The following is a 144,179-nucleotide window of genomic DNA, read 5'->3' as shown; positions in this document are numbered from 1 at the left end:
AGAAGATCATAATAAGGTATAATTGTTGCTTGCTCATTTGTTCGAACTCCAAAACTATATCAAATAACACTTAATTATACACACAGAATACCATTACAGCAAAGAACTCACACTTGAACAGCTCAGTATAAGTGAGGACATTTAATATTATTTGGCTCCAATAGGTGCAAAAAAGATACAAAGTAGCAGCTGCTAATGAATCTGGAGTTCTAGGTTTGCAACCTCAAAAGAAAATCTAAAGAATATTTCCTGGAGTCTGAATATGTAAAGTTTTAACTGCTCCATCTGGTACATGCCCTCTGATTACCCAGAATGTTGGCTGGCAGTTTGAGGGATGCATTTGATAGCCAGCCAAGTTTAAAGGTCTATTGGAGGTAAAACAATGCCCACCCTTTAACAAGAGCACCATTGTTCCTTAACAATGAAGCTCTCTGGCTTATTTGAATGTCAACAATTCAGAAAAGTTGATGTTTGGAGCCATCAAATAAAATGTTTTTGTGAAACAGTTTATTATTTCAGTGGTAATTATTTGAATCATTCATGGTAAAGGATGTTTGCTAATGAGAGCTTGGCTGCTGTAAATTCCAGGGAGACTGAATGCTCTTTGTGCTGACAAAAAGACCCAAATCACTGGAGAGCGACTGACTGGACAAATCATTCATCTATGCAAATGCCAGCCGAAATGGTCAGATGCATTTATTACCCTCCTCATTATAGTAAACAAGGCAGGAATCGTGACTGGCAGTTATCAACTTGCCCTGAAGTATGATTTGTTCTCCTACCACTATTTAAATGAGAGGAAAAAAGGCATGCCACCAGGGACTTTGTTGGTTTATAAAAGAGTAAATGTCACATAGCCCAGTGCTTAAAGACTTTTGATTGACAAATGTTTTATTTGACATATCAAACAATGATGGTTTTCATATCAAATAGTCCATATTTGTTAGCAAAAATCTTAACCCCTTGAAGTTTGGCCAATGCTTTTAGCTTGCTTCTGCCAATGCTTAGAAACTAGAACACAGATGGCAAGTTACATTAAAGGCAATACCAAATATCTCTACACATAATGTGCAAAGACCTAAAAATACTCTGCATTGGGTGACAGAAATGACACAGTGTTTTATCACAACACATATAGTGTAAAATGTTCTTCTGAACTGATAATGCAAATTAAAGTGATGTTGACCTACTTGCACTTACTAAGTATTCTTCTGCTGTTTAGTGCAAGATAAGCTAAACATTAAAGAATTTATACAGCATATGTCAGTGAAATCTAAATTGTCTGGTGTAACTCTTCTTAAATGTCACAACAGTGTCACAACATGCTCAGGGTTTCAGGGCTTACAGTTAAAGCCATAGCACCCTTATGTAACCCCTTGTTCTCGTGTGCTTAAAACTTTTCGTTCTTGTTTCCTGTGACTTAAGTTTTGTGTGCTTCGTTTCAGTCCAATTGATATTTACAGGTATACTTCATAATACAGAGGAGGCATGCTAGCCAGAAATGTGAGCTTATAGAATTTGTAATCAAGGTTGTCACTTGATAAATATGATGCTACAACTTGCCTTGGAGACACTTAGGGTGATGTGTTCCCACACGTTTTCCTCTCCTTTGTTGCTATATTTTAGGCTGTCACGACTGCTGGAGTTTAGTACCTCGTCGTTGTTTGAACTGAGATGGAACTGTTCATTTTGAAAAGTCAGAAGTAACTGCAATCACTAGAATAGGTTCTAAACTAACCCCAAACTGTGGTTTGTTTACCTAGTAGAGAATACGGTATGAAGTTTGCAAAGGGTGTGTCACTCCATGTGTTTCATTCAGTTACACTGACATATTTTTAGGCTTGTATGTTATTATTAAAAACATAAAAATAAATTTAGTCGTTTTCATTGATATAATTTGAACTTTCGAATATGCATTTTATCAGAAGGAATAATAGCATTCCGCCTTTGAAAGTGTGATTGTAAAAGTTTGGTAGTTCTCAAATAAAATCATATTGTTTGGGGTCTAAACTTTCTCCACAGAGATATTTCCACTTTTATGATAAGTTGCAATCACAAAAGAGAATATGATTATTAGGGAGAACACTTATTCCCAATGCTGCTGCTTCATTCTATGTGAAGGGCCATCCATTAGGAAACTCTGGGCCTGTATTTCCCTGTCACTCAGTGATTTCTCTGCCTAGTGCTCTTGGTGAAAGGCTGAGCCCCTTTCTCTGACTATCTGAATAGGGTACATCTGCTTGGAGAAAGCATGAGCTCTGACCTGGCCCTGGAGTGGGAAGGTTGGATTGCCGGTTCTTCCTGAGACTAAGTGGGTAAATCTGTCTGATTCTGGGTGCAGCATCAGAAAGCCCATTGTTGCCACACATGAATGCCATAGTCTTCAGTAGTTCCTTCAGAAATTTGATCACCATCCCCTTGACTCCTTTGTTTTTAGTCAGTTCAAAACTTGGGTGAGTAGGACAAGCATATTAATATTAATATATAATGAAATTATTTCATTAATAAGATTTTGAGAGTGCATTTTCTTCTGTACAAGATGGTACAAATGCATTAAGAAAGTCTGGACTCAGCTGGCTCTGGTAAGTTCAGAGATTTTGGGGTTGAACAAGGAAGAGACAGGACCATGACAGGCAGAAACACAAAATAAGCTTTGCTGGGTAGTGCTTAGATGGGGATGCATGAGAGGGGAAGTCCCTCCCAGTAAAAGCCCTTCCAGAGATAGCAGCCTGAGGCCACCACCTAAAAGAGGAATAGAGCAGGGAGCTCCCAGGGGAGAGGGTGAAATCAGACAGGGGGCTTCTGTGTCTAGGTGATGTTGCTCAGCAGCAAGGTGGGGAGTTTCTAGGTCAGAGAACTCTGAAGGCAACAGTTTTGGCATCTTTTATAGCTACAGGCTTTGTCTTATCTATGGTTCGCAGATGTTGGGTGTAGTTTCATGAGGTATATAAAGTAGGTAGGCTCTGAATGGCTAAAAATATGTTTATTTGGATTATATTTAAAGCAATTAGATGTGTGAGAATTTGAGTTTGGTGTTGATGGGCTTTCAGCTAATGGTCCCAGCCTACTGTGAAGGAGTAAATAACATTGGGGCCATTTTAGGTTAGTACATGGGAACTATCTCTGGCGCATTTATATAACACTGGCTCAGTCAAATTTCATTTCTTTTTAGAGATTAAAATGTGTGTGTATATATTTATATATAGATATATTTTATATATTTATATATAGATATATCTTATATATCTATATTTATATCTATCTATATCTATATATATCTTTAGGACTAATGCACCATGCTTTGTTCTCTAAGTTACTAAAATTTCTCTGATATGGGAGCTTTTGGCTTAAGTAGGAGGGTATATAAAAGGCCCAAAGTGAAAGCACTTTTCTGACCAAATTTGTAGTCCTGAAATCACACTAAGTACATGGCCACCAATTTTACTTCCTGTATGGGTTGAAAACCACATTTCTTGATGGAAAGCTTCCTGAGGGCATTCTCCTTCAGAGAAATGACCTTTGCTTTGGCTTCAGCTAGTAACTTGGAAGTTTTTCATTGACAATGAGATTCCATGTGTGAATTTGTCTAATCAAACAAATCTGGGCTAGACCAGGCATATTTCTTATGCTGTCCATAGTCAAACCCTGTCTTTTGGTTTGTCGTTATAGCTGCTCCTTAAAGAAATAAGCATCTTTGTCACAGGGCTTTTGCTGAATAAATTGTTTAATCTTGCATGGTAATTTTTGTCTATTGCTAGTGATAGTAGGTATGATATAATGTTACTTTTCTGGTTTACTCCCCAAACATAGCCCTCATTTTCCAGCTATAAGCATGTCTTCATCCAGTTAACTCTATCTATTGAAATTCTGCCCTCTGAAATGTTAGCTTGGTCACCTTTGCATGGTAGAATTATGGGTGATGAGATTATTTGCCTCTTTAGCCTTGTTTATATTGCCTTTATGCTTTTCCATGTTTATTTTATAATTAGGAAAAGACTATTAAGCTATACATAGAAAATACTTAGATTCAAATGATGTCATAATTTGCTTTCTGATTTCTTTCTCTTCACTGCTGGTCTATGCTTTGTTTCTGATGGTCTTATTCTCAGACTTGTACTTTTCTCGTGCATGCAAGATGGCTGCTAATAGCCACTGGGGTTGCAGTCTTCCTGGCTCATGCCCAACAGGAAAGTGTGAGAGTATTTCTTCCTGCATTCTCATTAAAAGTCCTAAAATTTACTTTGTTTAGACCAGTTTAGATCATGATCCCATTTGAACCAATCGTTGTGGTCATGAAATTTGATGTATTGTTTGGCTTAGGCCTGGGTCTACCCACTAAGGCCAGGAGGGAGTTTCATCCCATTCCCAGCAATGAGAACTGAGACTGGGGGAGGGGTGCATAATTAATCAGAAGTTATCCACTTATGCAAACGACAAATGTCCACTCTGTCTTTCTGGCTACCTTCATTTGAGGTGACCAAGAGAACAGTTACTAAAGCTACAATATAGATAGTAGTCTTATGACTCTCTCTACACATATCTGAGTTCCCTTTTCTGTGTTGGCTGCTGTAATTTTTGTCATGGAGAATTTTAAAAGTTTTTCCATTTTCCAGAAGTTCCATAGTGTTTCAAGTATAGCACCTTGAGTTCCAGGTATAGTTTTTTATTTTCTATAAGCCTTTGAAGAGTATGAACCAATATATGGTCAGCCTGACTTTTCTTAGAGGGGTAATTAGCAGTATTAGCAAACATTTTAGAATTCAACAATGACTGTTCTACTCCCTATATATCATCTAATGACTCAAGGTAGAAATTTTAGGTCACATTTGGAATATTTAGCTAAAATTTTTGACAAGAGAAAGAAACAGTCAAATTATCAATACATCAATTTTAATGAAGTTCATGCTTAGAAAATTTGATACATATACTCTAGATAATTCTGGGACTAAATTAAAAAATAACAATATGTTAAAGCACACATAAAGTTCTATAAATCATAGAGATCTGCTAAATTAACTGTTGCTAGATCTGCAGTGAGAGACTGAATATACAAATAGGCAATGGCTAAACCATATATAAAAATAGAACTCTGACCCACAATCTCAGTAACCAGCCCAGGAAGCCATCCTGCTATAAGTTGGACTTGTAGGAAGTAAGACCACCATCTTTGGCAATTGATGCAAGAAGCCAAAAGATAATCTCTGTAACAATTGGCTCTAAATGGCCAGGATTTGATTAAAAATTGACAACTTCCTAGTTTTTGTTCCTGTTCCTAACTTAGGACCCACCAGAGAAAGCCAAATATGTGTCCTAAGCCGAACACTTAGAATGCCCCACTTCGAGGTAGCTTACCTACAGCTTCCCCATGCCACAGCTGCTAATCAGGGCACTCCTGAAGGTTCTTTTTATTCTGCTATAAAGCTTTCCACTCCTCTGCCTGCCTTTGAGTCTTTGCAAAATGTAAATGATGGCGGCTAACTCCTTTGCTATATTATAGCAAGCTCTGAACAAATAGCTATTATTTGTTCTCATTGGGATTGTCTTCATGGTCTTCATTTATTTCCATAAGTTACTTGAGAAGTCACTTAATTGTCTAATGCACGTATCCTTTAGCCTTTTCTATGTATGCAAATCTATCTGTAATTCTGTTCACTAAATTATATTTTTCAGTTTCATAGTATCAGATGTTTAAAAATATTAATTAATTCTTCCGGGGGTCCTCATATTGGTATCTCTATTTTACTAATGAAACAACGTAAAACCTCCAAATTAAGTAACTTATAATGAATGTAAGGCAGAGTTAGAATTCCACCTTGACATTTTCGTTTCTCAACTGATCTTTAAACAAACATATAATAGGAACTGTAAGAGAAAAATATGGCTACAGCCAGATCATTTTTTTTTTAAATCAAAGTCTGAGGAGAGACAAGATTGAAGTTTATAAAATAAAGAAAAGTATGTTTATTATGGGTACCTTCTGATATTTGAAAGGCAACATAAAGACAAATGAAAAATATTGCTATTTTATTTGGTTGGTCTAAAACATATTTCTTAGTTGCTGTGTTCTTTGGACTGATAAAGGATAATAGGAAAGTGGAAGAATTGTGTAGTTATGCGAAAATCAAAGGCCTACCTAGTTCCTGTCCCAGGACTGATCATATCCACCTGAGTAACCATGGACACATCATTTTACCTCTCTGGACCTCAGTTTCCTCATCTTCTAAAATGAGGTTTGTAACCTCTATCTTTCAGACTACTGTAGGGATTAAATGAGATAATATGTGGGAATATGCTCAGTAACTGGCGTGTAATACATATTGGTTCCTCTTTTCCTCTCCATTCAGGGTACTGTCACTATCAGAATCATAGCTGTACATTGATGGCAGAATATCATCATCATTAATTTGCCAATCATTCTTGCTCTAGATTGACTATCTCCAGGATAGGAATGGGATCTTAATTATTTCTGTACAACCAAAGGCTGAAAGGATGTAAACACTGCAAATGTTAGCTCATATAGATGATCTTGGACTTGAGCAAGTGCATACTCTACAAGAAAGGAGCAATGTGTATGATATAATAAAGAAATGACACAAGAGAGCAAATACTTAAGTGATAAAATATTAAGGCACTGAGTAGATGAAAAAGAAATGAGTAAGTGAAGTTGGGGAAAACATCACTGAGGATGGATGAGCCAGGAGGTAGAACTCAGCAAAGGAGAGGAGTTTGCTACCAGGGAAAATGTACAAACTGTAGTGCAAGAGGAATGTGCAAAGGCATAGGGATAGAAATAGACATGAATGTCTTGGAGGGGTGGTGAAAATATAGTTTAACTAGCAGAAACTTCCTACTTACTTCCTACAAGTCTGATTTTTTTTTTTTTTTAATCATTTGGGGACAAAAAAAGGAAGATTGCATAGTTATGGTCAGATTAAATGGGGCCTTGAGTTTGTCAACAGGTGCATCTGAACACCTATAAATGCCTAAGCTTGCAACAGCCTACCTCCTCTGCTAAACAATTTTTTTAAAAGGTCATTAAAAACAAAAACAAAACAGACAACGCATGAAGCCAGAGTCCTTACAATGGCTCATAAAGCCCTGCTGATCTGCATTCTTCATGGTACTGGTCTGACTGCCTCTCCTTCCACTATTCTCCTGACCTATTCCACTTTACTCACACTGGCCTCCTTACGATTTCTGGAACATTCTCTAGGCATCAACTTGTGGTAGAGTCCTTGCTCTTGCTGCTTCTGCTGCCTGCAATGCTCTTTCCCCAGGTATCTTTCTGGCTATTCCCCTCACATTCTGCAGGTTTATGCCCCTACCTTACTTTCTCCATGAGGTCTACTTGATCTCCATATTGAATACAGCAGCTCCTCCACCCTGCCCTACTCTTCTTATTCCTCCCTACTCTGCTCTGCATTTTCTTTTCCTCAGAGCACTAATCACCTCCTCACATACCATAGATTTACTTATTTTCCATGTTTATTGTTTTATATTGCCACTCTAGTGCAAGCTCTGTGAGTGAAAGCTCTTAGTTTTGTTCACTGATATATCTTAAGTACCTGGCACACAGTAGACCTCCACAAGCAATCATTCCATGCATGGATAAATGAAGGAATAAGGAATACAAACTTTTCAGTTTTACTAAAATGAAAACAAGGGTGAGATTCCAAATTTAAGTAAACTCTCTCATAGCTAGTGGTAGAATTATTGATGCATTCTGGTTTAAGATCCTGACCATTTTGGTAATATAGGCTCAGAATCTGGACTTGTATTTTTTCACTCATTTACTCCACTGAAAGTCGCTTGAACTTGATAGAGGCTGGAGGAAAAAAGAAAAAGTAATGGATGGAGAGCCACAGATTTCACACTGACGTTAGCTGAAACCGAGGAGACAAATGGAGAACCGAAAGCCCTCAATCAATGAACTTGGTTTCAAATGTGTATTAAGAAAGCCTGAAGTCTTAATTCCTTTTCTCAGAAATGTAGAAAGGTCAGGAACTTTGGTGACAGAATTTTGTTTGATCTTTCTGCTGAGGTTTCCAAATGTTTTTCAGATATTTTAATGTGGATAAAAGGTCAAACATCCTGAACTAAAAGTTACAATCAGGCTTTAAAACTTGGTGTGTTAAACAGTTACACAAACTAAATCACCATTCATCAGGGAGCAAGAGTAACTTAGAAACAAAAGCTAGTGCTCTTAAACATTGTCAGCACAAATGGTAGTTTGGCGATCAGTTTAATTCTGGGCAAGAAAACTTCTTTTCCCAATGGGCATAATGATTCTAAGTATAATGAGAATTTTGTGCCAAATGGAGGAAAATAATTTAGCCATACACTAACAATTAAAATATAAGTTTCTTATTAGAATTAATAATATCATTTATCATGGTACTCTAGTCATGTGACTTTGGTACTTCAGCCAAGAATTAAAAGTTGGAACACAGGAGTCATCTCCAACTATTTATTTTACTTCTTAACACATGGTATTCTATTAATCCATCATCAGAGTTTATGGATTTTTCTTTTAAAAATTCACTAGTGCTTACAGTTTTTTATTCTCATTGTTGCACCCCCATTGAGGTCTCATTGGCTTTTGTTTCTCCTTTATCCAGGACCTGTGACTTATTGCCTCCAGAATGATCTTCCCCAAATTCCTCCTTCAACATTAACTTAATAAAGATGTGTTAACCCTTCTATGTGTAGTCAGCCGTGCTAGATGTTACTCTTTCCTCCGTTCTCCACTGGAGGAGGCCCTTGATTCTCTGTTCTTCTCAGAACATAATTGTCATGCTAGATTCTTTCCAGCACATGTCAGTTTTACTCCATGAATATATTTTTATCTACATTCCTTTCTATTCCCACTGACACTAACTTAGTTCAGCCAGTTTTTCCTTAATGAATGCAGTAACCTCCACCCATTCTTGTTCTTCTCGATCCACATTGCGTTTAGAGCAATATTTTAAAAATATACATCTGAGTTTGCCATAGCCCAAGTAAATTATTTTAATAGCTTCCCATTACCTCCAGGATAAAGTCCAACTTCTTTAACATGGCATGCATTATTTTTCCTGGTCTGGCCTTGTTTTAAGCTAAAATGTTGAGAGTGGGTCTTCGGGTATCATTATGAATGGCATCATTCTCATCTCTACCCTTTCTGTCCCAGATCCAAGCATTCTGGGTAAGAGAGAGATGGAGCATTGCCTATCCAAAGCATGTGCTTTACTCTGCAGGGTAGCATCCCAGCCTTGCAAAGAATTGTCTCTAAGGTAGTCCAGTTAAAGTTCCAAAGAAGGAACTGGGAGCAGGTTCTTTTCCTCCAACCAAATAGATCCTTTCACAAGAAGTTAGGCCCACCAATTTCAAATCCATTCCAAGCAAGCTCTATTGGGTCCTCCTGGCCTCCATGGGACCATGTGGGTAAAGAAAGATTGCATTTCTAGCCCAAAGGATAGTAAAGGGCTTCCATTCCCATCTCTCGAGGCAGTGTGCAGTGGAGTGAAAGTGAGAATTGGGTGTTCCAGTGATATCACCTCAGGAATAATGGAAACACACAGTCTGAGCAAAGGAGGATCAGCATTTCGGCCAGTGGGTGTTTCCTGTTGCTTCAGGCTGCCTGGGACATAGTAATGGCATGAGTAATCCCTCTGATGATACTAATTGGGCATAGACCAGGTTCTTATGGAGAGCAGTTGACCTGGCTGGAGGGCCGGAAAATGTTAACTCCACAGGCCTGGGTTGCTAAAATCCTGAACATTAAAAAAAAAAAAAAAAATGTATATATATATATCTGTTTTCAGGGCTAGACCTTGGCTAGCTCCTGGGTGATAACCTCTGAGTCATTGGAATATTCTCCCTGATAAGAATCTTTTTTGAGTGTCTGAGGCCTTGGGCCATGCTGTACCAGATTAACCAGATGAGTTTACCTTAAAAATGTGATTTACAGTGAATGCCTGTTTTGCTCTGGGCAGATGGGTGGTGTCTGAATAGCTGAGATCATGCTTACATGACTGCCCTAGACTGCATGTTTGTGTTCTCCCAAAATTGATATGTGGAAACCTAATCCCTAATGTGTTATCATTTGGAGGTGGGGCCTTTGAGAGGTGATTTGGTCATGGGAATGGGATTAATGCCTTCATGAAAGAGATCCCAGAGAGCTCCTTTACCCCTTCTACCATTGAGGTTAGGGTGAGAAGGTGCTGTTTATGAACCAGGAAATGGACATTTTCCAGACACCAAATCTGCTAGTGCCTTGATCTCGGACTTCCCAGCTTCCTCCTGAACTGTGAGTAATAAATTTCTATTGTTTATAAGTGCTATGGTTGGATATGGTTTGTCCCTGACAAAACTTACGCTGAAGTTTGATTGCCAGTGTGGCGGTGTTGGGAGGTGGGGCCTAGTTGGAGGTGCTTGGGTCATAGGTGGGATTCCTAATGAATAAAAAGAGTCTCACTCTTGCTCAGGCTGGTCTCGAACTCCTGACCTCAAGTGATCCTCCCGCCTCGGCCTCCCAGAGTGCTAGGATTACAGGCGTGAGCCATTGCATCCCCAGCCATGCTATCTTTTAAAACTTGGCTATTATATATATTTCAGAGCAATAGAAATTCAACTTACTACTTTTTAATTCTTTAGATGCATTTTTATTTAAGCTTGAAATATTGGTTAGGAGAATAGGGTACAATAAAACCATATTTGCATCTTATTATGGCCTATATTTGGCTATATCCATGATGCATAGCTTAAAACAATGAAATCTGGCCACAGCATTTCTTATTATTAATAGCATATCCAGCTCCTCATAGCAGCATTACAAAGGTATTACACTATCAATGTAATATGGATTTTAAAGTAGTAAGGAACTACAGTCTATGCTGATCACCTAGTTGAGCCTCCTCACTTTAAAGATGAATAAACTGAAGGCCAAATTGGTGAGTAATTTTCCTGAGATATGTCTGTCGATGGCAGAGACAGGTTGAGAACAGAGACAAGGACTAGAATTGTCCTATTGTCCTTTTGTTACTGTATCCCAATGCTCCATGCTCTCAGACCCTAGTTGTAATGTCTATGAACATTTAAATCCATATTGCACTTTGATATATGCAGCCCAATCAAGAATTCTGATATTTATTTGAGTCTGTCTCAAAATTTGAGGGGGAAGATACATAGTACACAGCAACTCATCTTAAACCCCCCTCCTCTTTCATTCTGTAGCCTGAAATTCCTAGGAACTTCTAGCCCACTTATTTAGGATCTCTCTCTCTCTCTCTCTCTCTCTCTCTGTCAAGATCCTGTCCCTTCATGATCCACTATCCTAATCTGTCAGTTGTCTTTGCTTATTCCATGCTACCTTTATATGACACATTCTCCTGCCACTCTTGCAGCTTTTGTGCCTATTTTCCTCTCAGAACAAGGATGAGGGTAGAGGAAGTAGGGGAAGAAGATAAAAAGAGGAGTGTGAGGGAAGGCGTGCATCTGTGGAGGTGTGCAGCAACGGCACCCAACAGTATACCCTTATATTTCAAATCTGGCCTTGCTCTGTCAGTAAGTGGAACTGCAGCTCACCCTCGCTCAGGACACCTTCGTTCTCACAAGAAACAACTGACTGTGTGGGTTTGCCATCAGTCCACAAGGAATGTCCCAGTTACACAGGGTTCAGCTCCACTACAGAGTTGCCTTCGCTTCACATGCTAATCTCTTCCTTAATTAGCAGTGGCTAAAGTGGCCTGGTTGTTTTCACTTGAAGCTGGAGGCACATCCCATGTCAGCTTTTGGAGGGGAGTAAAACACAATTTGGGAGACACTCCTTAAAAAGTGGCTGTGCACCTGCAGGCCCTTACATCTACATGGACTTATGTAACATGATGAGTACATGCCTCCTTTTATTACCCTACAGGTTGTACAATGAACTTAGCCATAAATAAATATCCAAAACTACAGTGCATACCCAAGTGTGGTTCCAGGTGTGGCTAAGGTAATGGTTTCTGCCATGCCTCAGTTGGTTGCTCTTCTTGTATTGAACTGGATCATTAATTTTTTTTCTGTGTCCCACACAGTCCTATAGTCTGTGTTACATGATCACCTCTTTATATCAGATCTGTTAATGTCAATTCCAAAGCATAAGCAGCCTTTCCATCAGTATTTGCTTCCTTGCCAGTTGTATTTCTTCCTAACGACATGCCCAGCCAAATGCCTGCTTGTCACTGCCTCCTGTCCTAGGAGCGGAGTTTCCATACCTATGCAGTGCTCTCTGCTCCCTGCCTTGTCACCCTGGACTCTATCTTTACCCTGTCTGCTCTAGAGCAGTGCATGGGAAGCACCTTGCATCTCACTCTCCATTTCTGGGAAAAAGGATTAGATAGAATTGGATCAAAACAAGTTCTTGTACTGCACAGCATGTGTGGAGTTTATGATATTATGTGGTATCTCAGGGTTTTATTGTTTAACCATTTCATAGCCATTTTAAAAGTAGGTGATAGTTATGCCAAACATGGAGTATGAGTGCATTTTCCTAGTTCAAATTTATCAAAATAAAAGCCTTTTATTCATTGCAGGATGACAAAAAAGGATTTTCCTTTTTTGCTCTATTAATAAATTTTCTACTATTGAACTATCCTTGCATTTTGAAAGTAGTTCACTAGGTCATTCTTCGATATTTAAAAACATTTAAAGTAATTGAGATTATCTTTTGTTTAGGAGTTTTGTGTTAGTTCTTTTAAGGGCAATTGTTCTGAAGTTTGTGCTTTCTTTGTTAGATGGATGCTGACTTCATATAAGGAATAGAGACAGTTTCTTTCTTTATCTATGTTCTGGACCAGTTTATATAGCATAGAAACAATTTGTTCCTGGAAAGTTTGAAATAATTCATCTGTAAAACCATCTGGGTCCTGCACATTTTTGAGGAGTAGTTCTGTGACAACTTTATTTTTTCCATGAAAATTGATTTATTTAGGTTTTCTACCTCTTCAAGGGCCAATTTTGGTAATTTATATTTTCTTAGACTACTGTTCATTTCTTTCAGATTTTATTAATATAGAGCTGTGCAAAGTATTTTCTTGGAGTTCTTTTAATAGCCTCTCTGTTCCCTTTTCACTTTTAACTTTGCGTGTAAGGACTCTAACAGCATAATTGGTTCTTGTACAATAGTTAAAAGTCAAGTCATGCTTAGACAAATTCTTTTTATTTTATAGATACAATATTACAAATTAGAATTCTGGTCCTATTCATACTATAAAAATACCAATGTTAATCATAGAAGCAAATGCAAGAAAAATACAAAATACACTTGTTCACTAGAAACAAATATTTATAAATGTACAAACCAAATATTTAGAATAAAATATAGATTTCAAATGCTCCCTTTGAAGTATTTTTCTCTGTGGAATTATACTAGGTAAGCTTTCTCCAAATGAATTCAGAAAGTTTTAATTGAGGTTTTTTTCTTTCTTGAAAGATTCCTTAATGCAAACAGAGATGCTTTTCATTAATACAGTGAAAATCTTCTGCCTTGAACATTTCCATTGTGCAAATTTATTACATGGCAAATTCTGGAAGGTCGGGTTATTTTCATGCTAATTCCATATGGCTGATCACAGGCTACAAGGTGTAGAGGTGAATCTGGAGACAGAGGCAGAAAGCAGAGCACAATGTGTCATCTATGTTATGTACCATCTATAGAGTGTTGGGCCAGATTTTGTAGATGATGGGAAACTATTGAAGAGTTTTAGCTATTTGTGTAGTATAATCATTTAGCACTTTATGAATACAACTATGGCAGCAATGTGAGGCATAGATTAGAAGGGAGAAAGCATGAAGGCAGGGATGCCAGTTATGACAGCAGGGAAATGAGTTAGAGGCCAGAAGGGTAAGATTCAAATAATACTTAGGAGGAAGAACAGCAAGTCTTAGAGATCAACTGACTGTACGGGGTAAGTAAGGGGAAATGTTTAGATTGGTTTCCAGATCGCTTGTGGCTTGAACGATTGCATGAATGATGGCATCATTAGTTAAGGTAATTCAGAAAAGGAACAGGTGTTAGGAGGAAGATGATAAATTGCTTTGCAACATCGAATTTTACATTCAATGAATGTTCTATGGAACATTCAAGAAGAGCTGTGTTTGAGAGACAGCTGTATATACTAGTCTAAAGCTCAGTGGGGAGGTTCCAGCTGGGTTATGTTGACATAATTAGAATATGCTAGCGAATGCCACAAAATGAGTTTGCCCAGAGAGGGTGTTTTGGATAAGAAATGAAAAGGGCCCAGGACCAAAGCCTGAGAAACACTGAAGTTTAGAAAAACTATCTTTAAATAAAGGTGTTTTCATCATTCCCTTTCCAAACTGGGTTCTCTCTTCTGATGAATATCTTTTCAAGAACTCAGGCTCAAATCTTGGGGTCAATTCAACTCCTTGCGTTCCTTTTATGCTCAGATAATTTTCAAGGCCTGCTGAGTCTCCTTTCAACAAGCCTCTCGTCTCTGCTCTTCGCTTTCCATTCTGCCTCTGCCGTGGGCCCCAGTGCCACCCGCCTGGCAAGAGCCTTCTGGACATGGAAGGCCCTCCTATCTGAGGTCATCGTCCTGATGGCTTGTCAATTTTGTTTTTATGTCTGTTTAAGAGGGGAATTATAAAAATAATGATACTCATATACCTTATGAACATACAAATGTGCATCACTCACTCATATAGCCATAGACTTTTGTTGATTATTGATTCATTTATTGGAATTCTGCATTGTTCTTCTTTTAAAAGCTGTATCCACAGTGCATAATAATAATAGCTGGGCCTTCTTTAATTAACACTTTCTGTGTAGAAGATACTCTTTTATGCACTCAAAAAAATTAACTCTATTCATCTTCACTATAAACTATGAAGTAGATATTATTAGAAACTCTATTTTACAGATAAGGAAACTGAGGCACATAAAGATTAAACAATTTACCCAAAGTCATAGAGTTAGCAAATGGTAGAATTGGAACTGGATACATTAAGTTTAGTTATATAGACTCGTAACCACCATGCTGCACTACATCATCTACTCGGAACGTGCAAGACTCTTACAAAGTAACCTGACCGTTGACTACTACTTGGTTTTCATTTCTCCCCCGATCTTTTACCCTTGTCTCACCGGCTCTTAATCTTACAGCAGCTATTAAACCCTTAGTTAGTTTTTCCAGAGCAGATAGTTTGTTTTTCTTGGAAACAACCACCCTCTTTGCTGATGCACTCATAATTGTTTTTAAATATTTAATTAAATTATGTAATTGCAACTAAAGCTCATAAACAGATTTTGGAGCAAACACCCTGACTCATGGTAAGCAAATGACTAATCTGGAGGAGCAGGAATGCAGGGAAGTGCTAGGGTATGTCTTACTGTCTCAGCACCCAAGTGCCCTGTCACCCATCTGTGGATTTTAGAGACTACATTGAAAGCAGAGGTTAATGAGGCATTTAAGCTAAGAGGAGGTCAGTTAAGAAAATCTCTCTTGTTTTCTCTCAGTTTCCACACTTGCCAGTCTGATCCATCCTGCCCAGGGATTTCAGAGTGAAGCATCTTCATAAATGATTATGCCATTCACTGATCAAAGACACGCAGCCATTTCTCTACTGCCACAGAGCAGTGGCCTGAAGCCAACGTAAAGACCTAAATTCTCAGCATGACATTTAGAGCCCTCAATGATTTAACCCGATCCACAACTCCAAAGACATTTGCCACTTATTCTTTCCATGCACCAGGAATATTAATCTATGTTGAGTTTGAATTTTAAAAACCCATAATAACAAATTATTAATAATTTCCCTAAGCAGAGAGCAGGATTCATAAGTACTCTGCTTTCTTCTTTCTTCATTCAAGGAGCAAGAGCTACAGAGGGTATAGGAAAGGAAACGAGAGGGATGGAAACAGAGCTACACAGTGTTCGTTCCATGAGTTCTATGAGTCCTCTAGGGCCGTGTGGCAGATTGTATTTTCCAGATATGGCTATGGCATTATGTCTGGTTCAACACACTCTTCAGAACTTTGTCACTCTTCCCTCCAAGAGTGAGGTCTCTGTTTTTTTCTTGAATCTGGGCAGGAGCCTGTAGCTACTCCCACAGGAAGAATATGATGGAAGTAACAGTACGTGACTTCCCAAGGTAGGTCATAGAAAGCATATACCCTGTATTTGGCTCTCTCCCTTACGATGCTTGCCCTTTGCACTCTGTCATCATATTGTAATGAGGTCAAACTTGCTTTTTGGCAGGGAGACCACATGGAGAAGTTAAAGTGGAAAAGAATTGAGGCCCCCTGCTGATAGCCAGTGTCCAACTACAAGATGTGAGTGAACCAGCCTTCAGATGATTTCAGCCATTAGCTTTCAAATCTTCCAGCTGAGGCACCAAACAGTATCAGGCAGAGGCAAGATGGCCCCACTATTCTCTGTCCAAAATCCTGACCCAGAGTCTGTGAACATAATAAATTGTTTTACTCCACTAGGTTGTGCACTAATTTGTTATGTAGCCATAGTAAGTGAGATAGGCCCTTTTGGCAGATAAGTATGGGATAAATAGTATGTTTCGGGTTCTTCTTAGAAATGGTTGGAAAAGCTTCTCCATTTTAGGATTATCTGCTCAATGTTTTTATCTGGAACTCCCCCTCCCCCTCACTATTAGGTTTCAACTGGAGTATGAAATGTTACCTACTGCCTGGACTTGCAGTCTCAGCTGGCAGACTCTCAGGCCAGTGCCCTCGTGTGCCTTCCCAGCCATCTTCTGTGTGGGCTGAGCTCGCCAAATGATTGCCAACATTGTATTACCACATGCTTCTTTTCCCTCGGGCATTGCCTAGGCCCCGGTGAATGTTTACAATGTTAGTGAGTGCAATCCTTAATCGTCTTGGGCAATTTGAAGAAGTAAAATCATTATGTTTGTGCTCCCTGGAAAATCACTTTCTGCTTTAGAATTTCTTCACATGTCAATCTATATTCAATAACAATATTTTCATAGCATTGATGGAAGGAGGGAAAAATGATCACAAAGTGTTATGGATGGAAAAGAGGTAGGGGATACTTTGCTCTCCATAATCCTTCTGTCATCACCAGTCCCAAAACACTTCCTGCCTTTTTCTCCCTTTGTCTTAGTCTGTTTTGTGCTGCTGTATGAGACTGGGTAATTTATTTTTTATTTTTATTTTTTTTTTTTAAATGTAAGTTATATTTCTATTTTATTTATTTATTTATTTTTTTGTTAGTTTTTTTATCATTAATAACAATTTAATTTTACAGAATCAAAGAGTCTAACAGTATATCTTGTTAGATACAGTATGTCCTCATAATGTATACATTATTTCTTGTACAATGATATGAAATAATATGGGAAATATTCATGATAAATTATTAAGTGAACAATGCAAGTTAAAAACAACAGTTTCATATTTTTTTTCCCCACCCCCCCTTTCCCAAGTCAGCACCTTCAAGTGTTACCACTCCCCAAACGGTGCGCAATGCACTCATTGTGTAGGCATACCCCCATCCCCTCCCCCACCCCCCACCTCAGTCTGATGTCCAATTGGTGTCGTTCCCAGATTTGTATTTAGGTGATTATCAGGGAAACCAATTTTCTGGTGAGTACATGTGATGCTTGTTTTTCCATTCTTGGGATACTTCACTTAATATAATGGGTTCCAACTCTCTCCAGGAGAACCATAGAGATGTCGTATCTTCATCATTCCTTATAGCTGAGTAATATTCCATGGTATACATATACCACAGTTTACTAATCCAATCATGTATTGATGGGCATTTGGGTTGTTTCCACATCTTTGCTATTGTGAATTGTGCTGCTATAAACATTCGGGTACATGTGAGACTGGGTAATTTATAATGAACAGAAATGTATTGGCTCACAATTCTGGAGTCTGGGAAGTCCAATAACAAGGTGCTGGCATCTAGTAAGGGTTGTCTTGCTGTGTCATGCCATGGAGGAAGGAGGAAGGGCCAAGAGAGAGCTGAACTTACCCTTTTATAATAGCACCAATCCCATCCATGAGGGTGGAGTCCACATGGCCTAATCACCTCTTATGGGTCCTGCCTTCAATACTGCTAAAATGGCAATTAAATTTCACTATGAGTTTTGGAGAGGACAAACACTCAAACAATAGCACTCCTGCATGCTTTTGTTCATGTTATTGCCTTCGCCTGGAAATCCCTGAAATTGTACCTTTTTTTTTTTTTTGTAGCTCAGTTCAACATGCCAACTCCTTTAAGTAGCTAGTACTAGCAGCAATCTTGTCCTATTTTATGCTCCACAGAATTTTTTTCATAATGCTTTCAAACCCTCTTCTTACAATTAAGTTATTTGTACACATGGATTATGATATCCTTGGCTTGATAGTGAGATCCTTGTTAAGTCTTTATTTCCCCCACAACATTTAGCACTGTGCCTTTAAAATAATAAATCCTCGATACAAAGTTGTTGAGTTATATTTGAGTTACATTTCTAAATGAAAAGGAATGGTAAAATATAATAAGGTGTGTGTGTATGGATATACATATGTATATGTACATAAGATATAAATTGTAATCTCATTTTATTCAACATTTCTATAAATTATTGTTAAAACTATTTGGGGTTAACTTTCATGTAAAGTCAGAAAAGAATTTATAAATACTTATAGCAGCTAAATGTGAAAATTTGAACATGAAAAGTGACAGAAATATAAGAAAGAGCAAGAAAGGAATTCAGTACTTTAACATAGCTTTTACTTTAAGTTAAAAAATGTGTTAGCATTTTTCTTTTTCAAAATATTTGCAAGATATATTGCATTACTTCTACTTTGGAAGTGAGGTAAACCACATAAAATAATTATTTAGAGCAAGTACACATGAATGAATTATATCACACTAACAATATTATATACATATTCCATTCAAAGATATTAATATCGATTCTTTCATTATGTGAGATTTTTTTCTAGCTATAGCATTCCAATTAACATAACCATCTATTTCCATATGAAGAGGGATCTGTGCTAATTTTACACTAATTCCTAAGATGAATAATTGAGATATTGGATGCAATGCCTCAAAAAACTGAATCTTGTTTGGTGTTTGAAGTAACAAGTCCTGAGCCATGAGTTAATCAAGAAAACTATACATAGGTCTTCATTAACATACCAAGAATCAGCCCACCAATAACAGAATCATTGAACATGCACATTTAATGCTACAAAATTCAATCACACTTAACTCAGCCTGAAAATATCAGTGTCTTAGTAATTCCTTGTGTTTATATAGACTAGAACCTTTCCTGTGGAGAGAGCACAGTGCTTTTGCATATTTTCTTTGATTAACCACATTTAAGAGTGGATGCCATTATCCACACTTGACAATATATCAAAAAGGTGAAGTAATTCAGCCAAGGTCACACTGCCAGAGAGAGATCTAAATCAGCTGTAGATGCGTTGGCTGCAATTAGCACTCTTCTGAATCCAGAAATACACAGGACAAAATATACTTCTGTACTGGACGCCTCTCAATTATTGTAAGGTCCCAAAGGATTCTGTCACCAACCTCTGTTTCCCTCTGAATGCTGTATATAATGAAGGGTGAAAAGTGGTGGAGTTGGCACCTAACAGGAGTTTTGCTGGGGAAGGATAGAGATGGAATCTGAGACACATTTATGTATCTAACTATTGTGAGCTGTGGCTTGGTTGTAAACACTCTGTAGAACGGTTTAATGGTTAATGTAACATGGCCATTCATGGACATGGACTCAGCCCCAAAGCACCCAATGGTAATGTGGGCCCCTTTGGAAATGCTGGAGAATGGTTGCCATGGAAGTGTTCTGGGGGGCCCCAGTGCTGGCTGGTAATTTTAAAAAGGGGTAAAGGAAATTTGAAGGTTAGCTGAAATTTGTAGAGCTGTCCTAGGCTGTTGGTATGACCCAAATCCTTCCTCAGATGTAATTTTGGTGCCTGGTTGGTACTTGTATGTAGGTAGAGGGTGCCAGATAATGAAAGAAATGAAACGAAACGAAACGAAACGGAACGAAAAGAAAAGAAAAGAAAAACATAAACTAGAAGTTATGGTTGGTATTAGATCTAGACTGGAAAATAAAAGATGCATCTGCCCACATGCTTCAGTCCTATGGCACTGGAAGTGACATCCATTTGTCACTCAGGACTAGATGCTCTTTAGAAATCCTTCTAGTTGTATCATTGTCTTATCCTACTTAAGTAAAGAGCTTTTGAAAATCATAGAATAATAAAATTTATTTCCCAAATGCTATATTTTCAGTGAGTGCCCTCCCTGAATGCACAGAAATGTGGTTGTTTTTGCGAACAGGTAACTTAAGGCAAGTAAAGTATTACAAGGTCTTATCAACATCAATAGGTAAAAGAGCAAGATGGCCTCTATTTAGAGATGTAAACAGCAAGGCCCAAAGAGAACGTGAACTGACTGATTCAACATTTCCAGAAGATGAAGTTATATTAGAGTCCTGAAGAAAACAAGGCTGAGAAAACTTTGTCCATAAATCAGCAATTACTGGTAGTTAGTCAATATCACAGGTTTGATAAAGTGCCAGAGCCCACTAAGGGTATAAGAACATTAAGTCTTTGGTCACAAAGTCACAGCAAGTCCTTGCTCAGATTTACTTCGGAGCTGTCTGGACGTGGAGCTGTCGCTGTGAATAACAAATCTGATGTTTTTCTTATGTCATTTTCGTGGCATTGTGCTGCATGCGCACTTGGTGAAAACCACGGCAGGCTGAAATAGAACAGCAGCTGCAGATGTGACATTAGGAGTTTAAAACTTTGACAGCTTGAAAGTTAAGCTGGTCAAGCTCATGTATTCGTGACCTGCACTAAAGTTCTCCTCAAACTTTGCTAACATTGGCTACTGTGTTGCTCAATTACTTGCAAGATGGGGAAGTTACAAGATTCTGACACCAAAGCGATGCCCACTTGTGCCATTATCTCATAGTTTTTATCTTGCACCTGCCTTTACAGCAAAACAAAAATAGAATATGGATTACCTCTTCCCGTTCCCAAGGAAATCTACAATTGTCTAAAGGAGTCAATGCAAATGTTTAACAAGAGTCTATCCATTTGCCTTGCTCAAGTCTCCAGTAAAGTTCAGGTATTGCTTTGCAATATTATTAGTACCTGTTCATGGTAGACCTTCACAGTTCAGACACAATGTTCTGCAAGTGAAATGGCCTAAAGCTTTCTACTTAGGCTGTAGCTCAGGGTTTGATAGCATCTGTATCACCTGGGAGCTTGTTATAAACTCAGAACTCAGACCCCACCTAGAATCAGAATCTGCATTTTAACATGATCCTCAGAAGTTTCACAAGCACATTGAAGTTTGAAAAATGTTGGACTATAGGACTTTTACTATTTTTACTGAAAATGGTATTTGTCAGGCATTTTATGTAAAAGAATCCTGCTTGGATTCCTATCTATAGTTGGAGGTGGCACAGACAAAATTGGAATAGAATATGATACCAAACACAATTTGTATGTGAGATCCAGCTCTTAGTCTAAGTGAACATAAATGCTTATAGTGGGAGAATACAATACTGATATTGTGATTACCAAAAAAACGGCTCCTCCCATCATCAAAATGCTACTTTCAAAGAAAGTAGCTCAAAAATCTATTCTTTTGAATTTTAAATACTTGTCTTGTTGCCCTAAAGAGGTACTTTTGAGTGATTGCATTAGGGTTGCCTTGTAGATGCACTAACGGCTATGGAAAAATATTCATTCTTAGGGAAATAGGATGTACAAATATGAAATTCACTCAAGACCTCTCATCCTCTAAAATGGTCCAACACTATATGAATAGCAATCTATTTAGTAAATAGTAAATAAAGTGCTTGGGTCCGTAACAGATCGATGGCAGCTGACCATTGTTAAATCTTGCCTGGCCCATCTCCAAGTTGTTTATGCTGTCCTGGCAGCCACAGGCATTCTCAAAGGGCAGGAGGCCAGGAGGCAGGCGGAAGGAGGAATGCTGCTGGCAGCCCCTCCTGGCTTCGCCCCCTCTTCTTAGTGGCTTGCTTTGTGAGTCATTTGATTTGGAGAAAAATACCCTTACTCTAAAGCAATCAAACCTCTCACCATTAAAGGCTGAAATGATAAGGAGGAAAAAAAAATAGTAAGAGGACAGTGTATAATAAGGAGCTTTATCCTTGGTAACATTTTGATAAGCACAATAAAGAGGCAAAGTCAATTTCTCCTTAAAATTCTGGAGACCCACTACTAATTTATAACCAGAAAAAAAAGAAAGCTTATTTTAAAAATCATTTTCTTTATTTCTTTTTAAATAACATTGAAATAGAATTTTTCCTAATAAGGCACCAAAGAATCTAACCAAGAAACCCCAAACAGTTATAGTATCACAAAGGATGATGTTTAAAGATGCACTTTTGGGGAGCTTCTGGTCAGATTACCTTTGTCTTTTCACAAATTATTCAGGAGTGATACAGGGCTGCTAGATGAAGGAAATGCATTATCAAAGGGTACTGGGTTTGGGGAAAAGTTTATAATAAAGGTTAATCAACTATTGTAACAATTTCATTTTAAATTATACTTATTCTTGAGTCATTTGTATTTACTATATAAATTCTATTACTTATATTAAGTATATGAGGAAAATATTTATGGCTTAATAACCATATAGGATACACCATTTTGTGTTTCAAAAGAGATGGGTAACCCAGAAAATCATTATCTTCAATGTTTTGTTTTAAATACACAGGTTGTATTAACAAAGGGAAGGGACATTAACAGTTGTGCAAGGGTACCGATAAATGTGTGAATACTGAAAGTTTATCTGGGTAATCCAGTCCCCTCAAATCTTCTTCCACTGAGGAAAAAATAATTGTGAGAGGTTGAAGACCTTGAATTATACGGAACATTTACATTGAAACTCTCAGATAATCACTTATCATTTTTGCTTTACCTATACAGACAGAAAATCTTTGTTCTTTTAATGATTATCATGTCACTGTGAACAGACCACAGGGACCTGCCTAATACAGATACACAGGAATTCTTTCAGAAGCATTTTTAGCTGGGTACGGCGGCGCACACCTGTAAGCCAGCAATTTGGGAGGCCAAGGCAGAAGGACGGCTTGAGCCCAGGAATTCAGTATCAGCCTGGGCAACACAGCAAGACCGCAGTCTCTACAAAAAATTTAAAAATTGGCCAGGCATGGTGGCAAGTGTATGCAGTCCCAACTACTGGGGAGGCTGAAGCAGAAAGAGTGCTTGAACCTAGGAGTTGGAAGTTGCAGTGAGCTATGATCTCACTACTGTACTCTAGTCTGAGCAACCCAGAGTGAGACCCCATCGTTAATGAAACAAAAAACTAATAAACAAAGGGAAAAAACGCTTTTCCACTTAAAAAAAAAAAAAGGAAAAAGTAGGAAGGAGAGGGATTGCAGCCTCAAGGATTTGTGCCCTCAACTGGGCTTACCGGAGGCCCTGGCCAGGAGCTTTATTTCTCTGGCTGTGGGTAGGTATGAAGGTACCTCAGGAAGGGGGCCATTCAGTCCTCTCCCTCCAGGTGGTATTTCTCCTAAATTATTCTTGACCACTGACAAACTTTATTAATGTTAAAGTTTTACGTATATGATCTAAGCTACAGAAAAAGGAACAGTACAAGTCAAAACAGCACAAACAGAGCAAGTTAGATAGGTTTTTATTTTTAAAATATATTTCAAGATATTCCTCATAGGCTTGTGTAAATTCAGTTTAAAGTTTTATCAGATTACTTTAAACAATCTTACTGACTTGTAGTCAGTATTCACTTATTAAAGATATTAGGAAATATTCACTGGAAACTGCAAGTTAAGAGGCCTACATTCAAGTCCTGGCTTTGCAAGCAACTTGTCATAAATCTCTGGGTAAATCACCCTGTCTTTCTAGGCTTTTCTTTCCTCTGGTGACAATTAAAAGGGTTAGACTAGAATGAACTTGAAGGTTCTATTCTGACATTTTGTGCTGGAAAGGCTCAATTACTGATCTTCTACATGTTTTAATAAATATTAATAATATTCATACATTTGCATACTACTTTATAGCTCACAAAGTGCTTTCATATACATGAGCTCTTTTAAATCTTTCCAAAGCCTGTGAATTAGGTACATTTCATAGAAGTGAGAACAAGCTCAGAGAAGCTGCAATTTATCCAAGATCACAGAGCCTAATGTGACAGAGCTGGATAGAGGGTCTTCCTACTCCCAAGTTCAATTTTTCTTTCTATTGTATTCAGCTACTTCAAGGTTAGTGTTATATGGGAGCACGATTAGTTAAGTTTATTGAATTGTGAAGTAATGTGTAATCATTAAAAAAAAACGACCTCTGGATTTAAAGTCAAACAACTAGGTTTCATTGATAGCTCTGACACTGTGATTTGGGGAATTCATTTCAACTTTCTGAGCTTCAGTTTTTTCATCTGTAAAAAAAAAAAACAGGGTTTGGACTCCATGGGTTTGTATTTTTTTCTTGTTTACAATTCTGGTTTTCTTCTTAATGGTTGTCACTGTTTCTAGGGCAATATAGTGATAGATTAATATTAAATGAAACCTTTTTATGGATTATAAGAGGTTAAAAAAAGGTAGACTAAGAGATTACTCCTACTGGCTATTATTCATGCTCTTTGGTCATTGGCATATTAAAAATCTTGAACTAATATTATTGACCAAACTCTACTTTTAAAAACTAGTTAACCTAGGCTGGGCACAGTGGCTCATGCCTGTAATCCTAGCACTCTGGGAGGCCGAGATGGAAGGATCGCTTGAGGTCAGGGATTCGAGACTAGCCTGAGCAAGAGCGAGACCCCATCTGTACTAAAAATAGAAAGAAATTATCTGGCCAACTAAAACTATATATAGAAAAAATTAGCTGGGCATGGTGGTGCATGCCTGTAATCCCAGCTACTAAGGGAGGCTGAAGCAGTAGGATCGCTTAAGCCCAGGAGTTTGAGGTTGCTGTGAGCTAGGCTGATGCCACGGCACTCTAGCCTGGGAAACAGAGTGAGACTCTGCCTCAAAAAAAATAAAAAATAAAAAATAAAATAACTACTTAACCTAAAATTCCACAGAGGGGTAAATTATTTTGGCTGAATTATGTAGAAAATGTAGACAGTTGCATTTTCTGAGAGGTCTTGACTTGAGAGAAGAACTCACTTGGGAACCAATGACAGAAAACCAAAGGGAACTCATTGGGAAGACATTTTTGGCCCTCTCTGTAGTGTTCTGAATGTTATCTCTACCATCTGATATGGTATCTTATTGTCATGCATACTCATAGTCCTGAAAGTTTATAATTGGTAGAAATTTCATTTTTCATAAAGAAAAATCACTTGAAAACAGTAGAGGGTATGATGGTGAGTGTTTCAAGAGTTAGGGACAAAGAAGAGTTTTGAACCTGCTGCTTCTTTGCCCGCCTCCCCATTTGAGTAGAACATTGTAACTTTTGAAGCTAACATAGAATAGATCATAACCGGCTTGCTGAGCTGGTGACTTTATGCACAATTAAGCCTTGTTGGGACTTTCTTTATTTGTAATAGTGCTGTTACAGCGTGGGATGCTATTCAGTTCCAAACAACATTCCATTTAATAACTAGGCACTAGTTCACCCATTAAATCAGGGCCATCACTAACTGATAAGCATTGCCCTTTTCTTTGGCCTCACTTGGCTCTTCAGCCCAGCAGACAAAGCATGGCAACAGTGTCGCCCTTGAGATGAGAAGGTTGGAGGCAGGGTAGATTGAACAGTGATGAGCAAAATTCAATCTAGTCATGGAAATGAAACTTTCCCTTAGACTTTTCTTTTCTTTAAATAAGAACTTATGTACTTTCCAAGCAGTATTTTCAGTGCCATTAAAAACAAAATTAGACAAAATAAGCAACAGTACCAACTACCACATCTTTTAGACACTGAGGTGATGAAAATGTATGGAGGGGCATGCAACAGATATTCATTCAAAAGATAAGAGCAAAAATGTCACTATAATAGCAGCATTGCTTGCAGTCATCAAAACTAAAAGCAGCTCAATGACCATCAAGAATAAAACAGATAAATAAATTATAGTATAGTTATATAATAGAAACTCAAGAAACTACCATTACACTCAATAGCATGAATAACTCTCACAAGAAAGAAGCCAGACTCAAAGGAGTATATAATATATGATTTCATCTACTTAAAGGTCAAAACTTAGCAAAATTAATCTCTGGTGTTAGAACTCAGGATAATGGTGACCCTTGGGAGAAGTAAGGGGAAGAGATTTAGCAGAGCATATGGGGGGTGCTTCTGAATGCTGGTACTTATCTATTTTTTGATCTGAATGGTGAATACATGGGTGTGTTTACTTTTCATCAAACTCTACACTCATATTTTGTATCCTTTTTAAATAGATTTCATACTTAAATGAAAAGCTTATCTAGAAATTACCTTAGGAATGAGCAGCTGCTGTAGTTAGACTTGTTGTGAGCACTTTGCAGGCATCAACTCAATAGAGTCTCACCAGCAATCATAGATGGGTCAGTCTTATTTACTTATTGATAAATTATTATTTGAATCTAGTTTTCATTTTAGAATAGATTTAGATTTATAGAAAAGTTGCAACAAATAGATTTCGATATACAGAAAATTTGCAATGATAATATAGACAGTTCCCATATACCACTCATCCAATTTCCTCTTATTGTTAAAATCTTGTTACCATAGTACGTTTGTTACAACTAAGAAACCAGCACTGGTATACTACTATTAACTAAATTCTATTCTTCATTCTAATTTCACTAGTTTATTCACTAATGTCCTTTTTCTTTTCCAATATCCCATTCAAAATGCCATATTAGGTTTTTTTAAAAAGGTAAACAAAATCAACAAGCTTTTTACCAGACTAACAAAGAAGAAATGAGAGAAGACTCAAATAAATAAAATCAGAGATGAAAAAAGAGACATTACAACTGATAGCGCAAAAATATGAAGAATCATAAGAAGCTCTTAGAAACAATTACACACAAACAAATTTGGTAACCTAGAATAAATGGATAAATTCCTGGACACATACAACCTGCCAAGATCAAATCATGAAGATACAGAAAAATGAGAACACACCAATAACAAGTAATGAAATGGAATCAGTAATAAATGGTCTCCCATCAAAGAAAAGCCCAGGACCTGATGGCTTCACCATTTAACTCTATCAAACATTTAAAGAAAAACTAATACCAATTCTTCTCAAACTCTTCTGAAAAACTGAAGAGGGGGGAATAATTCCAAACTCATTTTATGAGGCCAGCATTACCCTAATACCAAAATCAGACAATGACACACCAAAAAAGAAAACTTACAGGCCAATATTCCTGGGATGCAAAAATCCTCAACAATAAAAAGATCATTCACCATTGTCAAGTGGTATTCATCTCAGGTATGCAAGGATGGTTCAACATATGCAAATCAATAAATGTGATACATTACGTTAATAAAATGAAGAACAAAAAAACCACATGATGACTTCAATAGCTACAGAAAAAGCATTTAACAAAATCCAGAATTTCTTCATGATTAAAAGTCTCAGGAAATTAGGTATAGAAGGAATGGACCTCAACATAATAAAGGCCATATATGACAAACCCACAGCTAATATTCATATCATACTGAATGAAGAAAAGTCAAATAGAAAGCTTTTCCTTTAAGAATTAGAACAAGAAAAGAACACCCACTTTCACAGTGGTGAAAGGTGCCAAGAACACACAATGGAAAAAGGGCAGTCTCTTCAATAAATGGAGTTGGGAAAACTGAATCTCCACATACAGAAGAATAAAATTAGACCCTTATCTCCCACCATATACAAAAATAAAATAAAAATGGTTTAAAGACTTAAATCTAAGACCTGGACCTATGAAACTACCAGAAAAAAATGTTGGGAAAACACTCCAGGACATTGGTCTGGGCAAAGATTTTTTGTGTAAGACCTTAAAAGAGCAGACAGCAAAAGCAAAAATAGACAAACGGGACTATATCAATCTAAAAAGCTTCTGCACAGCAAAGGAAACAATCAGCAAGGTGAAAAGACAACTCACAGAATGAGAGAAAATATTTGCAAACTATCCATCTCACAAGGGATTAATAACTAGGATATATACGGAGCTCAAATAACTCCATAGCAAAAACCCAAATAATAAAAACCCAATAATCTGATTATGAAATGGGTAAAACATCTGAATAGACATTTCTCAAAAGAAGACATACAAATGGCCAACAGATATATGAAAAAAATGTTCAACATCAGAGAAATACAAATCAAAACCATGATGACATATCTCTCACTCCAGTTAAAAAGGGGTTTATCAAAAAGACAATGAAAACAAATGTTGGCATGGATGTGGAGAAAGGGGAACCCTCACAGACTGTGATGGGAATGTAATTAGTACAACCACTAAGGAAAACAGTATGGAGGTCCCTCAAAAATAAAAATAGAATTACTCTAATGCAGCAATTCTTCTACTGGGTATATATCCGAAAGAACAGAAATCAAAATATTGAAGAGAAGTCTGTACTGCTATGTTTATTGTGGCACTATTCGCAACAGCCAGAATATGGAAAAAACCTATGTGCCCATCAATGGATGAATACACAAAATTTAGTATATCTAAACAATGGAATGTTAGCCATAAAAAAAGAACGAAATCCTATCGTTTGCAGCAACATGGAGGGAACTGGAGGTTATTATATTAAGTGAAATAAGCCAGGCACAGAAAGACAAATATCACATGTTTTCACTCATATGTGGGAGCTAAAAAAGTGGATCTCATGAAAATAGAGAGTAGATTGGTGGTTACCAAAGGCTGTGAAGAGTAGGAAAGAGGGAGATGAAGAGAGTATAAATGGGTATAAATATATATTTAGATAGAAGAAATAAGACCTGGCATTTGATAGGTCAGTAAGGTGACTATAGTTAACATTAATTGATTGCACATTTTCAAATAGTTAGAAGAGAAAAATTCAAATGTTCCTAGCTTTAAAAAAAGATAAATATTTAAAGTGATGGATATCCCAATTCCCCTGATTTGATTATATGAATGAATCAAATTATCACATGTATTGGGAAAATATGTACAGCTATTATGTTATCAGTGAAAAAATAAAATTTTAAAAGAAGTCGAAGAAAGTAAAAAATAAAATTCCCATTTTTGTATACAATTTATACTGCACATTATATATTGACTCAGTTCATATAACTTATAAATATCCCTATTATTTTGCCTCTTTATAGGAGCAGTTAGACATGCGTGGATCAACATCTTATTATTAAATGTTTTTCCATCTTAACGGAAATTTCGTAACAAGTCAAATATTATGCAAACTAAAAAAGGGCGATACTGTATGTACAGAAAATAAATGAAAATGGCTGAGGAAGGGAGACCGCCAGAGTAGCTTCTTCATCCGAGGTAATGGTCAGAGGCTTCCGAACGTTAGGAAGGATTTGTATCTGGGGCAGAAGAGGTTTGCAAACTTGGTGAATTATGTCTTCAGAGCCTTTTAACGTATCTTCCACTTTTCCTCTGCGGATCCTGGCCGCCCAGAATACCTATGCATCACCTGACCCGCCAAATCTGCACTAAGCCCTTAGTAAGACTACACTACAGATGCCAAGCTGGTGCTTGAAGGGATTATATTGCAGAGGGTTTGCAACCAACGCCTGCCAGGGAGTAACTGGGCCATTTACAAGTGCACCTCCGGAGCTAGGAAGCCAGCAGGAAGCTCCTCCCCCTCCCCCCCCCGGCCTAGGAGAGGGCCGTCCAGACGCCCTCAAGCACCTCCAGCAGGAACAGCGCCCGGCCTCCTTCCTGGCCCCGCCCCTCCCCTAGCCCCGCCCCCAGCCCCGCCCCCGTCGCGCCTCGGCTCCACAGGCCCCGCCCCTCCTCGCAGCCGCTGCGTCTTCCTTCCGGGTCGCGCTGGGCCGGGCTCGCCGCCGCGGTGCCGCAGCGCGAGAGTCCGGGAGCCGCCCCCGCGCCGCCTGGTCGCTGGTGAAGCCCGCGGCGTGCGCCTCTCCCGGACCCTGCAGGGTACGGCCCTTCCTTTACTTCTCTCTCCTGAGGGTCTCCGTCTTCTTCCTCGGCGCTGGGGCCGGGCTGGGGCGGCGCGCCCCGCCTGCGGAGCCTGGGCGCGGGGCACAGGCTTCCGCCGCCCGCCCCTCCCCCGCCCGCGCTGCGCTTGCGAGGCTTGCTGGGGACCCTGCAAACTGCTTCTGTGCTTCGGGCGCTATTTCTCTGCCCGGGTTTGTCTGCAGGGCGTGAGGCGTAGCCCCGACGTGTGCGCTGCGCAGGGTTGTTTACATACCGGGATTTGTCCAGATCCGCGCGCTGCGCTCATCTGGCCGCCACGGGTTGGCCACTTGCCCTCCTGTGTACTTGTTGCTCCTGTGCTTGCTGCCCTGACTTCCCTCTGACATCCGATGATTTTTGCCTATCCAGGCCCATGTTGTCTTTCTTCAGGACTGCCACAAGATGCTTGGCCACAACCTTATTTCAGTGTTTAGGGGTGCTGCTAGGGTGCGAGATGACCATCCCCTTGGCCTCCTTGTCAATATGTTTGCAACAGGGGTGGTTTTGGATTTCTTGGTTTCACAAATGATGATTGCCACAAAGCTTTGAGATACATAAACAAATTGAAATACAGCATACAAATAATTAGAAAGTTAAGATGGGCTAAACCTCTGGTCAAGTAGTTGCCTTTGCAGGATACTGAGTGTGGCTTTATGCCCTGGAGGGCTCATTACTACCAGGTGCTGCTTGTTCTCGTCTGTTTAAAGACAAGCTGCCCTTTCTGCTTCTTAAGTACCCTTCTCGTTTTATTAAGTTCGGAATATAGGCACATTACTTTCCTTCAGGCTCACTTCATGCTTCTGTAGTACGTATTTTGTACCTGTTGGTTGAGTAGAGGGAGACTATACAGACAGATCAATGCTTCTTATCATGCTTTATCAAATATTAAGTTCTTGGGTGAAAGGGTCAGCGTACTTGTCTTTCTAGTGGCAATGTGTATCACTGTAAGTTTCATTGAATTGGATTCTTTTTTCCACACTTCCCGAGTACTAACTTCTTTTTTTTTTAAATGCTGACCCAAATTTTGGCTTTTCTGAACCCTGCTTTTTCATATTCTTCCCTTCTGTTACTTACTTGAAAATCAGAGAGGTTAGGTCAATGTAAGATGGTTAATTTCTTTTACTTACACCATGATGCAATAATGCAATTACAGTCCTAGGTACAGTGGTATCTTAAAATGTTAGTAACTGCTTTTTTATTTCCACATATGGTCAGTTAACGAAAACTGCCCCTTCTTTCTTTACTGTGTTAGTCTTATTGCCTCATCTTAATTTTGGTGTATTCAACATTCTCCATCTTAACTTCATGGATCTAACTTTGGTGTCCTTTCAGAAAGGCCTTTTGCCACATGTATAATATATAAATATCCACCTACGTTTTCTTCTGTTACTGTTAATGGTCTTATTCATATTTTAGTGTGAGATAGGAAGTAAGGTTTTAACTTTTTTTTGTTAATCAGTGACCGCATCATCATTTGTTGAATTCTGTTTTTCTCTGCTGATATAAGTATCGTAGGCCCTAATTTCTGTATATCCTTGGGACCCTCTGAACTATTATGCAGTGATCTCTGGCTTCCTTGCTGCTTCTATTATTCTAGCTTTACAGTGTGTTTTAATGTCTAGTGGTTTGAACAATGTTTGGCATATTGTAGACATTACTAAATATTTTTGAAATTAACACATTTAGTGGGGGCAAGTCAGTTTCCTTTCTTTACCTCTTGCTCCCCTCCCTGCTTTTAAAGTTTCTTGCCTGTTCTTGAAATTAATTTTTTTAAGCTTGCTTTTTCCATGGTCAGTTGAGTCATTAACTGTTGCTAAATAAACTCCTGTTGTTCACTCAGAATTCACCACTCAAGTTGATCTTCAGAGTTGTTCGTAGAGAAGCAGCAGCCTAATTCAAAGTCTTTCTGTCTTTTGACTTTGCGTTGTGTCTTAGTGTAGCGTTGTCAGGTTTAGTCTTCTTCTGTGTTCTCGGTTCTTGGTGTGCTTTTGGCAGAAGAATGACCAGACACACCAAAATAAGGCAAGCATGAGGTGAGATTTATTGAGGGGGAGCAAGATAGGATTATAGAGCAAGGTAGAGGTTTACAGAGCAAGATATGCATCACAGATATCTGACAACCGGACCCCTTGTCATAGCAGAAAAAGAGAGTTTGGTTATGGGCTGGGTCTTGTTTTATGGTGTCCAGATAGGCTCCCCATGATTCAGACATCACCACGAAACCACTCTGGACAGCTGGGAGTTGCATGACCTGAGTCTCTCTATGCATGCGGGTTGTTCTAGGTCACTTTCTGGGCTCTGTTGTACCTATGCTGCTTGGCCTGTGGGCTAGAGGGTCTTCTGCATTCTTTTGTAGCTGGCGTGCTAAGTTCTGATTGGCAAATTCATAGGGTGTTCCCTCCTACCCCAGGTATGGCAGTCGCTTGGGAAAGGACCAAGGAGGGGGGACTGGGGCCCATCCTTGTCCTTTTCCCAGTTGGGGCAGTTGCACCAAAGCAAGGCACCCACTTTCGTCCCTGTGAGACCTGGAATCCCTTGCTGTTTACCTAACAGTGTGTCTCTCTCCATCATCTATGATTTAGGACGTTTTGTAGCTGATTTCTGCAGCTCTAAGAGGTAAATGGCTGTAGATGTATTCCCTGGGACATCCTCATATCCATTTGTATTTTACCATTCCAGCTGGAGATCAAATATCAATTTTCAGATGTTGCTATAATAGAGACTTAAAAACTTTATTTGATCATAAAATAAATGTTTATGTTCTCTGCCAGGTGCTGTGGCTCACACCTATAGTCCTAGCACTTTAGGAGGCCAAGGTGGGAGGATTGCTTGATACCAGGAGTTCGACCCCATCTCTACAAAAAAAAAAAAAAAAAAAAAAAAAATGAGCCAGGTATGGTGGTGGGCACCTACAGTCCCAGCTGCGCAGGAGGCTGAGGCAGCAGGATGGAGCGAGCCTAGGAATTTAAGGTTGCACTGAGCTATGATGAGGCCACTGCACTCCAGCCTGGGCAACAGAGTGAGACTCTATCTTAAACAAAAAACAAACAAAACAAAAAAATGTTCTTTTAAAAAAATCAAGCAATACAGAAATAGCCAAAGGAGGAGGTGAAAGTGTTGTGTGCCCACGTACCCAGTAACTCTGTTCCACAAAGAGTATCACCATTTAATAATCTGTTCTCTCTCCTCCTAGATTTTAAAAAATATATGTTATAAGTCTACATTTGTTTCATGAATGCCAATGTACCATATGTAATTTTCTATAGCTTGTTAGTAATAATGAACATCTTTCTATGTCAGTGCATATAACATCATCTTTTTGAAAAGTCTTTTTAGTATTTTGTTGTAGAAATAACCCAAAATTTATTTAACCAGTCCTCTGTTGATATTTAGGCTATTCCAGATTTATTTTTCTTATAAACATAACTGCAGTGATCACTTTTGTATGTATATATTTGCATGTTTGTTTATTTCCTTAGTGTAAATACTTAGATGTGGAATTGCTGGGTCAAATGTTATATATACATTTTAAATTATGAGAGATTCTGCTATAGTACACTTCACAAAGGTTGCTGGTAAGAGGACATTTAGACACTGTGTAAGAATACTGCTTTTGCCATATCATTGCCAAGAATCATCAAGGGTCTGAGATAGTACCCTACTTGCAAGCTAACAGTTTCACGAATGCTGTCAGAAATCAAGACTCCTGGGTCAGAGACAAAGCACAACAGTACCAGTAGCCAGAGTATCATCTTCTTATGCTGATTCCTGGAACCCCAATTTCCACAGGGTGATGAGACCAGGGCTAGGTGACACTAGCACAGAAAATAGGTTGTCTTATAGGAGAGGACTCCTGAGTTTAGGGAACCTGAATCTTTCCTAGTGTACTTTGAGTAAAATTACCTGATCTTTACTATAGAAGGAGACATAATCTATATTTTCTTGGATAGTAAACAAACCTGCCCTCTGCTCCAGAGGGAGACCTCTCTTTATCTGTCAAGGCTGTTTGGTATATAAAGACAGGCCATTAATCCCTCTGCTTATAAGACTTCTAGAAATTTGAGAGACCTGTGAAGTACTATAACAGTAACTGCTAAGATGATATCATTTTTTACATTTAGTCATTTAATGGATGAAAAATGCTACTTTATTACTGTTTTAATACTGCATTTCCTTATTGATGGAGTTGACTATATGTTAGTTGGTCATTTGTACTTTTAACTGATCATATTCTTTGCTTAGTTTCATGTTGAAGTGTTCCTCTTAGTGATTTGTAATAGTTGTTTATGTATGGTGGCTATTAACAACTTGGTACACCATTTGGTATTTTCTCATAGTTTCTTCTTTTTTGTAAGATTGGTTCTGGGAGCTTTTGCTGTAGAAATCTTTAATATTTATGTTGCCAGTTTTGTTCTTCTTTTTCTTTATGGCTTGTGGGTTTCCACCCCAAGATTATTAAAATACTCTGTATACATCTTTTATTGTATATTTTTTGTAACATATTTAGATTTTTAAGTTTATTTTTCCAAATTGCTAGACATTTTCCCGAAACATTTATGTTGATAAGCTGTCCTTTCACTGTTGTTTTGGTTTGACCATTTATTATAACATACTATATCCTTATTTGTTGTTTTCTCAAAACTGACAAATCAGTAAGCAAAGTATGTTAGTTCCCTACTGAGACTATGATTTTGGTTAAATTCATCCTTAAACACTACTATGTGTAATTTTTCTTAGTGAATTTTATCTTAAAAAATATGAAATATCTAAATATCTTTTTTTGCCCTGTTTAATGACTTTTTGCTCTGGAGTTTACATTGTCTAATAGTATTCTTGACTTTCTGTCAGTTTTGTGTTAACCTGATAGATCTTTATTTCCCATATGTTTATTTTCAGTCATTCTACATTATTTTGCTTTACTTGCCTTTCATAACATCAAACATTATACAGCTAGACTTTTGTTTCTCCCTCCATTCTTCCTCCCTTCCCATTTGGAAGATTGTCTTTTTCTGTTTTGCATTTAAAAAAACTTTTTTGAAAGATACTTATAGATTCACATGAAATTGTAAGAAGTAATACAGAGAGATCTAGATCCTGTGTACACTTCATCCAGTTTCCTCCTTATATCTTGTATAACTATAGTACCATATTACACTCAGGAAATTGACACTGATACAGTCTACAGACCTTACTAAGATTTCACCAGTTTTACATGTACTGCTGTGTGTGTGTGTGTGTGTGTGTGTGTGTGTTTATGTTTCTTTCTAGGCAATTTTATGTAGATTCCTGTGACCACCACCAAAGTCAAAATACATAATAGTTCTATCACAAGGATACGTTATGCAAAAGTGTTTATCTTTAATAGGAAAATTTAACCTAGTCATATTTACTTTGTTTTTTCCCCCCTCTTCTGCAGTCTTGGAAATTATAACACCATGTATAACTGATTCTTTGTTACTGACATTCTTTCCCTTCCTTCCCTACATTCTTGGTTTAATTGATTTGATTTCTTTTTTATATTACTTCTGGGTTTTCTTTCCCCCCAACCATTCTTTTAACTTTTACCAGTACTGTAACTGTAATTATTTAGATTTAACTATGAGGTCACTGGTTACTTGAATGTAAGTAACCTTTTCTAAAGTATTTATTTAATTCTTTTTCTTTTGTTTCTTTTCTTTTTTTTTTACTGAAATCCATTCTTGAGTAATTCTTTTAGGAAGAGTTATGGGAAGTATACTTGCATGTCCAGAAATATTTTTCATTTTGTTGTTTTTCAATGTGAATAGGAGTTTGAGTCAGTTTTTTTCCTTTAGAATTTCTAAAATATTACATTATCTGCTAGCATTTCCTTGAATTTCAATCAACTTCAGTCGCTTCTTGAATTCATCTTATATAAATATTAGATTTCTCACATTTGTGCTCTAGGTCACTTATCATTTTCCTTATTTTAATTTTCAATTAATTTCAGTCACATTTTAGTTTCTAAGAACATTTCTATCATTTTTTTAAATTAGCTTTTATTTTTTAATCTATAACCTGTTCACATTAAACATAATAATTGTTTTTTAACTGTTCTTCTAATTTTGACATTAACTTTTATTTGATGCCATTTGCTATAATTATTGCCTGACTTGTTTTCCTGTGTTTAAAATGGCTAATTACATTATAGACATATAAACGTAAATCTGCATTGACTATTTGTTTCTGGTCTGAAATCCTTCTGAAGTCATGAAGGTCACTTAGTCTCTGGAGAGGTAGTTTGCCAAGGCAAGATGAGTAGTTGGGGCTCTGTGAGCAGTCTTTGCCCTGGGCAGAATGAATGGGCAGGACATGCCAGCTAGTAGATATCTTTAAGGATGTGCTGGTTAGAAACGGACAAATAAGCTGTGGTGCACATAATAAACAAGCCAATACCAGGGTATCAAATCTCTAGCTCGACTCATTTTGGTCCAAAACAAAGACTGAAAATGAAACCACTCAGAACTATCACCCTAAAAATTCCTTTCTGTGGCCCCTTTATGGTCATTGTAGTTAACCTCTGCTACCTCCCCTAACTCCCAGGCACATTGATCTGTTTGCCTTGCATATGATTTTGCCTTTTCCAGCATATTATATAAGTAAAATCATAAAATATGTAGCCTTTGCATTAGGCTTCTGTCACTTAGCAAAATAAATTTTAAGATTCATCTATATTATCACCTGGGTTGTTAGTTCATTCCATTTTTTTTGCTGAGTAGTAATTCACTGTATGGATGTACCACTGTTTATTCATTCACCTGTTAAAGACAACTTGGATGTTTCCAGGTTGGAATTATGAATAAATCTGCTATAATCACTTGAGTGCAGATTTTTGTTTGAATGTAAGTTTTCAGTACACTTGGGTAAATACCTAAGAGTGGGATTGCTGAATGGTTTGGTAAGGGTATATGAACATTAAACTGCCAAACTGTTTTTCAAAGTGGCTATACTGTTTTGCATTCCCACTAGAAATGTTTGCAGCATCTAATTTGGTATCATCCTAAAATGTGATTAATCTGTAATTAATTCTTCCCAGAGCTAAGACATTAAATACTATCTTTCCCAGGGTTTACCCTTTTGAAACTGTGCTTGATACTACTCTTCAGTAAAATGTGTGCCAGGACACACACACAAATATAAAAGAAAAAAGTAAATTGGACTTAAAATCTTTTAAACATACTACCAAGTAAATGAAAAGTCAGGCACAGATGAGGAAAAAATACTTCCAAAATATTTATGTGACAAAAAGTTTGTATCTAGAATGTATAAAGAACTCTTATAACTCATTAATAAAAAAAAACCTAGGTTAAAAAATGAGCAAAATAGACATTGCACTAAAGAAGATACAAATGACAAGCACATGAAATGGTACTCCATGTTATTAATAGAGAAATGCAAATTAAGGTATATTACTACCTACCCACTAGAATGGATAAAGACTGACAATATTAACTATTGGTGAGGATTTGGAGCAACTGGAACTCTCATAGTTTGCTGGTGAAAATGTAAAATGCTACAGCCACTTTGGAGGCAGTTTGGTACTGGAAACAACCCAAATGTAAATCAGCAGGTGAATGGATATATCAATATGGTTGACCCTGGAACAACACGGACTTGAACTGTGCCAGTCCACTTATACGCAGATTTTTTTCAGTAACTATAGGAAGAGTTCTTGGAGTTTTGCAGAAAGTTGAATAAACTCACTAGACAAACCACATAGCTTAGAGACTTGAAAAAAATTTAAAAAGGTGTGTCATGAATACATAAAATATATGTGGATACTAGTCTGTTTTATCATTTACCACCATAGAATGTATACAAATACATAAAAAGTTAAAATTTATCAAAACTTATGCACAAAATATATGGTACCATCTGTAACCAAGAGAAATATAAATGTAAAGATGCACATTGAATCAAAACTGCATAAAATTGGCTATTGTACATACTGTACTAGTGTAATAATTTTGTAGCCACCTTCTGTTGCTGTTGTGGCTACCTCAGGTGTTACAGGTATCTGTCTCTGACCTCAGGGTGTTCAGTAAAACAAACAAACAAAAAAACTCAAAAAATACTGTGTGATGCTAATCATCTCTGCATGAGCAATTTGTCCTAATAAATTGCATGTTGCAATGAAAAGTGATCTCTAGTAGTTCTTATGTATTTTTCATTGTATTTAGTGCAATACCATAAACCTTGAATAACGCCGTGAAACCTATAGGAAGTGCTGCTAGTAATGCTGAAAGTGCTCCCACGGAGCAGAAAAAAGTCATGACATTACAACAAAAAGTTGAATTGCTTGATATGGTAGCTTGTGGTCTGCCTCTGCAGTTGCCTGCCATTTCAAGATAAATGAATCCAGTGTAAGGACCATTGTAAAAAAAAAAAAAAAAAATTTGTGAAGCCATTGCTGCAGCTACACCAGGAGGTACTTTTTCTAAAATTTTTTCTTTTTATCTCATTGAAAATGCAGCTTTTATGTAGTTCAGGATTGCTATAAGAAAGGCATACCTATAGATTAACATAATTTGAAAAAAAGCAAAGTCATTTGACAATTTAAAACAAAGATGAAAAATCTAAGGCTGGAAAATTTAATGCCAGCAAAGGATGGTTTGACAATTTTAGAAAGGTTTGGCTTAAAAAAGTCAAGATAATAGAAGTAGCTTCTGCCAACCAAGAGGCAGCAGGCAAGTTCGCAGATACCAATAAGAAAATCATTGAGGGCCGGGCACGGTGGTTTCTACCCGTAATATCAGCACTTTGGAAGGCCAAGAAGGGAGGTTCGCTTGAGGCCAGGGGTTTGAGTTTACAGTGAACTATGATTATGCCACTGCACTTCATCCTGGATGACAGAGTGAGATCTTGTCTGTGAAAAAAATTTTTTAAGAATATTGAAGAGAAAAGGTATCTACCTGAACAGGTTTTTAATGCATTTGGAAGTGCCCTACTCTGGAAAAAAATGCCCCAAAGGACATTTATCAGTAGGGAAGAGAAATGAGACCAGGAGTTAAGTAAGGAAGGATTTAATGCTAACTTTACTGTTTTGTGCAAATGCAGTCGGGTTTATGATCAGAGCTTCCCTTATCTGTAAAGCTGCTAACACCCAAACCCTGAAGAGAAAAGATAAATACCAACTGCCATTTTTTTGGTTGTACAACAAGAAGGCCTGGACAATGAGAACACTTTTTATGGATTGGTTTCATTGATGCTCTGTCCCTTAAGCCAGGAAGTATCTTGCTAGTAAGGGAGTGCCTTTATAAAGTTCTTTTGATATTGGATAATGCCCCTGGGCACCCAGAACTTCGTGAGTTTAACACTGAAAGCATCGAAGTGTTCTACTTGCTCCCAAACATAGTGTCTCTCATTCAGCCTCTAGATTAGGGTGTCATAAGGACCTTTAAGGCTCATTACATATAGTACTTATGGAAGGGATTGTCAACTCCATGGACAAGAACTTCAATAGAAAGAATATCATGAAAGTCTAGAAGGATTACACCATTGAAGATGACCATTGCTGTTAAAGGAAGCTGTGAAAGCCATCAAGCCTGAAGCAAAGTCCTGCTGGAGAAAACTGTCTCCAGATGTACATGACTTGATAGGATTTATGACAGAGTCAGTTGAGGAAATCATGAAAGAGCTTGTGAGTATGGCACAAAAGGTGGGGGAGTGAAGGGTTTCTATATATAAATCTTGGAGAAATCCAAGAGCTAATAGACACCACACCAGAGGAATTAACAGAAGGTAACTTAATGGAAATGAGTGTTTCTACACCAGTGCCAGACGATGAGGAAGCAGTGCCAGAAAACAAATTGACATCAGACAATCTGGCAAAAAGGTTTTGATTATTCAAGACTGCTTTTGACTTCTTTTATAACATAGACCCTTCTGTGATATGGACCCTAGAACAAATGCAAATGGTGGAAGAAGGATTGGTATTTTATAGAAACATTTTTATAGAAATGAAAAAGCAGAAAAGTACCAAGTGTGCCTGCCTCTCCTGCCTACTCTTCTACCTCCTCCACCTCCCACCTATGCCACTCCTGTAAGAATACATTGTTTAATACATATACAAACTGTGTTGATTGACTATGTTATCAGTAAGGCTTCCTGTCAATGGTAAGCTATTAATGGTTAAGTTTTTGGAGAGTCAAAAGTTATACTTGGATTTTCAACTGCACAGGGCGGTGGTGGGGTCGGTGCCTCTTTCCCCTACATTGTTCACGGGTCAACTGTGTGGTGGAATACAATGTAGAATAAAAGGGAATGAACTGATAACACATAGCAACATGGGCAAATCTCAAAGATATACTGAGCAAAATAAGCTAGACTCAAAAAAGTCATTTGATTCTTGAACAACTTGAAGGTTGCAGCACCAACCTCTCACACAGTTAAAAATCCACGTATAACTTTTGACTCCTCAAAAACTTAACTAGCCAATAGTTAATAGTTAGGTCTACTGTTGACTGAAAGCCTTGTGGATAACAGTTGATTAACATACATTTTGTATGTTGTATACTATCTACTGTATTCTTACACTAAGCTAAAGAAAAAAATATTAAGAAAATCTTAAGAGAAAATACATTTATTGTTTATTAAGTGGAAGAGGATCATCATAAAGGTGTTCATTCTCATCTTCACATTGAGTAGGCTGAGGAGGAGGAGGGGTTGGAGGCAGAGGAGGTGTTAATCTTGCTGTTTTAGGGGTGACAGAGGCAGAAGAAAACCCACATATAAGTGTACCTGCCAGTTTAAACCTATGTTGTTCAAGGACCAACTGTATGTATGATTTCACTTACATGTAACTCTGGAATAAAGGGCAATCTGGTTTATGGTGACAGAAAGCAGATCGGTTTTTTGCCTGATGCAGGATGTGAATGAGTGATTGATTGGAAAGGGGCACCAGGGAAACTTGGGCTAATGGAAGTATTCTATACCTTGATTTTGGTGGTGGTTACATTGGTGAAAGTCTTTGTCGAAATTTGTCAAACTGTATACTTACAATGGGGTACATTTTTGGAATGCAAATTATACCCCAAAGTTAATTTAACAATATTATACCATTTCAGTTAATTACTCTTTTAGCTATAATAGCTAGCTATGACAGACCTATGATATTGTACTTGGATTTTTGTTAGGATTACTGTAAATCTACTATATTTTTCTTAGGTAAAATGTTCTTTATGTTAATGTACAAAAATGTTGCAGTTTTACATTATATGGTTTTAATAGTTAGAGCTATCATTTTTCTTTAGTAAGTCCATTAAAATTATCCTTAATCAGACATCTCTCAATTTTAATATTTTAGTTAATATACATTATGTATGTGCTAAAGGTTTAGGGTTATTCTAAATTCACAGTTCTTCTCATTCAGATGGTTTATTCTTACCCATCATTAAATAATGAAGAAAAAGGTGAGAATACAGATAATATAGCACAGTGGTATCTGTACCTAAGATGCTTTGTATTGTCATACCTGTACAATTAGAAACATGTCCTTCCTTCACTTTGTGAAATAGTACCTTGAGCAGGAAGAAGTTTTCCAGGTTCACTGTATCAGAAAAATTACCATTCCACTCATCTACAGCTCTGCTTTATTTTTTTGATTCCTCTGATTCCTTCTTCTGCTTTTCTTGCTACTAAAAATTGATTATGAAATATTTCAGAAGTTTAGATCTGCCTGTTAAAGTCTAGGAAAGAGGAGAAAGAACACATTCTACAGAACTAACCATTATCAATTACTAGCCTAAATTGGTTTTAAATCTTAGCCCTTGTTTTCTAATAAATTCGTTGCTAGTCTGACTTCTTGGGTACCTCTTGCTTAATTTCTGCCGTTTGTTCATTAACTCAGCAGAAATTTGTGAAGAGCCTACTGTGTTCCAGACTTTTTGTGTTACTTCCTTGCATTTTTGAGGGATACCTTGATTTGTGGAAGAAAGAGAAGTACTTTTATCTCTGGTTTTTAAGATTTTTCCTCTACCTTTAGTTTTTTTCTCTTCCTGGCTAATTCCCCTGCTTTCTCCCTTTGCATCATTTGCCTGGATTTTCAAGAAGCTTTGAAGCTGGATGGGAGTCTCTATTCTCCCTGTTGAACCACTTGGTTCAGTTAAGAACTGCACGTATTTATTCTACATTGAGGCCTTATTGATTAAAAAATGTAATCATAATAGAAATGTTCTAACTGGAGAAGAATTTATTTAGAGGAAGAGACAAGCACATAAAGTCTTAAAATAATATCCCCAGCATTCTCCATATGACACTGTTACATTTTATGTTAGTTTTAAGCACATAGTACAATTAGAATGTCAATAATTATGATGGATAAAAAAGGGATGCTTTTGCTAACACTCCTTCAATAGCACATCTAATACCAGAACAATATTAACCTGTCTTTCTACCCTTGCTCTTGTATTGTTGCCACTCTTGGCCTCTTTTCTCTTAGCTCATCCCTTTTTTAAGAGATAACCCAAGCTAACTTAGGTAAAGGATAACTTATCTAAGAAAAAAAAGTTAACTTTTTCATTCATAGTTTTTCCACTTCTCCATAATCAACCTTAAGTTTTAACATAGATTTGGAGTGTTAAGAAAAAAATATCATTGTGTTTGAGAAAATAGCTTTCTTTTACCTTTCCAATCATCTCTTTCATGAATCTTTCTTTAATTTCAATCAGAGTTTCTTTGTGGCCAGAGTCAAGTCTCTCTTATGTATTCATGGGCTGCTTTTGTACTAACAGAAGTTACCATTTTCTTCGTTCTCTTTGAAAAGTAAAATTTCAATATGTATACTATTCCTTCTTGGATGGCTTCAAAGAAGTTCATACATTTGAATCTTACCTATTGTGTTTCAGTTTTTATTATCTATTTCCCCCCCTCTTTTTCTCTGTATCAAGATATGGAACATTTTTTGCTTCATTTTTTTGGTTTACATGTACCTTATCTTGAAGCCTCACTGGTTTCATTTCTGTGTTTAATTCTCTTATGCCGTCTATCTATTCTGCCCATCTTTATAAAACAACAAATGTTTATTGAGCAAATGTTGGCATGCATTAGGCCCTAAGGGTCTAGTTATAATTAAGACACATTCTCTGAACTTGAGGAATTCATAGTCTATCGGGGAAGAGAAGTATCTTAGCATGTAAGAAATAGCAAATATGTAACATGTAAGAGCAAACGAAGAGTGGGTGGTGGATGAAGTCTGAACCTGGCCTTGAAGGATGAGTAAGAGGGTGCCAACCAGAGGAAGAGAGAGGGCACGCTATGGCCGCCTATCCTCAGTTGAAGACTTGAAGATGCTGAGATGTGGCAGCACAAGTGCTGATAAGGGCATAGTAGAGCCTCTGGTGGGTCTACAGCAATGGTGGTAGGTGTGAAAGTGAAACGGATGGGGGGAAGTCAGGGGCAGAGGTAAGCGGAATGTTCTTACATACCATGTTATTGAAATGGCAGCCTTCCTTTAATGGTGCCTCTTGATATATGAGAAGAATAAGGAGGAAGAAAACCCAATGGAGACTGAGGAGAAGTTACTAGAGAGGCAAGAGGGTGTATAAGACCACATATTGGTGTAGAAGCCTAGAGGGGGCCGGTCAGAAAAGAGGTCTGAACTTGAGGAATTCATAGTCTATCGGGGAAGAGAAATATCTTAGCATGTAAGAAATAGCAAATATGTAACATGTAAGAGCAAAGGGAGAGTGGGTGGTGGATGAAGTCTGAACCTGACCTTGAAGGATGAGTAAGAAGGTGCCAACCGAGGAATTCCTATTCCAAAATAGGAATTTTGAATGCTACACCAAATTCGGATATAATTCCACTCCTTTCTGGATTGATATTTTCCATCATTTCCCTGTTTTGATTTCTAGATTTAACCATAAAAGTCCTTTCCTCAAAATAGTATCTCTTGATCAGTTGCAGCAGGATTCAGAAATGAGAAACATTTAAGATTTGGCCTTTTTTCTTCATTTATTACCACATTGCTCATTCTGTTCTATTTTGGTTCTATGCTGCAAAACTGTCAGCACCCTCTTTTTTCCTATCACTTCATTGACATGCCTCTGTGGGCTATTTTACCAGTAAGTATTGTGTTATAGCTTGGCTTCTATATATGGCTGTGCCTTATTGCCTGTCATTTTTGTCTCTTTCCATGTTTTTTTTACTTTAAGTTGAGAATCCTCTTTTGAGTTTTAAACTTGTGCTCCATATTGTTTCATCACACTGTGAACCTAGCCTTTCTGTTGTCTTGGCTCTAGTTCGTTCTGATTGCTCCTTTTGTTATTTTTTGACGAGTCTTTTTCCGTCCTCCTCTTCCCTCTGCTGAAGCACAAGCCCCGCTTCTCGGCAGCTCCTGCCATCCTGCTTCTCTCCGCCTCATCGACTCCCCATCTCACTTCAAATCTCAGTAGTAAACATATGTTCTCCCTTGTCTATACCTCTTAATTTCTCTTTTCCACTGTTATTGCTTTCTCTGTAATTGTATTATTTAACTTTGTTAAGCATTTTATAATATGGAAGATGTGGTTGAAAATAAAGTTGTATTATAATAAAATCATGTCGTATAAAGCAAGTTGTTTCCCAGGGAGTATGAAAGTCTCAAGATACAGTTAAAATGGGTATGGTTTTGTATTCCTTGATTGTGCTAGTGGAAATGTTCAGTGTGTTGTAGAGAATTTCTTGCCTCATAATTATTGTTAATAAGAGATTGGATTAAGCAACAAATAAAATGAAGTTTATCCTATTTCTAATTCTGACTTCTTGTTAAACAGAAAATAATACTTTTATATGTTGTGAGAGTCTTTAAAATTAAAGTAGCATGTCCCTTCGATAGCTCAGCTGGTAGAGCGGAGGACTGTAGATAAAATTAAAGTAGCCTTTTGAATGAACTAAAAAAGAAAATCTCTCCCAAAAGGTACATTTTATAATCACCCTTTTGGACAAAGTTAGTGTTCTAGACTAATATTTATTAATTTATACCTGGTGGGAAAAAGCATTTTGTCTTTGACTCCCATTCTCATAAAATAGAGTTATTGTATCTTTTACACTTGGTTCATTGCCCATTGGGATATTCATTGGTTGTCACAAATTGCCTCCATGCCTTGGCAAAAGTCCAGACAGTGCATGGACAATTTGGACTTCTGCATTGGTTGTTGCTACCCACATGAGTCCTGAGACAACGGCTCCATTCCCTTTTTCAGCTTCATTTCCCAGGGAAAAGTGGAGGGAGCTATCCTTTCTTCTCCATATGTTCTTCCCCACCCCTAAAATACTTTTATGTGTCATCTTAGTAGATTGGAAAGGAATTTAGAATCAATGAAGGACATTAGCAATGGGTTTGTACATTTATCTTTTTTGTTTCTATGTTTATCTTCAAAAACAGGTTTTAACTTCTATAACATTTTTAGAATGGCACTGCTGGAAAAAGAATAAATATATTTGCTTTTTCAGTGTATCATAACTTTGCTTTTCCTTCTTTCAAAAATTTCTTTTGTAATTTTTAGCTTTATTTCACAAAAAATTAACTCAATATTATTTTTATCCATAGTTGGAAAAAAAACAAAGCATTCGTTTTACATTTCTGTACTGAAAAAATTTGAACATATAACACATATATTTACAGTTTATAACTCACTTTTACATATGTTGCCTCAGTGTAAAGTTTTATTTAACTTTAACACAGCTTAAGAATAATATTGTGCATATGATACTCTTGTTGCTTTTGATATTGTCTTATAATCTACAATGGTAAAAGCTAGCTGGGAAACAGTTATAAAGTTTGTGGCTTGGTATATATCGAATAGAATTTGACTTTCACAATTTGTCTCAATCTTTTCAGAATGATTGTGAAAATTCACATGAATATCTTATTTTGAGGATGTTTCTTTGGTTTTAAAAAACTGTTTTACTTTCTGATAAACACCATTTTATCAAGAAGAAAATGGGTGGAGCTTAGTTGAAGCAATTTATAGACCGTTGAATGAGAATTGATGTCCAAAGATCTTACAGTTACTTCATCTGTCCACATTGGCAGGTGGTTTTCTGTTCTTCCCTTGAAGATTTCCAGGAATAAAACATACACTGTCTTCCAAATTAGCTGGTCTGTCATTTGAGTTGAATATTTGTTATATATTGTTCTTTATCTCCTGGAGTTTATTTTTGCAGTTTAACTTCATTAATTCTTTTTATTTTCAGAAAGAGAAGGATCAAGTAACTTTTTTTGGAAAATGACTCTTAGTTTACCTGTGGGCCTATTTTGAGATAAAGTATATATGGTAAAAGAAAGATCTGTATCATTTCAAATTTTTGTTTTAAAGATTTGAGATTTGTGTGAATGTAAAACTTTTTTTTATTGGTTGGATTTATACTTGTGACAGGTGAAATGTTTGAATAAAGAAGTGATATATCTAGATAGTTGTTTTTTCCCACATTTATAACATGCCCTATAGTTCAGCACTTGGTGTTACATGTGCTGAGCTGAATCTGGTTCATTGACTCATGGTGCACTAGGAACATGTGCTGTAGAAGCACTTTATTTATTTTAATAAATGCTTTGTTACCCTACTTCAGAAAAAGTTTTGTTCTGATTAATCTATTATTTTTAGTTACTGTGATGCAAATTCCTTCATTGGGTGAGTCCAAGACTGTCCCTCATTGCAGTTCATTTTCTATTATGGTCTATAATTTTTTACTGTGATGCATCTTTAATAAAGATTTGGTCTGTTCTGTGTTTTGAAAGGATCCCTACAGAGAGATTTTACATTTGCTGCTACCAGGTCCGAAAGTTTTACCAGTTCAGGACTACTTTTTCTTTTTTCATTTTTTGACTTGGAATTCTAAGCCATGAAGGTGGTGTGAATTTAGGCTCACATTCTATGCATGGTACATGCCTAATAGGGTTCTGATTTGTTGTGGTGACTTTCCCCACATTGGCTCAGTTGATGGTCATGCCTACTCAGAATTCCTGGTCAGTAAGCTAAGTTTTTATAGTCCTGGTTTCATGGATAGGATGGTCTTTTCTGAGTTTTGGCTTTATGAAGGTCCTTCCAAATGTAACCTGTGTCTTGAAATAACTTCTCTGCATGGGTGTTAGAAAGTCCCCTTGTAACCATTATGGCCTGTAACTCATCCCATACGTCATGTTAGCTTTAGCCCCTGGCCTCTGCTCTTTGACTTTCTTCTTTGTTTCTTATAACTGTGGAGTCTCTGTACTTGGTTCAGGCGCTGCTCTTTCTTTATTGTCTTACTGGTTATATTTTATCAGGCATTTCAGGTGTGTTTGAATCTGGCTGGGATTGAGAGGCAGAGGGTTGCTGTTTTATAATTTAAAATTATTTGAGAATTGTATAATTTTTTTTGTTTGCTGATGACCTTTCTATGAGCATGTCAAATACTATGTGCCTACTATATGCTGAATACTTTGAGAAATAAAGATATTTGGCTAGGTTCCCTCCTTCAAGAAACTTCTAATATAGACCCTAGTGGAGCTAAGGTACAGATCTAATAAAAATTCAGTGCCAGTAGGTGCCAGAGAGTAAACCTGCTGATGTGGAAAGAAGTTGTTGGAAAAGAAATGACAGAAGAAGGGAGACCGAGTAAAATATGAACGGTGGTTAGAGCTTGACTGGGTTTACCAGGTTAGTACAAGGAGAGATTGGTCCAGCTTGAGGGGAGCCTTGAAACACCAAACCAAGGAATTCATATTATATCTTATAGATAAGAAAAAGCCACTGGAGGTTTGTGAGTGGGAGAGACATGTAATGCAAATAATGTTTTAAATCCCAGTGCTAAAGTTTTGCAAGGCTAGTACTTTGCTCTACTAAAGAAAGTTTGGTACATTCCCCTTCTTTTGCTTAAGAGAAGTTAAACTTAAGACTTTATAGGTACAAAAATAAGTATGTTTGAGTTCCTTGTTTGTATTGGCAAGAGGTCACCTACTCAGTGAGGACAGATGCCAGGCCTATGTCGTAAATGAGTGGAGCTGGCTGGGAAAAAGGGTGGCCACTGCGAGTGGTCAGGCCTCTTGGGGTCCTCTCGACTGTTAAAGGTTACAAACCAGATCAATTTTTAAAAAACACTGTTTGGCCCTAGTAAAATACGTCTGCAAACATAGTTTGAAACTAAAGCTATGGGTTTGCAACCTCAATATAGATAGGGTTGATTATTATATTTTTATTACATTCTGTCATAAAATTTTAAAAATATATTATTTAGAATTGTCTATAAAATTTAGCAAAAGTGTAGTCTGTTTGATTTGAAAGTTCTGTGTCTAATAATTGGCTGTTTATCTAAAATAATGTTGTTGGGATATTTGACTTCCTGAGTTAGACATAAAAATATTTTCCCAAACTCTTGTCTTACAGGTAAAAGAATGTGACATTTCAGCACTCGTGCCTGAAATCAGCATGCAAATTTCAGGCTACATGGATGAATGCCAACTTTTGCATTTCCCATGTGCATCCCATGACCATTCTATCTGGGGTGAGTGATTTCTAAAAGTACCTGGCAACAAACCAGATGCCAGCCAACCGTGGACTACCCTAACAAATAATGCTAAGAGTTATAAATTAAACACTGTCTGATGATCTGTGATGTGTAAGGCAGTTAATCTAGTTGGTCTGGATTAACTGTCAGCACCAAAAAACTATATTCCCAATAATGCGAAATCTGTACTTAGCATGTTTGGAAGAGAGTAATAGTTAACAATAGGAAATCATTTGTTAAATTGTGAAATTATGGCAATGCCTAAGATTCTTTTGGATTTACAGAAGTATTTTACTGGTTTACCATATATTTTAAATAATTTTTAAGCTTAAAATTCAAGGAGTTGGTATTTCTTGAGTGGCAGTTTTAATTTTGTGTAAAATAGGGCTTTTTGGATCATACATTTTCCATTGCCTTATAATATCATTTTTGCTTCCCATATAGCATAAAGTTGTACATGTTATAATATTTAGGTTTCTTAAAAATACATTAGATAAATTATTTATACTGGGCATTCACATTTACAGTTTAAAATTTGTTTTTTCAGAGTTTCATTCTGGGAAATTACAGTGGGATAAAGCCTGTTTGTTACCTTAGCCATACATTTTTCTGCTTATTTAAATTATTTTACTTTACCAAGCCATTCATTTTTTAGAACATCCTTCAAAGAGTTCATGCATCTTACTGAGGACACCTGACCTTTTGAAGCTTCATAATTCACATCTAGATGTCACCAGTCTTTCCCATGTTAACAGTTCTGACTATGTTTTATTATATATGCCTTCGGCGCCGAGCCAGGACAGCTACAAGAGGAGAGATGATGAACAACCATAGAACTATAGAATCAAACAGCCGGGCTTCCCCTCTCAATGCAGAGGTGGTCCAATATGCCAAAGAAGTAGTGGATTTCAGTTCCCATTATGGAAGTGAAAATAGTATGTCCTATACCATGTGGAATTTGGCAGGTGTACCAAATGTATTCCCAAGTTCTGGTGACTTTACTCAAACAGCTGTGTTTCGAACTTACGGGACATGGTGGGATCAGTGTCCCAGTGCTTCCTTGCCATTCAAGAGGACGCCACCTAATTTTCAAAGCCAGGACTATGTGGAACTTACTTTTGAACAACAGGTGTATCCTACAGCTGTTCACGTCCTGGAAACCTATCATCCTGGAGCAGTCATTAGAATTCTGGCTTGTTCAGCAAATCCCTATTCCTCAAGTCCACCAGCTGAAGTCAGGTAAGACTCTTGTTTTACAGCCCTAAGTTATATGGCTGAAAGGTTTTGGTTGTTTTAATATTGGAGGCCTTTTTTTATTGGAAGCCTTCTCTTGAATAATTTAAAAGAATTTGTTTTGAAAATTTTCCTTAGTTTCCTGATGGGGAAAGGAGATCACACGTATGAAGATTTACTGCATGCTTTATACCTGTAACACCTCACACAATAATATTCATGGATTGTGATATTTGCATGTCACAGAATTTAGCAGAAACAAAAAGCACAGTTTGAACAAATAGGGACATGGGCCATTCTGAGAATTCGTAGGAAATATGACTTCTAAAACATTTTCAGGCAGGCATCATGTATTGCTTTTAAATACTTTGAACAACTCAGAATGGGCCTATGGAGTGATACTTTGGAGGACATTCTTAGGGGATTAGGTTTGATGTTGGATGTTTTTTTAACAAGCATATTCATTTAAAAGCAAATGCTTTGAGTAATTCATGCATTCTCCTTACAAGCCTGTTTACATCATTATTTGCATAGCATCTCTTCTCTCATTTTTGTCATTAAACTTCCTGATTTTTTAAAATAAGGTCTAAAAAGTACATAATGCAGTCTAGCCTGTACCCTGTTCTCCATGTACGTGGGGTGCATCCTTCATGCAAGGAAACCACTTTTATCAACTTCCTTTTTATCTTTCCAGAGTTTCTTTATGCAGATACAAGCAAATAAAAATATATTTTTACTTCCTTTCTATACAAAAGTAAGCATACTAATCATATTGTTCTATGTCTTGTTTCACTTAATAGTATATATTGGATTTTTTTCATAAAGAGACCTGCCTTATTTTTTTCTGTAGTTGCAAGTAACACATAGTGTATATGAATCCCAGCTTATTAACCAGTCCCCCATTGATGGGCACTTAGTTGTTTCCAGTCTTTTGCAGCTGTAAACGTTAATGCAGGGAATAACCTTATCACAAGTCACTTCACATGCGTGCAAGTGTATCTCCTGGATAAATTTCCCAGAAGGGTCGCTCAGTCAAGGGTAATTCGATAATTTTATAATTTTTAACACTTGTAATTTTGATATATACTACCAAATATCCCTCAAAAGGGGCTGTACCTATTTATATTCCTGTTAGCAGCATATGTGCATATATGTTTTACCAAAGCCACAGAGTGTGTTAAGAAATTTCAATATTTTTGCAGTTCAATAGGTGAAAAATGTTATTTCATGTTAGCTTTGTTAAAATTCCTTTATTATCTCTGAAGTAGAATGTTTCTTTATATGTTCAAGAGCTATTTGTATTTGCTTTCCTGAACTACGTGACATTACTTGTTCATTTTTCTATTACTTATTGATCTTACCAGTTTTTAGATCTTTATGTCACTTGCTTAAATCACCCTTTATTAAATATTTTAGTGTCTACCATGTGCTAGGTATTGTTCTAGGTATTTGAGGTATGTCAGTGAACAGAGAACAAAATAGACAAAAATCCTGCCCTCGCGAGCCCATTCTAGCCTGGGAGTAGATCCTGGGCACCTGTTGGACTGTAGGAGGAAAGAGGGGGGCAGGAAGGGATCTGCTGCCATCCCTGACGTGCTGCTTCCTTGATGTTCCTGTCCCCTCACCTCTAAGGGGACACCTCCACAGCTTACCAGGAAACAAATACAGAGACAACTCAACTTGGAGACTGCTGTTACAATCTTTACTTGTTCAAGGTATTTTCAGAACTACCTTGATATTTCATTGTGAACAATGTTATTCAATCATTTTTTTTAGCCCAGAAAATCAGCATTCTTTAATATACATAGTTTTTTTTCCCCAAAAAGAAAAAAAGTGGCACTTTGGGCAGGATCTTTTTTTATGTGAGAATTATTTTATTAGGACTCTGTCATTCTTTGTCTTTTTCCTTCAGTTATCTACTTTTTTGTAAAAAGCTGTACAGATTTGGGGATGAGATCTATGAAACACGTAATGTCTTTTCTACAATCTGACACTTAATGGCTTCATAACAGATTTTGAGTACAAATCTGATTCCTTAGAGTTATACTATATGATTGTGATTAAAGTTAAAACTTTATTTATAGATATATTTCTAATTTGTTTTACTGATTTTTAGCTTTATTCTATAGAAAATGCCATTAACTTTTAAGAGAAAAAGAATCTGACCAATATAATATATTGTTACAGGATAAGAAAAGGCCTTTTTAAATTTTACTGGTTATGAAATGAATAGATGTTTCATTGTAAAAAAAAATTTTAGAAAATACAAGAAAAGGAAAATATATATGAGAAGAGTACCTACAATTCTTCTGCCTAGATTCAGTAACTGTTAACCTGTTGGTGAATTTCTTTAGACAATCAGAAACATTTATTGAACAGAGAGCCAGGCAAAGGTGGCTGTTATTCTTTGAGTTTACCGGCCAGCCTGGCAGAGGACCATGAGATCACAGGGAACATGTATTGGCAGAGGGGAGAACCTAATCCTTGGGACTCAGAAAAAACTTCCCTGAGAAAGTGACTTAACTGAGACCCAAGGGTTGGTTGAGGCTCCATTGTGGATAGGCAAGGGAGAGAGAGAACAGCACATTAGAAGGTGAGAGCGTGAGGTAAGAGCCCTTCGGTGTTTGAATAAGTAAGAAAAGTCCAAGAGGATAGAGATCTTAACTGGTGGTTTTTAGACTTTGGGATTATGTAGATATCTTAGATCCAGTTTCCCAGAAACAGACCTTTAGATAACTATTACTGTGCAGTTATTTATCATGGAGGTGCTCCAGGAGAAACTGGTGTGGGAGTGGGGGAAGCATGATAGGGAAGGAGAAGAAGTCAAGCAAGGATGCAATGTCATGTGAAGTCCCCATCTGCTGGGAGGCAAAGTTGCTAGGGAGCTGGGCTTTTATACTCACGCACTAGTCAGTATTTGCCTGTGGGCTGGAGCTGGGAAGAGGTCTGAAAATCTAATGGGCACATGCCACTCTCTGGATGAAGAGGCTCCAAAGGTCCAAGGTAATTCTGTGAAGAAGGATGCCCTTAGGAGTGAAGCAAGCCCATCTGGATGATGGCACACAGTGACTAGGGGATCTAAGTGGAGCACAGGTGGGAGGAGTCAGCCACAATAAACTAGTAAACATAATGATGATTATAAAAATTAGGGAACCCTTACAGAGTTGTCAGATTATTTACTTTGCTAAATAAGCATACATTAAAAAGACAAATGAAATACTAACCCATTTATCATCACCATTATTTCATAAAAGAACTCAGTTTATAGCAAGAAATTAGCATGATCAGAATTTTGACTAAAGAACAGTTGGCAATTTTATAAGAATATATATATATGTATGCATGTTTTTATATATACCAATATACATTTCCTTTCACATTAAGTCATGGAAAACTCCATCATGCACTATTGTTTGGAAACCAATGGGCTACACTGCCTGTTATTTTAATTGAGCACACAGTTTTATGCCGACTTTAGGAATTAGCAAATAAGAGTGTGTTGGAATAGCTCAGAAACTTGTTTGCAGAAATGGACTTCTTATACTCCCAGAACATTCAAAATTTAAAAGCAGTCTTTTCCTCTTTTATCTGATTGCATTTCTTTGTTCAGAAAATGAAGTTGAAAAGTTACAGGTAGGTCTACCAGATCTCAAAGTCTTTTGACTTCTTGCCTAGTGCCTTTTTAAGAGGAAAAGAAAAAAGGTAGTGTAGAGTGTCCTGGTCTAAGGATAAGGTCTTAATGGATGCTTGTGTGAGAGTCAGAAGTAGGCTAGCTCAGGGTTACTATCTAGGGTAGACAGGGAAAGGGAGGAGAAGGTGACAAATTGAGATCATAATAAAGACACTGATTGGAATAAAGTTATTTGGGAATGAAATTTAGTTGTGTGGATTTTTTTAAAGTGTTCAAAACACTTCAACTATATAGTATTGAAGTTAAGAAAGCAAGGAGAAAGAAAGAGGCTGTCACAGAATTTGCTACCAAAAGGAGTTGCTTAAGCAATGATTTTACAAATTTGTCATGGTCTGGTCCCCTTGATTTGTGTGCCACAAAACATGATTTTGTTCTTTAAGTAAGAATTGACCAGACTCTTCATGGTTATTTTTTTTTTTTAAGCAGAATGCCAATTTGTTAGTTTCCACTTAGAGATGGGCTGGGAGGTAGGGAGTGATAGGTACACCTATCAGAGTACTTGTTTGTTTTATTCCTATTTGTTTTCCCAGACTATTCCTTCACTTTAAGCTAGTAAAATTGAACAAGGTTGGCATGAGCACTTTTTCGCTGGCTACAAGATATGCTTGCTATCTGGGAGAAATTTTGGTTACAGGGAAGCTTTTTGCACACATGTGCCTGGTTTTAACCTAAATACACATTAGAAAACTTGGTTTCTTTGGTTTCTATTAATGAAACATCTATCTTCCTCTCTTGTCTACCTGCTGCTTCCTGGTTGCCCTGGAGAGAGTTTCTCAGTGGTATAACAGCAGGTCAATAGTCAGAGAGAGACAGTAGTTTGTTAATTGTTTTTGAGCACTGGACACATAGTAGTCATTCAGTACAATCAACAGAAAGAACATTGAATGGACTTGTGAAGAGAACGCTGTTAGTTACCGTCCCAGAATTGAGTGCTCTGGGTGTGAACCGAAGCACAGTCCAAAAGGGATTCCAGGTTGAATTTTGCATGTGTGACACTCTAGATTTAAAATACTTGAGTAGTACACTGGAGTTTTTCAGATTTTTCTAATACGTAAATACAATGTGTGACAATAATAGTAACCACATAAGCTTATAGACTACAAAGGCCATGACTTAAAGGAGTTTATTCGTATCAACACTGCCCTGAGTCTAGAGAATTAAGAGTTGGGCTATCTCCAGAAAAGTGTGTGTATGTCTGCATGTACATGTGCAAATGTCTTTGCTTTCTTGTTTTCACTGACTAGTTTTTAAGATTCTGGCTTTAATTTTCCACAATAAATAGAAATTGGCATTCTTTGTTTTGTTGGATAAAATAGACACCTTTCTCTTTCTAACTTGAGATTGATACATTCTGGTTCTACTGGGGAATTTTAAACAAAAATTCACTTTAATGTAAATACCACAAAATCAGTTTGTGTTGGTCTCATAGTTAATGTTCATTTAATTCAAGTGGCCAAAGACCTACAAAGTAATTTTTCTTTTTATCATTTTTACTTTTTACTTTTTGGGTTATCAAGAAAATAAAATATAAACTGATGAGTTATCTGGAAATTTTTTATGTTTAGACATTTTAAAATCTTTCTAAAGACCATTAAGATCCTGATATTGTTTACTTTAAGTATATTTGTAATTTTTACAACTTACATATGTATCACTAAATATGTAGTGTTCATGCTATATAGAAGTCACAAGCAAAATTGATGCTAAAATAACATTAATCCTTATATGTTTAAACATACTAGAAATGTTAGGAAGTCAGTTTAAAGCATCATCTTAACCTTGTCTGTTTTGCATATTCTGCAAGGTAGAGGGGACTTCAGTAGATGAATGCATTATTAAAATAGAATATTTATGCTCTAATCAATGCCTTTCTTTAAGCTTATATTTGTAATTTTATAATTTAATTTACATCACAATGCATTTCACATTATGCATGAACATGTATTGTCTGCATATTTATTTATTGCAAAGCACCTGGTGGAGGTTATTTCTATATTACATCTTCAGTGTTTCTGTTAAGCCTCACAAAACTCCTCTTTGAAGCTAAACAATGAAATAGGCTGGGTTGGTTCAAATGTGCTGTGAACCAGTGTAGGCAGTTATTTCACAGGATCCTGAGTGGTCTTGAACCTGAGACATTCCTCCAACATTGTTTGCTGTCAGTTTGCAGTAGCAATGAAAGGATGCATAAAACCAAAGTTTGAATTTTCTTATGCAGTCCACAATTTACCCTGTGATTCTTGGAAAGAAACCATTCAAAATCAGGCATACCTTTTGCAACCCACATTGTTTTAGGTGTTTTGTACTTCTGTTCCCCTGTACCTATGTGACTTAGTCTAGTTTACTACGTAGATTTACATTAGAATATTCAAATCAATTCCATTGTTAGGAACCCTTAAGATTTTTGTAGTTAATCTCTAGGGACATTTCTTGGGTCCAGGTTGGCACTCCAAGTTTGTTTTTCTGCCTTGTCACAGGAAGAAGATACTCAGCCTGCTTTTCTTTCTATTTTAAACCTGACACAACCTGCTGTATTTCTTGGAACTCTTCCCCTGCCTCCCAAGATTGGTTATAGTGTGTGACCAATTCCTCCATTCCTCCTACAAATACTCACAGGCTCTGTATACTTGATGGGTTTTATTTCTAATTTTCAGGAAAGAATTAGCAAAAATCACAAATATAATTATAAAGGTTCTAGAAACTGTAAAAGTTCCTGTACTGGTTCCCTATTCTGTAGTTCCTGATTACTTTGGTGATGTATTTACTAGACTCCTCACTGAGCTTCTACCTTATGCTTTTATTCTTGAAGGTAGATATTACCATACTTCCCATCTCCATTCTTCCAAGATTGGGCCTATCTGCCCTTCTTGGCCCTTAAAGATCATTAGAATATCTATATGTTGATGGCTTCTATAGTTTTGGCTCAGATTTCTCCTTTGAGTTTCACACTCTTTTGTCTATTTCAGTTTCCTATATGCTTTGCTGTAATCAGTTTTTACTTAGATATCAGTAAGTTATTGGGCCAATAAAATAAACCAGCAATTTAATGGTGGAAAAAAATCTCATATAATTAATGAATATATAAAAACATTTTAAGTGTTATTAGTAATCAATGAATTATAAATTACATCATAAGGAGATATGGATGACTGTGAAATTAGAGAAAAAAACAGATAATGCTTTCAGTTATCATTCTTACATACTATAAGCATAAGCTTTTTCGAAAGCAGTTTGTAGTATATATTGAAAGACTTAAAAATATTCTTATTCTTTGATATTAAATCTTTATTAAAAAATTCTACTAGCCAAAGTAAATAATTAGGAATAGAGGAAAAATGTGTATTAAAGTATTTTTATCTGTGTTTCTAATTTTCTCTGCTATATTAGGAAACAATATTAGAGAAATAATTAATTGGCAAATATGAGAGTATTAAACAGCTGATGATACTATGTTATGAAGAATCTTTAAATAATTTTGGAAAATATTTTTATAAGAAGACTTATATGGAGAGGGAATATGAGTTAGGCCTTGAAGAACAAACGGGCAGATAATAGTAGGTTGGGCATTTCTTTGAGGGAAAACAGCATGAGCAAAGACGCAAAGGTGGAAATAAGTTTATTGTATGAAAAGTAATGATCAACCCGACTGGGAAGTAGGGAGTTCATTTGGAGGGATAGGAGAGGGTGTTATTCACCTGTTGTATAGTAGATACTTGCCAGGTACTGGGGATACAAGGATGACTAAAAGATGACAAAAATGGAAATTCAGGAGAAGGGCATATATAAGAAACAATTTCCTGAAAAATTTGACAAAACTTAATGACTTGATAAAAGAAAGAGAAGATCAAAGATAACGTGAAAGTTCTGAGTTCATATGGAGCCAGTAACAGAAACAGAAAAGCTGGAGGAGACCTTTGGAAGGCCAGATGGTCAGTTGAGTTTCTGCAGTTGGTTTTGGAGGTGCACACAGAGAAGCTTTATCGGTTTATTATTATTGTTCTTATCAAAACCTAATGTTGTTCTTCAGGTACTTCAAACTACATGTTTCAGTTTTTAAACTGCCCAATGTGAAATCTAAAGAAAAAGGGGAGGGGGGCTGCTTTGGGACTTGTAAAAATAATTTAAATAATAAGGTCTGTGACATTTAGTTTTAAGTTTTTAATATCCTGGAAACAATACTTGTGTTTGATTCTATTCACCTTATTTGATAACTTTGTTTTGACGTGTTGGGCATGGGGACATAACGTTAGGGTACGAGTAGATCTCATTCTAAACTATATTATAGGGAAATTTCTTTTTTTGGCAGATGGGAGATTCTTTGGTCAGAGAGACCTACGAAGGTGAATGCTTCCCAGGCTCGCCAGTTTAAACCTTGTATTAAGCAGATAAATTTTCCCACAAATCTTATACGACTGGAAGTAAATAGTTCTCTTCTGGATTATTACACTGAATTAGATGCAGTTGTGCTACATGGTATGAAGGACAAGCCAGTGCTTTCTCTCAAGACTTCACTTATTGACATGAATGATCTAGAAGACGACGACTATGAAGAAAAGGATGGTTGTGGAATGGACAATCTTAACAAAAAGTTTAGCAGTGCTGTCCTCAGGGAAGGGCCAAATAATGGGTATTTTGATAAACTACCGTATGAGGTAAGCTAAAAATATTTATTAGCAATATTGAACATAACATTATAGATTTTTAAATGTCTAGATATTAATGTTTATTTCGCTCGTATCAGAGGAATAGGAGCATTGGTAAGGTGTATATAATCTGATTTGTTGTATACTTTGATTTTGGGAAAAGTAGACGAAATTATGTTAATTAATTTTACTGCTTTTGTTTTGGATTGACTTTAGTGTTTCTGGATAAACTATTAAATATATATTATATCACCAATTAATAGTAACCAAATACATAAACCAATAAAAAAACTATACTCCACTTTAATTTATATTTTACAATGTAAGTATGGACAATACCTGCTTAACTTTATATCAGTTATGTCAAAGATTATTTGCTATTAAAAATAAGAGTATTACTAAGACGGTGAGATGAAGGCTTTTTCCATTTAGTAGTCTACAGTTTTCTAACTGTCATTTGTTCTTCTGTAGTAACTCTATTCTGTATTCTTCTAACTATAATTTTTGGTCTAGGTAGGTACAGAATGCCTTTACCTGGATATACTTTTTGCGTGTATAGTTTGAAGTCTTGTTTGCAGTGTGTCTCTGCAGGGACACTTCTGTGATGCATTTGCATCCCTGGGTCCCAGGGATCAAATGCCAGTAGCATTCCACAGCCATGCAACACCAAAACCTCATCCTACCTGTTTCCAAGTATCCCCTGGGGGTGGGAATAGGGCCAGGCATTTCTGTCTCCCACTGAAAATGGTTATGTGTGGTTAAAAATAATCAATTTTCTTTTTAAGAAAAATTTATAGACTCAAATTTAAACAACTTAGATACCCCCTTCCAAATTGGTGGGTATTTCAGATTTCATTGTAATAATACAAGTAGCTTAACTTGCATGGAACACATTAAGACAGCCTCTTGAATGCCTATATAATATTTTACAATTAAAATGCTATGGTACATCCTGTGAAGTAGCTAAAGTTGCCACATAAAGATGAATTTAAGGGTCCAAGGTAATTCAGTAAGCAAGCCGTGGGACCAGGATCCCACACAGGCCTTCTAAGTCAAGTCTTGTGTTATAGAAAGGAAGCTTAACAGATTGGCCCTTAATGGGAGGAAGGAGAAAGATGAAGGGAGAGTTGAATTAGGAGAGAGGGAGGTGAGCTATTGACAGTGGGCTCCTCAGGGCTCTGAGGTCTGTCGTGGCAGCAGTGGGACCAGTTCATCTGGAGGGGAGTGAATCACTTCTTTGATTCTTACCCACTTTCCCAAACTGGAAAATAGAACTTTAAATTCAGCAAATGTATTTTAAGCAGTGTATTGAATTTTATCCAGACCTGATAAAATGCTTGACACATATCATTTGAATGAATGACAGAAGGGAACTTCAGGCAGAGGGAAGAGAATGTACAAAGAGGAGAAGAAGTGAAGCTGTGTGACTTTGCTTGGGAACTCCTGTATTTCACTGTGGCCAAAACACAGGACTTGATAGGGGAAGGAGGCCGTAAGAGATGGAATTGGATGGAGGCCCAGGGCTGCCTGAGTGCACAAGTCCATGCCCACAGATGACAGTAGCTGGGACTCCCCAGCCTTGGCAGTGCACATCCTGCTCTGCTGCATCAGAGAGGATCTCTGGGTTTTTCCAAGAGGTTTGCGTTTTATCCCTTTAGCCAGTGGTCTTCAGGATGCCGAAGTATACAGGTTTTCAGTATACACTAAAATTAGTTGAGGGGAGTTACAGATACTTTAGGCTTTGTAAATAATTTACTTTTGCTAAAAACTTAGAGCATGTCCTTGAGTAGGAAAACAAAATAAGTGTTAGTTTTCCTTAATCTATGTATTCAGTGATACCCCAATTAAAATGTAAACAATTTTTTTAAAGTGAAAAGTTCACCTAAAAAAAATGAAAATACTCAGGAAAATTCTGGACAAGAAGAGTGATAGAGGGGCACTAGTCCTGGCTCACATTTGCAACCAAGCAATCTAATGCATTCCAATGTATACACTTTTAAAATTTAGAAGATAATTTATTTATTTTAATTAGAGGGCAATTGATATGGAAGAAATAATGGGTAAATGGGACAGGATAGAGTATAGGAACAGGCTACTCTCTTGGGAAAGGCCTAAATTTCTGTAGTTAAAAAAAAAGGAATAAGAAGAACCACAAAGAAAACAGTCCCATATTTTTTTTTCTTTTTTTTTTTTTTTTGCCTTTCAGAACGAAAATGTTTAAAGTTTTGATAGCAGTGCTGTCTAGGATATAGGTGAAAGGGTACTTTTGTACACTTTTGTGGGTATATAAATTAATGTGAACATTCTGAAGGGCAATTTTGTGCTTGTATCAAAACTTGTAAATGTATGTAATTTACCCTAAGGATATATTTGCAAAGTTTGCGAAGATGAACATACATACATAATACATATACACAATGATATTGTAATGTAATTTGCAACAGAAAAAAAAGCATGAAATACATCAGTGAAAAACTAGTTGAATTGTTATGTCACATCTATGAAATGGAATGAGACGGGTTTTTATGCAGATATAGAAAGATCTACAGGATATATCATTAAATTAGAAAATCGAAGTGCTGAACAGTGTATACAGTATCATTCTTTTAGTGCAAATCCAAGAATAGAATTTCATACATGTTTATCTGGAAGAGATCAGAAAAACCTTAACAGTGCTTATCTCTGGGGAGAGGGATTGTTAGAATTGAGTGCAGAGGAGGAGAAATTTCTCATCTTCTATCTTTCTTCAATATTTAGGTTTTCTAATTTTTTACTTGTATTTTTTTCATTTGTATAATATTTTACACGTCACCAGCTTTATCTGCATGAGATTTGTTAAAGAAAAAATTATTCACTCGTGATATGTATAGGGAGCCCTGCAGCGAGATTTTGCAGTGAGGGGAGAGAGAGTGGTCTCAACTCGGAATACAGCATGTGCCAGTGGGAATTTATAGCCAAGTTGCAGATTGGGGGGGTTAGTGAATGGAAAACTACTAACAAGAAATATCAAGAATAAGGGATATTTTGGCTAAAGACAGGTGATCAGACATCACCTGGGGGGCGGTAGATGAGGGTTCTTACTAAACTGACTTAGCGGGGTTCTTTGCTCAAACTTGATTTTAAAGGGAAGTGCATAGATGGGCCTGGAAGGTTCAGAAGTCTGATTAAATCTTGGTGAAGCAGAGCATCTTTGTCAGCTTTTGGGCTAATTTTTAATATCCTTATATTTTCCTGTTTTTATAACACACACACCCCCCAATGTTATTTTTTAAAAGCCTACTTCAAATGTTAAAAGTAAATAGTAAAAGACTCCAAACTTTACTATATACAATATATTAATTAGCTGATGCCCGTATTTTATAAATATTCCTTGAACATATTTTAAAGATCATATTTTTGTTACTCTGCATTTTGTATTATTTTGGCCTAAAACTGAAATTCTCACCTGAAATTAAGACCAAGCCTAGATAATCAAATAAATTGAAGAAGAGCATTTAGGTTAATTATAAAACAAAAAGTTTAGCTAAATAAATACCCTTCATTAAGTTAAAAAAAGAAAAGCCTTCTCTCTCATCTTAAATAAGATTTTTAACTTTTAGCAAATATTTTTTTTTCTTTATGGTTCTTGGTTCAGAATAGGCTATTTAAGCAGTTCTTTGAAGAACTAGTTTAGAAGCCTCCAACTGTTAAGGAAGAACCAAAACTTTGACTAGTTCAAGGAGATAATTTTAATTAAAAATAACAATGTCTTTGTTTCTACTTTCTTAATAAATTTGTATGTTTGCTACTCCATCATCACTGCCAGTTGCCTTAAGCAGGCCCCTTATTTTCTCTTTCCTGGAATTCTGCATTAGCCCCCTGGCTGGTTTCCCTTCCTGCCTCCCTACCTCCAGTAGCACCCCTGTAATAATCCTTCTAAAATACAAATCCAACCATGTCACTCTGCAGTTCAGACCCCTTCAGGACTCCTCATTGCTTTCAGGATAAATCCAGACTCCTCTGTGAGGCTCTTTGTAACCCAGTCCTTACCACCAGACTCTTTTTTTACCTAGTTTTCTCATCACTTTTTAAAGCTGTGACTTCCTGGCACAAGTACACTTTCACTTTGGAGTTAGACCTGTATATTAGGCCTTCAGTAGCATTCTGTGCTTCTCTCTATCAAAACATATAAAACATATCATTGGACCAATCCCCATTGGACCATAAGCACTCTGAGAATGGGAACTCTCTATTACTAGTGTCTGGCATGTAGTAGATGTTCAGTAACTGCTGAGTGTATGAAAAATTATGTTATTCAACAGATTACCAAAATATATCTTTGTACCCTAAAAAATGAGTGGTCAACATGAGGTGAGTATATTTCAAACAATTTTGAAATGCAATGTAGTCTTATGAATGTATAGTTTCTTCACATTGGAGTAATTCTGTTGAATGTTGATTTATTTACTCTGAAAATATTATAAAATATATTATACTTTTATTCCTTATTAGACTACATTATATGCTTAATAAAGTGATACTTAACTGTTTTTCACTCTTAATCTTGATTTCTCTCTCTTATGTAGCTTATTCAGCTGATTCTGAATCATCTTACTCTACCAGATCTGTGTAGATTAGCACAGACTTGTAAACTACTGAACCAGCATTGCTGTGATCCTCTACAATACATTCACCTCAATCTGCAGCCATACTGGGCAAAACTAAATGACACCTCTCTGGAATTTCTACAGCCTCGATGCTCTCTTGTCCAGTGGCTCAATTTATCTTGGACTGGCAATAGGGGCTTCATCTCTGTTGCAGGATTTAGCAGGTTAGTGCAAAGCCTTGGTGAGGTTTTTTTCCACCAGCAGGCTATACTTAATTATATAATGGTTTTTATAATGAAAGTTAGAAATTATATATACCATGTACATATAGAAATAAAAAAGATTTACATTTTGTGTATCACTGTGTTCCAAATAATGCTGCTTATAAAAGTGAATGCATTTTACCATCCTCTTAATAATAGGAAAGGGAGCCGTACACTTTATTTACCTCATATTTTTAAAATCCCAAGTAACTTTCAACAGAGCTCCTTTTTTTTTCTTTCTCATATTTTCAGCACAGATGATTAACACATTTTAAAAACTATTTCCAAATCAAAATCTACCTCTCTAATGTGATTTGTCAGAAATGGAAAACAATTTATTATAGAACATTTTTAATTAAATCTTAATTACATGTGCAATACATCACCCAGATTTAGAAGCTCATTTAAACTAATTATGTTGAAAATGCAATTGCATGCTAAATAGACGACCACACTTGTAGACCTGCCCAGGTGTTTCTGCTCCTTTCTATTTAAGCATTTAGGTTTCTTACTATTAAATGTCACCTGTTAAACATTTGAAAGCTTGCATAAGTGCATATTCATTTAGTAATGCCATAGTAATTTTTATTATACAAACAGGTGTGTTTCTCTTAACCTTGATGATGGTGGTTCTCATTGTATGTTATATATAATCCCATCATTTTCGTGAAGTTAAATAATGGAGTAGAAACTTTGAGGAAATTACCTGTTATTTTTAATTAAAGAATACTCTTTTATCCTGACAAATGAACTACAGCTATCCCAACATGTATCCTCAGTGGATACATTCTTGAACAGTGGTTTATGAATTAGAAATTGGTATGTGGAGCCTTGTTTCCTCTTGACTCAGATTATGAAAATAAAGTTGCAGTTTCAGAAATAAATATTTGATATTGTATTTGGATGAAGTAATAATATTTGAACTAGTAACAATGTGTTCAAAATGCTAACATTGATGGTTTATGAATCAAAGTGAGAAATAAACACAAGCAGTAATGGCTTGTGGCACATGTTGAAAGTATGGCTGTGCCGAGTTTCTTTCTTTCTGCCAGAAAAAGAGTCAGGGGAAGGGGTTCACTGTAGACATTTGACACTCTCCAGTGAAACACAGTTTAGTCCTTTCTACCTCCCCTTACCCCAATACACACACTTCATTGGCAAACTTTTCTCTCTGCTAATAGATTCAAGAAGAACTGAAGCTAATGATGACTGAATATTTAGAGCATATAAAATCATAAACCAAGACTAACTGAATATGAGAGCAGATAGAACAAGTGGTGTCAGCAAGCATTATTTTACATTATACAGACCTTTAGATTATTTTAATTACCCTCATAGCCTTTTCTCATTGTTTTACACTATTAGGAGTATTGTAAGTGTTTGTTTTCACCCTTTATGTACAAGGCATTATCGTGGGTATTTTTGGCCGTGTAAACAGATATATGAGATACATAATAACAGTTCCTGCCTTCACCCTAGAGAGAAGATAAAGATATTAAGATAAACATATGTCTTTTATGTATTTTTATAAATACAGGATGGTAACTAATGATCGTAGACATTAAAGAAAACATTGGTACTGAGTGGGTGAATCCAGCTTCTTTGGCAAAGTGCTGCTTAGGACCATAATAATAATGAGTAAAATGTAAAGGTAATATTAAATCAGTTTTTTAAAACTTTCTTGACGTAGCTCATTCTGGTTGCATGAGAAGAAATGCCAGTTGTGAGTAGAAAACCACAAAGTGCTATTTTTTAAATTTTAGACTTGTAATGGATAAAGATCTTTTGCAAAGTTAGAACTCCAATCTACTTTCTCACCAGCAATTTCTATTCCATTTTCAATTCACCCAGGTTAGTTGCTGTAGGGCTGTTGGAGTAATAACAAAAATGCATACATGAATTTAAGTTCTCCATATTTTACTGTAGTACTTCAGCCAGTAAAACCCTAAATCTTGATAGCTTTCCTTTAACTATAGACACTATTTCCATTAAGAAAAGTCTAAATAACAAGGAGAGAGAATCTTGCCGTGGGCGGGGGCATATTGGAGTTTTACCTCCTGATTGCTGTTGGCCCCCAGGACTTGACTGCTGAATTGATCGTCATTATGGCTTGTAGGCAGCATTCCCAGAATAAACAATAAATATTCATGGCTTGATTATTAATGAATAATCTATGAATAAGTATGGTGTATTTATGCTCATTACTCTGAAGAAGACTTATTTATAATACTTTAAAGAAAAACACGTTTTTAAACTAGAGACCAATGTGATGAGCTGCTTTTTGAGCAAGTCTTTGGGAAAAAGTTTGATGTTGTTTATTTTTGTTGCCTAAAGATGTTACCATCACAAGTTAGAACTGTATAACTGGATTTTAAATATTTTAAGGATTTGTATTCAGAATAGCAGAGAAATAGGTTAAATTGGAATAAAGAGAAACTAAACCTTTTAATCAGTTATTAAAATCCTATTCTAGCCATAGATTTGTGATTTGCAACTTTGAGTACTGTTCATGCATTCATTACTCATTAAAATCACTTCTATTATATAACCCCACTTTTCTTTTTATAATATAGTTTCCTAAAGTCTTAGATATTCCTTTACCTCCCAGCTTGTTTGTGCTTTAAAGCGTAATTACATCTTTCTGTTTAAGAAGGCTTAGGTTCATTTTCCCACTACCATATTTCTTCAAATAATTGCTGAATCACCCTGATTTCTACCTCAATTATGTGTAGGTTTTTACCCCTAACCCCTCTCCTTGTTCTAAGTAGTTTATATTCATTCCTTCAGGAAACATTCTTGGATGCTTTCTAGATTAAAAAACTGGATATTTTGACACAGAGCTACAGTTTTATGGTATAAAGAGCTTATTGTTCATTAATATATTTATTCAACTGCCTGCCTATATTTTATACATTTGTCTCTCCTAGAGAGTAGAGCCAATTTCAAGACTTTCTTTTCTCCTTTTTCTATACAGGGGAAACTGTATATGGTACCATATACACTTAAGCGGGAAGTTTTGTTCTTAATGGCTTTGTTTTGGATCAGATATATTAAGTAGTCTTCCAAGTTATTTGGGATTAAAATTATCTTAAATATGCTGTTTTATAAAACTTAGTGAATATCAGCTAACAAAACATAAGATTAGAAAACAGAAGCCATGGATATTTATGTCTAATTCTCCCCTTACCTTTATACTTCAGGCAAGTTGTGAGGATTAGTGCCTTTTATTTTGTGATGAGGAAACTCAGATTAAATCGTACTTTCATGTAATGTTAATTATTTTAGGGTGCAAGTTGCCATTTAGTAAATTACTTCTTATGTACTTGTATTACTCTGGACAAATTAATTCACCTCATAAGGATAAGCAATTTATTTCTCTCTCCAGAGACTCCTTTTCTCACAGCAGGACACCTAGTTCAGGATTGTTTATCTGAACTTAGGTCTTCTTTTAAAACCCTCAATATTACAAAATACTTTATGAGCTTTTACAGTGTAGAATGAATAGGCTGCAGGAAGTAAAGAAGCTGAGTTCTTTCAAGTGACCAGTGTCACAGTTGAGATGAATAAATAGTTGACCAAGACAAAAACATGTATGTAGTTATGCATTAAAGTAAAACTTACATGAGGAGCATTAAGGAAAGAAGAATTGTGTTTAGCTAATTGAGTCTGCAACTTCTTCTGTTTTTTGGGATATAGGTATTATGAAAAGGTCATAATTTTAGGTAGAGATGGGGATATTGACCAAATAATCTGCTCAGTATAAAGATTTGCAGTAGGAAACTTGAGAGAGAGAAAGTCAGAAAGGTAATACAGGTATGGTCATTATCTCTATTGTGCTTTCAAAAATTCTATCATTCATTATTTCAGCTTGGAAAGTTTTCCACTGTCCGTTAACGGCTTTCTGGTGGTTGGCTTGACAGCACTCTATAAATTCTTTGGAGGGGAAAAGTTCAATAATGAGAGCAAAGAGAAAAGGGATATCAAGGCATTCTAAGTCAAATATGAAAAAGAAATGTAGAACAAAGTGCTTTGCCAAGTAATGAAGACCTTAAAGAGAATTAATATACTCTTTTAACTTGTGTGATCTGCAAGTATTTAATAATTTTAGCAGTATCAAACCAAAATAAGATACTCCTTAATTCTCTGAAACTCTGCATCCATTTCTAGATTGCTAGCGTATATTATTAAATAATGAAGAACTCCCATAAACTACAATGTATACTCAAAGTAAGGTAAACATGTTAATTTCATAATATTTCTTGGGAACAGATTGATCCTATTAAGGGAAAACTACCCTGAGTCACTAGAACTTAGTTTGTTCAAGAATAGAAGAAAATTACATTTATCAAGTGAATTTTCATAAATGGAAGTTCCACTCAACTAACTCTCATCAAATGTTTTTTATGTGCCTGACATTGTTCTAAGTACTGGGTACACCAAGGAACTGTCTTAATTGCCAAACAATTTGAGGCAGCTTATAAAACGCAATCTAAAAAAAATTAATAAGTTAGAAATTGTGGTTAAGAGAAAAATAATGGTTGGGAATAGATAATGCCAGAGTTCAATTCAGTATATAGGAGGTACGTCATAATTTAGTATACATTGGCTACCTTCGAAATAGATCCAGAATCTGAATATTTATCACCACATTTGGTGCTACCACCCAGATCCAGTGTGCCATCCCCTCTTCCCCGAATATTGCAGTGGTTTCGTGAGGGTCCTCCTGTTTGGGCCCCTGTTCCTCTTCAATCTGTTCATCACACAAAGACCAGAATGATCCTGATAAAACACAAAGAGGTTGTATCAGTCCTTTGTTCAAAATCTCTGTTGTTAGGACTCTTATCTCCCTCAAAATAAAAGCTGAAGTCTTTGTAGTGACGCACACTATATGAACCGGCCCCTCCCCTCTCTAGTCTAGTCATCATGTCCCCATTACTTTGTGCCTCTTGCATCAGCGGTCTCACTGTTCTCACTCTACTGGTTATACTGCCCTGAGCCTTTGCACTTGCCCTGCCTGCAGTGCTCATCCTCCAGATACCTGCTTTGCTCACCCTCTCACTGCCTTCAGGGTTTTACTCACCACTTCACAGAGACTTCTCTGACCACTCTGTCTCCCCTTGACACTTCCTATTACCCCTTCCTGCTTTTATTTCCTCCTTGGCGCTTTGCATGCTCTAATTTACTTATTAGTTTACTCATTTATTTGTTTATAGTCTCCCTCTCTCGCCAAAAGGTAAGTAAGCTCCATGAGAGCAGGGACTTTGGGCCACTGCTATTTCTCCAGTGCCTGGGTCATAGTAAAAGGTCCATGAATATTTGTTGAATGAACAGATGTGCTTGATGCAGGCTGCAATTAGCTAATACAACTAGAGATGGAAACAGGAGTGAGGCGGGGTGGAGGTGATCCAGGAGAGGGAGTTAGATGAGGAGTGTCAAGAGTTTTAAGGAAAGATTGGGCAGTTGTATGAAATGTCACAAATAAATCAAATCATACAAAACTGATAAGAAAGGCCATTGAATTTAGCATTTAAAAGAAAAGGGTGAATTTAGGAACAGCAGACCACAGACTGCAGTGGATTAAGAGTAAATAGGCTTTCAGGTGTAAATAAGATATGTGGGCTACTGGGTTATTTGCAATATTTAAAATAAATTTGCAGCAACTGAGTTTTTTTGTTGTTTATGTGTGAGTTGGCCAACATGTAACTTATATTTGTTTATGGAGTGTTTTGACCATTACAGACTGTGTTCACGTATTATTTGATGTTCAGTACCACGAGGCAGTATGTACTGGTTACATCCTTTAAGTCTGCTTTTACAGCTGGGGAAATGCTGAGATTTGGCTAAATGTCTGTTTCAAGGTCACTGCTAGGAAGTGGTGGAACAGAGCAAAAACCCATCTGGTGACTTTTAGTCCAGTGTTACTTCCTTTATTTACACAAGTGATCTGATTTAGTCAATTTTATTTTGAATGTATATTTTTAAGTTCATGAAATCATTTAGGCAAAAAGGTATGGCACAAATTAACAGTATATTGCTGATGTGACACTGATGGGCAAGATTACGTCAAGAGACCTGAATAGACGTAATTGGTGCATGGTTTGAGGGCTCCATTTGCTTAGTTGGTAAAGCTTTATGGATTCAAATACTCCTAAAGTCATATTTACTTTTAGATTGTTTTCAGGTGATGATTATGGACAGGACTGTTTTTCCCCAAACTATAATGTAACTAAGATAAATACTGTGAATTCCTACTCTGATAAAGCATTTTGTGTCCTTTGCCTTGGATTATTTCTGTGTATTTTATGTGAAGCTGTAATTGACTATTTTGTAATAATTTCGACATCAAGCAGTCCAGCTGCTAAATAATAACAGCTACATGGAACATGTCACAACAGTACAGTTAAACCAACCTAGAAATTTTCTGAGTTGAGAGAAGGCTAGTCTGATTTGTTTTAAGGTCATTTAATTCAAGCTGTTTCCTTATGTGCAGCGTTCAAAATATATTATCCAGTACTGAATAGGTATTGGCAAGGGAGAAATATCTTCCAAAAGATTAGAGTTTTGTTTTTTGGCTTTACCAACTCAGGTGTGAATTACAGGTAAGTTGGAGAAATACACTTTCTGCTTTCTTAATTTTCCACTTAGCATTAGCTGACTTTTTATTTGATATGAATCCACTTTATCTTCCCAGGTTGATTTATTTTGGCCTAACCATTCATATTTCATTATGCAGCGAATGAGAATTTAAGCCAAACAAGTTTCATATTTCCCCTAATAAAAATCTGTACCTCTAAGTGTATCTGCATATCTGCTTAGAGTTGATATAATTTCAAAGTTCTTGCAAAGTATTTTAGTTTTACAAACATGGAAATTTTTTTTTTACAGGTTTCTGAAGGTTTGTGGATCTGAATTAGTACGTCTTGAATTATCTTGCAGCCACTTCCTTAATGAAACTTGCTTGGAGGTTATTTCTGAGATGTGTCCAAATCTACAGGACTTAAATCTTTCCTCCTGTGATAAACTACCACCTCAAGCTTTCAACCACATCGCTAAATTATGCAGCCTTAAAAGACTTGTTCTCTATCGGACGAAGGTAGAGGTAAGAATAATTTATCCTTTACATCTTTGCTAGCGTAAGAGCCAACTGAATATTTAGTTGCCGTTGATTGCTCATAATAATGTGACTTATGATTTTTAAATAAAGTTTATAATGCCATCTGACTAAAATCATTAGAACTGATTCACAGTTATTTCAAAGTTATTTAAAATCTATTATGTTTTTAAATTATAAGAAAATGTTCTTCTCTGTGCTCTTAAAATTTTTGTGATGCCGTTCATGTTCCCAGGTAAAAAAAAAAAAAAGAAAAAAATAAGCAGTGTGCTGAAGTAAGCTGAAATGCTAGCAGGAAATGAGTTAGAGTAAGAGGAAGAAGGATAGTACGCAAGAGGACATTTGCCTGGAGGGGGAGGAAGCAAAGTGGAATTTATCCAGGACCAGACCTTAGGAGTTAAAATTTGTGATACTATAGTTAGTTCATGAGTTTCATTAAAAAAACAAAAACAAAAACCCATAATGGAATTATGTCATATGCATTAGTCTGCTTGATTTTTTTCACGCAGTATGTGTAGAACATCTTTCCAGGTCAGTACATGTACTGTCTGATGCTTTCCATTAATTGTGAAGTGTGTATTATCCATAGTCTATTCAACATTCCCCAAATGATCAACATTTAGTTTTTCTAGTCATTTTCCTTCTATAAACTACCTAGCAATAGCATTCTTCTGTGCATAGTCTTACATACACATATCATTATTGCTGTTGGAGGTGGGATTGCTGGATTAAAGAGTATGTGCCTGGGCCCCTGTAGTACATACGCACCTTCTGCCATATGATTGTTCCCTCTGCTCCAGGCAGGTTGGCCTTCTTTCTACGCCTTGAACATTCTGACCTGGTCCCAGCTCAGGGATTTTGCTCTTCTGCCTGTTTGGAATGTTTGTCTAGTTCTTTATCGGCTGTCCTCTTTTCAGCTGAATGTTCAACTTAAATTTTTTTTAGGGGGATGGCTTCTTGGACATTGATAAAAGTAGTCCCGTTTCTTGGTTGTTTCCTTCATATCACCCAGTTTTATTTTCTTTTGGACATCCTTCTTGCTCTCTGAAATGATATTTGCTGTCTTGCTTATTTTCTGTGTTTTCACATTAGGATACAATGGTAGGAGCCTTGTGGTTTTTCATTGTCGTGTTTCTAGCATCTAGAATAGCACTTGGTAAAGATTGGCCATTCAATAAACATTTGTTAAGTGAACGAATAAAGATAACCAAATTACTTTTCCAAAATGATACACCAGTGACTTTTGCACAATAGTGGACCCTTGCCTGTCTTGACTGTTACCTTGGCCAAAGTATTCTACCCCTCAATATTTCAGTTTTCTTGTCTCTAAAGTAGGGATAATAAAAATATAAATCTCATAGGGCTCATTGTGGGGATTAAATTATTTTTAATATATAAAGTATTTAGTACTAGAATATAGAAAACTTTTAGTATATATTAACTGCTAGTAATAGTACTAGCAGTAATATTGTCATGGCAGTTTTGCAGTATCTTTTACTATCTGGTGGGAAAAGACTGTTCTCACTATTTTTTGAAATGTTTTTTTTTTTTTTTGTCAATCCTTGTGTATTTATTCATCTAGATGTTTATTTCAGCAAGGATGTTATTAGAAGTGCATTCATTATATTTCATTTTGCTCTCTAATAAAGCTTCCCATTTGTTCATGTAGGTCTTGTTTATGTCCAAGAACATGTTATAGTTTTCTTCACTTAGATTTTATATGTTTCCAGTTAAATTTATCTGTTGCATGTTACAGTTTCAGGTGCTATTCTCTCATTTAATTTTAACTGGTTATTTTTAGTATAAAGAAAAATTTGGGGGGGGGTTGTGTATTTACCTTGTATCTACTTACCTTATCGAATGCTTATGATTGTTCTAATAGTTTTTTACTTACATCTTGTGGATTTTCTAATCATGCAATTATATAATCTGGAAATTAATATACTTTTTATTTCTTTTCCAGTATCTGAAATGTTACTGCATTAAGTAGAACTTCATAAATAATGTGAAATAACAGAGTTACAGCATTTTTACTAGTGTTATTCCTAATATAATGTGAATGTTTTCAATGTTTTTTATATTTATACAACAAATATTTGCATTCCTATTAGATGCCAGGCACTGTTCTAGGCACTGGGACTTCAGTAATGAACTAAACAAGCAATTCCTTATGCAGCTTACTATTTTCATATGTTGTTTGATGTTGCTTTCTGATAAGTAGTCTTTATCATTCTTATTTAAGAATACTTTATCAAAAATGTATATTATATTGTTTTTTAAGCCTCTATTAATGCATTCATTTGTTGCTTCTCTTAGGTATTAATGTAATGACATATTGAACAGTCCCCGTATTCCTGGGGTAATACCTACATGTTCTTAATTTGATACATAGCTAGGTTGATTTCCTAATGTTTTGGAGCCAAATTGCGTGGGTTTGGACCAAATGCTAACTTTATCACTTACGAATTAGATCTTGAGGAAGTATCCCAACTCTTTGTGCTGTCCTTGCCCTTTTATAAAGTGGAAATAATAAGAGTACACATCTCAAGGGCTACTGTGAGGATTAAATGTAAAATGTCTACAACATGCCTGGTTCATAGTAAATGCTACCTAAGGGTTTACACTTATAAGTAAGTATTCTTTACATTTTCTTTCTTAAGTGAGAGTGACCTATGGTTTTCCTATTCATTTTGTTTTATCAGGCTTGGGACTAGAGTCATGACAGCTTAGCAAAATGAATTGGGAAGCTCCCCGTCTTTTGCTCTGATCTAGAATAATTTAAATACATGGGAATTATCTGTTAGATAGAATTTACTTATGAAAGCATCTGGGCATATAGCCTTTTTTTAGTAATAGATCAGAGTAAATACCTTTTTCTAACACATAGGTTTTTTTCCAATCTGTGGAAGCCTGAAATTATGTGAGTATGAGAGCTTCTATTTAATGAAGTTGATATGATTTGGATGTGGTTTTTCCCTGCCAAACTCATATTGAACGTAAATTGGCAGTGTGGCAGTATTGGAAGGTGGGGCCTAGTGGGAGGTGTTTGGATCATGGGGACAGGTCCTCCTGAATGGATTAATGCCTTTTCACAGTAGTGAGTGTGTTCTTGCTCTTGGGAGAATGGATTAGTTCCCACAGGAATGGATTAGTTTCCTCAACAACAGGTTGTTATAAGGATGCCCTTTGTGTTTGGCTTCCTGGCACTATCTGTTTCCCCACCAGAAGCTGAGCAAATGCTGGTGCCATGCTCCTTGAACTTCCCAGCCTGCAGGACCATGAGCTAAATAAACCTCTTTTCTTTATAAATTACCCAGCCTCGGGTATTTTGTTATAGCAACACTAAATGAACTAAGACAACGGTATTCTCAGTTTGGGGCAAAATGTTTAGCTAGAGTTTGACGAGTGACCTGGTATTGATTTTTGTTCTGGTCCTGCCCATGACAAGCTTAGTGATGTAGGTTAAGATACAGTCTCAGATTCCCAGATTTTTAATTTGTAAAATGAGAGGACTGTTGTCCCTGAATGTCAGTTTAAAGATGGGATTAGCTCATATTTTCACTGGTCTGTGGTGAAATGACTCACCATTTGTGTGGGTGTGAAATTGACTGCTCTCTTTTCTTGGATAGGACTGTCCATTCTGAAATTATGCCATGACTGCTTTTTATTGGTACATTTACTATTTTATGCACCTGCATACTATAAACGGAGATCCTCTGAGCAAGTGATGCCTCACTTAAAAATTTTCTGATTAAGAACAGTATAGCATACTTTATTATTAAATCAGCCTTTGAGAAGAAAAATAGGGTAAAAACCGAAAAAAAGTATATGCACTTGCTAGGCATCTTACATCTGTGGTGATTTGTGAAAAGTTATCCCATGAGATGCTTTTGAAATGTTATATATTAATATGATCTAAGTGTCAGAGAATCATTAGTCTACAATTTTCTTAAATTTGTCTTAGGAGACTGACAGATATGACTATATTTTTTTAAAAGTGTGATTTATGAGGATTGAAAATATTTCATATCTCAAGAGTGGAAATTTATACATAGGTACCTAAGTCTAGATAACATCAGCTCTAGTTTTCCTTGTTTCTTAAATATAGATGTAAAAACGTTGCATGAATGTATTAAATAAAATTTAGGTTGTACCCTATATCGCTTATTATTAAATTTTTTTATTGGTGCATCTGTTAAAATACCATAAAAATCACTTATATACTATACAATTTTTCTGATATTGAATGTGTAGAAAATTTATGAAGTTGAATTTTAATTGATCTACAGTTGACTTATAAGAAAATAAAACATGTTATTTTAGTGATAATAGATGGTATATTTGAAATGAAGAAAAACTGACTCAGGCAGTTTTACTTTTTTTTTTTTTTTTTCATCTCTCAAGAATTCTTTCTGTATTAGGAACATACAGACTATACAGTGGAGTGATGTTTTTCGTATGCCTGGAAGCAAAAAGAACAGTTCTATTTTTTCAACTTTCTTGTGCAGACCTCCTGCAAATAACATATTTACAGAAATCACAATGATGAGTATAAAAGTTGTCATCAAGAAAACAAAGAATAAGAAAAAAATGAAAGAAAAATTATACTTTAAATTGGAAGGTTCCTACTTCTAATGCTCCACAACTCTATGTAAAGCTCTCTACCTATACTTCACTCACTTCTCTTATTGTCTCCTCTTTCTTTTAATCTATATCAGAGTCCCTCATGGGCACTAAGTAATTCAGAAAAAGGATAGAAGACAATATAATTAGCTGGTTTCTTTTAAAACAAGCAGAGGCTACAGCACTGGTATTCTTATAAATCTGTAAACACCTCCTTTGTCATTTAAGCAAAGCATTATGTCCCCTCCTTCTCCCTCTCGTACACACACCCTTTTAATCCTGCACTTAATGATGTTGGTGAATGAGAGCAAACAGAATGAGAAGACAAGTTTTAGGAGACTGGTCTCTTTCTAGACCCTTCACATAATCATTAGCAGTATGTTCAGATGTTACAGACTGTGTTTTGAAAAGAATGATTAGTAATTGATTTCAAATGCCTTTGCTTTGCTCTAAGGAAACATACGAGTAGAAAAAGAAGATATGAATTTGAGCTTTCTGGAAGAGCTTATTTTGTTTTAAAAGGACTACAAATTATCCGGTGCCACTTTTACCCCTGTTTTTCTAGACTCTACAAAATTCTAAAATAATTAAAAATTAGTATTAAAAATATTGACTCTTTATAACATATTAATCTCAGAAAGGTCATATTTATGATATAGTAGAGTTATATTTCATGTCTCTATATAGAATTTACATTAATAAGTATAATACATTTATACCATTTCATAAGACTTAAGCAAATCTGTATGCATAGTGAATAAAGGTTTAGAGGATTTTGGAGACCTGGGTTTTAATAATAGTCCCAAAGTTTGGGAAAACCTGCTGAATGTATTCTGTTACTGTTCTAGACATTTTGCATTATTATTTAATTTCCTATGCCAGTCCAAAGTGGGTAGGTGATATTCCCATCTTATAGATGATGAAATTAAGGTCCCAAAAGATCAATAAATTGCCCAGTGGCACAGAACAGTAGAGTCAGGATTTGAACCCAGGTCTTGTGGTCTCGGTGTTGTAGTTAAAATTATAAGATATGGAACGTGTAATACTAATTATTCTAATAGCTTGGCTACCCCTATCTAAAACAGAGATTTTTCTTTAGTGCTTATTTGTAATTTGCAATTGGTAAGTAATGTAACATTGTAACCAACATATACAACATTATAATCCCATGTAACAAACTATTAAGTTACATTTTATAAATATCTTCTGCCCTTATATATCTTCTACAGGAAATTGGTATTTTTGTCTTTTTTTTTTTTAATAAACAAACTTATTTTGAAGTCTTAACGAATTTATAAATAACAATTAGTTATTCAAATTACACTTAGAAACATTTAAGTGAAAATTTATAGAATCAATACATAATGAACTGCTTTAAGTGAATGGTTTATATAAGCCTACTCTCAATTTTATGTTAATACTATAATGGAGGGAGCATTAGGACAGATAATCCTCAGAATAATTTTGGCATGTAAAATGATGTGTTCGTAAGTGGTTAGCCAGTGCTAGGCACACTGCAGGCCTGATTACTCAGTAAGAATGAGACTTTAGGAGAATGAAACTGTGGCAGAGTCAGAATTGCATTATATGCTAATGGGTAGATTCTGAGTTGCTGATGTTCCCCCTCCCAGCTCCAGTGGTTGTTCAGAATTTTTAGCCTTTTAAGATAGTAAAATATAGTTCAATTTGTTAGTTTATTTCATGAGATCTTTTTCTTTCTTTAGATGTTCTTGGGATTACAATAAAAAATTGCTTCAGAGAAATAACAAATGTCTTCTTATAATTATACATCAGCAAAAAAAAAATAGATAAAACTAAGTATGCTGTTTGCAGAAGAAGTGGCATATATTTATTGAATTTCAGTAGGTGTAGAGCATTATATCTATGCCTAGTAAATAACAAGATACTATTACATTAATGAGAGACAGAGTGGACTGGTATATGATAAGCCCAAATGCATAGTAGCAATGTGTCATAGGTTTGTGCTTAGTTGGAGGATGCTCTGTGTTGGGAAAACTTTTTAGAAGAAATGACTCTAGAGCTGAGATTTAGGCCCTGTTTACTGTGTGATCACAGAGTTACTAGTGAAATCGGTTGGTAAGTAGGGTAATTTTTTTTTTAACTGAGCTTTGTGGACCTTTTAGAGTTTCATAGACAACGCTTTAGGCAAAAGATGAGAACTTAGACAAGAAAGAAAAACTTTAGTTGTGCTTAGCTTTTTCCTACCATCTGTGGCAAGGAAAAGATTATATTAGAGTTTGGTATTACAATGATTGGAAGGACTGTGCTTCAATCCCCTTAGTCCTTTTCTTCTCTATTCATAAGATTCTTATTATGTATAACAAACCTTGATTGCAAATACTTCTTTAGCCATATATAATGATGTATTTTCATGAGAATAGGGCTATAAAAGTCAAACTCATTAAACAGACTTTTAAATACTTAAAAAAGAAAATAAATTTTATTTTGAAATAATTTCAGACTTACAGAAAAAGTACCAAAAAAAAAAAGATTTCCCCTATACTTTCACCCAGATTCCCCTACTATATGCATAATTGTTTTTATGAACCATTTGAAAGTTAGTGAAAACATAATGATCCTTAACCCCTAGGGGCATTATAAGTAGAATATGCAATTTACCCATAAAGAGACATATATCTATAACCTACTCTTAAATACTTGTGCTATGAGCTGACTTGTCTCTTCCCAAAATTCATATGTTGAAGTCCTAACCCTCAGTACCTCAGAATGTGACTATATTTGGAAACAGAGTTTTTAAAGAGGTAATTAAGGTTAAATGAGGTCATTAGGGTGGGCCCTAATCCAATATGACTGATGTTCTTGTAAGAAGAGATTAGGACAAAAACAAACACATAGGGAAGACACCAGAAGAAGATGGCCATCTACAAGCCAATAGGAGAGGTCTGAGAAGAAACCAACTCTGCGACACCTTGGTCTCAGATTGCTAGCCTCCAGGATCATGACAAAATAAATTTCTGTTGGTTGAACTACCTTGTCTGTGGCACTTTGTTATGGCAACCTAGAAAACTAATAATACTTTGTAAAGGATAGCATAAGAATAAGTTTTTAAGATAGTATATAAGAAGTGTCTTTAAGATAAGTCCTGTACATTTACTAAAATAATCTGGATTAGTGTTAGAAGTTTGAGCCTGTTTACCTTTGCTTTGTTTGAAAAAAAAAAAAAAAACACCTGGAGTAGAGGTTGAGAGTGGGGCATGGTAGGTAGCTCAGTACGAATGTCATTCTGTTGCTTAGCAGCAGACAAGAAAACCAAGAGTGTTTTTTTAAAGGTTGGAGTTATAAATGGAACACCTGCATCCAGTTTTGATTGCCTCACTTCAAGAATGATAGAGCATAAATTGGAAGAATCTGAAGAAGTGAAAAAACTGATTATAGGTATTGTGGGGGACTAGTATATGACAGTAATCCGTAAGTGTGGTTCAGCAACTGTTTACTTGGCCTACTAGGCTGTGTCGACAGTTTTAAGGACCCCTCTGCTTTCATCTTCATGAACTAGAAGACAACAAAAGAATTTGATCCTTACTTCTGTACGATATCAACACTTTTCTATTTTCTTTTTTCTGTGCCAGTTTATTTCACAAGAGTGTATACGTAAGTAGAAATGCATACTACCCTGTTTACTGATGAAAGCGCATGATCTTTCCCACTAAAGATATATTAACTGTCTTTTGAAAAGAGTATGATTTCATTTAGTGCTGTGAATTTGCTTTCTGACATGCATATATGGTGGTTTCCTTACTGCATTTTTATTTGATTTAAAGAACACATTATTGTATATTGGTAAGTAGAGCAGTGATGGCCTTTCTTTTAACAGAGCCAGTGGAACTGACAAACTCCGACTATATAAGCCCAAACTGTATGGCAAATGAAGGGGATGGCCTCTCCCTTAGCAGAGCCAGTGCTGATAACTAAGGCCAAAAGAAGAAATTGAAATAAAAAGAACCTGCTTTGGTCACTTAAATAGATTAATGCAGGCTGTCATTAGCTGTCATCTAAAATGCAGTCTTTCAAACAGAATAATTTAGCTGGAAAACATATAAAACAGAAGGATAATAGTAATTTGTTTTTAAACAGAATCAAGAATTAAGATTTTAATAATTTATGATAAGTTTAATTTATTAACTATCCTATGATTAACAAACTTTCTTAGAGTCCTTGGTATGTGTCTCCAGGGTAGAGTATATCTCTACTTCTCTATCCTCATTGGCCTTATAGAAGTTCCACTGGGAATAGGAGGCTTTGGGTGTGGGTGGGTATGTATGACCTGAGCGAATGGGTTGTGGTTTAGTTAGGGTCAAGAAGCCTGGCTTGTCAGTGCTGTGAGGGAGGAGATGATCTCTTGGAGAGCAGACATATTATCAACCACATTCGTGATAGTGACCAGTAAACCAGGTATAAGAAATCTACTTGGAAAGGACATTGTTCATTAGAGATGGCTGATTAGCCCATTCTCTCACTGTTGACTATCCCAAGGGAAGTTAAATTGCAGTTATAAGACTTGTTTGGTGAGTTTAGAATGAGAACATTGAGAATTAGTTATGTGACTCAAGTGTTTAGTGGCCTCAGCACAGAGCAATTTGATACCTTCAACCTAATAGGAAGGAAAGAAGTGCTTTTGAAAGAAGATAAAGTCTTTGGACTGGAGCACTCTCTTAGCTGGGCATCATTTAGATGAACTGTGTCAAACAACGTATGTCTCAGTCTCCCCTTGCGTGCTTCCATGATGGTCAGACTCTTATCCCGCTGATCAAAACATTCTTTATATATTTAATGAGGTTACTGTCAAGTCTAGCTGGTGTGTAAACTACCATGTCTTTTTGACTGCAATTGTCTGCTATCATCCATTATGGGTTGTTATGGAAATTGATCAGTTTGGTCATCTGTGAGGAAAAATGTATTCAACTATATTACTATAGGAGGTAAAAATAGGTTCCGAAATGGGACAGCAGGGCAAGGCAAGGGTGTGTGAACATTTAGTCTTAGATTTTGTTTCATCACACACACACATTATTAGAATTGCACAAATTATCTGAACTTCAAACTTATACTTTAGAGTGAAAATTCTAAGTCTGTGGTTTATGGTAGCTGTAAAACATCTACAGTTAGATTTAGAGAACTTTCCTTTTTTTACTCAAAGGCATGTGTATAAAGCTTTATTAATTTATGCCATTTATAATCTTTAACCTTTTCTTTTTAAAGATCAGAATTTTAACTCCACCACCACAATGTTGATCTTAAAGTTTAACTTGTAAAAGACAATATTATTTTCAAGTTGTGATTATGTATCAGCATATAATCTATACTGTATTGCATTAATATATTTAAGTTATATAAAAGAGAACAATTTATAGTAGATGGTTCATAGCAAATTTCTATAAAGTATTTGAATTTAAATATTCTGGAAAGGTGATTGTTTATTTCTACATATGGGTAGTTTCAATTTCAACTCTAAACAGTTCTCAAAATACTTCAACTTTTACTCTATATCTCCTTCCCCAAATTTATCAAGATTAGAACACTGGGACCAAAAATTTAAAATTGGAGAGAGATTCACATTTATGTGTGTATTTTAAATTTTAATAATTGAGTGGTTGTGTTTTTAGGATTTCTTTGGAGGTATTTGTTAAATAAATTTATGGATTTTCTTTTTAACAATTTTAACTTATTACTTGGAGATATTGCTCTGATATGTTTAAAATGTATCATGATCAGTGAAAGTTCACTTGTTGGTGATCACATGATATCACTAGTTTATATTTTAGCTAGTCTGTGACTGTAATATTTAAACTTATTATATGTCCCTTTACTGATATGCTTTCTAGGAATCATATTTTAGAATGGGAATACTAACTTGGAATCCTACCTTCTTATATTAAAAGTATTATAATTAAGGTTACATTCTTTATTAAAGATAGATAATTTTAACACTGAGCAAAAAAAGTCATAAACTAATTATAACACCTATAAACCTTTATTAATGTAAAGTAGCAAATGTAGTACTGCATACATTGATTATACAGGGTCTCAATATATTATAAAATGTACAGGGTATGCATAAATATAACTCTACTGTTACAAATCTGGACTACCTAAAAGTTATATGTGAGTATAATAAACATCAGTTATTTTTATTAAGTATTTTTGCTTAGCATTTTAGAAGTCTAGAGGATGGAAAGTTTTGAAGTTTATAGATAGTATTTCTTAAAAAACTGTCAATGAAAATTTGAATTCATGCCTTCTTTTACCTATTAATAAATTTCCTTGTAACAAGTAAAGTCATTAATAATAATTCTTTATAACTGCATGGCACTTCATATCTGCTGACACCAAACTTTCACATCTGGTATCCCTCATTTCACTAACTAAAACTATTTTTGAAGTTGAAATCATTCTTTTTAGAAGTAGTCATTGTAGCTTCTGAGTATTTGGAGGCTTCATTAAGGACACTGTGGGGAATAAAATTGCTAAACAAATAAATAGGAGGACAGTTGTAAAAGAAGGGAAAAACAGTCTTCCTCCAATTTTAATTGTCGGAGTATGGCGTTTATGGATTAATTCCTTCACAATCCTTTTCTGAGTTGTAGAGGATGGTCAGGAGCCCTCATCCTATAAGTATGCTTTTCAGTTGTTTTTGCTTAATTGCATTAATGAAAACTGTGTACACTGAGATTGTCTCTTGCTTTTCTATGCATAACCTGTACAATATTTTGCTATTTACTCCTTTACTTTTGGCAGTTCTCTATTTATAGTGGCTGAATATCATCTGATATACTTGAACATTTAATTATGTATTACTCTTCCAGGTTGGTCCCAGGTTAAGAAGTTATTTATGCTTCTTCACTTGGATGTGGGAATTGTTGAGTTTATTACTTATAGTTATCCATTGAGTTTTGAAGCTGCTAAACAGAGTTAATGGGTAGATTTTAGGTAGAATGTAAAAAAATTCTTTCTTTATGAGCCTATATTCTGCTACTAGATGACAGCATTCATCTAGAGTATGTTTTGGTAATTTTATAAAAGAAATTATCATGGATCCAGCCACTCTGTAGTGAATTCCTTTCTATAGTGATTTAAATAAGCTTGGCCTTTGTTTGAAAAATACAAACTCATTTTAAAATGAATCTGCTGCCTTGCATTATTAAAGCTGCATTTTAAATTGTATTTTAATTTTACAGAACTACTCTTGTGCTTCTATTGAATGAGTTTTACAGAACTAACTAGTAGAATTTGTAGACTTGGGGACTTAAGAGATACCTTAAGTCTTAAATAAGAGTTTCATAAAATTTTTTGCTTTTTACTTCTGAATGCCTTTTTCGTAGTTATTAGTGTCACTTTGATCTATCCATTTGTGTGTCCTAGGTGTGTAGGACTGCTACAAGTACTCATTAAGGTAGAATTGCTTTATTCTCTTAAGTAGGAATCAGAAAACTTTTCCTGTGAAGGGCCAGATAGTATTTGGGGCGTTGCAGGCCTTATGGTCTCTATCACAGCTACTCAACTCTGCTGATGTAGTGCACAAACAGCCGTACGCAACACATGAATGGGCCTGTCCAATAAAACTTTATTTACAGAAACAGGCAGTGGGCTGAATTGGGCCTGTGGGCAATAATCTGCCAACTCTTGCTCTAAGCTTTTGATCGCTACAAAGTCAGGCCCTTTTATATCTAGGTATGAAGAGTTAATTTCTCCATAGTGTCTTCTCTTTGCTTTGGCATAATAGCAATATTTTAATTCTGAATACCAGCAGCATGGAGAAAGAACATTCTAAATAGATTTCCAGAGGAAATGGGTTCACTGGATTTAGTGAGATTACAAACTGATTCCATAGTTATGTCCTCCAAACTTGGGTACTCCCAGAGCCTCTGGCTTATCACTGATGAGCTCTGCTAGAGAAAGCCATGAAATTTGTGCTCGCTCACCTCAGTGCTGCCTGCTAACGCTTTTCTTTATCTCTGTTTGACTCCTTGTTACCAGCATCTCTGGTCATTGTTGCTTTTTCCTTTACCATCACCTCCATCTCCCTGTATCTTGGTCTCAGCATTTGATCTCACATCTCTTGTTCAACAAAGATGAGTGGTGTTATTCAGCATGAATCTTTTGTTTCATGTTAGCTCCTTTTTAAGATGAGGATGAAAAATTATAGTTCTCTAATATTAAATGATTTTCTAATTCCCAATTTAATGTGCAGACTGATTAAGTTATTGTAAAATATTACCTGAATAAGTATCGTATGCCATGAATTCCTCTTCTACAACTTAAAATTCTCCCCCTCTCAAAAAAATGCATCCACATCTGCTGTTTTCTAGATATATATGATTAGACTCTTAGTCTAAAAGTGAATTAGGAGAATATACTGTTAGGTCTGTGCCTTAAAGTTACAGTCTTTAAGATGGAGAATAGCAATAGATATGGTTTCTCTAAGGGACAGTCCAAATACATTGTCTTACTCTTATTTTTAATTGGAAGAACTGATTCTATAGGGAATTCATCTCTAACTATATCAGGAGAATCTTATTTTCCCAGCCTGGGGATAATCGGTTAGAGCAAGGTGACAGTGTTACATAATTGTCCAAGCCAGCCCAGGAATTTACATGGAAGCCTTAGAGAAAGGAGGGCTTTTGGCCTGGGCAAAAGGTACATAGTGACCTGACATTGGCCACGCCTCATAGTCAGAACTGAGACAAGCATCACTGGTTCTGCAGTATCCCCAGTGCCACAGCAGAGCAGGACCTCTACACCTTCAGTAGAAGTCCTCATTCTGGAAGGGGGCAATCTGTAAGACCCTTAGGGAGGAATAAAAAAAAGTGGGGTCTGGGGGTGTAGGTTCAGAGAAGTAAATGAAAGCATTTAAAAAAACCATAGAAATTATGAAACATAAATAGTTAATACAAAAAGTACAAATAGTTGTGAAAAAGAACTAATTAGAAATTTGGGAAATAAATTATAGTCATTGGAATAAAATAATCAATAGATGGGATAAATTCTAAATTGGACACAGAATTGCTAAATTAGAAGTCTGAGCAATGTACTCAAATTTGTAAAAGCTATGAACGTCAGGTACTACTATAAGTTCTTTATATCATTATCAAATATAAACTCATTTAATCCTTAAAGCAACCCTATTCATTTAATAAGAATATATTGTGCCTACTTCCAGTCACTGTAATAGTTATCTATGGCTGTGTATCAATTACCCCAAAACTTAGTGGCTTAAAACAACCTACATTTATTATCTCATACAATTTCTGTGGGTCAGGAATCTGGGAGTGGTTTAGCTGGGTGTTTTGGGCTCAGGGTCTCTAAGGATGTTGCAGCCAGGTTGTTGGCTGGTGCTCCAGTCATGTCAAGGCTTGGCTATGCCTGGAGGATCAGCCTCCAAACTCATCATGTGACTGTTGATAGAGCTTCTGTCTAGCTTGTGGCTAAAGGCTTCTGCTCTCTCCACATGGGCCTCTCCATAGGCTGCCTGAGTGTCCTCATGACCTGGCAGTGGCTTCTCCCTAGTGAACAGTGGGGGAGGGAGGAAGTCAAGACAGGATCCACGGCCCTTTTATAACTGTATGAGTCAGGGCAGGGTTATTCTCAGAAACAGAACCAATAGGAGATAAGTGAAAGATTTGTTATAAGGAATCGGCTCATGTGATTATGAGTCTGGCAAGTCTCAAGATCTGTAGGATGAGTTGGCAAGCTGGAGACCCAGGAGAGCTGATGGTGTCGTTCTAGTCTGAAAGCAGGCAGGCTTAAAACCCAGGAAGAGCTGATGTTTCAATTTATAGGGAAAAAATCAATGTCCCAGTTTGAAGGGCATCATGCAGGAAGAATTCTCTCTTCCTTGGAATTGGTCAGCGTTTTTGCTGTATGCAGGCCTTCAACTGATCGGATGAGGCCCACCCACATTAGAGAAGGCAATGTGCTTTATTTAGTCTACTGATTTAATTATTAATCTCATTAAAAAACACTCTTACAGAAATACCCAGAATAATGTTTGACCAAATGTCTGGGTGCCCCATGGCCCAGTCAGGTTGATACATAAAATTAGCCATCACGGTAACCTATTATCAAAAGTGATGTGCCATCACATCTGCAATGTACAGTTTGTGAAAAGTGAGTCACTAAGTCCACCCTACACTCTCAAAGGGAGAGAAATTAAGCTTTACTTTTAGAAGGAAGGAATATAGAATAACATGGGGACATATTTTTCAGATCATTTCAGGAACTGGTACCTGGTGCTTAGGAGACTCCTATGTTCATTGAATAGAAGTTCCAGAAGAAATAAATGGAATGAATGGTAGAAAAGTAATATTTGAAAAGAGAATTGTAAAGAATCTTCATCTTCATCTTTCACGAAGAAAGATACGAGTCTTCAGATCAAATGTGTACTCAGGATATCAAATCAAATCAAATGAAACTAAATCTTTATCTAGATACATTGTGATAAAATTACAAGACAAGAAAAATAAAGGGACAAGAGAGAAAAAAGACATATTCCCACAGAGGAAGTCTGATGACAATAGACTTACTAGCAAATAATAGAGGCTAACAGGCAATGGAGTAGTATTTTCAAAGTGTTGAAAGAAGGTAACTGTCACCTTAAAATTTTTAGCCCGGCTAAACTTTCATTCAGGATTGAGGGCAAATCTAAAATATACACAATAAAATTTATTTTAAAAAAGATTGAGGGTAAATGTAGACTAAAGTTACTTTTTGTGACTCTAACTCCTCATCTATCAATGGAAATAATGATATTCCCTTTTAGTTTGTTATCTGTTCTGTTCACGGTTATATCCCAAGTCCCTAAACAGTGCCTGACACATAGTAGGTGTTCAATAACTATTTATTAAATGAATGAATGAGTGAATAGGGTTGTTGTGAGGATTAATGTATATAAAGAATTTACAGCAATGTCTGACATGTTAATAAGTACTCAATAAATGTTATTAAGATTTTATCACTCATACTCACTTGAAAACCTATTAAAAATATTTCTCAACAAACAGAAAAATTCTGTAAGGAGGTATCATATATAAAAAATCATTATGACACAGAAATTGATAAAATGTCCATAGGTGGATGGTTTTATGTCTGGGTTCTCTGTTCTCTTACACTGGTCTATGTGTCTATTTTTGTGCCAGTCCCATGCTATTTTGGTTACTGTACCCTTGTAGTATAGCTTAAAGTCTGGTAAAGTGATGCCTCCAGATTTGTGCCTTTTGCTTAAGGAAGGTTGCTTTGGCTATTCGGGCTCTTTTCTGGTTCCAAGCAAAGCATAGAATTTTTTTTTCTAGATCTATGAAAAATGATATTGGTGTCTTTTTTTTTTTTTTTTTTGTGAGACAGAGTCTCACTCTGTTGCCCAGGCTAGAGTGAGTGCCGTGGCGTCAGCCTAGCTCACAGCAACCTCAAACTCCTGGGCTCAAGCAATCCTCCTGTCTCAGCCTCCCGAGTAGCTGGGACTACAGGCATGCACCACCATGCCCGGCTAATTTTTTTCTATATATATTTTTAGCTGTCCATATAATTTCTTTCTATTTTTAGTAGAGATGGGGTCTCGCTCTTGCTCAGGCTGGTCTCGAACTCCTGAGCTCAAACGATCCGCCCACCTCGGCCTCCCAGAGTGCTAGGATTACAGGCGTGAGCCACCGCGCCCGGCCAATATTGGTGTCTTGATAGGGATTACATTGAATCTGTAAATCGCTTTGGATAGTACGGACATTTTAACAATGTTGATTCTGCCTATCCCTGAGCAGGATATGTTTTTCCATTTGTTTATATAATCTGCAATTTCTTTCCTCAGTGATTCGTAGTTCTCTTTGTAGAGATCTTTCACCTCCTTGGTTAAATATATTCATAGGTACTTTATTTTCTTTGTAGCTGTTGTGAAAGGTATTGAGTCTTTGATTTGATTCCCAGCTTGACTGTTGTTGGTATATAGGAGTGCTACTGGTTTGTGTACATTAATTTTGTAACCTGACACTTTGCTGAATTTATTTATCAATTCCAGGATTCTCTTGGCGGAATCTTTGGGGTTTTCTAGATATAAGATCTAGAATATCATCAGCAAAGAGTGATATTTTGACCTCCTCTTTCCCCATTTGGATACCCTTAATTTCCTTCTCTTGCCTGATTGCTCTGGCTAGGACTTCCAGCACTATGTTGGATAGAAGTGGTGACAGTGGGCATCCTTGTCTTGTTCCAGTTCTAAGTGGAAATGCTTTCAGTTTTTCCCCATTCGGTATGATATTGGCGTGGGTTTATCTTATATGGCTTTTATAATTTTGAGATATATATCTAAGCTTTTTAGTTAAGAGTTTTTATCATGAAAGGGTGCTGAATTTTGTCAAATGCTTTTTTTACATCTATTAAGATGATCATATGATCTTTGTTTTTGTTTCTTTTTATGTGGCTAATCATATTTATTGACTTACATATATTGAACAATCCTTGTGTCCCCAGGATGAAGCCCACTTGGTTGTGCTGGATTATTTTTTTGATGTGCTGCTAAATTTGATTTGTTAGAATTTTGTTGAGAATTTTTGCATCTATATTCATAAGGGTATTTGGTCTATAGTTTTCTTTTTTTCGTTGTGTCCTTTCCTGGTTTTGGCATCAAGGTAACCACATGTGGAAGATTGAAACAGGATCCAAATCTCTCACCACTCACAAAAATTAATTTAAGATGGATAACATACTTTAACTTAAGACATGAAACCATGAGAATGCTAGAAGAAAATGTTGGAAAATCTCATCTAGATACCGGCCTAGCCAAAGAATTTGTGAAGAAGTCCCCAAAGGCAATCATAGCAACAAGAAAAATTAGTAAATGGGACTTGATTAAATTCCTCTGCTCAGCCAAGGAAACAATCAACAGAGCAAATAGAAAACTTACCGAATAGGAGAAAATATACACGTGTTATACATCCATTAAAGGGCTAGTAAGCAGACTCTACAAAGAACTCAAGGAAATCAACAAGAAAAAATCAAACTACCCCATTAAAAAGTGGGCAAAAGACATGAACAGAAGCTTTTCAAAAGAAGATAAACTAATGGCCATTGAACATATGAAAAAATGCTCAAAGCCACTAATCATCAGGGAAATGCAAATCAGAACCACAATGAGATATCATCTAACTCCAGTGAGAATGGCTTTTATCAGAAAGTCCCAAAACCATAGATGCTGGCATGGATGCAGAAAGAAAGGAACACTTATACACTGTTGGTGGGACTGCAAACTAATACAACCTCTATGGAAAATAGTATGGAGATTCCTCAAAGAAGTAAAAGTAGATCTGCCATTTGACACAGCAATATCACTACTGGGTATTTACTCAAAGGAAAAAAAGTCATTTTATCAAAAAGACACTTGCACTCGAATGTTTATTGCAGCACAATTTGCAATTACAAAGGTGTGGAATCAACCCAAGTTCTCATCAATTCATAAGTATATTAATAAAATGTGGTATATATACTGTGGAATACTACTCCACCATAAAAAATGAATTAATACCTTTTGCAACAATCTGGATGGAACTGGAGACTATTATCCTAAGTGAGGTATCACAGGAATGGAAAAACACCACACATACTCACTATTAAATTGGAACTAACCGACTAGCACTCATGTGCACGGTTAGAAGTAAAACTCAGCAGAAATCAAACAGGTTGGAGGGGGAAGGAGAGGATGGGTGAAATCATACCTAATGGGTACAGTGTACACTATATGGGTGATGGGCACACTTTTAACCTTGACTCAAGCAGTACAAAAGCAATCCATGTAACCAAAACATTTGTACCCACATAATATTCTGAAATAAAAAAAAAGAATAAAGTGCTAAAAGCAGGTAATAGGCTTTTGAAAAATGAAGAAGGAGATTTTTCACTAGTAGATTTTAAGACTTATAAACTGTAATAATTAAGACTAAAATGTTGGTGCAGGGAAAGGCAAATAGACCAGTGAAACAAATGACCCAGAAATAGACTCACATGTATCTGGAAACTTGGTATGTGACTGAAAGCATCAAAAATGAATAAATAAGGTGGAGTCTTCAATAAATTGAACTGAAACAATTGGGGAAAATGAAATTTGATATCCTACCTATATTAATATGTAAAAATCAATTCTAGTTGGATTAAAAACCTAAGTGTAAAAAAGAAAGACTTTAAAGCTGTCATTTGAAAAAAAAGAATATTCTTCCTTGGGTAAAGAAGGATTTTTTAGAAAAGACAACAGAATATAAATATAAGGGGGAAAAAGGTTAATGTGACTTTATTAAAATGTTCATATCTCAGAAGATCCAATAAAGAAAGTAGAAAGACAAGTCTCAGATTTAGAAGAGATATTTGTAATAGATGTAACTGAAAAAGATTGGTATCCAGCATAAATAAAGAATTCCTACAAATCAAGAAGGAAGAAACAACCTAATGGAAAGAAAAATCAGCAAAGGATATTATTAAGCAATTTATAGAAGAGGAAATAAGAGTAGCCAATAAACATATGATAAGATCCTCAACCTCTCTAGCAATCATACTAATGCAAATTATGCCATCCTGTACTCATCAGATAGGCAGACTTTACAAAGGATAAAAAGTCTATATGTTGGCAAAGATGTGGGGACCTAACACTCTTACGTTACTGGTGGGAAAATAAGTTGATTTAAGCACTCAGAAGAGCTATTTTGCAAAATCTAATGAAGTCAAAGCATACTCAAACACCTGGAAATTCTTTGGTATGTGCTCTAGAGACATACTTTCATATAAATGCACAAGGAAGCATGTTTAAGAATGTTTATTCTAACACCGTTTGTAATGGTGAAAATTATAAACAACTAAATATCCATCGAATAAGAGTGTATGGTTATAGTATATTTACATAATGGAATATTATATAACCATTAAAAATCAGTGAATGAGAACTGTATGTATCAACATGGACAAATTCCTCACAAATGCTGGTGAGGAAGATGCAGAAGTACATGTGGATTGTAACACTGTTTATATAAAAACCATGTAAGATATTATATACTACTTATAGATATATCATGTGTAGTAAAATTATATAATTTTGTTTTTTGAAAATTATGTAATTTTCAAACATTCTTTTAAACACCAAGTGATAATAAGTGTTGCCACTGAGGAAGTATGTGAGTGGGTGGATGGAGGGATACAAAAATGGAGAGAGATAAGCAAAGAAGGCAAAATGTTAAGAGTTGATAAAATCTGAGTCTTGTCTACATGCATGTTATGTTGGACCCTATACTTATTTGTATATTTGATATTCTTCATAGTAAATTTAAAAATAAATTACCAAACAAGTTCCTTGAATCATATGTGTGTATGTATAGTATGTGTGTGTATATATATGTACATTTTTTAATTTAAAATTTCTTAAGGATATGTGAGATCCTTTCTAAAAATTTTCTCTAATATGTTCTGGATCTGGCTCATATGAAAATCTTATAAAACAACCATTTTATAAAGATACGGACCTTTAGTAAAAACAAGCCTAATGTCATGTCCTTATTTGTTAGTAAATTAAAATGCTAAGTATTATGGAGAAACTCTAAGTTAATTTGTCTTCAAATACCCTTTCTAATGTTAACATTCTGAGAGCTACGTGGGCTTGTCTTATAAATGATATAAGTTGTGTTGAAACTTAAGTATAAAATCAATATAAGCTTTTTTATTTTGCTTAAATTTAAAGAAATGCCCAACAATGAAATAATTAGACTTAAGTCTGATATCCCTCTAGGGCCTGTTATAACTATTACTATTTTATATTGCTCTAAGTAATCTTATTTTAAGAGAAATACTTTACTACTTTCTCAGCGAGAATCTTATCTGGGATTTGACCAGATGTTTTGCATTGTCACCGACACATTCTTTACTTTTCCCTCAACTGGTATTTTTTAGTTTCTGAACACTTGGAACATATTTAACAGAGTTTTTATAATACCTTGAAGTTTTTACATATTATCTGGTTAAAAGGTTTAGAAAGAAATTTTTCCACATAAGTTTGAATAGTTTTTTTAATTTATAAAAGAAAAACTAGAAATTTGAATATTTTACACTATTTTGATTTTTATAATTCTTTGTGGCAGGCATGTCATGAAATGAGATTAGGACTTTTTTTTTTTTTTTGAGACAGAGTCTCGCTGTGTTCCCCGGGCTAGAGTGCCGTGGCGTCAGCCTAGCTCACAGCAACCTTAAACTCCCGGGCTCAAGCAATCCTTCTGCCTCAGCCTCCTGAGTAGCTGGGACTACAGGCATGCGCCACCATACCCGGCTAATTTTTTTTCTATATATATAATTTTAGCTGTCCAGATCATTTCTTTCTATTTTTTGTAGAGATGGGGGTCTCGCTCTTGCTCAGGCTGGTCTCGAACTCCTGAGCTCAAACGATCCGCCCACCTCGGCCTCCCAGAGTGCTAGGATTACAGGCGTGAGCCACCACGCCCGGCGAGATTAGGACTTTTTAAAGATATTTTAGGTGCCATGGTTATATAGCAGTCTAACATATCTTTGGGTTTCTTTAGTGGTGAGACCGTTTTTATTGCACAAGAGAGATGAGCTTAAATGGCAGGAACATGACTAGAAAGTGTGTGTTATATAGGTTTCAGTCAGCATGTTGCTACTGACAGGTGCTCAATGGTTGTTGGTATCCTTGTCAGCAAAGAGAATCCTTTGACATTAAAGTCACCGGCTCAATCCTGATTTGGGGTGACACTATTGGCAGTTCCATCAGGCTGCGGCTGATCAGTGAATGTCAGAGCTGCTGCTGTTCTGGAGTGTCACCAGCCCCTGTGGGTTTTTTGTTTTTGGTTTTTTTTTTTTTTTTTTTTGGAGGGAAGGATGGTTTAGCTTGTCTTGTTCAGTCTTAACCAGACTTTGAAATTGCTTACCTTTGGGAAATGAACTGAAAGGTCATAGGGAATATAGGTATCTTTAGGGCATGCAAAACCATACACAAAGTGATGACTTACATGGAGACCAGTAATGATTACCTTGACTCCAAGCCAATCAATGGGGAAGCCTCTGGGGACTCATTAAATGGCATTTGTGGAATCTGTAACCTAGGTTTTGAGCTATATTTCAGGAAAAGCAGTGACAGCCTTTAATGTCTAATTGACCTCTTCTCTTTGTTTCACTTTCATTCACTTTCCATCTTTGCCTCTGATGTGGTCTCCGATGGCAGCAAACGGCACTGCTCAGCATTTTGAACTTCTGTTCAGAGCTCCAACACCTAAGTTTGGGCAGTTGTGTAATGGTAAGTATTTGAAAATTCTTTATACGACTCAAATCACTTGTTCTCTTTTTCTTTCCGTGGTGAATTTTCTCCTGACCCACCCACCATACCCCATACTCACCCACAGTTTTTCAGATTTATGGTTAACCACTTTGTTCTCCACTTTGAAACATTTCTCTTAAATTGGAGAGTATGTCTTTGAAACACTATTATTTATCTATGAGAGCAAGGATAGAAGTATAGTGTGGAAAGAGTTCAGTTCTGTACCAAGCCAGAGGTTATCTCAGACAGGCTATTTACCTCGCTAGGTTTCTTTACGAAATGCCAGTCATACCCAAATGCCAGTAATTTAGTAAGTTTTTCACAAAGGTAATTTTAGTTTTTAAATTCTGATAATATTTGCTGGAAATGTTAATGATAGTAGATAGGTTAATCTTGTTTGTTTATTTTTGTGTTTGTTTTACTGTCCTTACTGGGCAAAATAGAAAGATTGACACCCTATGTTGGAATTCAATTTTGGGGAAATTTTGCCAGTCTACAAAATCCAAAAGCCTCAGAACTATTGGACTAGATAAACTCTAAAATCCTTCCAGATTTAAAATTATGATTTTATGTGTCCTTGAAAGAGCTCATGGGAAGAATTAAATCTTTTTTTTATCTAAACCACATAATTACATAGCTTATAAATAATACTGAAACATAAAGGACAGTAGCATTCTCATGGGGAGGGGGTGTGCACGTTCATGCCTCTCTGTGTGTGTGTGTGTGTGCGCACGCACATACATGCATACTCACTGGAATTGAATCTTCCAGTGTGACTGACTGTGGAGCAACCATTCCTCTTCACTTCCTCCCCTGCCAAACCAAGGCAGATTTAGGAGATCCCCAAACCATTCCAATTTTGTATCCAGTTAGTAGGAAGACCTGTATAAGCAGGATGGTTGCAAGATTTTATAGAAGTTCTTCTGGTATCCTAGGCTTGTAATCAACATGCATGGTCCCTGACCTAAAATAGGTACCATTTGAACATCCTTAAGAGCTCAACAGTGGCTTTAGATATGCCCCAAGATTTGGCAATGTAGACTAGATAGGCCTCTTATAATGACTTATATATCTCCACGTCCCCATGGTTTTTAATCCTTGTAGTTAAGTCTTAATAAACCCCAACTATAGGCTCAGGCCATCCCAATCTTTGAAAACAGTCTTGGGAGCCCACTAGATTCTCCTTACTTATGGTCAAATTCTTACCATAGTAAGCCATTTCATAGGCTTCTGTGTGTCTCTCTAGTGGCTCTTCTCGATGGTCTCTGTGACATTTGATGGCAGTTTCTGTGCAACAAACCAGCTAGTATTGCCACTTATACCTTTGCTTATTGCTAGCCTGCCCTCTTTAGATTGATAATGACCCTGTTTAACTTTGGCTAGACATTCCTTATTCTGCTTGTAATATATTCCCTTTGGAGCAACATTCCCTAGAAAAGCAAGCCTCTGACAGCAGACACATTAGAGTTGTAATTAAATATGTTTATAGTTGGAATTATATTTAAGTTAGTGTTTTCAAAGTTAAGACATGAAAAATTAATGTTGAAGGATATTCAGTTAAACAGGTGTATGTGTGGGGGTGGAATGGAGATTCCTAATCAAAATAAGGAATCCTATTGTATATCCTCCTCTTGGAGTTGTACTTATGTGCTACAACAAAGAAATGGTTTACCTTTGCTTAACCCAGTATTTTCCAGCCTTGCCTGACTGCTAAACTCATTTTTCTATATTATATTTTTGACTGTCAATATAATAGCAGTTTTAAAATTTGTGATACTTATGAAGCTATTGTCCACATAAATAGCAAGCACACTGTGTTGACTTTGCCTGGTGATTATGATCTATTATATGTCTTCTCTGAGTGTCCTCTCATGGCATACTTTTTTCTGTATTGAATATAATGTAGACACTAAATTAGTTGAATCAGTTTTTTTCTGAAACTAATCTTTGTGCCACAAGTGCCAGTTTGACAGATCTGTAATGACAAGAATTTCTGAGAAGTAGTATCTTACCATTAAAAAACCTAGATATTCTAGTCAGTGCTGTAAACATTTTTGTAGAACTTTCTGGAAATTTTTATTTTTCTTCTTGATTGGGAAAGAGAATTAAAAAAAAATTTTTTTTTGAATAGTCATACCTTTGACTTAAAATTATATTATCCATGGTAATGGAAAGCAGTGAAAGAATAAATAATGAAACCCAGAGTAACTGGAAGCTTGCTTTAAGCATTTGTTCCAGCCCACTCTTCTCCCAAAGCTTTCATCAGGTTTGTAGGTAAGTGTGTTAGAATTAGATTCAACCACTAATGAGAGAAAAACTCCAAACGACTATGCTTAAACAGTATAGTTTATTTCTCTTTGATGTAAGTAAAGTATTAGAGGTGAGTAGTCGAGGCCGATAGGGTAGATCTACTCCTCAGACACCTGAGAGTTGATAATACCTAGAGAGAGTTGATAATACCTAGAGAGAGTTGGTAATACCTAGCTGAGAGTTGGTAATACCTCGCTGAGAGTTGGTAATACCTAGCTTACTGCTCTGCAGTCCCCATGGACATACATTTGACTTCATGGTTCAAAATGGGGCAACGGCCATCACATCCCCATGTCAAGCAGTAGGGAAGGGAGAAAGGAATGGCACCTTCCCTTAAAGACACTTTCTACAAGGTGCATTTTTAGCCTTGCTTCCTATTATCCAGAACTTAATCATATGACATAACTTTATAGCATGGAAAGCTGAGAAACATAGTTTTTATTGTGGGCAGCCATGTATTCAAGTAAAATTCAGAATAAAAGTAAGTAACTGTAATTAGTTGAGTTTTATGTTTCTTTTCTACCCAATTAGTCCTAGGAGGAGGGAAAAAATAATTAAATGACCCATTGGTAAGCTAAGAGAAAGAGAAATAAAGAACATATATAATACCCTAATACCCTGAATACCCTAACTTGGTAATTAGCCTCTAAGTCAGTGCTATCCAATCTGGTAGCCACACGTGGCTATTGAACACTTGAAATGTAGCTGGTCAAACTGAGATGTGATATCAATGTCACATATATACCTGATTTTGAAGGCTTAGTACCAAAAAAGTAACATCTCAATATTGATTTTATTCGTAACATGTTGAAATGATAGTGTTAGACATAAACAAAATATATTATTAAAAATAACATGATTTCTTTTTATTTTTTTTAAAGTGACTAAAAGTTAAAATTCCATATGTGATTTGTGTTATATAGTGCTGCTTGAGGTAATTTAAAATTGGCTAAATTAAAGAATCATATGACCTAGCTTTTCTTAAGTTTCCTACCAATTGCGTGATCCTGGTCATGTCACTTAATATTTTGCTGATAGTTCCTCTGTGACATCTGTCATTTTTTTAAATTAGATAATGACTGAGAAAATAAATGTGTCTCATCTTTTAGGATAAAAAGTTCTTGTATAATTTCTGGAATTCCAAAGGGGTTGTAATTAGTAAGGGGGGAATAGGCTGCCTTCAGTCCAGTAAAAAATATTTGATTTTATTCTTATTTTCCCAGCCCTTAATTTCTTTGTGCCTGGTGTGTGTAATTATACTGTGAAAATTTCACAACAAAAAAACTTTTGAAGGAATTTTTCACTGTATACTATGCTGGTAGAGAGTTAGTCCGTATGACATTGAGATTGCCCTGGTACAAATTCAGCACACTCAGAATAATGGGTTTCAGAATGTTCTTTGTTTTTTTTTTCCTAAGGAAGCTAATTGGCAGCTCTAATTCTCAAACCTGTAGTTTTGTGTTGTTCAAGTATACTCACTTAAGGGGTTGGTTATGTTTTCTTAAACCTGTTTCTCATGGACTTCTGCTTGATTCGACCATACACAGAAGACCAGAACCTTAGAAATTACCACCACTATAGCTAATCAGCCTTTGGTTTTGACTCAAAAATATAGCTCCAAATCTGTCAGATTTCTCCAACCTCTACCAAAAGCCTGTCATTTCTTTTGTAAACTATTGCAGGCATTTTCAGTGGGCTTCCTCCTCCATTCTTACCTACCACAGACTATCTTCCAGGCAGAAGCTGGAGGTGTTTTTGTTTTAATGTAAATAATATTATGTCACTCCTTTGCTTAAAACCCTTCATTGACTTCCTTAGTACTTGAAATGAAAATCCAACTTTCTGGTGGCCTAAGCGGCCTGGCCCTTGCATAACACTCTGCCTTCATAGCCTGTCCTCTCCCTCATCACCCTTGGGCCGTGTGGATCTCATTTCTGTTCCTTGTGTGCCGGGCTTGTTCCTGGAGATCCCAACAACTACCACCTCCCTCAACTCCTGACCCTGTGATCACTCTCACATCACCCTGTTTTACCATTTTTGCACCATTTATTACTCTCTCAATTTATTTTGCTTATTCATTAGTCTGTCTTTCTCAAAAACGTGAGCAACATCTCTGTTTTTCAGTTTACTGCTGTTCCCAGCATCTGGAGTGGTGCTGGCACATAGTAGGTACATAAATATTTGTTGAAAATATGAAAAATCAAATTAACAAAAGGTAATAATCATTGTAAATGTTTACTATTTTGTTTCCTTTGATTTCTGGTGATAATTATGATACCTGATTATAACAAAATCAAATGAATCTCTTAAAAGGACCCATTTAAAGAAACATTAAAGCATATAAAGCTTTAGTGTTTAATCCTTGATTAATAAAGGCTTATCGTAATCATGAGATAAGTATTGGGCACCTTCAATAACTGACAGTGATTAACATGTTATAATCTAAATTATCCTCATGTTGTATGTTCAGTCCGCAAATGCCACATTTATCCCAAAACTAGTGTCTTTATTAGTACTATCAGCATTTCCACATAGTGTTTTAGAACCAGGTACACACCTCTACCAGGGAGATCTTATATGCCTACCAAAGTATATTAATCATATATAAAATAGAAGAAATTAGGCTCTGTCAGTGAGTAGCAGCAATAAGGCTGATAATCCTCAAATTCTTCCTGAGAGACTGAGGACTTCAGACTGCTTTGAGATTTAATTCATTGATATCTTCTGTCTACAGTTCTGTTAAATGGAGTTTTAAGTAAGTGATTACTCTTGCTGTTTTATGAAGCAGTGGCAGATTTGTGAGATGAGTGGGCAGATCTGTATTAATAAGAGTGTGAGTATATTTAAATGGAAGCAAACAATAGGAGATGAGTAGGAATGTTCCAACTTACTCTAAACAGTTTGCATTTCTGAGTGTAACATGTAAAAATTGGAATTGTTTGATTTCCAGATTGAAGACTATGACGTGATAGCTAGCATGATAGGAGCCAAGTGTAAAAAACTCCGGACTCTAGATCTGTGGAGATGTAAGAATATTACTGAGAATGGAATAGCAGAACTGGCTTCTGGTTGTCCACTTCTGGAGGAACTTGACCTTGGCTGGTGCCCCACTCTGCAGAGTAGCACTGGGTGCTTCGCCAGACTGGCACGCCAGCTCCCAAACTTGCAAAAACTCTTTCTTACAGCTAACAGGTCTGTGTGTGACACAGACATTGAAGAACTGGCATGTAATTGTACCAGATTGCAGCAACTGGACATACTAGGTAAGGACACAGTATATAAATTGACACAAAAGCTAATTTCAGAGTCTTTGTAAGGCAAAACAAATTCTTGGATAAAGTAAAAAACTTATCCTAAGACTGCTTGGTTTGATAGGAAGTACAAGATAGATCAGTTAATGTGGGGGATGATTATATATGTACTTAAGTAACATAGTGAGGATGATAACAGAATTTTATAGTTGAACCTATCAAAAGCTTTAAATAACCATTAATTTTCAGTCTAGTTAGAAGAGTGAGAATTTCCATGAGCTGTTTCTCCATTTTTATTAAGGACAGAAAATAAGAAATGAACCTATTTGCTGTTTGTGTAATGAATTCAAGTTAGATATTTTCCAAAAAGCTTCTTTAAAATTTAAATTCTTAATTAAGGAGTATTGTGAAATTCTCATCCCTGATAATTCTAGTTTTTAGGAATAGTCCTTTCCCCGTCAGATCCATTGAAAATCCTTTCCAACTCTGGGATTCCTTGTGTCCTACCATATTTTGTTGCTGCTTACTTTAGCCAGGGGTGCTAGCAGTGCCACAGTTATCATTGCCCACACAATTGGTACTTTGTGAACTCACATCGCACTTGCACATTTCACATCAAATGCATTGTGAAAATTATTTGGAACTGGGGTGACAGAAATAGGAAAGTCTGGAGGAGCTGATTTAAAGGGGTAGGAGGTAGAAATGAAGATGGCGAGTAGAGTATTTACAAGATTCAGGTCCAAGATGCCAAACTGGCGGGGAAATTCAGTTTTTATTTTTTTAACAGGACCGTTTCAATATGCAGTCTTTTGTTTTAAAAAAAAAATGCTTTTAATTTTTAAAAGGTCAAATGTTATACTTAAGGTGTCTTGTTTTGTTTTGTTTTTTTAAACAGGAACAAGAATGGTAAGTCCGGCATCCTTAAGAAAACTCCTGGAATCTTGTAAAGATCTTTCCTTACTTGATGTGTCCTTCTGTTCACAGATTGATAACAGAGCTGTGCTAGAACTAAATGCAAGCTTTCCAAAAGTGTTTATAAAAAAAAGCTTTACTCAGTGACTTGATATGTATTCTGTAGTAAGTTAAATGTGCTTTTGCAGGGTTTTATTGTGGGGTTGGTTTTGTTTGTTGTTTAGTTTTTATATGGTAAGAATTAAGACATTTATAGATTTAAAAATATGAAATTGTCCATTAAATCAAGTAAAAATGTACACAAATGTTTTCACAAAATATTGCAAGCACTTTTCTTCAAGAATATGTAAGTGGATGAAATTATTTTTACCTTATTTTAATCAGTGATATGCTTTAATCAATAATTATGTGATTAATAAAAGAATAACATGGAGACATGTTAACTTATTTTTAAAGGAATACTTTGACCAATACAGCATCATGATATTTATGCAAAAAATAAAGTTAATTTTTCACACCTCCATGTAAGGATGGGTGCCTTATTAAGCCTATGACCTGGGAAATATTTTGTTTGGTATGGACAAAACTGTCAGGGCTAGTTTGAGAAAGGGACTTGTTTTTTTATCTGTTGAGTTTATTTTTTCAAGCCGATGTATAAACTGTTCAAGTGGAAAATTTGTAGTTTTCCTAGCCAGGTGGTGGCAAGTGCCTGTAGTCCCAGTTACTAGGAAGGCTGAGGCAGGAGGATCGCTTGAGACCAGGGGTTGGATGCGGTAGTGTGCCATGATTGTGCCTGTGAACAGCCACTGCACTCCAGCCTAGGCAACATAGTGAGACCTCATCTCTTAAAAAAAAAAAAAAAAGAATTGCAGTTTTTTACACTTTTCTTCTAATATATTTAGCTATTTCACTACTGGATAATACCAATATAAAAATATGGACATAATCAAGAACAAGAGGTAAACTACTGAAGGAAAAAGCTTTCCAACTGTTAAGCAGATGCCTTTTTAAAAATTTGCCACAGGGAAAAGTTTAAGGCTTCTGACTTATGTGTGGATTTTATTTATATTTTGTCCTGTGCTCCAGCATCTTAAATATTAGAAATCAACTACAGTGTGGGAGTAGTGGGGGGAGGGCAAAAGATAATAAACATTGTTTTGTTAAATAATGAATTGACTTAGTTCTGCTACTAAGAAAGTAGACAGAATACTTTGTGTCATGAAAAGGCAGGGTTGTTTTGACGAGGAAACTAATATTAACTGTGTAATGTAACAAAATTCATTTTTCGACTCAAAGCAAAATTCATATTCCAACATCCAAATGCCCTAGAGTGATCTTGTAGAACTGTGCTGTCCATCACAGTAACCACTAGCCATATGTGGCTATTTTATTTAATTTTAATTAAATTTAAGCAAAAATTTACTCTTTCAGTTGGACTAGCCACAGTTCAAGTGTTCAGTGGTCACACGAGGCTGGTGGTAATCACGTTGGCAACTTAGATGTAGAACATTTCCATCATTGCAGAAAGTTTTATTGGATAGCACTACTCTAACATTTCTTATGTTGTAATATTTATTTAAGAAAAAGCACATTTCATTTAAAAATTGGCATAGTTAATATATATTTCTGGACAATTTTTGAGGGTATTCTCAATAGTACATATGTGAAAGCACTTTTTCCCCCAAAGTTCTTAAGCTAGTAAATTTATACATAAGGCAAATAGTAGGCATATTTATTGAATGAATAAGAATATAGTATATTATTAAGTCATATGTCAAATTTTTAAAGTGTAAATGTTATGAATTATTACCAGTGGTGCTGTGTTTATTCTTTTGCAGACTGTAAATAATGTAATATTGTGATGTGTAAAATGTTAAAAGATTAATACAATCTCTTCTACATTAAAAAAGAATGTGTATGAGAATTGCTGTCCTGGTCATATGCATAATATGCCCCACTCGGTCTTCTATTTGATGGAAGAAGTAAGGGGTGATTGGAATAGGATTTTGTTGTCCTCTGTTGTTATCTTCATGCACTAGGATTTTCTTTTCACCCACAAATGTATATAAACATTTTAAGTGTTTTATTCAGTGGACCTTTGGCAGGGGGAGATACATCATTTGACTAACAACTGTGTGAATTCATACTTTTACTTAAGCTAATAGCTAACATTAGGATGATGTTTACTTTATGCCAGGCACTATTGCATGACAACTCCATAAAATATATGCCATTACTTACCCCCATTTACTGATGAAGAAATTGAGGCAACCAAAGATTGAGGAATTTACTCATGATTATATAGCTGTTAGTGACAGAGCCATCACACAAATCCAGGCCATCTAGCTTTGGAGGCAGTGCATTCAACCTATGCTTTTAAGTGTCCAGAGTGGCTTCTGGTTCTAGAGCAGAAGTCAGGAAACTTTTTCTGTGAAGAGCTGGATATTTTAGGTTTTGTAGGCTAAGAGGCAAAACTGAGATTATTATGTAAGTACTTAAATAACTAGAGAAAAAACAAATATGTACAAAAATTTTATTGACAAAATTCAAATTGATAATAACAGAACTTTTTTTGCAATATGGTTTTACTAATGAGAAGAATTAAATGCTTTGGAGGAGGACAACATTTCACTTAATTGGGGTTAAAAGTTAGTATTTCCTATCATCACAGTTGACTATAAGTATTCATCTGTTAATGCTGATCTGTAATAAGATTTTACATATTTCAACTTTGAAAATGCCTTTTCTTCCAGACAGGTATTGCCAAATATATTAATCCATAAGATTATGATTTTCAGTGATCATGTTCATCACTTGGAAGGCACTGATAAAAATCTGTTAGGTTATTTCTTTCCTTGATATTTTCTTTTTAGCATATTCTTTGCTGATTAATCACTTCCGATTGTACATTAGGTGAAAGCTCCCCAATTGCACAGTTAAATGAATTTTGAAAAATGTAAATTTCCTTTACACTTGCATCAAAATCCAAATACTGCTGGAACTGTAGCATGAGTTACAAATTTGGGTGAGAATGGAGATCCTGCTTCTTTGTCTTACTTTTTGATAACATAGGAAGTAGATAAAGCAGTTTATCATTATTTGTGATTCAAACAATGTTAATTGTCATCAAAATGACTTAAGTATGTTTCACATATAAACACTTCTCTTGCCTTGTAATTTTTGGTTGAACTCATTACAAAACATTATCAAGTCTGCAGCAAAAGCTGAATTCCAAAGCCATTCAGTGTTCCGTAATAGTGGTTGAGGGTATTTCTTCTTATTCAGAAAAATTTCAATATCAGCCCTGAACTCAAAAACTCACGATAGAGCTGACACTGCTATGCCACCGAACAGCTATATGGTAAGGCAAATCAGAATATTCATCTTCTGTATCAGACAAGAGATAATGGAACTGTTGATGGTTAAATCTATGAGAGCAAATGAAGTTCCCCATTGATAACAACTAGTTCAGTGACACAAGATTGAGTCAAATATATTCCACAAAGTACCTGCTGATGGATAATATAGTAAATAACCACAGTTTTTTAACTTACCCTTATCTTTTCACAAGCTTTGTAAATTTAGCCAACTAAGACTTTTTTTGGCTCTGCACCTTTTTACCACCACCAGTTGTAACACATCGTAGCAGATTCTACTTCAGTTTATATGAAATTCATGTTTTCTTTTTAGAAAATATTCTTGCCTATAATTTTTCCACACAGACAATTCATAGACACTGACCCTGGTCACTTCAACCTTGGTATTGGCTCATCAAAGAAATAATAACTAGGCAATATCAGTAACAATCTATTGACTAATCAAAAGCCAAGGGAAACCACTCAGAGTCATTTGCCATGTTTTTTAATTGACTATTGATGTTGTTCCCAATGTTCTCAATTCTTTGAGTAACTAACTGTTCTTGCCAAAAGGCTGATTTAATAGTCTTAAGCAAGTTCACTCTGGACACTTCATCAACTACAATTTCTTTAATTCACCATTGGTAATAGGTTTTTCTTGCTTGGCTAACAATCGAGTCACTTACTTTGCAGCTTTATTTTTATTTTTTTGTTTGTGTTTTTGTAAATTCTTCAGTGATATCTTGTTTTAAATTTTTTAATTTTTCTGACCACTGCGTGTCTATAAATTGAGAATATTGTGATGAGTGTTTGGTCCAACATACATCACATTCTTCTAGAATAGCTATGATGTCATTGTATATTAAACACCATACTTTGACATCTAATTTGATATTTTTAAAAAAATCCATATTCAACTGTGCCTTAAAAACGTCAATTGAAGTTTGCCTTTCTCTTTTTTTTTTTTTAATATTATGGGGTGTGCACTAGTAATAAAGAACTAAAATACTATGCTATGCCAGCATGTGTGGCACTCAGAATGCTGGTGGTTATGACAGCCTCACTGCAATTTGCGGCATGCCGAGTGGGAGTGCAAAACGATGAGGGCAATGCGGAAGTCTCTTGCAACCACTCACCCCTGCCATTATAATATGAAAGCAGTCATAGACAATACCCAAATAAATGTGGCTATGTCCAGTGAAATTTTATTTATGGATACTGAAAGTTGAATTTCACACAGTTTTCATGTGTCACAAAATAATATTTTTTCCCCCAGCTATTAGGAAATGTAAAAACCATTCTTAAGGAGCAGGCTGGATTTGGCTTGTGGAACAAATTTGTGACCTCTGTGCAACAGTCCTCAACCTTTTGGGCACCAGGGACCGTTTTCATGGAAGACAATTTTTCCGTGGACTGTGGATGGGCGCGTGGTGTCATGGGGAGGCTGTGGTGCAGAGCTCAGATGGTGATGCGTGGGCCCTTTCCTAACAGGCCAGGGACCGGTAATGGGCCTCGGCCAAGGGGTTGGGGACCGCAGCTCTAGAGTATTCTCAAATCAATCAATCCAGGCTTGCCCATTCCTAATTTTATAAACCACATTCAAACCTGTTCTCAGCTGTTATCTTTTTTATTTTACCATTTATATTTTAAGATGAAGAATAGTATTTTATTTTGTTAGAGAAAACAAAAGTGTTTACCATAACAAGAAAGAATTTATGTAGACTCTGTTCATTAAAATTTGAAGCCAAATGACTCATTGTTAGCTTTCACAACTGACTTAAATTTTTGCATAATTATTTATCTTTTAGCATTTTGCTAAGGTAAATTATCTTCCCAGAGGCTAGTAATAAAGATATGTCCTTGACTCTGTTTGGGAGCATAATTAAATGATCTTCTCAATGTAAATTGCTCTGAAATAAGATCTTAAAAATACACAATATAGACAATACTCAGGTGCTTGGTTTTGAACCAGTATGTGACAAAGAAAATCGGATTTCTTTGTGGAATTACTTTTATTTTTTGGTGTTTCCCAGGAATTAACTAACAACTAAAAACTCATATTTGCAAGTGTAGTAATACTAAGGAGAGTCAGTAAAAATTACATTTGGCTACCATGTATATTAATAATAAATGTTTGGCTTTTAATTTTTAATTTTCAGGCATTAAAGGATGCCTATTACTTACAGAGTAATTTTCATTTCAAAGCCATTTATCACACATTTATCAGTGTTGCATCTAGTTTTCTCCATTTAGCACATTTGATATTTCTACTTCAGAGAAATTTTTCTTTTTAACTACACTGAAAATCTTGTCACTGACCCTTAACTGCCAATCATAACCTCATTTGCTTATTGACAATATACTGCTAGAAACCTAGGCTTCAAGTATAAAACCATAGCTGTTAGAATAGTTTTTGGCAACAGCTAACATTCTGTTGAGTCATTTGCTTTAATCAGAGATCATGATTTATTATATATTTTTTATAAATATGGATAGAATCCAAGATTTTTTCTTTGGCACAGCAGAAAGTGTGCGCAAGATTTTTGCCTCTAAGTCTAAATTTTTGGCTTAAATTTTTGTGCATATGAATACTATTAATGGTGTATTTGACTACATTTTGAATGGAAAAAGGTAGTTTTGTGGAAATTGACATTTTGAGAGAGATTTTTATCTATGTATTTGGTAAAGTAATACAAATTAGTGAAATATTAGTTATAAAAATTTTGAGGAAAAATTTAAAAGCAAAGCAGTCATATGATCAGATAAGTTGACTAGAATACACCAAAGATATAACAAGTGTTTGTTACAAATGAAGGTCTGTACAAACAACTAAGATGTTTTAAATTTTATTTACATAAAAATGCTGTTCAATGTCTAATGCTTTGTGTTGTTTGTATTATTCTGTACTTTAGAATAATAAGATAAGCTTGTAAGTATCTCATTAGCTCCCTTTCAAAATTGATCATTTCAGGACACTGCTGAAAATAATGGAAATTTTGAGTAAATAGGTTTGTGTCACAGCCCCTGTGCAATTAGACGAGAATAAGCCTGGAAGATCTACGTGCATAACACTAACAGTCAGTCCATTCACACACTATGAAATGACAGCAGGTTGGGTGCATTTTAAACCCTAAAATTACTTGAGTCTGCAATTAAACTGTAAACTGAGTTCACACTGTTATTATACTTCTTTCTACCTTCTCAGTAATTCCCCCAAAGTAAGATTTATTTACTTAAAAGTTTGGTTTGTTACTTAAAACACATCAGTTTAATACAAAGTTTTCCTCCTTTTACTTGCAAAGTACCATGTATTTGCTTTTTGTATAAACTAATCCCTTCATTACTGTAGTTCTTAAGTTGTTCCACATTTCTTAGTCGTGCCCAAACTACTTGTGGTAAACTAGGATGGAATGAATGACATGAGGTAAGACATTCATCCATCTGTTTAGTGTGTGTGTGTGTGTGTGTGTGTGTGTGTATTAAATATGAAATGTCCAATTTCAAATCAAAAGTGGTTTATTATATCTCAAACAAGAAGCAGTAAAGCAGTACAGTTAATCAAAGTATGCACCTAAACTCTCAACACAGTTTTGCCATCTCAGTGGTAGCTTGTTTATGCCAGCAGCCAAGAAGCCTGGAGAGTGAGTGGCAATGAAATCGTGAAAGGCATTTTCCACAGCTTGTTGAGAATTGAATGTTTTGTTGCAAGAAGTGGTCCACAGCCTGGAAGGAGTGGTAGTCAGTTGGTGCAAGGTCTGGTGAATACTGTTGAATATGGTGGATGACAGTTTTCAAGTCGAGCCTCTGTAGTTTGAGCAGTGTTGTTTATGCAACATGAGGTCAAGCATTTTCCTGAAAGAGGATTGGCCTGTCTCTATTGACCAGTCTTGGTGGCTTAATCACAAGCATCCTCATCATTTCGTCCGGTTGGTTGCAGTAAACATCCACTGTAATGGACTGAGCAGGTTTCATGAAGCTATAGTGGATAATACCAGCACTGGACCACCAAACAGACACCATTAGCTTTTTTTGAAGAATGTTTGGTTTTGGACTGTGTTTTGGCAGTTCATCTTTGATATGAAATCAGACATTTCATACTTAATAACCAATTTCCTTAAGTACTAAGTTTGACAGTTGATATCTCTGACATTTCACTTTGACACTTTGTTTTATTTTTATCATGAAGGTACATCCTCATTCTTTCAAACGTGTGTTTTGGCTTGTGATTATCTTTCAAATTTTTTTCAGAGCAATTTTTGTGAAACCATGGATAAGTCAAGAATTCGTGTTATTTTCGAATATCAGTTCCATCATGGAACCAATGCAGCCCAGACAGCTGTATATGTATACGTATATATTCACATATGTGTGTGTGTGTGTGTCTATATATATGCACACAGACATACATACAACATATATATATACATATATATACACGCACACACACATACATACAACAAAATGTATTGATAGCTTTGTGCTAGGCACAGATTAGGGTAGGAGTGCTGGTTATAGAAAATGCATATAAAAGACCACAAAGCAATTTTTAAAATGGTTCCATGTCTAGAAAATATTCTGTGGTAAAATAATCATGAAGTACAGTGGGTTAAACAAAGTTAGGCAGGTTTCTTTTTTTAATGAAAAATAAGTTTATTTTAAAGTATTAAGGGGGTACAAATATTTGTGTTTACATGGATTGCTTTTGTAGTGCTTGAGTCAGGGTTAAAATGTGCCTGTCACCCAGATAGTGTTCATTGTACCCATTAGGTAGGTTTTTGCCCATTTCCTCCTCTTCCTCCTCCTTGCTTGATTTTCGTTGAGTTTTACTTCTCTCCATGCACATGTGTGCTCATCAGGTTTCTTTACTGCTCAACTTCAGGGCCCTTAGAATGCTAATGGACTCTGTGAAGTCGGAGTGAGTTAAGGTTAGTAATGTTTCCCTGTCTTCTATGGAATACCTGTCAGTATCTTTAGAAAACTTGAGTTTCTCAGAGCACAGTTTGGGAAATGCCACTAAGCAGCATTTATTATAAAAGGTATTCATTAGGGTAACATTTAGCATAATTTGCTAAAGATTATATATTGTAATTTGTTTCTAAAAAAAGTATTTTTTGTTATTTAACAAGATTTGGAAGTTGAGTAATACTTTGGTGATGTGATTTAAAAAAATATTTTTGAGCATGATTACTTTTTATTTTGACTTATAATTTCTAAGTTCAGTTTTTATACATGTATTAGATTTTTAAAGTATGCATTTACTTTTGGTATCCTAAAAATCTGTGAAATATGAATCATAGTTAATAATTGGCAACACCTAAAGGAACTGCTGTACCGTCTGATGGTTTTTACTATTTGAATATAGGATTTCACAGTCAGGTTGCTTTAATTAATATTTATATGTTGTGCTACTCCATAAACTATTTTAATCATCTGTTGTACAGTAATAGAGAAAAGTAGAAATTTTAGATTAACTTCTGATTAGTGACTATTTAAAAATGTGTTTTTTTAAAAGTGTAGTAACAGTTCACTATTAGCATTTGTTTTACTAAAGTCTGAGAATGAGGGAAAGGGGTAATTTATCACAAGAATAATTTATTCTCAAATAGATTTTTTTTACATTGAACTCTGTTATGTGAGTAGTACACACATACAATACTTATTTCAGTCTGTTCAGTAGGTATGTGTTTATTTTGTTAAACTGTTTTTTTAGTGGGAAGTTATATTTCTGCAATGCTTTCTATAGAATATAAATTGCTGCTAAGATTACAACAAAGGCCAGAGAACTGTTAATACTAAACACAAATTCTGCCACACCATTGTTCTTCCTTGAGATATTTTTGCTGACAGATACCCCAAATAAAAATTTCAAAACCCTGGTAACTTTGTTTAAAAGTCCTAAAAATAATTCCATTCAGTAAAACCTAAACCAAGAATTAACTGGTCCTTATTATCAGAAACATTTATAAAATTGAAAGACCTTACAATTTGTGTATCTAACTTATATTATCCTCACTGTAGGCAGAGTGTGTCTGGCCATGTGCATCTACACAGAAAAGAGAAACACTATTAGACTGTGTTAGAGGACTCTTCTGTCTCTGTCTTTCAAAATATTTTCTGCTTTTCAATCTATACACACTTTTTGCAAAATCAAGAGTCTCATTTTCTATTCTAGGTGCATCTGTTTTACCAGGGCCTAGAGCAGGAGCTGGAAGTGCTCTGGGAGCATCATCAGGCCACCACCTTTCTCCGTGCCTTCAGCTCTTCCAAACATTTGTGGCAAGCTACCGGTTTTAATTTTGTAGCTTAAATTACCCCTCATAAACCAAACTTGGCTATTTTAAAATTTGTTAAATATTAAGATACCTAATTGTTAAAGAAGGTGAATTTCTTAAGCCTGGCGGTACACTGATAAACCACCAACTCTAGGGAGAAAAAAAAGCCCCAATTTGTAGGGCTTTCCAATTTTTGTCATGTAAATACCATCATCATGGCTGATTTTAAGCTATCGATGTGAAGTCACTTAATGCCAAGTTGGGATGAGATGCACACACTTTGCTCTTTTGAGTTGATATGAACTAGCTCCAGGTCCCCGCAACCAGATGAATTTATTAAACATCGATCTCATAATTTCTGAAAAAAGGCATAATAAGCTATAGCTAGCTTTCCCCCAGAGGTGGTATTATCTGTAGTCAAATGGTCCTTCAAAATCTATGAAATTCCTATTTGCCATCTAATACATTGCAAGAATAAAATTAACAGAAATTTTTCTAAAAAATATCTGATAATCATACTGAGAAGAATTAAAAATATTAAAAAGGTAAGCTTTGAAAAACTTTATAAGGAAAAGCAAATTATTTTTGCTGATGTAAATCTGACATAAATCATGTAAACTGATAGAGCATTGTGTGTGGGGGGGATTATAATTTTTTTAAAAATTTCCCTACATTTCCATGGGCTTTGAAAATTATATCCCCAAATAAATTGTGGCATTTCCTTTCTGCATGTTGGTGCAATTTTACATTATGAAATTGTCATGTAGATTCATTACACCTATTTTCCAAACACAAATGACCATAATTCAAATATGTACCTATCATATACCAAGCTCTAAACTGCATAGAAACATTTTATCGCTAATGTATTTGCAGGCACACTGCTAAGATATTTACACAGTTTTATAATAAAGATTCTTGGTCTGGAAACCTCAGAATTTTTACTTTTGATACCTTTCTGCTTCAGGTACCAGCTTTTTGATCTAGATTTGAGAGCCTTTATGTATTTGCTTTTATTAGGCTACAGTGAGTAACATACAACTTCAAAAATTTCGGTGGCTTTCAAAAGAAAAAAATATTTCTCACTCATGGGCACGTTGGCTGCTGTGAGTTGGTTGCTGTAGCTGCACTGCAGGATGTGATTCAGGTTCAGTTTCATTCCATCCAGGGACCACACTGAAAGAGAAGGCCCTGCCTGGGGTATGTCCTTCTAGTGGCAGAGGGCACTAAAGAAAGAGCACTGGCAGCAACATGAAAGGCATTGAGGAGCATCTTAGTGGACACAGTGCTCATCAAGTCTGCTCACATTGTGTTGGCGAAAGCAAGTCATGTGTCCAGATCCAGTCATTGGTCACAGACGACTCTTTCCATGAGGAGCCATTATAAGTCACCTACAAAGGTTTGGGGAACAAATGATTCTGAACAATAATACCCGAGGTAGCACAATGCACCACAAATGTTTGAGTTCACTATAGGTAGCCAAAATATGTCAAAATAATATGAAAGGAGATAACATGGTTAATTTTAAAAAAAGAAATACATTACTGATTACGTTGGTTTAGTTCAGAATTTTTAGAAGGATCCTCATGTTTTGTAAGATTTCCCCAAATATCACTGCTGTGTAATTCTGTGGGAAATAAAAAATAGGATAAACTAAAAAAATGTTTCTAAATCATTGATGGTATAGCAATGAAAGCAATAGAGGAGAAACGAGTCATGAGGAATTCTCAATCTGGACAGAGCTACATTTTGGCTGTTACTTAACTTTGAGTCTCAATTTTCTCATCTGTAAAATGAGAAAATCATTCTGAAGCTTTCTGAGGTGATTCTAACTATAAAGCTCTTATTATAATGCTTTTTTATTGTCACCTAATGAACAAACATATCATTCTGCAATTTTTATTATAGTTTAACTCATTGTTTTTCTTAGAATTATGGCAGAGCGATGGAATTTTAATTTTCTTTTATTCATATCTTTCCTTATTAAAAATGGATTTGAGATAAAGTAATAGAATATCATGTTCCTTGTTATTAATTTTAATATTCAAACTCACCTGGCTCTAAAACATTCAACTCACTAAAAATACTCTTCTTTTACTCTGAGATTTGCTGGTTTAACATCATTATATGTGAGAATCACCTTGTTTAAAATGTAAATTTCCAGTCCCCAAACCCCTGAAGATTCTGATACTAGATAGAACCTAGATAACTACACTTTTAACAAGTACCCCAGGTTCCCAAAGTCATCTAAGCAGTATAAAACCTATAAATTATTTTGGTAATAATGGAAAAAAATAACCTCATATACTGGGATACTACATACTTAGTATAATAATTTAATTGTTAATACCATGCTTCTCATTCTTTATTTGGTGTTTGTATTTTGTCTTCATGAATTTATTTATTTAGTGTATCTAAGTGATGAAATTATGTTTATATGTAAACTTTAGAAATGTAGAAACCAAAATATCTTAATGTTCCTTTGAAATGAAAATGCTTTGATTAGCATTAGCTTTCTCCACATGCATACAGGGTATATCAATCTCAGAATGAAATACTACAAAACTAGAACTACTGTTAGATTATTACACCCAGTTTCTCTGCTTCTTCCCTTATTTCCTTACAATTAATCTCTATGGCCATAATGTTCTGTTTAAAACATAGTCAGATCGTATCATATCTGTGCTTAAAGCCCTCCAGAATAAAAATCAAAGCCCTTATCTTGGTTACCTGTAGGATTTTATCGCCACAACTCCTTCTCCCATCCCCCACCATGTTCCCCGCTGAAATGCTCTGAATCTTTCCCCATAGATCTTCACTACTCCAGCTCTTACTTTCTTCAGGTCCCTGCTCAAATATTGCTTATGCACAGAGGCCCTTATCGACCATCCAAAATAAAAAAGCATATTCCCCTCTACCTGTCAATTTCTAGCCCTTGGAACGGCCTATATTATTTATATTACTTATGACCATTTGACACATGTATCAATTTGTATCCAGTCCTCTATAATGTTAAGCCTTATCAGCACAAGGACTTTGTTTTGTTCACTGCTGTATTGCCAGGGCTTAGACTAGTACTTGGTACGTAGTAGGTACTCAATAAATATTTGTTGAATGAATATTAGACATCATCCACAGCTTGTCCTATCTCTATTGTAAGGCAAGACTATTAAAATCCTAGTTTTATAAAGTAGGCTATGTTTTTAAAGGCAATTTTATTTTCTCTTAATTTCCCATCTATTTCAAAAGTCATTTTAATTTATTACTTTTAGCTTTATCATCCCATTGGCAAACTATTCTTTCCATCTTCTTCTTGTCTATTTTTCAATTATGCGTGATACTTTACTGTGAATTATGGCAATTTAAAGTTGATATTTAATTTCAACAAGTTTTAATTACTTAATTGAAATATGAAACTCCAACTATGAATTCAGTGTTGATTAAAGGCACCAGATTTACATTCCCATAAAACTAGGCACTTACTTTCATGGGATACATATATGGGAAAAGTACATGAATGGGCAATAATATTCAAGATTTCATCTGAAAATTAGAAATCTTGATTTAAAAACAAACTAAGTGAAAGAATAATTTATTCCCCAGCATCTTCTGATACATGCCAAAATATGTACTAGCAGAGGTTTTTATGCCATAAAGATATGCCCGCTTCTAACAGAACTGAGGTTATTTAGACAATAGGTTCAAAACACTTTGAAAACTGAAGGGAAAAAAGTATCTGTTGAAATGTATAATGTATTTTTATTTTTAGCAAAATAAGATTGATCCACATTAAAGCTGTCCACCTCTTTGAACATGTCTCCCTCCCTCACCTGGACGTCCCTGCTTCTTGCTTACTGCCTGCACTAGTGCCTGGAAATGCTCTACGTGTCAGTACACTGTCGGAGACCTACAGATCTGCTTGGACTAAAGCTCAAATAACACCTGTCCTAAGCACATAAGCTCAACACCAAATACTTAATTAAGTTGAGTAGTGGGCCTAGAAGATTCTCCAAATGATGTATAATTTTAGAGTCAAAGGAGGCCAGACTATGGGATCTCCTATGTTTAGCACATAGAAGAATTCATTCCCCTCAAATCTGAATGGTTCTTATCCCATTTTATTGCCAGTAAACATATTATCATGTGAGATCCCAGCTTTCATGTAACCATACCTGGTGGCATGTTGATTACATTGGACTACTTCCATCATGGAGGGGGAAGCATTTTGTTCTTTCTGAAATAAACACTTACTCTGGATTTGGATTTGCCTTCCCTGTGCAGTACCTCTGCCAAAACTGCCATCTGTGGATTTACAGAATGTCTTGTCCACCATCATATACAGCATTGCTTCTGATCAAGCAAGGCTCATGAAATTCACTGGTCTTACCACATTCCCCACTATCCTGAAACAGCTGGCTTGATAGAATGGTGGAATTGCCTTTTGAAGACTCAGTTACAGTGCCAGCTAGGTGGCAAAACCTTGAAGGGCTGGGGCAATGTTCTCCAGGAGGCTGTATATGCTCTAAATCAGTGTCAATATATAGCAATGTTTCTCCCATAGCCAGACTTCATGGGCCCAGGAATCAAGGGGTAGAACTGGAAGTAGCACCACTCACTATTTTCCCTAGTGATGCACTAGCAAAATTTTTACTTCCTCTTCCTGTGACCTTATACTCTGCTGGACCAGAGGTCTTAGTTTCAAAGGAAAGAAGCCTTCCACCAGGAGATACAACAATGATTCCATTGAATGGAAGTAAACTTCCACCTGGCCACTTTGGGCTCCTCATGGCTTTGAGTCAATAGGAAAAAAGGGAGTTATGGTGCTTGTTGGGGTGATTGATCCTGACTACCAGGGGGAAATTGGACTGCTAATGGAGGTAAGGAAGCATATATCTGGAATATAGGAGATCCTCTGGGGCCATCTCTTAGTATTAACATGCTCTGTGATTAAGATAATGGAAAACTACAATAACCTGATGTGTCAGGACTACTAATGGTCCAGATTCTTCCTTCAGGAATGAAAGTTTGGGCCACCAAAGCAGGTAAAAAAGTACAACCAGCTAAGATGCTTGCTGAAGGCAAAAAGAATATAGACTGGGTAGTGGAAGAAGGTAGTTATAAAAACCAGCTATGACCATGTGACCAGTTACAAAAATGAGAACTGTAATCATCATTAGTATTTCCTCATGTCGTTTTGAATATGTGTATGTGTAAAAAAATCTTTGTCTTCTTCCCTCTTTTATCCCTTGTCATGTAATATAAGATGTATTGACTGTATATGATAGTACTTAAGTATTGTTAACTTCACATCATAGTATTTAAGTTATGGTATATCGAAGGGAAGAGTACACATCATCCAAGGACTTTATATCCTCATCTGGGAAAAGGTTAGTATATTTTTGGTTGTATGCAGAATAGTTGTACCACATTAGGTGGAAGTATGACTTTGTTATTGTTTATACATGGTGATTAAGTATGGTTTAAGGAGATGCATATGGGTGCCAACTTAACCAGGGGTGAACTTGTAATGGTTAGTTTTATGTGTCAACTTGGCTGGGCCATAGGGTGCCCATATATTTGGCTAAACATTATTTTGGGTGTTTCTGTGAGGGTGTTTTGGATGAGATTAATATTTAAATTGGTGTACTTTGAATAAAGAAGATTGCCTTCCATAATGTGGGTGGGTCCTATACAATTATTTGAAGGCCTTTAGAGAACAAAAAGACTGGCCTTCCCAGAACAAGACAGAATTTCTCTAGCAGACTGCCTTTGGACTTCATCTGCAGCATTGACTCTTTCTGGTTCTACTGCACACTGCTTTCAGACTGGAATTCAGAGCATTGGCTCTCCTGGATCTCCAGCCTGACAGCCTGTCCTGCAGATTTTGTACTTGCCAGTCTTTATAATCACATGAGCCAATTCCTTATGATAAATCTCTTTTTCTGTATATAGATACATCCCATTTGCTCTGTTTCTCTGGAGAACCCTAACAAATATACTTCCCAACAAGGCCAAAAAAGCTTGTGGCCTACAAATTATGTGCAGGAAATTAAAGACATTTTATTAACTGGATTCAAAATAGTTCACAGATACTGAAGTCCATGACATGCAATCATGCAAAGCTAACAGAAGTTTGTATTACATAAACCTTATCTAAGAGATCTGGTCATTCATTGAACTTTAAGTGTAGACTTTTCTATTACAATGCTCTTGCCTACCTTACAAACATCTACTTTATTTTTTAATAAGCATAATTTTTGTAGAAGCCTTGCTTCTTTATGACCTTGAGACTCGGAATACTTAAGTTTAATACTTTATCATTGCAGACATTTTTAAATTCTATTAGCTGACATAATAGCACCAATATGCAATGAAATCTATTTTCAACTTTCATGTATTAACAATAATGGTAACTTGATTTCTTTTTTATAAAATATTTTTGTTGCATGCAATGCTACTTAATTTCTGTAGGCTGAATACAAACTAGGAAGAAAAATTTGGCTACTACATTCATTAAATCAATTACATATGAAATTGGACCACAGAAAAAAGTAAAAAGTTATGGGATATATTTTTAGAATCATCTCAGAAACTTATGTGAGATATTGAGGCTCTGTAGAATAGTTTACAAAACAGAATAAATTATAGTACAGCATTAGTAGACTTCTTGCAAGAAGAAAAGCAATTTTTGAAGTTCCTTCAAGGACAAAAGATAATGGATGTTTTTATAGTTTACATCTGGACTAACTCTATTAGTGTCATTAGTGGTAATGTATTCCAGAAGCCATTTAATGTAATTATGCAGATAATTTTTTTTCATTAAGAATGTTGTGGAATTTCAAATAAGAACATTTTTTTAGATGAAATCTTTGAATCTTTTAAGAATAGTTCCCTCAAAAGGTCTATTACCTATACAGTAAGTAATAGGGAAACTCTAGGTTAAGAGACTACTAAAACTCTTCGCTTTTGTAACTTGCCTACATATTGGTACAACCTATTTCTTTAAGTTGGTAAGTCAAGATAGAAAAGAAAAGAACTCTCCAAATTCCTTTACTTTTAGGTCTTAGCCTAGAGATGTTTAAAATATAAGCATTACTACTATGTTAAAAATACATTAATTATAGTGGACACTTTTTTTTCCCTATTCAACCACTTTTTTTTTTTTTTTTTTTTGAGATAGAGTCTCACTCTGTTGCCCGGGCTAGAGTGAGTGCCGTGGCGTCAGCCTAGCTCACAGCAACCTCAAACTCCTGGGCTCAAGCGATCCTCCTGCCTCAGCCTCCCGAGTAGCTGGGACTACAGGCATGCACCACCATGCCTGGCTAATTTTTTGTATATATGTATTTTAGTTGTCCATATAATTTATTTCTATTTTTAGTAGAGACGGGGTCTCACTCTTGCTCAGGCTGGTCTCGAACTCCTGACCTCGAGCGATCCACCCGCCTCGGCCTCCCAGAGTGCTAGGATTACAGGCGTGAGCCACCGCGCCCGGCCTCAACCACATTTTAACCCTTCTTGAATCATCATTCTGATTTTCTTTGGAAAACCACCCCTCTAAGACTCTCAGGACATGTGGTTTGGGTGGGGCTGATGACCTGGCGTTAGAGGTTGGTATGTGAACTGAGAACTGGCCAATTAGAGCATTTCAGTTCCCCACCCCACCCCAGAGTGATTATTTAAAGAGATGGGCAATAAAATTAATTCTGGGCCTCAGGTGGAACTCTCCAATCTGGGGTTCCTGGTAGTACAGTATATAAGCCTAATCCGTCATCAAGCATTCTAGTCGCCAGAATGCGTTCAGCTGCCAGGAAGAGAGCCAGACTCAGTCTTGATAATCCTATTTGTTGCCCCCCTCCACCCCCACAATAGAGTCATTTCAGAAGTTTTATGTTGCAAGACCCAATAAATTCCTTTTCTTTATTTGGGATTTTTATTTGTTTATTAAGATGGTTTGATTTGATTTCAGTTGCTTGCAAATGCAAGAGTTCTAATGGTCATATACTATTATTTTGAAGAAAATATTTTTATAAGCAACTTTTCCTCCCACCCATTTACTATAAATGGCAAGTTTCCTTTTTCTTTTCCAGTAATTCCCTAGCTTACACACAATATTCATGTGCTTCTGTTCTTCTGGAAGTTGGTATTACTTGTGTTTTTGGATTGTAAACTCCCATGGCAATTATAAATAACATTTATGTCAGAGTTGTTCAGAATTTCCCACACACTTAGTAATAAGTGCCTAACAATGTCATTAGGACTGGTGGTTTGAAAATTTTCATCTAGTGTAAAGCCCTTCACTCACATTTCACTTACCTTAGAGGACCATGGGTTGGGCAGTAATGGTACTCCAAGAACTTTTAAATGTTGAGCTTTATGATGATGCAGAAGTGGTAAGACTTCCTTTTGTGAAATTTGTCTTATGACTTGACCTTACAGTGCAAATATGCCTAACCTATAGCACAAACCTATTCTCATATTACTCTTTCTTTTAGTTATTTATTGCTTCATTGTAACCCCTCAGAATGTATGACTTCAAATAATAATGATTTATTCGTTCTCATGATTCTGTGGATTGTTTGGGCAATTCTGCTGTTCTGGAAGTTGGTATGTATTTGTGTTGTGTTGGTATGTATTATGTATCTGTGCTGACTGGTTGCTTCATTCACCTACCTGATTGGCTGGGCTTGGATTCAGCTGGTTTATTGGCTGGGACACCTTGTTTCTCTATTCTGTCAGTATTTCCAAGAGTGCAAGAATAGAAGTTACAAGGTCCTTTATGGCTTGGCCTTACAAGTCTTGTAGGGTCATTCCTATGGCTGCATTTTCTTGATCAAAACAAGACCTTGATAAGAGGAGCAGCACAATTTCGTTGCAGAAAGCATGCAGGATGGGGGCTATTGTGACCATCTTTGGAAACAATCTACCACATTTTTGTTTTTATTTATAATTGCAGGAAAAAAAACCCAATTGGACCTTTTTATTCCCTAATCCCCTCTATGCACACAGTAGAATTCTTCCTGAACCATTTGATACTCAGAATAGTACTCAAAATGAAGTATATTGCTTTTCATTTGGAAGTAAATATTTCTGAAGTGGAAACTATTAGAACATGCAGTTATTTGTAAATACACACGTGCTAGTCTATTTTCTTTGGCTTATATATACAACTGAGCTGATAATTTATAAAATATATAGGCTTTGCTCTTATTTTAAAAGTTAAAACACAAATATTGTTATTACTATCCATTTTGCCTTTTACTTTGCTCTGTAGTGTTTCAATTTTTGAAAACATAAATGCGTTGGAAGAGCCATACAGGCCTTTGAACCAAAACATTACATTATGTAAGTCTGAAAAGTGTAGCAGTAGGTCCAATATGCTTGTCTTTTGTTTTTGAGATATTTGTAAATTTTCTATGAAATGTGATTTATTCAAAAGTTGTAAATCATTTATATAGCTTTAAAACAAGAAAAATTCTTAAGAATACAAGTAAATGTATAAAAATATAAAGAAATTCATAGAAATGGTAAATACCAAATCCAGGATGGTTATCTCTGATGAGGAAGAGAGAAGGTGATTAAGGATCCAAGACTCAGGGTGAAATCATATGTTGGCAATGTTTTATTTCTTAAACTGTGTGGTAGGTATGCAGGTATGTGCATATTTTTTATATCTTTCTATGTAAGAAACTGCAAAATTTTAAAGAGAATTTGATATTTTATATTTATCATCTAATTAAGATACCATTCAAATCTATGCCACATGAAGCTCCTTCAGAAATCAACATTTTTTTTTCTAAAATGTTGCCTCATGATAAGAGTTAATTCTGAAACCTCAGCCTCCCAATACAGTACCATTTTACCTTTTTCTTTTCTTTCCAAATTAAAAGACTATACTAATAACAGCAGAGAAACAGGGCATCCAGCAACTCCTCCACTGGATACCTACGCTTTCTAACTCAGAGCCAATGGCCTCTCTATTTAGTACACTTAGTTGCATCTGAGCGGTTTTATACATGGTACATTTTGTAAAATACCCAGGGGGTATGTATGGGAGTAGTATGTCTACATCTGAAAAAAATGCTTGCAAAATAACTCCAGAAAACTTTAATTCTCTTAATAAATTATAGCTAAATCTTATTCTGACAAATGTTGCAGAAAACACTTTCTCATTTTTTCCCAGTATCCTAAAAATATTAATTTCTAACAGACATTTTAAGTTGAAAAGTTTTTTTCTGAATACTACTTATGGAGCTTCCAAGAAAAAAAAATTAAAGTCCTCTGGTCAGTTTGATTTTAAATAGGAGATGGAAAATAGAACCAACTTAGACTGACTATCTATAGCATAAAGAAGAGGAAGAAAAGTTATATGGAAGTCAGTTCATGCTCTGTTTTTATTTTCCCCTCACTTTTATTAAGGTATAATTAATAAATAAAAGCTGCATATATTTATGGTATACAACATGATATTTTAATGCGTGTATACATTATGAAATGATTAAATCAAGTTAATGAACATATCCATCATTTCACATTTTTTTTTTGTGGTGATAGTATATAAGATCTAATCCCTTAGAAATTTTCAAGTGTACAATGCATTGTTATTAACTATAGTCACCATGATATACATCTCCAGAACTTATTTATCCTATCTAACTGAAACTTTTACCCTTTAACCAATATCTCCCCACCCTCACCCACAGGCCCTGGAAACCACCATTCTACTGTCTGTTCTATGAGTTGAACTTTTTAGGTTCCACATATAAGTGATATCACGCAGTATTTGTCTTTCTCTGCCTGGCTTATTTCACTTCGCCTACTGTCCTCCAGGTTCATCCAGGTTGTCACAAGTGACAGGATTTCCTTCTTTTTAAAGCTCCATAGTATTTCATTGTGCATATGTACCATAATTTCTATATTCATCCATTCATGAACACTTAGATTGATATTCCATATCTTGGCTATTGTGAATAATGTAGCAATGAATATGGGTGTGCAGGTATTTCTTCATAGTGATTTCATTTCTTTTGGATATATACCCAGAAGTGAGATTGCTGGATCATATGGTAGTTCTATTTTTAGATTTTTGAGGAACCTCCACACTGTTTTCCATAATGGCTATACTAATTTACCATCCCATCAACAGTATACAAGGGTTCTCTTTTCTTTATGTCCCCTCTAACACTTGCTATCTTCTGTCTCTTTGATAATAGCCATTCTACCGGATGTGAAGTGATAGTTCATTGTGGTTTTAATTTGCATTTCCCTGATGATTAGTGATATTGAGCATTTTTAAAATATACCTGTTGCAGCCTGAGCAAGAGCGAGACCCCATCTCTACTAAAAAAAATAGAAAGAAATTATATGAACAACTAAAAATATATATAGGAAAATTAGCCAGGCATGGTGGCGCATGCCTGTAGTCTCAGCTACTTGGGAGGCTGAGGCAGGAGGATTGCTTGAGCCCAGGTGTTTGAGGTTGCTGTGAGCTAGGCTGACACCATGGCACTCTAGCCTGGGCAACAGAGTGAGACTCTGTCTCCAAATAAATAAATAAAATATACCTGTTGGTCAGTTGTATGTCTTCTTTTGAGAAATGTCTATTCAGGTCCTTTGCCTTTTTATTATTATTATTTATTTCAGCTTATTATGAGGGATACAAAAGTTCAGGTTACATACGTTGCCCATGTACCGCCTGTCCCCCCAAGTCAAAGCTCCAGGCGTGTGCGTTCCCCAGACAGTGCGCATTGCACTCATCATGTAGGTATATACTCATCCCCTTCTCGCATTCCCCCCCCTCCCTGAGTCAGCACCTTCAAGCATGACCATTCCCCAGACGGTGCGCAACACACTCATCATGTAGGCATACACTCATTCCCTCCCCCCACTCCCCACCTCAGTCTGATATCCGATTGGTATCATTCCCAGATGTGAATTTAGGTGATGATCAGGGAAACCAATTTTCTGGTGAGTACATGTGATGCTTGTTTTTCCATTCTTGGGATACTTCACTTAATATAATGGGCTCCAACTCTCTCCAGGAGAACCATAGAGATGTCGTATCTCCGTTATTTCTTATAGCTGAGTAATATTCCATGGTATACATATACCACAGTTTACTAATCCATTCATGTATTGATGGGCATTTGGGTTGTTTCCACATCTTTGCAATTGTGAATTGTGCTGCTATAAACATTCGAGTACATGTGTCTTTGTTATAGAATGACCTTTGTTCTTTTGGGCATATGCCCAATAATGAGATTGCTGGATCGAATGGTAGGTCTACTTGAATCTGTTTAAGATATCTTCATAATGCTTTCCACAGGGGTTGCACTAATTTGCAGTCCCACCAGCAGTGTATGAGTGTTCCTGTCTCTCCACATCCACGCCAACATGTGTTGTTTTGGGATTTTTTTGATAAAGGCCATTCTCACTGGAGTTAAGTGATAGCTCATTGTGGTTTTGATTTGCATTTCTCTGATGATTAGGGATGTTGAGTATTTTTTCATATCTTTGTTAGCCATTCTTATATCTTCTTTTGAGAAATTTCTATTCATGTCATTTGCCCACTTTTTGATAGCGTTGTTTGATTTTTTTCTTGCTGATTTTCCTGAGTTCTAAATAGATTCTTGTTATCAGTCCTTTATCTGATGTGTAGTATATGAAAATTTTTTCCCATTCTGTAGGTGGTCTGTTTATTCTCATGACTGTTTCTTTGGCTGTGCAGAAGCTTTTTAATTTAATCGTGTCCCATTCATTTATTTTTGTTGCTGCTGTGATTGCCTTGAGGGTCTTCTTCATAAATTCTTTGCCTAGGCCAATGTCTGTAAGAGTCTTTCCTACATTTTCTTCTAGAATTCTAATCGTTTTCACACCTAAGATTTAAGTCTGTTATCCACCGTGATTTGATTTTTGTGAGAGATGAAAGCTGTGGGTCCTGTTTCAGTCTTCTACATGTAGCTATCCAATTTTCCCTGCACCATTTATTGAATAGGGATTCTTGTCCCCAGAGTATGTTTTTGCCTGCCTTGCCATTTTTTTTTTCATTATTCAATTGGGCTATTATTTTCTTGCTATTGAATTGAGTTACTTACATATTTTAGATATTAACTTCTTGTCAGAATTATGCCAATATTTCCTCCCATTCCATAGGTTGTCTGTTCACTCGTCAATTTTTTCCTTTGCTGTGGAAAGCATTTTAATTTGATGCAATCCCATTTGTTTATTTTTGCTTTTGTAGTCTATGCTTTTAAGGGTTATATCCAAAAAAATTATTACCCAGACCAATGTCAAGAAGTTTTCCCCTATGTTGTCTTCTAGTAGTCATACAGTTTTAGGTTTTACACTTAAGACTGTAATCCATTTTGAATCAGTTTTTGTAAATGATGTGAGATATACAAAATTTCATTTGCTTTACATTATATCCAGTTTCCCCAACACCATTTATTGAAGAGATTGTCCTTTCCCCATTGTGGGTTCTTGACATCTTTATAAAAGATCAATTGACTATAAACATGTGGGTTTATTTCTAGGCTCTCTGTTCTGTTCCATTGTTCTATGTGCCTGTTTGTATGCTGGTATGATGCTGTTTTGATTACTATAGCTTTGTAACATATTTTGAAATCAGATAGTGTGATGCCTCTGGTGTTGTTCTTTTTGCTCAAGATTGCTTTGGCCATTTGAGGTCTTTTGTGGTTCCACACAAATTTTAGAATTGTTTTATCTATTTCTGTAAAAAATGTCATTAGAATTTTGATAGGGATTGCATTGAATATCTAGATTACTTTGGGTAATATGGACATTTTAATAACATCAATTCTTCCAATCTATGAACACAGGATATCTTTCCATTTATTTGCATTTTCTTCAATTTCTTTCATCAGTGTCTTCTAGTGTTGAGTGTACAGAGCTTTCACCTCCTTGCTTAAATTTATTCTTAAGTATTTTATTTTTTTGGCTGCTATTGTAAATGGGGTTATTGATATCATTTTCAGATATTTTGTTGTTAGTGTATAGAGATGCTCATGATTTTTGTGTGTTGATTTTTATATCATGTAGCTTTACTGTGTTCAAATATTAGTTCTAATAGTTTTTTTTTTGGTGACTCTTTAGGGTTTTCTGTATGTGAGATCATGTCATAGGCAAACGGAGACAATTTTATTTCTTCCTTTCCAGTGGTATGCCTTTTACTTCTTTTTCTTGCCTACTTGCTCTGGCTAGGACGTCCAGTACTATATTGAATAAAAAGTGGTGAGAGTGGGCATCTTCATCTTGTTTCTGATCTAAAAGGAAAAGCTTTCAGCTTTTTTCATGCTCTGTATCTAAAACCTGGCAGTTTCAGTTACTTTATACTATACTCAAGAGAATACTGACATATTTGTATTCTACCCGCCTCTATGCAAATTGCCTTCCTTTTTCCTAACTCAAAAGTAATCCAGTATACCATTCCTGCCTTTTTTTTTTTTTTTTTTTTGAGACAAAGTCTCGCTTTGTTGCCCAGGCTAGAGTGAGTGCCATGGCGTCAGCCTAGCTCACAGCAACCTCAAACTCCTGGGCTTAAGCGATCCTACTGCCTCAGCCTCCTGAGTAGCTGGGATGACAGGCATGCGCCACCATGCCCGGCTAATTTTTTCTATATATATTTTAGTTGGCCAGATAATTTCTTTCTATTTTTAGTAGAGACGGGGTCTCACTCTTGCTCAGGCTGGTCTTGAACTCCTGACCTCGAGCGATCCACCCGCCTCGGCCTCCCATAGTGCTAGGATTACAGGCCTGAGCCACCGCGCCTGGCCTCATTCCTGCCTTTTAAAAGCTAGAAAATCTTAGAGAGTGTTTGTGTGTGTGCTTTAACTAGGAAGTAGTATTAAATATAAACAAATGTATTCTCCCCAAATGTAACCCCTCATGGTTTTAGTTGACTGAACATGTTAAGGAAATTTTAATGTATGTCTAAATTTTTAAAAAATAGTCTCCTTTTTTTAACTATCTTGAAAACAAATAAACATTTGGATGAAGATATGTGTCAGAAGATATATGAAAAAAGAAGTGGTAGGGCTCAAGCAAGCCTCCTTCTGGGAAGTTACTAGAAGGCTGGCTGCAGTTTTTCTATAAAGATTTCTCCACATCATCGATAGTGCCTACTACATATGAAAAATGTGTGGCCTCTGGTTTATGTTCACTTTCTATTCCTTCATATTTTGTCAGTTACAGAGGCACCATTTAGGACAGGGCCTAGCATGTGGTAGGTACTTAATATAATTTCCTGAATTGAAATTAAGTTGTTTTTACTAGGGTCAGCCTTAAAGGTAGGTTCAATAAATAGTTAAATGTTACTGAAAACCTGCTATCCTGATGGCTTCATGATTCTTGTACATATGTGTGTGCATGAGAATGTGTGGGAGGAGGGGGGGAAGAAAGAGATCAACTAGTAAAACTAGCACATTTAAAGCCGAACACAATTTCTACAATTCTTTTTTGTTCTCATCTCTCTACCCTTGCCCATTTGATTCTCCCAAAATGTAATCATGGTCTTACCATTTTTTGTCTCTTTTTTTAGCCCTGCAGCCCTTCAGGCACCAGCATCTGCTTATCTTTTTTAGACTTCTCTTACTGATCACTTAGAGTCACCAGCAGCTTCCTTCCTAGCTAATCTCCCTGCTTTCTTTCATCCTTACCCCTCTCCAACCTATCCAATGCGCGTTAGGTCAACTCTCTTCCTTCCAGAAGCATTAAATTCATTGGATCTCTCCTCTACAATGGCTCTTAATTGCCTTTTGAATCTAATTAAAACTTCTTCAAGACCCACTACCAATTAAATCTATGCACTGTCTCCCTTAGCAGCTTTATGCCAGGCGCCAGGTCCTGTTCTCTGACACAGTTGACCAAACCTGCTCACCCTCTGCCATTTCCTGCTTCCCTGCCTCACACTGTGCCAGCTGCCTCCTACCTAGAATGCCCACATTACTTCTTTCTGCCAAAGCATTCTTTCTCCTTTTTTTTCTTTTAAAGAGTACTAAATCACTTTTCCCTCCTATCTTTGATTACTCTAAGAATCCCAATCGTCTGAACTTAGGTTTGTTTTTTTGGAAATGCATGTGTGTTCACGTACCTGCATGATCAACTCCTTGTTGCAGGGAGCAGTGCCCACACACCTTGGTGCAAGGACTCCACGCACTTGGCAATAAGTTTTGCTGTCTTTGGGTATAGTGGTTTGGCCTTTCCCATAACCGGGCGGAAATGCCTCTAGTGCTAAGTCCTGGGTTCATGTTGAACTGCATCCTCCCAGAAGGTCCTGGTTCCTGCCTCAACTTCCCTTCCCTGCCCGCAAAACGCGCTGCCATCAGACCCTTAAGCAGCCACAGCCACCCCTCTCCCCCATCCCCGTGCGGTGGGACACAGAGGGCCTCCAGGCGTTCAGAAGGCAACTATCTAGGTGACAGCTGACAGCCCTTGGGCTCTGGCTGGGGCCCGGGTTAGGAACCATAGGCCGCAGGTCACTTCCCCGCCAGGCGGCTTCCTGGGCTTCGTGAGGTGGCTTGCAAAGTGCCCGAGTCCCAAAAGGTGGCGAGGGGCGCCGGGGGGCGGGGAGGACCGCAACGCCGAGGTCTCACTGCTCCGCCTGGCGTGGCGGCTCCAGTCCCCGACAGCCTCTGGCCTCCCGACGTGAGTTCTTGAGAAGACAGCGTGTTTGTAAATCTTAACCCCAGCACAGCCCGGGCGGCCACTGCGCGGCCAACACGAAGAGGAAGGGCGGACCAAGCCCTTGAGCGGCCCTGGGCTAGACCCTTCCTCCGCCTGCCTTTCTGCCGCTCTGGGTAGGGACGCGCGCGCAGACACCGTCTCGGCCGCGCCTGACAGGCGCTGCAAGCCCCGGCTTCCACGACGCCACGCCTGCCTGGGCGCCCCAAGGGGCCTCCCCGCATAGGCAAAAGGAGGGACTGACTTGGGCCACTCCGCCTCCGCCAGGTGGCAGAAGGACCGGCGGAAGGGCACTTGGGGAGTTGGGAAGACTACCTGACTGGAATAGGAAAGACTACCTGACTGGAATAGGACCCCAGACTAGCGGAGGGGAAGCCGGAGTGGGAACTGGCTGTCTCCACAGCGCCCCTCCTGGCGACCCCGGGGTGTCGTGGAGCATCTGTGGGATCCAAACCGTCTTTATTTCCAAGCCCAGTGGCTGGATGAGGGTCCTTGCCCGCTGGAGCTCTCCACAGGTGTCCTGTATAGATTCATGATAAGCTGCTGGTGGTTAGTGCTAATGCTGCTGTTAATGCTGCTGCTGCTTTCTCTCTCTCTCTCTCTCTCTCTCTCTCTCTCTCTGTGTATGTGTGTGTGGTTTTTAAGTGTATGATCCCAGTATTTTCTTGACTAATTCAGGCTGCTATAAATGACACCCAGAAAAGGATGCTATAAACGTCAAGAGTTTGGAAGATGTTAAAGAAAAAGTGCTTTGCAGGAGTGCCGGGCTAGCCTTGGCATCACAGCGGAGCTACAATCGCTGCGGTTACTGGTGTGTGGCACTGGTGGCTTCTATGACTGAATATCCTAAACAAAAAAGTCTGGCGAGTGGCAGCCCCGATTTAAAAACTCATCAGAATCGGGGCTGCCTTCCATGGATAATGTAATTGAGATGACTGTCCCTGCATTTCTCTTTCCCCACACTAATAGACATAAGGCTATGTGGTTATTTTTCAGTTAAAAAATATTTCTTGTTGGACAATCATAGCATAGACCGCCACTGGAGTTAGCCCTTCACCTTGGACTTGCACTTTACATAATGCTTTCATGTACATTATTGAATTTGAGCCTTAATTCAACCCTGTTGGAAAGATTTTTTAAAAGTGGTATTATCCACATTCTGCCCATGAAGAAACTGAAATTTGAAGATGTCCGCTGACTTTCCCCAGTTGCTGGCTGGCAAGTGCAGAGTGGTAGACAAACACACATGTTCTGAAGGCAAGATCACTGCCCAGTTCCATTAACACTGCTGGGCGCTGCCTGTGGTCCACGTCCTCTCTTTTCCCTTCCCTGTCACTTGGGATAAATGCAGAGGGAGAAAACACCACTCACGGTGAAAATGGACCACAGTGTTGGGGGAGGACTAATTCACTGGACTCTGAAGGAAGCAAAGTTCAGCTCCACAGGTTGAACTGATACCTTTGGTGGGAGTTTCAGGGGGGATGTTTTTCCTATTCTGGAAAATACTTCTGTATATGGGTGTCTGTTCAAAGAACCCGATTGAAAAACTCACTTCTGAACCCTAAAACTGAACAAACCTGCTGTATAGGAAGAGATGTCAGACAAAACCTGGACTGAGTTAAAATCGTATTCGCTGGACTCCCTCTTTGCTGACGGAAGCATTCTACCTGTTATTAACCCTGGCTTCTGATGCAGTATTCTGGTCTCAATGCCTGTGGGAAGCTGGGCTTCTCCGAGAGACTGAAGACTTGCCTACTACAGTCTCAACATGTAGGAACTAAGGACTAGGGGAGTGATTTTTCCTACCTTTGTATGGGAACTTTTCTGGCATAGAATGTAGGGTCCGCTCTAGCTAAACTTTTCAAACCTCTACTCAGGAATTTCCTAGAACTGGATGTCTAGAAACTTTTGTATGAGTCATATGCATAGTCACCTTCATAAGTGTTTGGCCAGGAGGGGTTGAGGGAAAGAATGCAGAGTGAGGAGAGAGACGAGGAACAGGGGGAGGGAGGACTGGATCTGAAACAAAACGTTTGAACTGATTAGGCGGCTATAAAATCAAGAGTAGTTCCGAGCCGATGCCACTGTGAGGCGCCAAAGTTCTACTCGGCTAAAGCCTGCTGCCTTCTTGGGTACAAGGACAGAAGTCCCAGAGAACAGATGCACTGGGGGAAGAGAGCGGGGAGGAAGGAGGGAAGGGGAAGAAAAGAGGGGTGGGGCTAGGGTGTCCTTTATTCTTCAGTTAAACTCGCCTGGGAGACTTTGTTACATAACAAGTCTGTGCGTGGGGGAAGAAGACTTTGTTAGAGAGAAAGAAGGAGGGTGTGAGTGGGGGAAGCTCTTGGAAAAGAAGAAAAATCTCGGACTACTGAGCCGACCTGGGAGCACAAACGATCCTCTTCGCTTTAAAAATTCGTGGGCTTCTTCTCAAACTGGGGCCACGACCTTTTCTAAAAGGGGCGTGCGAGGAAGGGAGAGAGATTTGAACTGGGTCTGGCCCCCCATCCCCAACACACACGTCAGCGACCCTGCCCAACATCCCGGCCCCTCAACACCCCCCCCCCACACACACACACACTTTCCACCCCCTCCCACGCCTGGGGGCTGCTGCCTCTAGGAAGCGGGGCTCTTCCTCCTGCGGGGCGCCATAGCGTTGCCCATCTCCATCTGTAGCCCCCGAGGACTCCTCAGCCGGGATAAAGGGCGGCCTCCCCCGCCTGCGAGCGTCCTGGATGCTCAGCCGTCAGCTGCCGGGAGGCGCTGATTTCATTCCGGCGCGGCTTTCGCTGCGGGCGGCGAGGGGCGGAGGGGCAGGGGCCCGCGGGGCGGGGCGGGACGGGGGCGGGAGGCGGCGGCGGCGACCTGGGGAGGCTGAGCGCCCCGCCCCGCCAGAGTTTATTATATCCCAACCACCGGCAAAGGTTAGGAACGCGCATTTAGAGACGGGATAATCCGAGTTTAAATATTAAAAGTAAAAGCAGAATCGGTCGAATATTTACCTAGAGACGGAGCAGATCTCCCTTTGCGAGGGGAGAGGACCGTGGAGGAGCCGGGCTCCCAGGCCTGCGGCTCTGGGGCTGCGCTTTCCCAGTGGCATAGAGGGGCCCGCCAGGACCCACCTCTGAAGCTTCTTCAGATTGTGGTTAAGGGGGGAGGACTGCGGACCCCCTCGCTTGCCCAGGATCGGAGTCTGCGAGGCTTGGTCCAAATCTTCTGCTTTGTCATATTCTCCTTGTTAAGGGCCTCCGGACCAACACAAAAGGTGGCGGAAAGTACGTTGGATCAATAGCAAAGATTGTTATTTAGATAACGAATTAATCTCCCTGTTATAATACTTTTATAGTGAACTTTGCACCCCTTCCATAAGAAAAAGGAATTTAAAGGGAAAAAAGTCTCAAACAGGATTAAGGTTTTAATTACAATTCCCTATCGAAATAGTATGTTTGATGAGCTGATCTTATCAATTAATAGTAACATTAAAGCACAAGAAACAGATTCACGGAAAATATGCTTAAGGGAGTCTTTTAAAAGTAATCGCACCCGGGGAACTAGTGGGGCAGCAGGCCAGCCATGCTGCGTCCGAGCAGGTTTCGGATCCGCGTTTGCTCGGACTCGGCCAGAGCCGGGCGCGCATCTGGGGCGCAGGATAGGGCGGGGGCAGCGGGCTCGGCTCTGGGAGACCCGGCTACGCGGGTGGGAGGGAAATAATAAATAACAGACGCTTCTTCCAAGCCCAAGCCCACATCAAAGTTGGGGCCCCACAAGGGCCGTGCAGTTCACTGCGTTTGGGTCAGCGTTATATTTCAGGGGCAAATAAAGTAATTTGAACATGCACCAACAGTTTTCCATAAAATACGAGTTAAAAGAAGTAATAGAACTAATCACTGTCTCCTCAAATCAAGTAGAAAACATTTCAATGCACTAATTAGAGTAATTAGAATAATAAGCCTCTGCCTATATGTGGTAAGACAATGTGTACAAACAACTTTATTTAATGTATACTGGTAATCAGCGATGCGTGCCTGCTTGAATGCTTAGCGCAATAAAACTACCCTCCGTCCGCCCAAACAATCAAATACAAATTAGTTTAATGATTGTGCCTGCTGAATGTCTTAGAAATCCACAGGCAGAGGCGAGTAAATAGAAGCATCCTTGTTTGCGTGCGACCCCGCCCGGGCTGGCCGCGGGGCCCGGTGAGTGGCCGCAGGCGGGCACGGCGGGAGCAAGCAGGAGGCCCCGCCGCAGCCAGCGGCGGAGGCCAGGCCGGGCGCCAGCACAGACCTGCGCCCCTCGGGAGCCCCTGCGTCTGCCCTTGGTAGCCTTCCCACTCCTCTCCAGCGGGCTTCCCGCCTCCGCGGCTCGGCCGCACAGCCCAGGCCCCAAGCGCCCACGTCCCCCGGCCGGCCTCACCTCCTCCGGGAGGCAAAAGGCCACCTTAGAACTCCCAGTGCCCTTCTGCGACGCTTTTAAGAACTGAGTGATTTCCTCCTACAGATCGACTCCTCCCAGGGGCCTCAGAGGGCTAAGGGGAGTGGGCGGGCCGCCCTGCAAGTGCCCAGCTCGCTGAAACCGACGCCAGGCCTCCATTCCTGGGGAGTGGCCCTCAGCTCTCCCTTGGGATGACAGGGTGCCCAGGGGGGCTACTGGGTTCCCTTCTCTAGGGAACTGATCCTCTGCTGGGAACTGACTCTAGGTCCCCAGCAGGGAGGGGTCAGTTTCCAGCGGGTTTAAGAGATTCATTTTCCTCCACGCTTCAGCGCTTAGAGAGTAGGTTCCTCACCACTGGAGACAGGGGGCTGAGGTCAGAAAGTTTGATGGATGGGGGCTGAAGGGAACAGCTTCAGAACTTCGCCCCCCAGCTCTCGGCTGTCCGTTTCCTTTCCCGCCTCGTTGCCCCTTTAAAACCAGGAGAAGCCCAAATTACCCTACGTCACAAGCAACTGAACCTTCCCCCTGCCCAGTTTTCCTGCCTCCTCTCCCCTTTTCTCTTGGGACACCGTCTCCCACGATTGCCTCTCCCATGCGGGAGGAACGTCCTGGGTCCCACTTTGCAGAGGCAAGCGGAAAAGCTAGGCAGGCGGAAAGCTACGACATTCATTCTCCTGTGGACCTTCGTCCCTCCACCTCTGCGCCCCACAGTACCTTTGCCCCAGCCACGCGCGCCCCAGAGAGGCCCTGCCAACTCCTGCGTCTAGATCCCACTTCCCCAGTGCGGCGGCCATACCCAAGGCATCTGTGCTCCTACTAACACCACTTCTGGCCTCAGCCTCCGGCAGGCAAACTCACCACTTATCCACGCCCCCCGCCACGGCCTCCTTGGGAAGGGAGATAGTTGGAACAGCTCTCGGGGTCCAAGCTGTTGACCCTTCTCCTGGGAGTCCGGGCGTTGGAGCCTGGGGCGGCGCAAAGAATCCCTGATTTCCAGGCAGGCACCCCGGAGCTGTTGGCAGCGCCCGGGAGCGAAGGCAGGGCCTGGGAGGACAGGGAATGTCCAGCTCCTCTCACTTCTCTCCCCTCCCTGGGGCGGCGAGCCGGGCCGTCTGGGCCTTACTGTTAGCGGCCAGGGATCCCGGAGGTGGGGGGTGCGGCGAGGCCTGGGCACCTCTTTTCCGACTGAGCGCCGAGCAGGTGCGGGCCAGCAGTACCCTCGCCCTCCTTGTCCAGGCATTGCACCAACTTTGAAAGAATATTTGTTAGGGAAACAACATCAACAAAAAGTTATTAATGTCAAATAATTCTCTCCAGAATCATGTGCTGTGGAACATAAAAGGTCACATAAAAATTCCTTTGACGGAATGAGATTTCTTAACAGGAGGAGGGAAAGAGCTCCCAACACTTCTCACATGGGCTTATCCGAACCTTGAAGCCCAGTGATTTACAATGGCTAATTTGTGTTACAAACCCACAAGAAACTTTCTTTTTCCCACTCTACTGCCAAACTCTGTGGCTACATTTTTTGATGTGTGGCTTTTTTTTTTTCTTTTTAAACAACAAATCCAGAGGAAACACTGGTGGAAGGAAAAATATATGACCCCAATAATAAAAGGACGCAGATTCAAATTTACTCCATCGCAAGGTTTCCTATTGCCGTTGTTCGGCACACCGAGAGTTAATCGTATACAATTCATAACAATCAAAATCCTCTCCATATCGCTCAGATTGGGTCCTAATGGTCCCCTGTCTTTCTAAAATCGGTGACAACTACGTCTTTGTGGGGGCATTTATTTCCTTCTTTTTTCTAGATGACAGCTCCCCATTCTGAGAGCAGAGAGCTGTTGGCCGCCAACTACAGACCTCTCCAGAGCCCAGGCTCTTCACGCACAAACCGCATATGGAAGTCCCCCCCTCCCCAAATCCCAGACAAAGAGCTATAAAAACTCAGAAAGACGTGGAAGGAATAAACTTTAAGATATAGATGCACTTTTACTGGTGTATTAAATAACATTTCAGACATTTTTTAAAAAAAGTAATACAACTTAATGTTGCCAACAATCAGAATTCTAGGAACAATAAGAGAGGCCAATGGGTTGTTTTGATGAAATATGGTATTGTTTCCAAAACCTCTAATAGCTAAGTCAAGCAGAGGTGTTATTAAGGTAAAGGAAAGGTACTACAAGATGAAGTTAATTAACTTTTTTTCTTTTAAAGGAGAGAACAAATTTCCTAACTTTCCACCAAATACCAGAGAAATGTGGAAATATTTTGATTGTTTCTTTATCTCTGTAACCAAGCAAAGCCTTGAAGAAAACTAAAAAGCCATGTTCTGGCACCCCCACATCCACCTCCAGATAAGGAGTCATTAAAATAACACTGGGCCACATTCTGAAAACGTGGGCCAGTGTTAATTCTATGATTGGTAGCTGGGTTGCAGGCCCCTGCCACTTTTGCATTGTTTCTTATCCTGAATCAAGTGGTGGGAATAGGTATCAGAAGCCCTGGTTCTCTCCTGCCACCATCTCCCCCCTGTTAAGAGACTATGCATCATTACAAATTAAACTTTCCCAAATAGGGAAAATGTTTATATAAAACTTCGCTGTACATCCCATTTAGTCATATTGTCAAGCTTCATAGTATTTCAAGATGCATCTTTTTCTTTCATTTTAAATAAACACAAGCTTGGCCGGTTAGCTCAGTTGGTTAGAGCTTGGTGCTGATAAACATTGTCCCTTTGCCTTACTCATTGAAATATAAAAGCAGACCCAAAGAATCACTTTTACCCTTGACCCTCACGTCACCATCTATCTTTCTTTTTCTGTACAAGCACTGTTCTTTACTCCATTCTTTAACTTGTGTAGAAATTCAATTCTACAAAAAAACAGAGTTCTATGAACTGATTGAAAAATCAACAAAGACAAATCAGGGACCAGTGATAAAAAGATAATCTCACCTCACTTCCCAGCACTACCCAAGCTGCTTTCATGGTAAAGCAAGTGAAAGGCAAATGAATACAGCGTGTAGACATACATGTGCAGGTATCAATGCACCCCAATGCCATTTTCCCACCATTGTTGCTGTTGCATCTCTTTATTAGTTCCTTCTGGAGAAATAAGAAGATAGATGAGTGCCTTTATCAAAGCCATTTCACCAGACAATTTTGCCAACCAGTGCATGGCCTCCACTGGTGGGAGCAGGAGGGGAAAGGGAAGAGAAGAGTGCTTTTGTTGCTGCCATCTGAAATATAAAGGCAGTTACTTCGTGGGAACCGAGACTGTTTAGAAGTGCCAAGCATAATATTATTCATGGCCATTCCCTCCTTCTGACCTTCACATAACTCTTTCTCACATGATCATTTCTCCCCCATCTTTATACCATAAATTTAAAAAGTGACATATTTTGAGGAAACACAGGAGCTCTTTCAGGATGGCTGTATTCTGCATTATTGTCTTTAGAGAAAGGGTTTGTCGTTGTGGCTAACCAACATCTCAGGGACTACTGTCCCACAAATTTCTCCTAGTGGGAGTGATGGAGTTTTTCACCTTATTGTGTAATATATTCCCCAAACCTGTGTGGAAACTACCCGAGTAGTCTTAGGACCTGAACAGCAAGCTTGGGTAAAAACTATAGTGTGCCCTTTTAACATGTGATGGTCTCCAGTCAGTAGCCTCTGTGGCTAAGAACAAAAATGCCTTTTCAAGGTCCACTAAAATGCCCTGCAGAGGGCATCTGCCGCTTGTTTTCTGCCTACAGTGGAGGAGGATATTGACCCAGAACTCAAATCTATACGCAGCTTAAACATTTTACCCATCAGCATGTCTGCGGTCACAAAACACTTCTTCTTTCTGTCACTTCTCGTTCAGACTATTGATAAGATCATTTGGCTGAATCTGTTTGGGACCTGTGTAATATTGACTAGGAGTTAGAAAAGATGATCAGATGTAATAAGCCCAGAAACTACCCTTCAAAATGGACATTTATACTTAAACCAGTGTTCCAAGGAGGACTTTAAATACAGCAGAAAACTTGTAAACTAACTCAACACTGCTTGAAATTCTCATTATCCTTTAAATGGATTTTGATAAGTGTAGTGTTCCATCTGAGATTGTCTAAAACAATCTGTTATTAGTATCACGGCTTGAGTGTCCTAGACATTCCATTTTTTTTTCTTTTCTTGTTTTAGAGATTGTTTCTTTGCCTGATGAGAAATAGACACTATTGTATAAACCATTGCAAAATCCATCTTTTTCTGTAAACCTAACAGGAATAATATATAGACTCTATCTCTAATCATTTGGTAAACACACATATAGTATATTGTCAGGGTTATTCTTTGTTGAAGAATATTTTTTAATTATTAATAATAATCTGCTAAGCCTTGTTTTTCTGAAGATCCCAAATTACGTGAGGACATGTGGGTAGAGACTAAAGTCTAACTAGTTTCACTGATGTTCTCCAAAACAGCATGATTGGCAAAGGTACAGCTAACCTGGAAAGAAGATGTAGGGATATCTGCATATATTTAAAAGGGATAAACGTCTCTTTGTTGGATATGAAATGGCAAACAAATTGAAACTCAAACCCAATGACCATTTCAATTTAATGCTATAGGCATAGTTACTGAAAGATTTGGGACTGATAGTTTTTGCAAAGAAAAGTGAATCAGAACAGCAGTCTACATTTTTTTTTAAAAGCCTCTGAAAGTTATAAACATGAAACCTGGCGGTATATGCATAAAATTTATTCCAAAACTTTATGAAGTATAAAGAAAGGGAAGTGTTTTACACACAACTCAACTCAGTCTGTTTAAGGTCTAGAATTTTCCCCCCTTAAAACTTGGCACTATCTTTAAAAATAAAATAAAGATATTTCAATAATTAGAACAAACTATGAAGGTATTGTGCATTTCTGTTTTATGTAGATAATAAAATATTACTTTAACATAAATATATAAGGATCTCTGCGTTTTTATTTTCCCCACAAGCACAACCAAATGTACCAAAACAAAGTATTTTTAAAGAGACTGAACAAAAAAATTACATCCCATATAGATTTTGCTCACCTACTCATTTAAAGCTACAGAAAAACAGTTTCCAGAACCTTTTTGCTTCAAAAGAAATAAATATACATTGAGGCAGGCCACTTAAAAATGATATGAAAATATTTCCCTGGGTAGCATTAAAAAAAGAAAAATAGACAAAGAAACATTTAAACTATTTCTGCATTTCAAAAGACAGATATTAAACATATATACATAGTGGTAAGGTTCAGTGGTAACTTTCATCTTAGTAAACCTATAAGAGTCAGAGGAGCTATAGACACATCCTCTGAACTCCAGCTTCTGACCTTACCTACTTGGTAATAAGTATCTGAAAATTCATTTCCTCCCTTTACCATTGGCTATTTGCCCTGCTCAGGATTGCTTCACGAAAGGCCAGTCCCCATACCTCAGGAACAGGCAGTGTGATGCACCCCGAAGCAGCTCCGTGCCCATCTCCTTGTGACATTCATTGGGGGAAATGAAATACAGGCAAATAAATATGCCCATTATAAGTCACCATTTATCTTTCAAAAACATTGAAAATGAAACAATCACAGGTGTTTGAAAAGACAATATAAAGCATATTTCCTAAAACCTTAAAAACTACTGAGTGCAATGCTAATCTGATGCTGAACCATAATTTTATGGTAGTGAGAATTTAATTTTTTAAAACAAAAAATTTATCTAATACCTAACCAGAAAAAAAGCCACAAACTTTGATGATTAATAAAAAGTGTTTTCCCTTTTAGCGCCCTTTTGTGCTGATTTTTTAAAATTTTTTTTAACTGATCACAGTTTAATGGTATTTATTTTTCATACAGTTACAAGGTTTTTCACCTACACTTCCCAGTAGAGTCTTTTGTGTTTGGAGTTAACTGTTTTCCATCAAGAGAAGGTCAAAAATGCACTTAAAACTATTAACAAAGGGGAGAAAGGAAGGATTGAAAATGGCATTCTTTTTTCACTTCTTTTGCCTTCTGCAGTGAAAGAGGGGGAAATAAGCTGTCCAAGTTAAACTGGTATTTTCTGTAATATATTATGAGAAAGGAGGGTGGGGGACCTTAGGTATGACTTGATAAACAAATGAGCTAGCGAAGACAAAACCTGTCTACTGAGTGGAGATAGTCTATGTATGCATGTGGGTATTTATGTGCTAAGAAACACAAGTCTATGCACACACCATTAAGATCCTGGGTTTTTTTTTTAATGTTTAATAAAAAGCTGTTAGAGGAATAAAGTTTAACCACTGTCAGGACAAATAATTCTTCATAATTAAGTTATTAAAACTGAAGGCAGAGAACTATATAGGGATATTTGAGGATGTATATTTCCCTAGTTCTCTTCAAAGTGCCACTTTCTTTCTGTTGGACAACTCTGGAAATATATTTAACCTCCACATTTCCTCTGAGCTCTTTCACAATGGACCCGCCTGAAAAAATGAAGCAATCAGTCACTCATTATCGATTTTTCTTTTTCTCCCCTCCTTAACCTCCCCCAGAAACACTGCCTGAAAATGAAGTTTACTTTGCGGTTTGTAACAAAAACCAGTGTTTGACTCTTATTTTTATATTTCAAACTGGATTCTTGCCTTGGATAAAGCGGGTAGACCATGCACATTTCCTGAATGCAGAGAATTATTTATTTTGTATGAAACCAATGGTTTTGCTTTGGTAAGAGGAACAAGTAAGTGTTACACCAATTTAAGGGGGATCTGAAGGTAACCAAAGTTCACAAACAGAACAAGGAGCACAAGAACATTGGAAATGGAGAGCCGCCAAGAGCTGGCTTCAACTCTCTTCACTGAATAAAGCAAAACAAAACCAAAAACGGCAATTCCAAAATTAACGGTGGGAAGAAAGAGAAAATATGTTCATAAATTTGTTCATGTAAACTTCAATTTTCTTGCAGTGCAAATTTATGTGGTTAAATTTTGCCTATATGAAATAACGTGTGTATTTTTTCCTCTTTCCTGATGGGGATCCACATCAAATAAACACAGCAGCATGTGCCAACTCCAAGCATCAGGAAGCTGCGTTTTGTGTTTATCACGGTTTGGTGGATTATTTTTCTTTTTGGTAATTTATTTAGTTCTGCCAGGTATTTATCTCAGTGCTTGCCATCTCTCTCGCTCCGCTCTCGCTCTCGCTTTCTTTCTGTCTATCACACACTCTTTCCTCACTCTCTCTAGGAGACACTCCACTCCATTGCCTGGGTATTCGCCTGCAAATGTCAAAACACATCATTACACCTGCTACCATTTAAAGGATAGTCCAGTGTCTTAGTTGCTTTCCTTTTTCCTTTTTTTTTTTTTCAAGGGACGGGGAAATAATAATTAAAAATAAAAGAACAATCAGAAGTTAGAGGGGGAACAAGGGGGCCGGGAAAGGGCCATGGACCGAAGGGGAGGGGGAGCCCCGCGCTCTGCCCCTCCCCCCGCTCGAGTTCACTGGACGGGCGTCTGCACCCCGTGGTGTGGTGGCGTGTCCCTACTCCCCCCGTACACATCCTCGGCGCCCGGCAGAGTCCCTCCGGGAGGGGTCATCCTTTTCTCTTTCTGTCTCCTGTTACAAAACCAAACTCTCACCACCTCCTTCTCCAGCTGTAAGCTGTCCGCGAGGGAGGTGATCTCCTGGGCCGAGGGCTTGGGGCATTTGAGGAAATGGCTCTCCAGAGCCCCCTTGACGCTCACCTCGATGGAGGTCCGCTTTTTCCGCTTGCGCCCCTGCGCTGCGATCTTGTCTATGCTCGTGGGGCTGCCCGAGGACGAGTCCGCCTCCTCCAACCACTTGTTCAACAAAGGCTTCAGCTTGCACATGTTCTTGAAGCTCAGCTGCAGGGCCTCAAACCTGCAGATGGTGGTCTGCGAGAACACGTTGCCGTACAGGGTGCCCAGCGCCAGCCCCACGTCTGCTTGGGTAAATCCCAGTTTGATCCGCCGCTGCTTGAACTGCTTGGCGAACTGCTCCAGGTCGTCTGAGGTCGGCGTGTCCTCGTCCGAGTGTGGGTCGTGGTGCGCACCTGGGTGGCCAGGCGGGCCCTGCGGGGGCGGCGGCGGCGGCGGCTGCTGGTGCGGGTGCGAGTGCGGATGCGGGTGGTGGTCTGCATGGTGCGGCTCGTCGTGCGCGTCCCGTAGGCCGTGGTGGTGCAGCCCGGCCGGCTGCCCGCCGGCGCCCAGCATGCCGTTCACGGTGAAGCTGGGCTGCGAGTAGAGCAAGCCGCCGTTCGACGCTCCCATGGAGGGTGGGAGGTGCGCTGCAGCCGCGGCGCTCCGCCATGCCCCGGGCCCCGGGTGGTGGTTAGCGGCGTGGTGCACCAGATGCGGCGGCCGCTGCTGCTGCTGCTGCTGCTGCTGTTGCTGCTGCTGCTGTTGCTGTTGCTGCTGCTGCTGCTGGTGCTGCTGCTGCAGGGCGCCTGGCCCGTGCAGCTCGTCGCCGCGGCCGCCCTGCTGCACCACCACCGAGGGCTTGATGTCCGGCTGGCCCAAGGGGCTGGTGGACCACGGGGAGCCGTCGCCGCCTCCCCCGCCCCCGCCGCCGCCCCCGCCGCCACCACCGCCTCCCCCGCCGCCGCCGCCGTGGGACAGCGCGGTGATCCACTGGTGAGCGTGGCTGAGCGGGTGCCCGTTGCTCTGCAGCGCGCCGTAGTCGCTCTGCACCAGGCTCTGCGCTTCGCGGTAGCCCCCCGCGCCCTGCTGCATGCCGCCGGGCGGCTCGGCGTGCACGATGGAGGCGCTGGAGGTGAGCAGGCTGTAGTGGTTAGACGCTGCGGTCGCCATGACTCTCGGAGCCGGACTGAGCGCTCCGGTTAAAGGAGCCGCGCATTTGACAGTTACTTTTTCGCCTCGGGCTCCCTCTCCTCTCTCGCTCTTTCTCTCTCCTCCCTCTCTCCCCCAGCGGGCAGCTCCGACGCCCGCTCCGACGCCTTCTGTTGCTGCTCCTGCTATTACTGCTGCTGCTGCTGCCGCCGCCTCCCGCCCGCCCTCGCTCTCTTTCTCCTCCTCTCCCTCCTTCTCGCTCTCTCTCACTCTCTGACTCGCTCGGCGCTCCCCCCTCTCCCTGCTCTCTCCAGCTCTCTCCCGCTCTCTTGGCAGCGCCGGCTCGCAGCGGCACGCGCCTGGGCCCCGCCCCCTCCGCCCCCTCCGCCCCCTCCCATTGGCTCCGCGCCCTTTGATTTACGTGGATACCGCTAGCAACCTCCCAGGCCGGCGCCACTGATTGGCGCAGAGCTGCCCCTTCCCTCTCCCCGGGCCTCAGAGTCCTCCTCGCCCTCCTCCTGGTCTCCCGATTCAGATTCTCTCACTTCTCACCCCCCCTGTCTTCCTCACCCAGGGCCTCCTCCGCCCCCTCTCGGATGGGCCCCGCCCCCCATCTGTCTCCCAGGCTGAGAAGCCGGGCAGGGGGGCGGTCCTGGCGCTCTTATCGACCACAGCCACTTGGAAGACTTGGATGGGAAGGGGGGTCTACTTTCTCTTCCCAATAGAGCTTTGTGGTGGGGCGGGAGGAGAAGGAGGGAGGAAGAGAAAGGCTGGATCTCACCGAGCCAGCAGGAGTCCGATTTTTATTCACCTAGGGACACACACACACACACACACACACACCAGCGTCTCTTAAACCGAGAGCCAGGAGCCACACTTGTTCCCTTGCTCAAGTCTCCTTTCACCCCACGGTTAGAATTTCAATGCACAAGTGCCTCTTGCTCCGCGGTGTGTGGACATCTTTGCCGCGAATAAAGGTTTTCTTCTGCTCTACCCCGCGGCTAGCTCAGGCTCTCTTCCTTTTAGGTTCCAGGCCCAACTGTCTCCCAGCCCCTCGGCGAAAGAACCCCGAGAGAGACAGGCTCAGCCGGCGCCGCGGCCGGTGAGAGACTTCCATCAAGGCTCGGAGTTGCCTGCTCTGACAGCGCAGCGGTCTGAACTGAAAACAAAACAAAACTCTGAAAGTCTCTCTGTCAGATTCACACTCAGGCGCGCGCACAGTTTTGTCTTTAGAAAACTAGAAGCCTACGTGGGCAGACCTTCGCCTTGTACGAGGCTGCGGGAGTGCTGGCAAGGGGTGTGCGGCCTCCGAGTGCTGCAAAGTCGTGAAGGGCCGCTGCGGGAAGGGAAGGCGCGCTGAGGGCTCTGCGTGCGCGTTTCCCCGAGCTCCTGCCGCTTGTCGGTGCAACTTTTCCGTTAGCCTCTTCGGGTGGGAGGAAGGGTATGTGAAAGCAAATGGGCTGATGCCGGGGGAACCTAACTAATCAGTAACTTCTGCAGGAGCTAATGCGTGGAGTTAGTCTAACTCTCAGGCGCTCCCTGGCCACGCTCCCTGCTCAGCCTTCAGCGGCGAACTCCAGAGCAAGAACGCGGGACAGTGCACCCGCGGTGCCGCTCTACCGAGAGCAGGTGCTCGCTGCCAGTTTCGGAGCTCGCAAGTCCGGTAGCAAGAACCAGGTCGCGGACCCAGGCTGCAGCAGTATGACAGCCACAAAGGGCCGTGTGTGCGGCGCGGGTACTGCAAAGCGAATCAAAAGTTACTGCTGGGAAGCAAAACACTTCAGGGAACGTGAATCACGTCCCCACCTCTCACCCCTGGCCCTGTGGGTTGTGGCTCTATCGCTGGGTCTGCTGGCGGTCGTGGGCTTGCGAAGGGAAGCCAAATCAACGCTCAGAGGGAGCATTTTGGGACCTCTGAGCATCTTAATCTAGACAGCAGACTGGAGCGGGCCAGAAAATTCATCATGACTAACAAGGAGCGGTGCTCTTTGGGGAGTGGCTGAGCTGTTTATAAATCACCACTTTGAGCACCCGCCTGGGCAAGGCGCTTTGGCTGAGAATTTCCACGTGTCCTGTGTTTATGAGCGTGTGTGTGGGAGAGACAGAAATGGTTAGGGGAGGGGCGAGCCCACAGGCCGCCAGCAGGACGGACCTGCACCCCCCACGCGCGCACCCGCGCGGCGAGGCGAGGACACACACAGCGTGGCGCTCGGTCGCAGCGCAAGCGCGGAGCCACTCTGGCCGCGCGCCTGGGGGCTGTTAGGAATCCAGTAACTTTGCCCAGTTAAGAAAAAAATTAAAAAGTCCGAGCCTCCGAGCGCGCAGACTCGGTGGCTGGTGCTCGCAGCATCTCAACAGCGAGCGAAGGGGCTGCATGGCGGGCAGGACTACCTGCTTCCAGCTTGGGCCTTGCGTCCCGCGCGCGGGGCGTGTGGCTCTCGCCCGGCCATGGGGAACCCACAGGCCGCTTGTGTGCCGAGTCTTCTTGTGTCCTGCTGCGCCTTTCTTTTCCCCGACCCAGGAGCTCAAAGCTCCCGAGGTTACAAGAATCCAGCCCCAGGGAGGGGCCTCGGCGAACGGGTGCTAAGCAGCTCGTTCTTTCTCCCACTTTTCTGGGGCAGGTGTCTGCTTTTCTCTAATTTCACATTTCTGGAGGGACAAGGCCTTCTGCAGCCCGTAGGGTGATACACTCAAGGGAAGAATGAAGTTTCCAGACGCATCTCTGAGGGAACCGAAGCGGCTTGGCTCTGAGTCAATTTAAAAGTCCCTCCTCCTCGTGTCTTTATTCTCTCCCACGTCCCCGCATCCCACCCCCCACCCCCTCCTCCGGCATAGGGCGCTAGTGTAGGCGAACATGAACAGGTTGCACGTGTACATCAAAACTTCCTGTCTGCGATGGGACTTCTCTGGCGATTAAGGCTCCGAGATTCTTCTTGCGCTGATATCCCAGGTCTCCACTACACCCCTTAGCCCTTCATCATTTCGCTGGCGGGTGAAGGGACCAAAACTTTTCCAACAGGGTGAGCCTGGGTAGTTCTACCGAGTTTAGTATGTCCAGTAAATCCCTGGGAGTACACAAAACAAGACCTCACTCCGTGCCTCAGCCTCTGCACCCCAGCCCCACCCCCAGAACAGGACCAGTTGCCCGCGGCAGGGCTGAGCACTCTCCGTGGCTGAGTACCACCTCCCCACAAGCTACCACCGCCTCCCCGCCGGTTGCCGGGGCCCGGTTGGCGCGAACGCAGAATCCCGAGCAGCCTGGGCTTCCCTGTCTGCCCAGCGCGACTTCTTCTTGGGGCTTCTGGAACCTGGGTTCTTGAAGGTTTTGTCTTCTGCACCAGTTCCTCCCCGCTCCCACCGTCGCGGGCGCCTTTCTTTGTGCTGACCGGGTCAGGGCAGAGTCCGCGTGTCTGCCTGCCATTCTCCGCCCGCATAAAAGCAAGTTGAAGGTGTCTCGGGCAGACACCTCCAGGTTTTGATTCAGCTCATTCCCTTTCACTGTTCAAAGCAGCTGTTCAAATACAGAGGCTGCTACGTTGACGTGGAGAGAGGATTTCAAACAACCCTAAAATGCTTTGAACTGACAAGGTGTCTTGATATCTCCCTCACTTCAGCATAGTTCCTTGAGATCACTAGAGGACAATGGCTGAGCAGGCGGTTGGAGCGGGCCTCGCCGCCCCTGGTGCTGACTGCCAGGTCCCCTGTGTCCCTTCCACAAGGGCATGCTGGAGGCATCCTGTGAAGAGGTCTTGGCGCCAGCGCCAGAGCTAGCCCAGCTTCTTCTCTTGCGTCTGGAGGAACCTCTACTCAGTCGATATCCTGAGCTACAGTGGTCCCTAACCTTTTTGGCACCAGGGACCGGTTTCGTGGAAGACAGTTTTTCCACTGACCCAGTGGGGGTGGTGGGCGGAGCTCAGGTGGTGATGCGCAGCCCGGTTCCTAACAGGCCACTGATCGGTACCGGGTGGAAGCCCGGGGTTGGAGACCGCAGCTGAGCTGGCCTGGTCTGAAGAAGTGGTGCGGACTGCCTCCTGCTGGGGTGTGCTGCGTGGAGAGGGAAGCAAATCAGGGTATCCCAGCAAGCTACACCAAAGAGACACCCTTGTTATCTTGCACACTTTCACACCTTTCAAGATAGTGAGCCAGGCCTGGGTCTCAGCTGCCCCAGGCATCTTGACCCAACCCCTCCAAATCTGCACTTGAGTAGCAGTTATGGTATCAGTCCACGCACTGTAACTTGAGCTCTCATTTATTAACTCGTTTATCTAGTAAATACACTGAAACTACATGTAAAATATCATTTATGTATTTCTGTATGCTAGGAATTGGTAGAAACCCCACCATAACCACGCCTATACATCGAGCAGGAAGCACACAGTTATTAAAACAGAGATGAGATGACATTCATTTGCTAGATATTAATTTTTGTTTTATGTATGTAGTCCCAGGATAATAGAAATCAGGAAACAATAGAAAAGCAAAAAAAAAAAAAAAAATATATATATATATATTCATTAGGAGATGGCCATTGGGGAAGTGGAGGTGGCAACCAGTTTACACTTAGGTAAAACTGCCCACTGATGTTTCTTTTTTACTGTATTCACCTTGAGAGAGAATGTTTGAATCTCCCTCCTCCCCCTTCCTTTTTTTTTTTAAAGCTTTGTCCCAGTTGTTCATTCCTTCCTGTGGTTTCTGCTCCCCTGCAGGACCCCAGCAGCTGTTTGATTTGGTAGAGACCCCCCCCCCCAATGTCTGAATGGAACTTCTTTACTAAGGGCCTACAGAATGTCAAAACTGAGGCTCCAACTTCAGAACTAGAGCTTTATATAGCCAATCCACACAAAGAAGCAGCTGGCTCCTTTAATGAAAACTGCCTCACAGCTTCAAGAACTGCAGTCTTAGGGAATTCATTTATAAGGAGGATGTAAAATGCACTTTCAAGTTTCCAATTCTTGGGAGAGACACAATAAACATTTACCTAAAAAAAAAAAAGAAATTAATATTTTTAACTATGGAGCAGCACATTGTCTCCTGAATTAAAAAAACTGTATAAAGTTATATGTTACTATCTATACCTACATTTTGCAAATTCCTACATGTGCATCTGTCCTTGAGTCATAAAAGGTCTTGAAAAAGGAAAAGTTTGCTGAAAGTTGAAACTCCCTTACTTCATAGGCTTGGCAACTCTGTTTATCCATGCCTCTCTTACAAACAATTCTATTTTATCTTCACTACTGTGTAAACCAGTAAAATGTTGTGTTCTAAGTTCAGTATTTGAAATGAAATTATTTGGATACATGGATATTAATCTCCCCTTTTCTTCAAGTTATGAATCTATCATTAAATATCATCCCCCCTTTGTAGTTCACAAGTGAATATTTTATAGACAGGCATAGCTTAAAGACTTCTAACACTATGTCACCCAGGCAGTCTAGCTGTTTCAGGGATTACTTTGACTAATTTATCAAAGGAAGCCTGCTAAATTTTAGGTGGTGAATATAAGGCCTTAAGAGGGAGAAAGTATGAAGGATGCATTCCATCAGTGTGTAAGGTAAATTTATTTAGAGGAATTAATATAGCTTGTTTACATTGAAATCTTAGAAAGAGAACAGGAGGCAATTGGTGGCTCTTAGTTCTCTTCCTGCAATTTCATTTTCAAGGTGCTAACAGTTAAATTACCTTCTAACAATGGAGCCTAACGGTATGTTTTTTCCTCCCCCTCTCCTTAAAGCAGGTGGATGGCTAGCCACCAGCAGAGGATGACAACTCTTTGATAAATTAAACTGATTTCAACAGAAACCTCTTTAGCTCTAAAGCATTTGGAAATATACTGAGATGAAGCTCTTGCCGCAGCCCCCTGCCTCTCTTATCTTCTGGAGCAATCTGAGAAGTGGAAGGAGAGGCTAGGAGCCAGTGTACCAGCACACACCTGCGCACGGGCGAGGGGTGTGGGCGTGTTCAGCTCACTGAATCCATTTCCAAGGGCTGGGGCTGGGTCTCTATCTCTGGGAGAAACAGGGTGTATTTGGTTGAAGTTCTCTTATTCTGTCTGCACAGAGCACAAATGAAAATCCTTTCTGAAGTGTACAA

At 37.9% G+C, this 144,179-nt stretch overlaps 2 protein-coding genes across 2 annotated transcripts; one reads left to right on the top strand and one right to left on the bottom strand.

Moving 5' to 3' along the window:
- Positions 1 to 29,969: 29,969 nt before the first annotated feature.
- FBXL4 (F-box and leucine rich repeat protein 4) lies at positions 29,970 to 99,394 on the top strand. Its single transcript, XM_069487784.1, has 9 exons — positions 29,970 to 30,069; positions 48,471 to 48,588; positions 49,247 to 49,830; positions 57,822 to 58,167; positions 62,724 to 62,968; positions 69,893 to 70,106; positions 91,972 to 92,043; positions 97,325 to 97,637; positions 98,521 to 99,394. The coding sequence occupies exons 3-9, from the start codon at positions 49,319 to 49,321 to the stop codon at positions 98,682 to 98,684; spliced, it is 1,866 nt and encodes a 621-aa protein (XP_069343885.1). The 5' UTR covers positions 29,970 to 30,069; positions 48,471 to 48,588; positions 49,247 to 49,318; the 3' UTR covers positions 98,685 to 99,394.
- Positions 99,395 to 133,528: 34,134 nt separating this feature from the next.
- POU3F2 (POU class 3 homeobox 2) lies at positions 133,529 to 138,409 on the bottom strand. Its single transcript, XM_069488545.1, has one exon. The coding sequence runs from the start codon at positions 138,108 to 138,110 to the stop codon at positions 136,779 to 136,781; it is 1,332 nt and encodes a 443-aa protein (XP_069344646.1). The 5' UTR covers positions 138,111 to 138,409; the 3' UTR covers positions 133,529 to 136,778.
- Between the last annotated feature and the right edge of the window lie 5,770 nt (positions 138,410 to 144,179).

This window comes from Eulemur rufifrons, chromosome 15 (assembly GCF_041146395.1).
Source record: "Eulemur rufifrons isolate Redbay chromosome 15, OSU_ERuf_1, whole genome shotgun sequence".
Taxonomy (NCBI): Eukaryota; Metazoa; Chordata; class Mammalia; order Primates; family Lemuridae; genus Eulemur; species Eulemur rufifrons.
This window is presented reverse-complemented; position numbering and strand designations above follow the sequence as displayed.

Excerpts from the sequence above, each read along its gene's own strand:
- POU3F2 (XM_069488545.1), bottom strand. The coding sequence starts at position 138,110 with ATGGCGACCGCAGCGTCTAACCACTACAGCCTGCTCACCTCCAGCGCC.
- FBXL4 (XM_069487784.1), top strand. The coding sequence starts at position 49,319 with ATGTCACCAGTCTTTCCCATGTTAACAGTTCTGACTATGTTTTATTAT. Across the intron at positions 62,969-69,892 it reads TCTGTTGCAGGATTTAGCAG|GTTTCTGAAGGTTTGTGGAT; the intron begins GTTAGTGCAAAG and ends TTTTTTTTACAG. Across the intron at positions 97,638-98,520 it reads GCAGCAACTGGACATACTAG|GAACAAGAATGGTAAGTCCG; the intron begins GTAAGGACACAG and ends TTTTTTAAACAG.